A 125,642-nucleotide genomic window follows, 5' to 3' on the forward strand; every position below is an offset into this window, starting at 1 on the left:
TTTTGTTTCAAGCCTGCGAGGAGGAAACTGCAGCTGGCTGGGTCACAGAGGGGTCAAGGCACTGTGATTTCCAGTCAGGACATAAAATAAAGGGAGCTGGGGGACCCCACACAGAGTAGGGAGCCTCTTCCCGCCTCAGTCTGCCCATCTGTGAAGTGGAGGTAAAAGCAGTACCTAGTTGGGGGGCTGTTATGAGGAGTAAATGAGCGCTGTGCCTCGCAGCAGTAAGTGCTACCTACATGTTAATTAAATAAAATAAAAAGGTTGAGAGGCTCTAGAGTAGACCCCCAAATCCCATGCTGAGAACCAGCCAGAATCAGATGCTCTCAATTCTGGCTCCACCACCCTCTCGATGAGGGACATATATGCAGGTTGCTCAACCTCTCTGAGCCTTGGTTTCCTGGCCCAATGCGTAGTGATGGGACTAGTACCCATGGTATAATGATACACAGGTTAAATAGGACAGCTCCCATAAAGTGCTTGAAACATGACAGGTGCTCAGCAAACAACAGCTACTAAGAAGTGGCGGGGCCAGGACATGAACCCAGCTTGCGGAGCTCTAGAGCCTGGGCCCTGCACAACTGCCCACCCTACCTCCTGTGAGTTATGTCCCCCAAACAGAAAAGTGCTTCACCTGCCGAATTCTCTTCTATTCTGCAGTTTATTTTGCATCTTTCCACTCAGATGGCATTTTTCAATCCTTTAATATTTTGTGTTCCTCATCTATGGACTCCTGGAGTATTTTTTCCATATCTCTAAAAGCAGTGCCAAGAATGGTCACAGGAATGGCACTGAGGACCAGGGCAAAGGAATTCTTTTGCAAAGGCACCATGGTTACTGTGACCACTGTCTTTCTCAGTTTGAAGTAAATTCAACACATCCTTCCTCATTCATACTTTATTGGGAAGCCATATCAGAAAATTAATCAGTTATAAAACTTTAAATATTAAATGAATCATTCTTATCAAATGCATGATTCATGTAGGAATATCAAAATCTCTCGTGAAGACCAGAAGCCAAGTTAAATACGGCATTTCATTTTACAAATATTTTTATATTTAATAGTCATGGAAAAAAAAGAACTGTAATAAACAACTTTTGACTCTGTACAAACGTTAGCATCAAGGAACAGCCACAGATTAAATGTTAAGATCTGCAAGATAAGTGAAATAAGTCATCTTTTATTAAAATATATCTTTGTCTTTTTCCACCATATACATACATATATTTTTTCTCCTTAAATAAATATATATTATGCATTTTTAATGATGACTTACTTGACAACATTCATTTGGTGCTTTGGGGCCATGGAGTTTACCGCATAAGAAAAACAAATACCAAAAACATCAGGCATAATTGGATTCTCCTAAAACAGATGAATTTACTTGGGTTTGGAATGTCTCCTCTCAGCTCTCCTCACATCAGGATTTCTGAGTTTTCTGAGGAGTCATCAGCAAATAAAAGTTCATCTGGCGATGGGCCACCCAAGGGCAGTGTGCTAGAATGGCACCATGAGACCCCGTTCCTTACAAGTCTGTCCTCGGGTAAAACACCATCCTTCCCAGCAGTGACTGTGGCAGACAGGGTGGACGCCAGATTGTCCCATTCCTCACCGCCCCCATTCAGGATATACCTTTCTTCAAGAGGCTTGTTCTCGTGAACTTCTGCTGTGACCACACTGATGGCAGCATTGGGGGTGCATGAAGCAATTATAGAGTTGGGATCAATGTTCATGTCCAGCCGAGCAAGTGAAGGGCCCTCGGCCAGGTCCTCACAGCTCTCTAGCAACTGTGTGTTGATATAAATGACATCTGCTTTGTCCTGAACATCAGGCAAACTTTCCAAGAGCTTTTCTAGATGCAGCCTCAATGCTGAAAAGGTGGGTCGTTCCAAGGGATCAGCTCTCCAGCAAGAGAACATTATTTCATACCTACAAAAAAAGAAAAAAAAAATTGAATTATCTGCTGGTATGGCACCCAGATCCCTTAGTGCAATCTACCCGTTTTCATCTAATCTTTGATTTTATCACATTTTAATCAGTATTCATTCTACTTTTTATAGGAATTATTGAGACTTGAGTGTTTAAGTTCCTTTTCTTTATACAGGGGTTGGCAAACTATGGCCAGTGGGCCAAATCTGGCCCATCACCTGCTTTGTAAATAAAGTTTTATCAAAACACAGCTATGCCTATTTGTTTACATGTTGTCTATGACTGCCTTTGCCACAATGGCAGAGTTGAGCAGGTTCTACAAAGGGTCCACAAAGCCAAAAATATATACTATTTGCCACTTTACAGAAAAAGTTTGCTGACCTCTTTTATACCATCAGACCAGGCTGTTACCATGAAAGCTGTTAGATGGGACCCTGAGGCTAGGCTAAGAAGGCCAGGAGCTGCAATGGGGACTGGGTGATGAATGTACGGTGTGTCACTCCACCTAATCTTCTCATCAGCCCTATCATTGTCATTTTGTAATATAAATGAGAGTGGGCTCAGGGATGTTACAGAACGTGCCATGGCCATGTGGGTATTAGGGGGCAGCAAAGCAATCAGATTCAGACTGGACAATTCCTATGCTCAGGTGCTCCTCATAACCCTTTCTGCTGTGTTCTATAGGGGACCCTCTCTTCTGGTAGTTTCTTCATTCCCAGTGTCCAATGTAATTAAGAGTGACAATGGAGGGACATTTAAAGGAGCACAATAAAACAGATGACAATTAGAAGTCACTAGGCTGAGACAAAGGGTAAGTGTTACCATCATTTCATTTTGATCCTTTCCTGTTTTGAGAAATTGATATTCATGTTACTAGATAAGAAACTAACCTGAATTTAAATCATCTGACACATGCAGTAGATTGCTGGTATCTTATTACCTTTGGCTAATTCTACTAACATGTGGTACTTCACACACAACGTACAGATCTCATTCATGTAGCTGTATAGTATCTTTTCACTTGTCTGCCTTTTCAGCCTTTATCAGCCTTTGCACATGCTTCCAGAAGGTGGAGACTGGCAAAGTGCCATGGGAGGAAGAGGCTGACCGTGAGCACAGGACCCTGAGATAACAGCGCGGCACACTTCCCTGCCTCCCAATCCTGACTCTCGTCTCAGGCTCAGGAATTCTTTCTGCTCTCCCTGCATCACCTTCATTAGATCGTCACTTGGACTTGGTAAATAATTTTTGAGGTTTTCATGGTTTAAATCAATTTGCTTGACTCCCTGTTTTCCACAGAGCCTTGATTGTTTGCAGTCTGAGATGAGCTTTGAGAAATTCTGTCCTTAGGAACATAATCTCCTTTCATTACTTTACCAATGGGTTGTGCTATTTCATTTACTTTAATTTATTCCATTTCTTAGGAGAGGGTATTTAAATAATTCTTTTTCCATGTAGAATGATAGCAATATCACCTTTAAAACTTATTTTTCTTTTATGTTCAATACTTTATGAAATATATAAAATGACTTTTAAAGACATGATGAGCATGTATACCATCTAACTTACTCCCACAAGACGGAGATTTCATGTAGTGAACCAAGGGGATTAACAAGAAACCTTCTATACCTCGTAAGGAATAGGAGGGCTGTGATGTTTAGTGGTTTAAATTCTATGGCCGGAAAGAAAAAACTTTGATAATTGCCCTTGTAAATGGTTATTTTTGTTTTCCTTTTGAGATTTTATAAAAGATGCAATCACATAGGTTGCCAGGGGCCGGGGGAGGGGAGAACAGGGAGTTGTTTAATGGGTAGAGAGTTTCAGTTTTGTAAGATGAAAAGAGTTCTGGAGATGGACAGTGGTGGCGGTTGCACAATCATGGAATGTACTTAACACTACGGAACTGTACACAGTGGTTAAGATGGTGACGTGGACTGATTTGTGTCCCCCAAGTCCAAGTATTAGAAAGTTAAACCCCACTGTGACAGTGTTAAGAGGGTAGGAGACCCTGTGATGGTGATTGAAAGGTGGGGCGTTGGAGAAGTGATTGGATTGTGCAGACCACACTCCAGTGAGTGGATTAGTAAATTGATGGTTGAATGGTGGTCATGGGTGTGGCTCTGAGGACTTTAAAAGAAGCAGTGAGGAGTTAGCTCTCTCTGCTTCACCACTGTCGCCATGTGACACCCTGCATTGCTGTAGAGTCACCTCGCCAGATGTGTTCCCTGGACTGAGGACTTCCCAGCCTCCAAAACTGTAAGAAATAAATATTGTTTCTTTACAAATTACCCAGTTTCAGGTATTTATGTTACAAGCAACAGAAATGGACAAATACAGATGGTAAACGTTATGTTACGTATATTCTACCACAATTAAAAAATGCACTATGTAAATTTATAAAATTTACAGATTGATGAATTTCAATCTTTATTACCCATGTCTTTCAAGCACCTGGCTCTGAGGATGGCTGAGCTCGGTGCTGCAAGTGTGCTCAGAGAAATGCCAGCGCCTCGCGTTAGCCATGCATGTGTCTCTACCGTGCTAAGCCGGGGTCTGATCCTAGCTCCACCAGTCGGCCAGCTGTGACTCCCGTCTTTGGGCCTGGGCTGCCTCATGTGAAGTGGAGGGATGGATCATAAGTAGAGGAGGGTTTCTGAGAGGAGGAGAAGGGGTTTGACCTGGGGTCTTACGAGCAGACGAGCCTCAGGCATGAGTTGGGGCCAGCTCTGCGCCTGCCAATGTTCTGGCCCTGGGTGCAAGGAGGAACGAAAGCGCAAGGTCGGTGCTGGGGCTGTCAGGTGCGTGAGGATGAGGGCAGTGCTGTGGCGGGTGGCAGGTGGGCCCTGGAGAGGAGCCCCTGGATCTGAGTGGCTGTGGCCTCAAGGTGGCTGGCATAAACGCCGTCCCCCTCACAGACAGGGCTTAGAGAAGAGAGGGACTGGCTGAAGTCGCACCAGCAGTCAGTGGCAGCGCCCACTGCATCTGACATCAGTGCCCCTGCTCGTAGCCATGACCTCTACCTTCTTCACTAAAAATAGTCATGGCTGCCTTGCCTTCACGGTTACTATTTGAGCCATCCTGCAAAATACTTTTATAGACAATAGCTTGAATCAGCACAACCACCTCATCACACAGTAACTATTACTCCCTCTTCCAAATGAGGAACCTGAGAGGGTGAGGCTTTGCCCCAAGACGAGGGTGAAGCCACTGCCCAAATTAAGAGGTGTCTGGTGCCATGGCCCAGGTTCTTAACCACTGAGCAGCCTTGCCCGACATGGGTCAGATCCTGACAGATTTGGAATTTACCCTATGGGCAAGAGAAACCATAGAAATACTATATGCAAAAGCATTCCATGATCAGATTATAATTTTATAAAGATTGCTTTGGTTGCCACCCAAAGGACTTATTAGGAGTATGAGGGTGAAGAGAAGGAGCCAGGAGCCAGGAGGAAGAGTCGGAGGACCCACACTATTGGGCAGGAAATGATGCTGATTCTGACCTACTCATTCACTTAGGTACACTTTGATGTCACTGTGGTGAGGGTGTGAGAGTAGATGAGCCAGTCCCAGGCCAGCCCTGGCGCTTATGCTTTGACAAAATTAATGGTGGGAATGGAAGGGGAGGGGACTCTGAGGGACACTGGTTGGCTGATGGGACCCCCTGGAATACAAAGAGATCAAGGTAGCTCCCAAGTGTCATGCTGGAGGTTGAGGGGAATGAGTGTGGGGCCATGACCCGTGGTGGCCAGCTGGTGGAGAGTGTCCTGAGGGCTGCAGTGTGGCCATGATGGGCTCATCTGGGGAAATGCCCCATGGAGTTGACAGTGGTATCACAGAGAATGGCCCCTTGGGCAGTGGGAAGCAGGGCCTGCAGCCTGGTCCTTCCGAGATGGGGGTGATGTCACGAGGAGAGGTGGCAGGAAACATACATATGGCTGACTTTTAAAAAAACAAGGGGCAGCTAAACACAGGAGTGAGCCCATCTCAATCATGTTTAGGCAGCAAACCTAGATGAGAAGCTCAGCAATATTCATTTCATTTGTAGAAGAAAATGCCCCAGAACTGGAAACACAGAGACCTCTTTGGAGAATGCTGTTGCTTGCCAGCACCCAGAGGCCAGCAGCTGGGGAGGAAGGCCTGTTCACCAGCATGTTGGCCGCAGAGCCAGCAGCAGCACAGGGCCATAGACCTGCCTGCTTTCACCTGACCTCCCAGCCCCATGGCACGTGCTGACTCTGCTGCTCTGTCCCCTGAAATGTCTCAGAGAAAACCGACTCAGCATTGCCTCTGCAGGCACTAAAAACCACAGTGTGACACAGCTTAGAGCTTGCTAAGACCCAAGATAATCACTGCAAATATCAATTTCTGCTGGCACACAGGGAATGCTAAGAAACTGCAACAAAACTCTTTTCAGTCAACACCGTTGGACTGAAATGCTTCCTTATTTCCACAAGCAAACATTTTTTTAACATGGCCCTTTTAAAAATGACCATGAAACCCAAGAACTAATTTAATTAGGATTTCGTGACATTTTAAAAGGATTTACAGTGTTTGTTTCTGTTCTTAATATTGCACATCTACAACCACAACGACCACCACCACCACCAAGCAGGGCGAGACTCTGATCAAAATTGCTTCCTTCTGTTTGGCTTAGAACCTGGGAGGCCATTATGGAAATAGAACAAGGTTCTCTCTCCCATGTGAGGCATCAGGGTCTAAGAGAGAGAGTGTGTGTGTCTGTGTGTGTAGGGGGCCCTGCACATGCCACCTGCACCAATGCCTGGCATGGTGTCCCATGATAGAGCTACAGCAGGCTCATGGTTCTGAAATGTTCTTGCTAAATATGGTGAGAATGCCCCTCTCCAAGCCCATCACCCTGATTATACAGGGAGGAGACTCACTATTAGGAAGGTTCAAGTCACCAAGCTATAGCAGCACCAGAAAAAACTATTTGAAAAATGTCAGCAAGGTGCGTGGGTGAGATCTACTCATGATGAGGCTATTGATAACTGGCATCACCATGTGAGCATTTACTCTGTGTGCCTCCTAAGGCTGAGCATCCAGACACTTTCTTATTTAACACTCATGATATCACTCTGAAGGACAGATGACTATACTTTGTTGAGGCTGACAACATAAGGCACAGAAAGGCTGTTGGTTGCCATGGCCACATGTGTGGCTAGTTAGGAGGCAGAGCCTGGCCTGCCCGACTGCTTGAGGACAGAGGGCCTGTGGGGATGGGATGTGAACTGTGGTCCTGCATGTTTCGGAGCTGGGAGCCCTCAGGCCTGGCCCAGCCCACGGGTTCTCAGGGGGCATCTTAAAACACACATTCCTAGGCCCACTTTGTACCAAAAGCATCACAATCTCCAGGCACAGGGCTGAGGCATCACATTGTCAGAATAAAACCCCAAGCAATTCTGATGACCAGACTGATCTCAAACTCACAGGCTTAGATTTCTAAGTTTCCTGATGAAGGGTATTACTTATGGGTGTGTTTGAAATGCTATATAGAAAGAGAAGGATAACTGGACCAAAAGAGAGTAGGGAATCACTCAAGTAGCTCATACGTTACAAAGTGAACTTATTTATCTATAGAGTACATTTCCTAGAGGTGCTTAAGGAATTTTAGAACATGTGCCACTGTCTTGTCTTTACAGCACCCCTTGATCGAGGCTGAGGCCTTCTGGATGAGTGAGCCACGGCAGGCTCACTGAAGATGTGCATATGCCACCTCCCACACCAGGAATGGCTCCTGGCCTGGGGATGCCCACAGGGGCCACCCTCTGCACACGCTTGCCTGGCTAACAGCAGTCTCCCCTCCCCCAGTGGGTGCATTTCCCCAGGTCTTTGCAGAGCCACAGAGTACCCAGTGACGCAGAGATGCCCACTCACAGTTCATCCAGGCAGTCCTCGGGCTGCTTCAGCCTGTGGCCGTGAAGAAGGTAGTCATACATCTCATGGTTCTGCACTCCAGGATAGGGAGTCATTCCCCGCGTAGCTATTTCCCACATGGTCACGCCGAACGCCCACTGAGAACAAAGCAACAACAAGTTGGGACGCAAGTCTTTCCACAAAGGCTGAATGGACTTTTTCATTGGGAAAGGTCATTTCTTTAAAACCCTGACGATGGTGCACAAAGCTGTCAGTTCTGTGTGAGACATGCTGCTCTCCCCACATAGCCATATCATGGGGTCAGAGTGCCACGGTTCGCCATTTCTATGAAAGCTGTTCTGGGAAACATAGTAAAGGCAGAAACAGCCACATCATACACTGAAACTCTGATTAATGCTCAGCTCCAGTGGTGTTGTGGGGTGTTTTCTTTTCCCAGTGTTGGGTCACGGGTATAATTACACAGCACCTTTCACATAGTATTTTGGTTCCAAAGAGCCACCAGATGAACTCATTCAACTTAATGTGCATATGAAATATCTTAATTGCAGGCAATATGTCACCCATTTGTAGCAAAGAAAAATGGGAATAAATTAAGGGCCTATGCAAAGCACAGATCTTCTGAATGTCAGAACACTTCACTAGAATCTACTTTCCACCTGAATTAAAGTATCTAGGAAAAAATAAAAGAGATCTGAACATGCTCTCAATCCTCAGTTTATGAAAGAGTAAAATTTCTTGCAACACCCCTGTTGGAAAAATAGAATAGCTTGGTTAGGGCCCTTGCTTCAGTCCCGTTGGGTGTGGTTTAGCACATCCATTGTAAGCAAATTGTGTGTGTGTGTGTGTGTGTGTGTGTGTGGTTAGTGCACATGTGTGCCAATGTATCTTTTTAGTTTTGCTGCTATTCTTGTGTGTGGGGGAGAGAGAGAGAGGTAGAGAGAGGTAGAGAGAGAGAGAGAGGTAGAGAGAGGTAGAGAGAGAGAGAGAGAGAGAGTTTTAGTGAATCAGGTGGGCAGGCGTCTGCCTTGGGCTTCCGCCCGGCACAGTTATGCTTTCCAACCTATGGCTCCAAGGACCTTTTGGCCAGTTACCTAGCTCATAGACCTGCGTGTGAGGGGTCTGGTGACCAAGCCTGGCGTGTTTAGGGTTTGTGAATGGGCTTGAGGGGTCTGTGGGCTCCGGACCCAGCTTTAGCTCAACAATCGGCCCAGTTGGTGCAGGATTACCAGCAGGTAAAAGAGCCCAACAACTAGTGTGGTAGCTTAGTTTTACAATTGGTGTCAAAAACAGGATTAAGAGCACTACAATTGGCGACGTGGGCAGAATTCTGACATTAGCCAGAGCCCCACAACCCCCTTAAGTCATGTCTTTCAGTGTGCCCCTGTCTTTGCAATGTGGGCCCCATATCAAAGCTCTGTACGTACCACGTCACTTTTACTTGTGTAGACTCGGTCTGCAAGACTCTCAATGGCGATCCATTTCACAGGCATTTTAGCAATGCGGCCTTGGCGGTAGTAATCACCACTGTAAATCTTCTTAGACAGGCCAAAGTCCGCAACACAGACAGTCATGTCATCTCGCAACCTATAGAAAGTGAATTCATGTCCTCAGTAACCTCAGAGGAAGAGCTTGAAATCTGCATCAGATGCAGATGAAACTTTCATGATAAGTGACCAAAAGAAGATAGAGAGACCCTATAAGCCTGTGAGGGTCCTGCTTTGGGAAGAATGACAGAGCAAGTGGAGGAAGCCAGAAGAATGATAGTCCTGCATCACTCTGGGGCACCTGTGCACAGTGGATGGAGACCCTGGAAGGAACACCTGCATGGAGGAGTAGAAAGAGCAGCAGCTCAAAACCAGGGCCTTCTGGTAGACTGGTCTAGTGCTCTGGCAGCCTTCCTGCCTGCGGTCTGGAGGCAGCACTGGCTCTGGGGACCAAGTAATCCTCCTGAGAAGCTGGGGAGGTGGGGAAGTACATCCAGTAAAAGACAGATGCTGTGCTTGATGCTAAGATGGCTAAGTGGGTGCTTGAGGAATTAATTGGAAAATTAAAGGGATAATATTATGTTTATAGCCCAAGGTATTAAAACAGATCCTAGACAAGGAGGAAGAGGAGGAGATCTGGAGGTAGGTGACAAACTTGTTCCTGTTTGCCTGATGTTGACTTTTAAAACTGAAAGTCCCATGTCCTGGGAAATCCCTCAGTCCAGGGCAAACTGGACAGCTGGTCACCCTATCTGGTGGTAAAAACATGAAGGAAATATAAAGGAAAAAAAAGGTTTCCATGATTCTCCCTCCATGGTAGAAAAAAGTATTTAAATTCAAAAAAATAACAAAGCCAAAACTCTTTTGGGGTTTTCAAAATGAGGTGAAAGAGTTACAGGCCAAGGGGTGGGATCGGCTAGGAGGAGTGACGGAAAGGCCATGATGTCACATTTCTGACTATGAAAAACATATGACAGCAATACATTTAAGGACCACTTCTTCTTTTCACCATAGTAAACATAAAGTCCAGAAATAGTGAGAACTTAAATCCAAAGTTCTTGTATGATAAGCCCTCGTCTGCTGTGAAAGGAAAGCTTGCGTGCATTCAAAGCACACAACTTCACAAGGAAGCATCATGAAGACTGAGGAATGCAACCTTTATGATTTTCATTACTGTCTTCATGATGAGCTGACTTACTAATGACTTTGGACCCATAACTCTAGGTCCAGAGCTAGGTGACTGCAGTGGGGAAGGATCACAAAGATCGTGCCTGCTCTTCTAGCCGAGTACAAGCGTGACCATAAAGAAGTAATCACAGGAGAAAGCTGTGGATGCCACCTGACTCTTGGAGGCAGAGGCAGTGACTCCCAAGGAAGACTCCAGCCAGCAACGAAACCAGGGCAGACACCCGCCCCTGCCCCCCGATTCCCCCTGACTGTTCCCTTGAGCCCCATCAGAGTGGGCCTCAGCGAGGAGAAAGGGGAGATTGCAAAAAATCTGTTGAGCCGAAGTGGGATGGCTGAATTCCCAGGAAGAGCAATACGTTCAGAGAACAATAAAATAGGGGTAGAATTAAACTTTCACTTGCTGGTAGCTGTTAACTTCCCTCTCAGTATCCCTTGTTCCTCTAATATAATTGATGTCCGGTTTTCTGTCAAGCTAGAAGAGATGACCCCAAGATCCCCAGGGTAGTTTTTGAGGTTTTTCTTGCTGAAGAGAATGAAGGCTGTCAGAGAAATTGCGACCACTGGATGATCCAGCCCCAAGCTGCCGCTGGCGCCAAGGAGCTGAGTTACCTAAGATCTTATCTGGAGTCAGAGAAAACACACACTTTCCTCGAACCTCCCCAAGGCTCCCCTTCCCTCACCTCTTAGCCCTATAAACCCCTTGCCTTCTGTTTCTCTTGTAAGACGGATCAGAGAAACACGGGCTCGCCTGTCTTCTCTCTTTGGCCAATTCCAATAAACCTTTGTCAATCTCCAAGCCCCGTTGTTTCAGTGTTTGATTTAGATGAGCATTGGGTACCTGAACCTGGAACTTTGGGGTCCTGGTAACAGTAATAGGCCATTTCCCTTCCCAATCACCAAAGATCAAACATCAGAAAGCCCAACCCCTTCCAGGATGGCCTGGGACTCTTACATGCAGTTTCGAGCAGCTAAATCACGATGAAGAAAATTCTTGTGGCTCAGATACTCCATTCCCAGGGCAATATCCACCATGAACTTCAACAGTATCTGCAGAGGGATATGCTGGGAGGTAGAGGAAACAAGAGAAAGACTCTTTTGTAAAAGGAAAACTTAGCAAATTATTTCCAGTTGAGGGGGAAATGCTGTTTTTATTTGTTAAGGTGTGGTGGCGAAACAAGAAAACAAATCTTCCATTTCCATATCACTAATATCACAAATAAGGTTTTTAAAAAGTAATAAACAAAACAACCCTAAAACTTGTTGGCAATATCACATTCTCTTCTCCCCTTCTTTAAAAGCATTTACAGTGAATGACATTGTGTTTCTTTTCACAAGTTATGAGGTCACATGCGATCCTCTACATCTTTCTGGGTAGTAACGGAACAGGACACCAGGCCATCCAGGAGAGGGGATGGGACCAGTCTGGCTTCAGTGGGGATGGGGTGTGTGGGGGGCAACTAAAATTTTGGAGGCAAAAAGCCCACCTGGTAAGAGCTGTTTCCAAAGAGGCACCTGTTTCTGCTATCATTTTACTTTGAAATGTTTGGAAAGATACTTTCCTTTTTCTGGACAGAAATTAGGATAGTCTTCACCCCTTATCACAAGACCAAAGTACCATAAGTATGTATTTGGGAATTTTCATTTTGTTTCTCTAGGGCCCTCCAGTAAGTTTCAACAGTCTAGTGTTTTCTCTATGCTGTAAAAACCAAACTAGCCTACTGTATTAGAACACCTGTCACTGTTAGAATTGGTCATGAGGAAGACATCTAAGGAAGATGTCCACATAGTAACTCATTATTCTAGTGTAGTCATGACCCTAAAGAAAAGGGTTTACCACAAGTTCCTGGCAATGGGCCCATCCCTGATATACTCTCCCCAAGGCACTGGATTTTTCACGGCTTATTCTCCATGGAACATAAGTTTTCTAAAACAGTATGCATGAAGACACTCATTTTTAGTGATTTATGTTTCCCAACCAAGATACAGTCAATTACATACTACATATATAAACAAAATAATTATTCTTACCCTTAAGTAATGAAGTTACTAAAAAAAAAAAAAAAAAGGGTAAACAAATCAGGCATGAAAGTTTCATGCCTTTGTTCTGTATATTTGAAGCATTTGGTTTTCTGGATGCTAATTTTCAGGAAAGGATTCTGGTCCTAAGAAATATCAAATCCTGCTGTCATTCATGAAGGTACAATGAGTATTAGGAACTATTCACTTGCACTATTTTTTCCTTGAACAATTATGTTATTCTTGGAGACTGTGACCAAAAGTCATTTAAAAAAATAATTGTGTGGTACAATTAATAAGTGAGTTCAGCAAGGCTGCAGGATACAGGATGGATAAAAAAAATTAATCGTATTTTTATACACTAGCAACGAACAATCTGAAAATGAAATTAAGAAAACGGTTTCATTTACAATAGAACTGAAATAAAATACTTAGAAATAAATTTAACAAGGGAGTGTAAAACATATTCTAAAAACTACAAACACTGAAAGAAATTAAAGAAGATCTAAATACATGGAAAGATACTCTGTGTTCATGGATTGGAGGATTTAATGTTGTTATGATGGCAATATTCCCCAAACTGATCTAACATAAATCCCTATCCAAATACTAGCTGGCTTCTTTGTAGAAATTGACAAGCTCATCTTAAAATTCATATGGAAACTCAAGAAACCTAGAATAGTCAAAACAAGCTTGAATAAAAACAAAGTTGGAGAACTCACACTTACTGATTTCAAAACTTACTACGAAGTGACTATAATTAAGACAGTGTGGTATTGGGATAAGGATAGAAATATAAATCAATAGAATAAATTGACAGTCCAGAAATAGATCCACATACAATCAATTGACTTTCTATAAGCATGTCAAGACCATAGACAATAGAGAAAAAACAGTCTTTTCAACAAATAGTTCTGGGACAAGTGAATAACCACATGTAAAAGAATGAAATTTGACCTCTCTCTCAAACCAGTTACAAAAATTAACTCAAATGATCAAAAGATAGATGAAAGACCTAGACGTAAGAGCCCAAACTATAACATTCTTAGAAGAAAACATAATGGTAAATCTTTGTGACTTTGGATTTGTCAATGGTTTCTTAGATATGATACCAAAAGCACAAGCAACCAAAGGAAAAAAAGATAAGCTGGACTTCATCAAAATTAAAAGCATTTGTGCTCAAAGGACACCATCAAGAAAGTGAAAAGAGATAATATTTGCAAATCATGTATCAGATAAGGGACTTACATCCAGAATATATACAGAACTATTACAAATCAATAATAAAAAGACAAATAATCCCATTAAAAAATGGGCAAAGGATAGAATACACATTTCTCCAAAGAAGATATACAAATGGCCAATAAGTGCATGAAAAGATGTTCAACATTATTAGTTGTGTTGACATATGTCAACACAAAAATTTGTGCACAAATATTATGAGTATTATTCATAAAAGCCCCCAAATGAACAACCCAAATGTCCATCAACGGATGAATAGATAAACAAAATGTGGTATATCTGTACAACAGAATATTTGGCCATTAAAAGGAGTGAAGTGCTGATACACGCGACAACATGGATGAACATTATGCTAACATTATGCTAAGTGAAAGAAGCTAGTCACAAAAGACTACAGATTTATATGATTCCATTGATATGAAATGTCCAAAATAGGCAAATATAGGGAGATTAAAGTAGGTTAATGGTTGCTTAGGGCTGGGAACAAGGCAGGGTAAAAGAGAAGAACATTATACAAAACATTATGCTAAGTAAAAGAAGCTAGTCAAAAGACTACGGATTTATATGATTCCATTTATGTGAAATGTCCAAAATAGGCAAAGATAGAGAGATTTAAGTAGGTTAATGGTTGCTTAGGGCTGGGAGCAAGCGGGGATACAAGGGATTAAGATGTGACAGCTAAAGGACATGGGGTTTGTTTGTTTTAGGTGATGAAAATGTTCTAAAATTGATTGTAGTGATGGTTGCACAACTCTGTGAATATACTAAAAACCACTGAATTGAACACCTTAATGTGAGAATTGTACATATTTGAATTATATCTCAATAAAGCTGTTACCCCCCCCCCACAAAAAAGCACTATTCCTGGAAGAGAGAGAGAGAGAGAAGAGACAGACAGGCTTCTCTCTTTTGTCTGCAGGGGCTGGTGTGTAAGGACGTCATGTCTGGAGGAGCTGCCGCTGTGTGCTGACTGTGTGGAGTGCCGGCTGCAGATGAAAAGCAGAAAGATGGAACAATTCCAGACACTTGGTCATGTTGTTGAGGACAGAACTGGCCAACTCTGGAGCTATGCTACCTCTGGGCTTTAGTGTGTGAGATACTGTATCTCCTTTTTCCAGGTCATTCTGAGTTGGGTTTTGTTTGATTACATGCTGGTGAATCATCCTACCTTTTACAAACCCCAACTCATCTTTCCTGCTATCACCCCTCCTCCCATCCTTCCACTGCTTTGCTTTTGCCACATGAGACAACGTGCTTTTCCTAAAATACATCTGTCCTCTCAGATTGCTCATTCTGATTTTGGCCATGTGCTTCTCTTAATTTTCCATTTTATTCCTTCTGCTCCTTTGAGGACAACCACAATGGTGCTGTGGAATATTTTTTAAATGTTTCCAGTCAGAATTGATTTCTTCCCTGAAGCTCCAGAGCAGGTTGCATGCATCTCTTCTTGATGCATGTGTCATCACAGCCTCCATAAGAACTTATGTCCTGCCATCTGTCTATCTGCTCTGCACACTCCAGGGATGCTGCTCACACAGACAGAATGGTACCGTGGGCCCTGCTAGAGAAGCTTGTTTACATGTCCTGAGACCTAGTCTTGGGTCACTCTAGCAGGAACAAAAGGTATTTATTCTCAGGGAATTGACTAAACAGGCAGCAAAGAAAAGATCTGAATAAAAGCTTGATTTTCCAGTTTGTCTATGTACTTTGTGTCTTCCATCTTTATCTGAGGCTACTAAGTATCAAAATAGGAAAATACATCCCTTTTTATATTTTAATACTTGGGAGTTATTTTCCATCACTGAAGATATACTTGTATTTTTGCACATAGAAACTATTCATTAGTCAGTAAAATGCTGTATATTTGTTCCCCTCACTTGTTATTTTGTTCAAAAGAATATAAGATCACAGCAGAACTTTTGGCAGGCATAGACAAGCTGATTCTAAAATTACTAAGGAAGGGCAGTGAAACTAGAATAGCTAAAACAATTCTGAGCAAGTAGAATAAAGTAGGAAGAATCGTATGACACAATTTTAAGACTTACAATAAAGTTACAGTAATCAAGACAATGTGGTAAGGGCAAAGGATGAGCACGTAGCTTAGTGGAACAACACAGAGAATTCAGAAATGCCAGTTGCTTTTTGACAAAGGTGCAAAAGCAATTCAATGGATTAAGGACAGTCTTTTCACAAATGCTATTGGTCACCTGTACGTAAAAAAAAAGTGAACCTTGAACTAAATCATAAACAAAAAATAACTAAAAAATACAAAAAATAACTCAAAATCAGTCATGCACTTAAATGTAACATGTAAAACCAGAAAATTTAGAAGAAAACAAAGGAAAAAAAATCTTTTTTTTTTTTTTTTTTTTTTTTTACCAAGGGTTAGGCAAAGAGTTTTTAGACATAACAGCAAAAGCAAGATTCATAAAAGAAGAAAAAAACTGAACAATTGGACTTTATCAAAATTTAAAATTGTTTGTTCATGTTAAGAAAATGCAGACAAGCTACAAACTGGGAAAACAATCTTTGCAAATCACATATCCAACAAAGAAATTCTACCTAGAATATATAAAAAGCTCTCCAACCTCAATGATAACAAAATCAACAACTCGATTAAAAAATGAACAAGACTTAGACACTCACCAAAGAGGATTTAAGGATAGCAAATAAGCACATGACAAGATGCTCAACATCCTTAATCCTTAGGGAAATGCAAATAAAAACCATTTTGAGATAGTACTACACATCTATCAGAACAGCCGAAAATAAATTAAAAAAAAAAACTACTAACAATATCATGTGCTATAAGAATGAGGAACAACCGAATTCTCATACACTGCTAGTGCAGATATAAAATGGTACGGCCGAAATAGAGTAAGGCTTGGCCTGTGAAATAAACTGACTCCATTTTCCCTGCAGAGAACACTTTCGTTATTTTCCATTCCTCACTCATGAGACTCCCCCCCCACCCCACCCCCAGGGCAAATGGTTACCCCATGGGCTGCCCTGATAAAATAGACTAAGAGAGTAAACAGATATTCACTGAGTTGCAAAATCCCTCCCTGAGGCTTGTTTACTGTAATTGTAAAAATTAAGTTATAGGTTAACCTTAAGACTCCTTTAGGAATTCCTGCATGCAGCAGGCGCACAAAGCTTCAAGATGACTGCTACAATGACCCTCCTGGGGGTGACAATGATGAACACCACCACCATCTTGGATCTACTGAGCAGGCGCAAGGACCAAAGCCCTAGCTGAGCATGAGCCCATGATGCAATCAGGAAGAACAGAACGGACCACCTCCAGTGACGCTGGCTTGTACCCTTTAACCCTTTCCCTATAAAAGACACTGAACAGGTCCTCTTGGGGGGCTAGCTTTACTGTTGCTACTCCCCTTATGCATAAGTCTATCTCCTCTTTTAATAAAGCGTTGCTTGCTTTATTGCTGGGTACATTGTTCATTTCTATGACTTTGGAACCCAAGAGCCAAATTCAGTCAATGGGGAAAATTGGAAAGCTTTGGGCACCAGAGAAGACCCCGTTTGCAAAAGGCAAGTGGTCACTGGGACTATTTTGCTCCCATGTCTCTGCTGCCGGTAAGTCTCTCCTGGTGTTCCTGGCCTAAATTCTGACAGGGCAATACTTTTACTCTCTTTCACTCTCCTTTCCCTGCTTTTCTTCCTCTTTAAAGTGGCTGCCAGACAACTACAGCTTAAACTCCTCTCACCCTGTGAGAAGCTGCTCCTTCTGGCCGGCAGCAGCTTGCCCTGACAGGTGACTAGCAGAGTGCAGGCCAGTCCTGCGCTGTGAAGATCTTGCTTGAGCAGGTTCCCCCTGATGGGAGATTCATGAGAGTGTGGGATTCATTCCCACGCTGTGCAGTGACTGGAAGTCTGGAAGCTGCTAAATCCTCTCTACCTTTCTCTGATTTTCTGAGCCCTCTCCTGCTGTTTGGTTGGATTGTATCTGCTACTATGTAGGTGCACCCTGGAGGGCTCCCAGCTATGCTTTGTTTCTCTGATATAAATCTAGTTGGTACTTCTTTGTGCCAACAACCGTGGGGAGAACTTCTTTTATCAATTACTGTGTCAGCGGATTAGGTTGGCCCTGCCGATTGGGACTAGGATAAAGTAGACCCCACTGCTCCTCTTTTCTCTTTGTTTGCTTTGTTAGACATTTAGTTGAGTACTGGTAATCTGAATAAACCTTCCAATCCTTGCACCAACTTTTGGACTTTCAAGTCATTTGTTTAGTGTGAGAGGGCAATCCGAGCCTGGTCTGTCAGTAACAGCCATTCTGGAAAACAGTTCAGCAGTTTCTTATAAACATTCCCTTAATATATGACCTAGCATCCTATTCCTGGATATTTACCCTAGAGAAATGAAGACTTCACACAAAAATCTGTGCATGAATTTTTATAGCATTCATGATTGCCAAAATCTGGAAGTAACCATTACGTCCCTCAGCAAGTGAATAGATAAACAAACTGTGATATATCCTTGTAATGGAACACTACCCAGCAATAAAAAAGAAACAAAGTATTGATATACTCAATAATTTGGCTGAATCTTAAAGGAATAATGCTGAGTGAAGAAAGCCAGTCTCCAAAGGTTATAAACTGTATGATTCCATTTATATGACATTCTCAAAAAGACAAAAGTATAGTGATAGAGAGCAGATCAGTGGTCACCATGGGTTAGCCAGGGGATATAAGGTGTTACTACAAAGGGGTAGCAGGAGGGAGTCTTTGTCAGGTGATGGGACTCTTCTGTATCCTGATTGTGATTATGGGTACATTAACCTATACATGTGTTAAAATTCATAGAACTATGTACCAAAAAGGAAAAAAAGGTTAATTTTACCATTTGATTGTTTTAAGTTTTTTAAAGAATATAAATGGTCCCTCTATTTCTCTTCTACAAAGATTCAAGAAAGACATCCAATATGATGCTCACTATATTTGCATACAGGTCCAGAAAAGGGAGGAGAGTTAAGCTTCACAAGTAAAGACAGACAATGTTTGGCTGTCAAATAGCCCTGTGTATTTTATTTTTTTACTACAGAATGCTCTCTTGTACAACACGATATGCACATCCTTCCCCAAAATTATCAGGAAAATCGTACAACATACAGAAAATTAAACACGAGTAAAACCACCCATCAATGTGAAACAGAATCCATTGAAGAAGATGAGGTGCAACCACTCACAGCGAACTGTCAGGGGGCTGCCCTGTCAGGGAGGGGTGCACATGGGGGCGAGGGTAATCAAGGCAGAGCTGAAGGCACAGGGTCTGCAGCCTGGGGGCAAGTCCTGCTTCTACCACTGCCCCTTCTGTTCCTCAGTTTCCTCACCTGAGATTCTATTAGTAATTAATTCCTGGGGTTGTTGTGCCATTAATGCATTAATACATGCAAAATACAGGCTGGCCTATGCTAATTGTTTGAGAAACATCAGCCACTGTGTCCTATGGGCATTGTGCATGTAGCGATCACAAGCCTCTGAGACACGTGGGTGTGGAATAAATGATGAGAGGGGAATGTCTGAAGTTGCCAACAATTGTGCTAAAGTGTTGGGAACTGCAGGTTACTTTTTCCTTCTTTTCCAGGCTTCTTATAAAGCTATCGCCTTTCTTTTTGGAAGAAAAAGAGAAAGAAAAAACTCAGCCATATCCATAAAGGTTCCCTACTTTGAACTAGGCCCTTCACCTCTTTGGAGGAGCCTCGGAGATTTTCTAATAGTTTCGTGATACGGCTGCAATTTCCTATCACTATGGTTAGTGCTTGTGCTGGTAAAGACTTGAGAGAAGCCACGTGGAAGGGAACAGGAATAAGTCTGGGCACGGGGACATAAGAGGAACTAGAAAAAAGAAAGAGGCTCATTCTCCTGTTCAGGTCGTTAGACCTTCCCTGGGAAGAACAGGGAAAAAAGAAAAAAAGAAAAAAAGAAAAAAGCAAAGCAAAAATACCCTCCCATACAGGGGTCGGCAGGACACAGAAAAGGAGGCTCCAGGATATGTGTCCCTAAACTGGGTTTCACGTTTTTGCCTGTTTGTTTCAATTGCCTTCCACAATATTAAATAAAGTCTGTTTCTGCAGATTTACCTGTCTCTTGGGATGAGGACTGGTGTTTTTTAAGTTGCCTTCTCCCCACGAAGCCCCACCGTCATCGTTTTTGCTGCCGCAGTTCACCGTAACTCCACCAGTCACCTGGGACCGATGGTCCACAAGCCAGAGGTTGTGGCACTGCAGTCTGCGGTCCTGTTTCTGTCTGGTTTCTCTGTGCTGTGGGGATGCAGGGCGGGGGGGCTGACCCTCTTATGGGCACTGGTGAGGGCAAGCATACTGGCCCACCAATTCCCAACACACCCTCTCAGTCTGAGGAGTAAGTCCAACCCCAGTGTCCCTGAAAAACAACTCCATGTGGCCTCCGTCTGGGAGCTGAAATGGATCCTGCATCCAGGGATTTCATATTGAACAAGCCAAAAAGAGAGGACTCCAAAAGGAGGAGTCTACTCTGAAAGCACGCAGGGCCCACACACCTTTTGGATGGAATGAGCCCTGTCCTGCTCCAGCTTCAGCCCAAAGACACACGATGACCTGGCAGAGTTGGGGAATGCACGTTCCTCTCCAGCATGCTCCTGCAGGCTAGAGGCCTCCAGATCATCAGGGGAATTAACATTCCGATCAATAAGACTAATCTCAGACTTTACACTCTACTCTGCAACTGCCAACATCTCTCAGATGACTGAATTGGGGAATTACCAGCCGCTGCCACCATAGTCACCCTGAGATTCTCCAGCTGTGCGCACCAACACAAACACACTCAATCTAGTTACCCCGACCCACCCTGCCATTGCGCCTCCACTGGCCTGCTGGGCAACTGGGCCCCTCTGCTTCCTGTGCCCATAGCAACCCTACCTCTTCCCCTTTACTATGAGGAACGAGTTGTCTGTGTCCTGTTGACCCCTCACCTACTAGCAGTGTCAGTTCCATGGGGCAGCAACTGCGTCTATCATGTTTCCTCCAGTGTCCCCAGAGCTCAGTGCCCAGCTCAGAGATGGCACTTGATTGAATGAACTAATGAACTTAATCAACCTTCCCTGTTTGAGTTTAAGAATTTGTGGGTGAGCCCTATGGCATCTCTTCACTTTGGGGAAATGACCAGGCTGACCCCAGGCCACTGTCACCCCAGGTCCATGGGTACAGGGGAGTGTGCAGAACTCCACTGTGTTGGTCATGCATAGGGGCATTTCTCCTCTATGGCTTGTCTGCAGAGCCAGTTGGAGTGGGTTTTTAGGGTCCCCAAGAAATTTTCCTGCACTTTCATCCAGTAGGCTTATCAGACCATAAAGTGAAAGCAGCAGAATTCTTTTCAGGAGTTAGGATGGTAAGGAAACAGGTATTTCTAATTGCACTCATCAGAGAGTGCAATTAAGCTGTTAATGGCAGCTAGGGGACAAAGGAGGGTTGTGTCAGAGATTGTGGAGGTGTAGACAGAGTGGTGCAGTTCCTTCCAAGGACCTGTGCTTTTTACAGCAGTGACTTAGGCAGTGTTAGCCTGGAGTGACTTCTGTCCTAATATGGGACAACAGTTGACAGAGGCCAGCCCCTCCCTGTGCCTGCATGTGTGTCCAGACCAGAACCCTACAGGATCACTGCCTTCTCTAACTGACAGAGAAGGCAAGTGGAGGGCAGAATGCGTGGACAACTTAGCCTGGCATGCAGTCAGGACACAACTCACACCTCCTGTTCATAGTCCACCCGTCTGTCTGCAGGAAACATGACAGGAGAGGTGGTTTTCATTTCAAATAAGGAGGCCCAGGAAATGAAGAACACAATATCCCTAACGACTATGATTCTCAAACTCTACAACCTTTGAAGTCAGTACTGGAAATGGACCCTAAAGAGGGCAAGCCTCTAATTCCAAGGTCCTAAATTTCATAACTGCCTCTACAGCTACGTTCCAAATCACCAGGGCTGCACAGTCCTCACAGCTGGTAAGTCAACAGAGGGAGCAAAATATCACACATTTTAAAGAACATCGGTTGTGCAGTCCTCTTGGCTCACCATAATTGACTTTAACTCATCTGAATAGATTAAGACTATGATAAAAAGTATTTATTCAGAAAAAATGAGCACACTTCTTCAAAGTACGGAACCTAGAAGCAGCTCTGTAAAGTTCCTTTTAGGAGAGCTGACTTTAATGACCTTCCCATTGCCCGTGAACATCTCTCTGTGAGCTCTAGGGAGTATCTGGCCATGAAGGGTGTGAAATGCAGGACAGTGAATCTGGTCCAACCCACTCCAGAGTCAAAGCCATGAGACTGCGTACTCAGTCAGCTTCTTCCTGCCATAAAGCAGTAATAACGACCCCCACCAGCAGACCTGTTGTGAGAACGGATACTATATTTCAACCCTCAGGTGCACAGTGAATGCTGCACAAAGGTCAATATCCTCTCCTTCACTTTCAAGGTTAGATGCTGGCACTGTCTGGCTCTGTCACGTAAGCCCTGAGAACCGTTCAGAGGCAATGCAAGTAGATTGTTACCTTTGGTCCTGTCTCCAATCGAGAATAAAGTAAGTAGGTATGCAGATCCCCGTATTTCATGAAGGGTAAAATCACCATAGGCTTTGGGATGCCTTGAGAGCTCATTTCTATACATACACCTGAAATTAAAAACAGAACCAGTTACAAAGAGCCTTTGTTATGTGTGACTACAAGAGCACTGGAGGACTACAGGCCAAATTGAAACCACGTGCTTCCAAGTTAACAGTTTAATAACATGAAAGCTCCTAACTGACACACTGTGTTCTAGCCATCTAGAAACCTAGGAGTTTTTTGTTAGACTGAGTCTAAGAGGTAGTGACCTCATTAGAACTCAAGGGCAAACTAGTTTTATGTGATAAATACCTAAGTGTAGGAAGAAGTCCATTGCAACCAAATGCTTAGAACTATTAAAAGAATTTTGAGGTCCTATTGGTAAAAATTCACGTCCCTAAATTTTAACAGATATATAAAGAGAAGCTGCAATACCATTTATCATGGAATTCTAGAAGTAGAGATCATCGCCTGACTTGAAGCTTGCAAAGTGCTTGCACTTTGTAGTGTAATTACAAAGTATAACTGTCTTCCTAGTCTGCTAAACCAACAGCTGCACATGAATAACAGTAATTTCTTTGACATATATTAGAGCCAAACATTAGCTTTCACATCTCTCTGCAATGTCAATCACATAAAACTTTGAATGATCCCAAAAGAATTTATCACGTATCAAGTCCCAGGACAGCAGGAGAAAAAAAAAAAAAAAAGGTCAGCAGAAAATTCAATTATTTCCAGGTTTTCCAGATTGCTCTTCTGACTTGGAATAGTGTCACTTATACAGCACCTACTTGACAGCTGGGTTTTTTTTGTATTTTTTAGCTAATAGAGTTGCAAAGCCAAAGTACGTTAAATCATATTCCATGAAATATGATTTAATATAATCACGTTTCATGAAGTGTTAAATCATTCTGTAAAACTTTCAATGTATCACAATCATAATAAATAAGGATTTTCGAGTAGATTAATAAATTATTCCTTAGAAATGATCTATGGAATTTGTCTACTTTTATAGCTTTACCCCACTGGTATCTGATTCATGAAAAACCTTAAATCAATAAAAATTATAACATGAGCAGCTCCTGTGTCTTGTCTTTGAGTAACTGGGACTATTTTAATTGAAAGTCTCCTAGAACTCTGTGGACACATTAACCATTCCTAAGCCCATCAGTGCCCAGGAAATGCAACCCCATTTTCACTATCAGCCTCAGAAAAAGTAATCATAAGGAGAGGCTTCTGGATGAAAAACCCAGTCTTATAAATGACTTTTGGGTTTTACAAAGTGTAAACTTATCTGGACCAGAGATTTTTTTCCTTTGGCACAGAGTGTATGAAGCGAGCTCCCTCGGCCACCCAATCCTGCCTTTCTCTGAGGTACCTAGCAGTCGGATGACATTCGGGTGGCTGAAGTCTTTCATGCATGCTGCCTCACTGAGAAAGTCCTCGATCTCTCGCTGGGAAAAGTTGTCCACTAAAGGAAAAGATGAAGAATGTTAGGCATGAATAATTTATGCAGTTAAGGGGAGGGGAGGGGACGGGCAATAGCAATGCTGTCACCTAAAACTAAAGTAAGGAAAAGGCAAAACTATAGGCACTGTAAACAGATGAGTGGTTGTCAGGGTAGGTGAGGGCTGAAGGGAGAGAAGAGAGGGACTAATAGGCAAAGCACAGTGGATTTTTAGGGCCATGAAACTATTCCGTATGAAACTGTAATGGTGGATACATAACATTATACATGTGTCACAACCCAGACACTGTACAACACCAAGAAGGAAACCCTAATATAAACTAAGGACTTCAGCTAATAATAATGTGTCAGTACTGGTTCATCAACTGTAAAAAATGTACCACACAAATAAAAGATGTTTGTAAAAGGGGAAATTGTAAGGGGGAGGTAACTCTCTGCACTTTCTGCCCAATTTTTCTGTAAACCTAAAACTGCTCTAAAAATTAAAGTCAATTAGTGAAGAAAAAAACCCCACAAAAACTAAAATCAATTCCAACTGATCTGTGGCAATTATCTTTGCTTTAAAAAAAAAACCCAAAAAACCACACCTCTTCCATTCTCCCTGCAAGTCTGGGTGCTCAATCACACTTCGTGAGCTGGATGCCCTTGCATACCACCAAGTTTTTGAAATTAAACCAATTTAAGAAAGACATTTAAAATTCTATTTTATGCTAAGTGAAATAAGCCGGTCCTAAAGGATAAATACTGTATGGTTCCACTTATATGAGGTAGCTAGAGTAGTAAATATCAGAGACAGAAAGTAGAATGGTGGTTGCAGGGGCTGGGGGAGGGGGAAATAGGCAGTTACTGTTTAATGAGTACAGAGTTTCAATTCTGCAGGATGAAAAGTTCTGGAGTGGGTAGTGGAGATGGTTCCACAACAATGTGAATGTGCTCAATGCCATTAAACTGTACACTTAAAAATGGTTAAGATGGTCAATTTTAAGTTATGTGTATTTTGCCACAATTAAAAACAAACAAACAAACAAAACATAAAGCCAGGCTTGCCTTAGGGACTTCGGTTAAACGGGGTGTAACTGAAGATTGAAATCACATATGAGAGCAGTGAGCACGATGTCTGCACCGTCTCGTGGGCTTAAAATATGAGGGTACTTCAAAAAGTTCATAGAAAAATTAAACTAAAAGTACGACTCTTTCCATGAACCCCCCCCCTTTTTTTTTGGCCGCTGGTCACGTGGGTGGAAATGCCATCTTGTTCTGCCACTATCACCTGGTAATTTTATGCTAATGAAGAAGTCCAGCACAATCTTAGACAAGTCACCAAGACACTATAGATAGTTTTAGTATAGACATTCACAGATTCTAGAGTGTCCTAACTGGCATCTGCTACTATTTTTGTCAACACTGTAATTCGTTCTCTCCCACACTGCTGAGACAGAATAGTGATGGGACTCAGGGCCATCTCACCCCTGACTACAAAGGGCTGAGACAAATAGTTTCCCAACTACAGGAATCCAACTGCTGTGGATTCAGTTGTGTCCTCCAACGTTCATATATTAGAAGCTTAATTCTCACTTTACCTGCGGAGGGCGGGAAATCCTATTATGTAACTGAGAAGTGGGGTCCTGAAGTGGTGATTAAATTGTAGGACCATGCCAGTAGTGAATGGATTAATAATGGTGGTCAGGGGCATGGTTCTGAGGGCTTTAAAAGGAGGGCATGTGAGAGTCTCTCTCTGCTCTGCCATTCTCGCCATGTGACACCCTGCATTGCTGCAGAGTCACCTCACCAGATTGTGTCCCTGGACTTTGGACTTTGCAGCCTCTAGAACTGTAAGCAATAAATCTTGTTTTCTTATAAATTACCTCATTCCAGGTATTTTGTTACAAGCACAGAAATGGACTAATACACCAACCCATACTCAGATAAGGGGAAGGCCAACCATGTATCTCTTAAACAGTATCTTGCAGGAATGTGGGAGCAGGATGTTTATCCAAAGGAGAAGACCCAGCTGCAGGAACTGTACCCAACTGGCCTGTGCCAAGATGGACTCCAGTGCTGACATTTCACCGAATTTTTCCCTTATAATCACACCCAGGGGCGGAGACTTAACATGCTAATGAGACATGCGATGCATGAAGAAGCATGACCTCCAAGTGCACAGGCACCAAGAAACACCCCCTCTACATGCTTAAACATCACCCCTTTCCCACTTAAGCCCCTTTAAGATTCTCCCTGAACTTCCCCTTGTGGAGCCAGCTGAAGGACCCTCCCTTCCATGCTGTCTGCCTTGTGCCTGGGCACAAGATCAAATAAAGCCTTGCTTGAGCAGACTGATCGACCCTGTGTTAACTTCTATTACACCTGGAGTCAATGAACCCAGTTTGATAACCTGCCACACCAATGTGAACTTTCTAGAATGTAGCCTGCTCTGTTCCTCATTTGCTTAAGACTCTTAATAGTGCTGTACCCCTTATAGGATAAAAGCAGATTCTTTGCTACGACTTACAAGGCCCTTCCCTAGTTGCTGCAGGCTCTCTTTCCAGCTTGCCTGGAGTTTGTAGCTTCTGATAGCAGTTCCTCCTATGCCTTTGACCAAAGAATATTTCTCCTCTCTCTGGGAAACTTACTTTTCAGGCAGCCCACAGATTCCTGAGGGCCATGCAACCATCCTCAAATGAGAAAGTGGTCCACCAAGGTAGATCAGATGACCACCAAGCTAATCCCTGGGTTCAGACACTGCCACCACATCGGCCCTGCTTTAGAAATTACTTTGGAGTTCTTAGCTCTGCTAGATTATAGAGAAAGAGAGAGAGAGAGAGGAAGAGATAGTAAACGTAACAGGCATTATTGCCTTGAATGTAAAGAATATGTATGAAGAGCTCATTATGATAACTTCCATTTGGTGACCAGTATTCTTCACTACCTCTGACCCATCAGTGGCAGAGATCATGACTTATGAATGCCATCACTGGCCTCATGGAGCACCTGACAGTGAAGTAACTGCCCAGAAGAATGGCTTTAATCATCAGTAACTCACACTTCATGGTCTTCACTGCCACTTTCTGAGAGGTTCCATCTTGCTGCTTAAGATTTCCTTCCATTACAGACCCAAATTCTCCTGTAAAGTAAAACAACATCTATATGGACACTGTGCAAAATCACCCCTGACCACAGAAACGCTGTAGTGCAGGAGCTACCGCTTGCATGTGGTCCGAGGTGGAGCCTGCCCAGGCCGCCCTTGCTCCCAGGCTGGGGGCACGTGCCACGCACTAGTCTCCTGCTTGTCATGAGCTTGGTCAGCTGAGACTCAGCTCAGCGCCGTACTAAGCGTGATATCTGACCCAGGACACTTACAGGAGGACACGGAAGATGTGACCGAACTGCACAAGACTCTTAATACCATCCCCATTCGTCCTAGGAACAATTTAGCAAATTAAATACATATTTTCACCTTTGTTCCTACTTAACTTCGGAAGGTGCCAAGAACAATAAACTTGAGAACTAGAGGAATACATTTAAAATAAGTAGGAAACTTACCAACAAGTTGCATGTGTTTCAGCGAAGGAAAAGAACTAATATTTTTCACGGGTCTACTGTGTGTGCTACGCACTGTCAAGGCCCTTTTCATGGGCCAAAATCTGAGTTCCCAAAATCACTATTTACTTTAGCACTTATAAATTATAAAATAGAACCATGTGTACTGTAACTCAAAGTCATAAAAATGGTATTTTATTAAGTACACATTCAAAAAATTCCTCTAAACTGCTTACTTTCTTACCCCATATTTTAAAAGAATTTATTTATTCATTCATTCATTCATTCATTCATTCATTCATTTTTGTCAGCTGGCTGGTTTGGGGATCTGAACCCGTGACCTTGGGCTGTAAAAGAATTACTTTAAACTGCTTACCTTCGCCCAGAATTTTCCCAAGAATTAGAAGATTCCTGTCAATCACAACATCTTCTAGTTTATTCTGCAGTTCCTCGCTGACTCCCAAGCTATGTACTATAAAAGGAGTAATAGAGTATGTGTAAGCGTTGTCAGTGTGCTTTCTTTCATCTAAACATGATTGAAATTATATTATTTAAAGTCCTGTAACATAAACATTTTTTAAAAAGTTTGTACCCATAATTTCTCCTCCAGAAATGGCAGTAATAAAACATCACACACTTAATTCTATTATGATTAAAGTGAGTAAAATGAATCCTTTCAGGGCAGGACTAATACTGAAGAACTATAAAAACGAGATCCATATTCCTCTTCCCCGTGTGGCAGCAGCAAGAGATCAGATTCACAGAGGGGAGGTCTGCCTTCGACTTAGAGGAAGATAAGTCAATAGGCACTTTCTAGTGGATTATTTACTATTATATCCCTAAGGGCAGGGATACAAAAGAGCCAGCAGGACACCTCCCCTGCCCTCCCATTCCAGGCACGAAGTCTCATCAACTACAGGAAACACTTAGAGAACAAGTTGTTATTCTATACATGATATATGGAACCTTTTCATAACGACATAGAAAGTGCTATATTGAGTACTTTAGGGAACTGGAGTACCAGATATTCTACAATAAGGTATGTAATTTAATAAGGCATATAACAGATATGTGGCATTGACAATAAGTGTTGGCAACGAGAGAAATTAACCAGGAGAGGGAGACCAATTCAGTAACTATTTGTCAAATGATTCCATTTTAGCCATAGCTGAGGCATGAGCAAGCCTTTGTGGATAATTAGAAGGTCCTCCAATAAACGAAATAAATTTATCTAAAATAAAGAATTTTTTAAAAATGCAAGAACAGAGACATACAAATGAAAGTCAAAAAATGTATAGATTAGAAAAGTAAATAATATGGTGAATTTTTATTTATAGCAATCTGTATTCCATCATTCTCATGTCTTTTTTTGGGGGGGAGGGGGCAAACGTCCAGAAGCATGAATTTAGCCATATTTGCATACTTTCTACACTCCTTCTGAAATTATTCACAAACACTGCTACCTGTTTATTCCCGCTGACAAACTAGAAGACCCTATCTCTGATTCAATAAAGCTTTAACCATAATCGCTACAAAGCACGTTGGCAAATCGTCCCGAGTTGGTTGCCAGGAAAACAGGAAATGAGGCTTGAGTTTATGTCCATTGCTTTGCTGTTCCCTTTAAGTCCCTGACCTCTACCCATCTCCTACCACCTCACAAGGTTCCTGTTTCTCTGTGCTTTTCATGGCACTATGGGTCTGTAGCCCCAGTGACTCAACCCCAAGACCGCCTCCAGATTTCCAGTAGACCAGACTGCAAGGATGTGCAGGACAACGTCTGGTTATTTACTTGCTGATTCCTAAAGACATTTTGTACATTAAAAATATTCATTCTTTGACTCCTTTAGCTTTTACAGAAATGTCCATTCACCTGTTGTTCTTTCTTTGCTTTCAATTATTTTAACTTTTGCCAAAAAGGGAATCAAAAGTCGACTTACAGGTGAGTTCAATGGCTCGCCGGCAGAAGGACTTCTTTGCTATGTACTTAACGACTAATTCGGAATCCTCTTCTGTGAACGCATTCCTGCGTCAATGAGAACAAAGACAGCTCACTATAAAAACAGGGCTACAGAGGCAGGCACTGATCCCACAAGGCTGCTACGAAGCTGCCACCTTTTTTTTTTTTTTTTTTTTTTTTTTTTTTTTTTTCGTGACCGGCACTCAGCCAGTGAGTGCACCGGTCAGTCCTATATAGGATCCGAACCCGCGGCGGGAGCGTCGCCACGCTCCCAGCGCAGCACTCTACCAAGTGCGCCACGGGCTCGGCCCGAAGCTGCCACCTTTTAAAAGGGCTCTTCTACAACAAAAACGTTTCCCACTAGGAGAAACACTTGCATGTTTCTATCCTTAGATCTATTTTAGGTTTACCTGGCAACATCAAAACAATTCTGTCCAGGTACCAACAAGAGCAGAAAATACCTGATGAGCTCTCAATGGCCAAAGCTGTAACAATCTGAACAGTGAAATAAAGCAGTACTGGATTATAAGTATAAAATGAATATCTGTGAGCACATACTGATATAAATACGATTGAATAAATGAGGGAGAAGAAACAAGTCTCCTTTGCAGAAGAATTCCAAGTATTTTATGCAGATACTGCCTTCTTAAAGGCAGTATTAAAGTATCTCAACCCGGCAGATACTATCTTAGTCATATGATGAAGGTCGGCGTCAACAGTGGTAAGTCATGTTTATAGTCTGCACCCTTGACACGATGTGATACTCCAGCAGAGGGGATCCCACAGAACACCTGACCAGCACTCCTGAAAACTGTCCAGATCACCCCAGACAAGGAAACCGAGAAACGGTCACAGCCAAGAGGATCCTCAGGAGGTATGACGATCAAATGTAGTGTGCAATCCTGCCTGGGATCCCAGAATCAAAAGGGACATTAAGCAAAAATTAAGGAAATCCGAATGAAGTATGAACTTTAGTTAATGACAATGTATTCATATTGGTTCATTGATTTTAATAAATGTAACATGCTAATGTAGGCTATTAATAATAGGGGAAACTACGTGTGGGTATATGAGAAGTCTCTGTACTATCTGCTCAATTTTTCTGTAAATTTAAAACTGTTCTAAAAAATAGTCTATTTTAAAAATCCATTTAGTCCTAATTTTAGACTAATTGGTGAGAAAGTATTATGAGTTAGTGAGTTTAAATCATAAACTTAGTCTCGCTTTATCTTGAGTATTAGATTTTTTTAAAGAGATAACACAATGTTGAAAATAATGTATATGTATGTAAGGCAAAGCACTGAGAAGTGTGTATGCCGAAATAGTGACTAAGACCATGGATGAGCCCCAGGGTTGCAGGAGGGCTGTACCTTCTACCTTCAACTATTTTAAAAACTATAAGAATGTTACTTTCATAAGTACAAAATAAATGTATTTTCATTTGAAAATGAACAGAAAGGTGCTTCTACAAAATAAACCAATGAGTAGGTCTTGCAGTGAGTACTCATGGGAACTGACTTTAGTACAGACAAAAATAACCTGTTATTAGACTTCCACTTGTGTTAAGCTTCTGCTGAGCTGAATGGTTTCTGGATACAGTTTTATAGTTTATATTTGAAATTGTACTGTAATCCTGTTAATATATTTGCTGTATTCAGCAGCCCACTTTTTGGTAAATTCTGTTAACTTTCAACCCCAAACTTTCCCAGATTATTACAACCAGGGCTGTGTCAGGAAATATCAAAGATCCACTTTAGTGCTAAATTTATGAGTTATTGGAGGCCGAGCTGATAGTAATATTTCAAAAGGTACTGAATTTCTGGGGACTGGGAAGAATAGCGTTACTTGTGCTGTTCCTAAAACTCTTGGCATAAGTTTCAAAAGACAGTGGAGCATCCTTTTGCTACTGCACCCCACTCTTCCAGCATCATCTGAGCTGCACATGCTAGGAGCCCTTACCAGGCCCCCAGGGAGTTCAGGACCTCTGAAGAGCTTGGGCCATCATTTTTGTTGTTTTGTCTTTATTGAACCTACATTCTTGGAATACAACTATGAATCATTCTATAACAATTATTCTTTCAACAACGCTCACCATGAATTCCCACTTGGTAACACAAACTGCATTCTGCCACTAATTCTTGAAGACATCAGCATCTCAAAAGACTCAATATCTCTGAATGCTGAACTGAGTCTAAAAGTCTCAATTCAGAATCATAGCAATTAGAACTAGCAGTGACCTTGGAGTCCATTCAAAGACAGATAATACCAAGGAAGCCTGGAAGTTAAAAGGCTTGTCTAAGGGACAGAATTAATGCTAGAACCCAGGTGTCACAACTTCCAGTCAATGCTCTCCTCTCTGTATGTGCACCATAGGGCCTTTGCATGTGATGCTCTTTCTAGCCGGAATACTCTTCCTCTTTTTCCTCACCTAATGAATACTGCTCTTTCTTCAGATCTTAGCTCAGGTCATCTCTGCAGGGAGGCCTTCCCAGGCTTTCTTAATACGGTCAAATCCTCCTGTTACACATTCTTACCCCTTTATAATATAGAATCTACCACCGTTGCCATTTCATGTTTATTTGTGTGACTGCTTGACCACTGCCTGGCTCCCCATGAACTGTGAGCCCCATGAGGGCAGGATTTTGTTCATCATTATATCCAGGCTACCACAGTGCCCAATGCCTTTGATACATGTTAATGAGCTATGCTTGCAACTTCTGCAGAGGTTCTCTGTCCTTGTTTCATGATGAGCCCACATACCACACTGAGACCACCCTGGGATGTATTTTAGTCAACTATATGTTCAAGATATAGATCAGATTTTGTGCACTTCTTTAAAATAATCATTCTTAGAATTCACATACTAAGATACAATAATTACAAGGATAGAGTTCTAAAGACTGAAGGTAACTGATTGCTAAGACTAGGATGAACACCTTTATGGCCTGGGGTCAGGTGGCTTCCTCACTTAGACCAGTGCCTCCAAAGGTAGCCAGCAGCAAAAGCCAGACCTGAAAAGGGCTCCCCATATTTTTATCTGTAATAATTAGGGTCACTTTTAAGGTGTCCAATAAAAGTCCTCATTGAACAGCAACCCGGTTTGAGTAGTGAAGCCCTATTGATGCTCTTCTCTGTAAATGAGCCCCTTTGGGGGCTGGCTTTTGCTGCTGGCTGCCTTCGGAGGCACTGGCCTAAGTAAGGAAGCCACCTGACTCCAGGACATGCACTGGGTAGGACATGCACATTGGCTCCCACCCGGCTGCAATGTGAGGAGCAGGGCTGACAGGAAAGGCATCATCACTTGGCATAACAACCTCATCCAAACCACTGAGCAAAACATTTTTAACTGGGAAACTTACCCAAACTTTGTCTCCTGGATTCTTTTTCTGATGGACAGAGAGATATATGAAACCAACCCAATCAAAATGAATCCACAGAAGCAGCCAAGGATAATAAGCACAGGCTCCGTGTTGCCAGGTGCCGGAGTTGACGAGGGGGCATAATCTATCCCACCTGGAAAATACCAGTAGACCACACTCAAAACAGCTCTTTGGGATTCAAAATACGTAAGAAACATTGGCTTATAATAGGGAAGAACAAATAGTCAAAAGCTTTTAGAACTTAGTTAAATCTTTTCTCTTTCGTGATCTACAAATGCAGGCAGTCCTCATTTTTTGCAAGCTGAGATCATGTGGAGCGATCTTAACAATCAATGAGAAACGACCTTCATTTAATCATTCCACAATGAATGCACACAGAATATTGAAACATCATGTTGTACTCCATAAATATACAGTGGTTCGTCCATCAATTAAAAAAATAGGAATTTAAAAAATAGTCAATGGGCAAAATCTCTTTATGTTGGCATAACTGTACAAAATAAAGGAAAAAATAGTAAAACTAATATTCACTTGGTACAATGCAATTTAAAATATTAGAGACATTAAGAATTAAAGTGTTATTTCTTTTTAAAAAACCTATCCAGAGTAGTTTGAACAGTGTTTGCCTTCCAGTCATATAACTTATATAGAGAAAAGATATTTTCTGTTTTGGAGAAATACCACTCCTTTCAAAGTTTGGATTAACTCGCAACATTTTCTCTTTTGAGCTTTTGATGTTGTAAAATGTCTCTGAGAACTCCTTCAATCTGAAGCTTTTGCTGGTGTCACCTTCTCTGGGACATTTTCATCCTTTATATCACAACCACTTCATTTATGCCACTAAGTTCCTCAGGCTGCATATCTAGAGTCTATCCCATGGCACGACATCAATGTCCCATGGTCTGCATACAATCAGTTCAAATTCCACTTCCAACACCATTGCTTTTTGTTTCTTTGCTGCACTTTCTTCTTTGTTCACTAATTCCCTCTTTCAATTCTTCATTTTTGTAAAATGTCACGTGGGTTTGTCGCTGACGGACAGGGAGGCAACATAGTCACATGCCCCTGCTAGACGTGCATGAACTGAATGTGAACTAAATGAGGAATGTGCAGTGGCCAACCACCAAGAGACTCTGAGAAGTGGCGTCATCGGTTACCATCATAATGCGCATTTGTTATTTATGTGGTGATTCCTGGACTGAAGAGCTAGTGGAGAAGTTTATGGTTTATGCAATTACAGTTAATATATGATAGTAATTAAAATTTGAAATATATTGTTAGGAAACTGGTGTTATTTAAACTGTGGTGAATGAAATTTATACATACTGGGGCTGTGCAAAGCAAGGACTGCCTATATAGCAAAGCTTTTAAAAAGTTTAGAGAGTTTATTATACATGAGGATGAAAGCTCTGTAGTCTTAAACTCTGATTTTCTAAGCTGTGCCTTTAGAATTAGAACACTGTCTTTGAGTCTCTACCAGGCAGACACACCTTGTGTCCCCATCACGAGTTACTAATGTTCTCTGGGTACTGAGCCCACAGGCTGCAGGAATGTAATATTGCTCCACTTCAGCACTGAAAGGGAGAGCACGTTTAAGGGTCACTGGGAACAGACAGACAAGAACTCATCCATATACTCACAAGTCCTTTCTGCTATTGGGTACAAAGGCCATGTTTGGCAAGAACTTGTTAATGTACAAGTCACGCTGATATAGATGACTGTGCATGAATTTTACGACAGCAGTTTAACATCAAACAACCTAAGGCAGGTCAGAGTCAAACGAATGTGGCTCCACTGCTCTATGGAAGCGAGCACAGCATTTGGGCCACTTGTGGCACCTTGCCCGACATTCCAGCAACATGCAAAGCCAGCATGCATGGCTGGGCAATTAGCTCAATCAGCCCAGGGCAGTCTGAGGATGGTTTCCGTAGGAAACACCTCATGTTTGGTGCAGACCATATCAGCAAGCACATTACCCAAGGCTTGAACTGGTAAAAACATGGCAAGCAGCCCTGCTGAAAACATAGCAAAACAAACACTAGCAAATAAACAGACAGTGCCAATTATAGAGAACTAAGGATTAGCCATACTGCCTGTCCAAATACAGTCATGTATACATCATTTACACTAAATTCAGGGCTGGCCAGTGGTCCACTTGGGAGAGTGTGATGCTACCACCAAGGTCAAGGGTTCAAGATCCCCATACGAGTCAGCCACCAAAAAATAAAATAAAATGAAATAAATTCAGTAAGTAAAGTTTAATTTGGTACTCTGAAAGAACTAATCTTCCTAGTCAGTTATTACTATTAATAGTAATGATAGCAGGAGGACTCATGGGTATCGGTCGTTCTGTGAAGTGTGTTATTATATCGACTATCTTTATCACTGCAGGAATTCTTTCTGGTCCTTAATTTTCATTCATCAGCTGTCCACCCACAGGTTACGCTTTGGCAACCTGTGCACTGCCTGGACTGCCACATTCTATCAGCTGCCAAGGGCCCCAGATCTCACCGTGTGCAGGGATAAATATTTGCACTGGGTCACTGAAAGGCCCGACTCCCCCTTTCGTGATAGCTGCAATCCTCACTGTGCACGTGGCGTTGTGGACTTGAACAGAAATCTGAGCACGGCTGCCATTCTGGCCGACTTCTTCAGAGAGCTCTTTCTGGGGACAGAGAAAAAAAGGAAATGAAACACTGGGGCACCACGGACGTATTGCCTGCTTGCCCAGTTAGTTCCTTCTAAGGAAGCTGAACCACCCTGTCCCAGGGGCAGTGGCCCTGTTTCCACAGTGTGCCTTCCTCATTCAGGCCACAGCCAATGGGTTCAAAAGGCAGGCAGGGACACAGGATGGGCTGGCAGCAACCTCAGGCCTGGGGGCCTTGGCAAACTAGGATCCTGAGGTCATAGAACTTAGAGTGGTCAGTAAAGAAGTTTCTGGGAGACAGGAAGAATGTAGCAGATGCACCCAGATGGCAAGAGCAAGACTGACTCCTCGAGACCCTCATCCTCAGAGCCACCCACAGCACAATGCCCCAGGGTCACACTGTCCCTCGACACTGCCCACCTGCCAACTGCCCTTGAACCAGCCAGCACGAGTGGGCTCCTGTTCCTTGAAATTATAATAGTTTTGACTAATAGCTACATGCACTATTTTTTTTTTCTTTCAGAGTGACAAATGTACAACTTACTCAGCTTTCAAAATGCTGATTTTACTTTTACTTATGTTGTTTTGAAGCCACTGCCACGCAACAGTGAGCCATTAAAACACAGGAAAAATGACCAGAACTAAGTGTTTATACAACTCTTCCCCTTTGTTTCCAAACCTCGACTGGCACAACGGTTCTCTGGTGCAGGAAACTAATTTTTGTTTGGGGCTAGCTGGAAGCCATAGAGATTGTGAAGGCTGAAATGAAGCCCTAGGAACATTCAGTTTTATCACTGAATTTTGGAAATCTGATTTCACAAGGAGAAAGAGAAAAATCAGGTCATGCGGGGCACAGATATCACAGATCATAGATGAACAGCAAGGGCACGGTTTTGGTGATAACTTTGTCCCCGGTCACTCATTCTCATGTCGCTCACTTCTCCCAGAGACTGTGCAGGGTGGAAGCAGCTTAGCTCTCAAGGAGAGGGCTGTCCTGTCACTCACGACGAAGGGGGCACCTGGGCTGGCCATCCTGTGACTGTTTCTAATTCTAAATAGGTAGTGACCATCAGGACCCAGAAATGCCCCCAGACAAGAGATGAAAGGGGGAAATACAACCTTAAAATTTTTTGGTTTTTTTTTCTACTTCACTAAACCTTGAGGCTATAAGATTTGCCATAGGTTTTTGTTAAGTAAACATTAATAATCAACAACCTTTTGAGTATATTCTGGCAATACATTTTTTTAGAAATAGAGCATTTTATTTATGGCAAACCCAGTTTTGAATATGGGTTAGTTGGTCATTCTGTATTTATATTGTGGGGGTAGGTAGGTCAGAACGTCATCAAGTAGAGTAACTTATGGTCCAAACCCACAGTCACAGAGCCCTGTAGTGACCCAGGCCTATAGCTGAGAAATAAATAACACATCTACTCCACAGTTTAGTATCTAATAGGTCTTCAAAGTACAAGCCTTTGTGCCTGACAAGGAACAATGAGCCTGCTTCTGGCTGCATATTTTTTTCCTATAGAGACTCAAATACAATGCATCATTTATGAGTGAAATTATCTCAAAATTAGAGGAAATGCATGACTGGAAAAGAATTAAATGGCTAAAAGAACAGAAATCCTAACAAAAACAAAATTAGTTTTTTGGAAATAAACATAAAAGTGGTTTATAATATCTATTCACTTAGGGCCTATAACTCACTATGAAAACCCAGAGATGTTCCTTTTTTTTATTACCACCTCTTATTCCTTATGTGCATTGACAAATGTAAAGTGCTAACCTTGTGTAAAGTGCTTGGAACAGTGCTCGGCGCAGAGTAAATGCCACCCAAGTGTAGCAATGGCCACCATCACAGCTGTCATCATTCTGAATCTCGAAGCATGGCGGTGATGCTGGCCAATGCTTCCTGGTAACACATTTTGAAAATACGTCTAGAATTATCCCATTTTAGGAGTGAAATTATAATAAATGCTGACTCGTTATTAGAAAGATATATAATACATAGTTTAGTGGAACTTTAACAATTTTCTCTAAGAATATCCTTAAATGACAACCTTAAATATAGTTTTAAAGTGACTCATGTTTTTAAAAATGAATGTAATTTATTCATACTGTTTTAATGCCAAGTATGTTAAGAAATGTGTACCCATATCCATATCCCCAAATATTTATTTTAATTCTGATTTTGAAAGTTATTGAAGAAGTCCATTGAAAATCAGATGCACATAGGAGCTGCCCCATGTGCATTATCTCTGGTGCTGTCAGGGTGCAGACATAAGGTGGGGCCGTTTCTCCGCTGTGAGGTGGTCTGGTCATGAGGTAAATGCCACAGGCCACGTGCATATTTCTCATTTAGTGAGCTTTCAGTTTTCACCAACACAAGGTCCATATCCTCACCGACTTAAAAATCTAAGAGCATCTTTAGGTAATGTGATTTTTAGTGTGATTTATAATGTGGCAGTTGATTGCAACTTTACTTACATATGAAACAAGACACAATGGACCTTGATGATAGGGAAAGTAACAGCACATCTTTGGAAAGACCATTTCTTTTTTCTTGGGTGTGTGGCATTAGAGTTAGACAGGGCAAGTGCAATGGAATTTGTGTTTAGTGATCAAAAGACTTCAATATCCCCAACTACTCTATGGCCCATCTTATAGCCTCAAAGAGCAGTAACACTCAAAGAGCAGTAACACTCAGTGAGGAAGAAACTACCAGATAAAAGTTTCTGTTATGTGACCACAGAGGTGACTTTTCAAAAGGGCTTCAAATTCACAGGCACCAACGCAAAACTCTCTCATCTTAGTCCAAAACACATCCCGCTCTCACTTCTTTCTGCTGGGAGGCCACACTGTGGAATCTGAATGAGACACTGTATTATGAAGAAAGCCAAAGGTACCTGGGAAAGAGTAATGGGCCTCTGAAAAGCACTGGCTTTGGAGTCAACCAGCTCTGCCAATTCCAAGCTCTGTGACTCTGGGGTAGTAATTCAATGTCTCTGAGCTTCAGTTTCCTCAGCTGAAACCTGAAAATAATATCTTTCTCACACTGTTTTTGTAAGGGTTAAATGAGTTACTTTACGTAAAACACTTAGTTCATGGCTTGGCACACCGTAACTAATCAATGGTGGCTGCTACTACCCTTGTATTCAACGAGGTACTACACACTAGGGTCTTCATTCCGTATAAATATAAGGCCCTCTTACAGAATTGGCCTCGCAGTATCTTCCCAGTCTTGGTGCATTAGAGAAAATCATCAAGGTTGTCTAGTTCCCCAAACCAAGAAGTTTATTTGACCCATTCATGGAGTTCACCTCCTTTGCAGGTTTCTCCTCCAGGCAAAACGTACAATCAATCTTTGATTGATCCCTGGGTTTTAGAAGTGGTTCAGATTCCTGTCTTATGAGAACCTTGCCTGTTCTTCATACCTTAAAATAACACCAGCTCAAATGTTCTGCCTTCCACTGAGAGTGAGAGGGAGAAATGAAGAGCACAAGAGGCGGCAGGCCCATGCCAGCATCTATGCACACATCTCTGCCACCATGGCAGAAACTGGAAGGTTCATTAGGATGCAGAGGTCTAGGGTCAATCTTAAGTGCAGATTCCCTGGGTCTTTAAAGAAGTTAGTTCTACATATTATATTATCTGCTATGAGACTTCCTTCTAATATAAGACCTCTACCCTTTACAAACAGAGATTAAACCAGCACTGGAGCTATAATCCCAAAACAATAAGCTCCATAAAAACCACACATATAAAAATGAGTTTCTGTTTAATGTTTGGGCAATTTTGGGCCAGAGTTAAACAGGTTTATTTACTGTAGAACATCAAAGAGGCTTGAACTTGCCAGTGTACACCACGGGTCTTCAAGAAGGGAGGATAATATGCAATATTTTATAAACTCATTTGTTGACTGAACTCTTTTTTATGGAAGGTCTACTGACATTTTATGGGAATGGAGATGGGGTGGGAAACACTCATCCGCACTTATCAAGAGACTGTCACATTCAGAGAAAGAAATTCTCCACCTGGTATGAATGGTGAAGCTGGGTCCATGCATCCAGTTCATAGTGCTATAAATGCCTAAAAAGTAAGTACAAGACCCTTTGTTCAGACAGTACAAAGATGAGCAAGACACAGCTCCAGCTTCAAGGAGAACGGATTACTTGCTCCTTACCTTTGGATTTTGAGCTCTGATTTGGAAGGCAAGGGATATCATGAGGCATAGAACAAAAAAAGTAGACATTTTCATAGAGATATAACAAATGTCCATATAGTATAAATATCAGAAGTTTCTTAGTCTAAAAGTGATATAATATTTGATGGACAACAAAGGTACAAGCCTGTCTTCAGCTTAACTGCAATAACCCACCCAAAGATCAATTCCAAGAAAGTTCTGAAATTGCACACACACAAAAATCCACCATTACGAGTGAGAAATATCTTTCAAAAATACCCAATTCCCCTGCCTTGCGTAAAGAAGAAGTAGCTTCAGTAACAATTTTCTAAACATGGAAGTGAAAGGACAATTTTGAAAGATGAAGGGTGTCTAAGCCTTGTCCTTCAAGATGAAGGGAGTTCAGGAAATCGAGATGATGGATGCTGAGATTTTCTCAAACTTCACTTGGGGCATTGGTTTTGGGCTCCTCCCAGAGTTGGCCATTCTTCAGTGTTCTTATTTGCACCCAGTTGCAGATCATGAGCTCGAAGCTTAGCTGCACCAGAGAATGCTACCCAAAGTAAAGTCAGCCACTAAGTCTTTTGTGGTCACAAGACCATCACGATGCACAAAGTATAGCATGAGTACAATGCAAATGACTTCTTTCTTGGGATGATCTGGTGTCTCTGAGGAGGTAAGTGACTGGAAAGGTCACAGCTCTAACTGTAGTGATACTGTTCTCACTGCAGAGGGGACCGTTCTGAACAAAGGGCAGCAAGAATGCAAGGCGTAGCTGAGTTAATGGAATTTGGTGCACTAGGCTCCTCGGCCATGGTCATTCGTGGGGTTTTCATCACTACTGTCCTTCAGCAAGCCTCAGCTCAAGAGGTCCCCTCTACAAAGGCAGCTTTCACCCACCCTGGAAGGAGAAGGAGGAAAGATGATCGCCTGCAGCACCTCTTTTAACAAACTACTTTGTCTTTTGACTGCTCAAGTGTCTGCTGGTAATCACTATTTTCTTCCAACCAGAGAAAGATAAAATTCCTACTAAATTGAAACCAATGAATACCAAACCTTTATGTATGTCTCCTTAGCAATCAGCACTATAACAAAAAGCCTTTTTCCAAGAGAAGCATTTGATTCCCCCGACTCAGCCAATGGGGACATGCAGTTAATGCAGAGGCCACTTGCACAAACGCCTTGGGACAAAAGACCAGGAAAGGAGAGGCTGCTTTAAATGGGGTTTTTAATGCTACAAGAACACCGTTATCATTTACTGTGATGTAGAACACCATAGACTCTATACCCTCTGCTTTTTCCTCTACTTCCACCACCTACTGCTTCTAACAATCTGTTTCCTGATAGGTAAACTGAGGGAGGAAAAGAAAAAGTATAAATCCCGATTGTCCTTTGGGCAAACAGCAGCACTGATAAATGCAGGATGACATGAGGTTGAAAACTAATCGAAACAAAGCTTAGACATCATCAGAGGGTGTAGATATTTACCCCTTCACTCTGTCCCTCCCTCCTGCCAAGAAGCTGTACTGCTTTTATGTAATGTCTCATAGAAATGCCATAAAGATGCTGACACTTGGATCTATCACCAGGGTTAGATGGATCAGGAATATGACAACGCACAACAAGCATGCTTTCCATGAGCACAGTAAAAACAAAAGAGAGCCGTGATAATGAAGTCAGTGCACCTGACCTTCCATGGATGTTCTATGTCACAAAAGGAGTCAGGGTTTCCTCAACTCTCTTCCTTTCCTAGGTGGAAGGGGGCTTGTCTGGAAGCTGCTCACCCAGCCACACTCAGGAGTCATCACTTAGCTGTCTCTTTACCTCTGTCTTCAGTCCAGAGTTCCTAGCAGAGCAGCGATCTTTAGCCTTCACAGAAATCAAAATCACATGTCCCTCTGGGTTTGATTAGAGTCACACCTAACAAAGCCATTGGAAGAGCACTGCTTATACTTAGGGAGGCAGTCACTGCTTCACACACAGATCCCCTTTGCCTTTTGTTTGCTATTGTGAAATGAAACTAATTCTTACACTAGAGAATCCTTACTGAACAAAAGAGGATCGTGCCAGCCTTAGGTGATAAGGCAGGAGCTATTGGACATATCGATGCATTGCCATCCAGTTCCAAGCACATACACATGCTCAAAATAAACACTGTTGACATTATGATATACATTCTCAGTGGGCAAGAAAACCTCCCTAGAGAGTGGCAGGAGCCAGCTGCTGAGTTACCTGGACAGTCTTTGTAGACCAGAGTTGGTCAGCTCTGGTGGAAAGAAGGCAGATTTGAAGGTTACTCAGACCAATAAACTCAATTTTATTGTTCATCAAAGAAGAATAATATAAGCCATCTTCATAATATATGTCTCAAGTATATTCCTGGGCTCAAACTTTTCATTGGCTCCCTTGCTATGTACCCAATTCTGTCTGCCATGGCCTAACTTTTAGGGTCCTGCATACTGGTGTCAAGATTTCCCAATCCAGCTTCATCTCTCACAAAAGGATTCATGTTCCAGGCTTTCAAATGATCGGGATCCCCTTAAAATTGGCACATTATGACTTCGCTCATGGTATCTTTCCCACCGGAAACTCTTCCATCTTCATCTGTTCAAATGATTCCAAGCTCTGACGGTTAATTTCATGTGTCAACTTGACTAGGTCACAGAGGTGCCCCTAGACTTTATTTCTGAGTGTGTGTGTGAGGATGTTTCTGGATGAGATTAGCACTTGAATCAGTGGACTCACTAAAACAGATCGCCTTCCTCAGTGCGATGGGACTCATCTAATTCTGAATAGAACAAAAAGCAGAGAAAGAAGGAATTCTCCCATTTTCTCCTGCCTGACTGCTTGAGCTGAGACATTAGTCTTCTCCTACCCTTGGACTGAGATCTACACCACTGCTCCCCCAGTTCTCAGGCCTTCAGACTCAGACTGAATCACACCAGTGGATTTCCTGAGTCTCTAGCTTGTAGATGGCAAATTATGGAACTTAGCCTCCCTAACTGTGTGAGCCAATTCCTCATAATAAACCTTTTTAAAAATATATAAATATAATTAAAGACAGTTTATTATTAAACGAGATTATTGACAGATGAGAAGGGATCTACCAAATGAACAAAATTAAGAAGACACTCATGGCAAACAGAACATCAGCCACAAATATTTATGAGGCACCTACTAAATGCCAGGGTTTTCTAACGCCTATAATTTTTTTTTAATGTAAAATGTGAGGGTACTTCAAAGAGTCCACGGAAAAACAGAATTAAAAGACAATACAAATCTGTCCATGAACTCCTCGAAGTACCCTAGTACATAAAGCACACAAAGTCCACTAATCTTATGTGCCCAGCTCAAAGAACTTTTACACAGGTGTACACTGTGTAACCATCACGCAACATCTCAGAAGCTTTCTCACCCATAATAAATCTTTATGCATATGTGTTCTACTAGCTCTGTTTCTTTGGAGACCCTGACTAATACACAAGCCCAGATCAAGTACCACCTTTGCTGGGAGAGGCAGTCTGCTACGGCCCCAAGCATCTTTGCATATCTTTGCTACTTGCGCCAAAATACAAGACCTAACCATACCCTGACTCTGAGCCATTCTGGGACTGGTCACATAGGCAACGAAGTAGGTCAAGGTCATCACAGCATGAATATGATGCACCGGCACAGAAGCTGGGCTTGTCTGTTGCTCGTCATGCAAGGTGTCGAGCCCTTGGTCCTGGGGCCCTCAGCTGCACAACCCACCATCTGAGCCCCTCACATTGACCCATGGGACTTGAGAGCAAGGAACCTGTGCCACCAGGCTGAGGTTCTGCTCTGTGCTGAGCTGTTCTGAGTGACAAACTGCCTTGCTCTGGTCCACTGAGTCTTGTGTCTAATTTTGGCTCCTACAGAGCAGTGCCAGGGCAGCCAGCTTGCTTGCTCAGTCCTCTCCTTTGGAATCTGTTTATCTCTTACCATCCTCTATGAGATTGGCATTGTTCTTTGACAAACTTTTTCAGAAAACAGTTCCCTGAAATTTTTAAGAGGCTATGAATTGCTGGACTGCTAAGCTCTATAGCTCCCTAAGCTTGTGTTGTGATTATCTAGGTAGTCCACACTGTCTTCCTACTAGAGCCTAAATTTCCTACAGGTAAGAGTCAGGTGATGATCAATGATAAGTTCTATACCTATTTACTGAATAAAGGAATGAAATGAATGAATGAATGAGTGAATGAAGAAAGCCCCAAAAGACTCCTTAGAATTTTGTAACTACTCAGTCACCTCTAATTCTTACTACATTGTCTACATCCCACCAAAAGGTGCCTTATCTAACTCAGTGATACTAGGTCTTTTCACAATAAAATGAAAGCTTCTAAAACAGAATTAAGTGAGCAAGTCAAAAGCAGATGGTTAAACGCACTTTTAGGGTTCAGACTTACGGAAGTCCCTGTACTCTGCCACATGTGAGATATCCGGTAGCCCACCAGGTCCCCATCCTGCCGCTTAATTGGAGGCTTCATCCATCTGACGTCCACATTATCACCAGATTCATTCAAAAACACAGTGACATTTAATGGCGCTACTGATGGGGCTACAAAAGGAAAAGGAGAGAAGGATGAGGAACCACAAAGAAAAGCACACACAGATTCATTCTCTTCTTGGTTTCTGAGTGTTTGGTTTTCAAATGTTCTCTGTAAAGCATTCAAATGAAACTAATACTAATAGATTTTCACCCTCTTTGCAAGTAAGGACCATTGAGATGTCATGCGAATTTAACAAGTAAGCCCTTTCAGGCTACTGAAGCCTCAAGATTCATTTCTTTTGTTGAAATGTCACAAACTCCCAAAGTAAAATAACAAAGAAGAGAAAGGCAGGGAAGAAGGCAGTGGTGCTCATGGACTTGTGGGGAAAAAGAACAGACACAACTGGAAGAGTGTTCTCCAACAGAAATCTGTGGGGTGGAAAGTCAACAAGGCTCCTGGAGATCAGTTCTGTGCATCTGAGATGGGCAAGGCAGGAAATACTGCTGAGCTCAGAATGGAGCTGCCATTTTAAAGTCCAGGTGCAGGTTACTGATGGTCTAAATAGAACTAATCAGTCAATAGACTAAAAACTGTGTATATATCAGGGTACTTCAAAAAGTTGATGGAAAGATCCATATTATCTTTTAATTCTATTTTTCCATGAATTTTCTGAAGTACCCTTGTAAGTGTGTGAGTATGTATAAAATAATTTGGGAAACAAGTCAAGATCATTACTATAGCATTTTTCGGGAGAGAGAAACGACTAAACCTATTAAAAATTAAAAATAATATGTACTTTGACCAAGTATTTTATTTCCAGGAATTTAATCTATAGGTGGTATTATATTCACTGTAGCATTAATAGTGACAAAAAAGAATAAATGTAATGCTAAGTCAATAATTATAATATACATTTTGATATAATTTTCAGTGGAATACTCACAACCTGACCACTGAAAAGAATTAGGTATATCATGTGTATTGATATGAAAAATATCCAAGGAGGGGAAATCAAATTACGACAAGGCATATATTTATTCATTTTAGAAATTAAAAAATAAATGTTTATATATAGAAGGAATAAAAATGATGGGCATAATATACACGAAACAGTTGTCTGTAGTTGTCTACAGGGGAGACTAAATTATATATTTCTGATATGTCTAAAAGAAAAACAAAAGGGTACTATAATCCTCTTTGTCTCTGCTGTTTCCAGAAGCAGTAATCAGGAAGTTAGAACGAATTTCAGCTCGGGTCATACAGCTAAACTGTGCCTATGAAATCAGTCACACACTCTCAAATCTGTTGTAGAATTTACGGATAAACATGGCTGACTCAATATGTCTACATGTTTGCCTGAAATCCCTAAAACCTCTCTATGACAACAGTAAGGAATTTACAAGACAGAGTGGCAACTTGGCTCCTAGAACATCAGCAACCATGTTTATATTTCTGGGACAGGGAATAGTAAACTTATTTTCTAGATGAGGTGAGTGGCCACAGAGGAAAGAAAACCAATTTTGACACTTGGGGCTATCTGAACCCAAACGCTTAGATTGCACCCCAATCACCCAACAGTGATGCCTCCAAGCCCCGCCCATGCTCACAGAGGTCCAATCAAATTGCTGATTCTTTACTCTTCCGCAGGAGTAGAGAGCAGATCAGCAGAGGTCTGGGGAAGCATCTTTCATGAATGTTAGGGACCAAACAAACACACAGGACAGTAGGCTCAGGGGAGACAAATACAGAGTAGGGAACTAGAGGAAATGAAAAAACAAATAAACAAAACAATAATTAATACAGCCAAAGAAAAGAAAAGGTTCTCATGATTGAGAACCAGAAAAAAAAACTGTCAATTTTTTGACAGAAGAAGGAAACTTGAAATTAGCAATATAGTAAGTAAAAGAAAATACCTAATAAAAGAATTGGAAGATAAATCAAGTAAATTTCCATGAAAATAGAATAAGAAGGCAAAGAAAAGAGACCATTTTGAGAAAAGAAGATAAAGGCAGCAATGAATGAGGGCCAACAACTGTCTAATATAATTTCTGGGAAAAAACAGAGAGCAGAACATTTTCAAAGAAAAAAAATGTATAAGGCAAAGTCTCAAGACTAAAGTACCTGCATTTCCAGATGCAAAGGGCCATTGAACGCCCATGATGACAAGTGAAACAAATTCTACGTTATAGCTTACGACAGCAACAGTATTAAGGAGAAAAGATATTTTTAAAAACTGAAACTAAAAATTAGTTCACACAGAAAACTAGGGCATCAAAATTCTGCACAGCAACCCATGAAGCTAAAAAACAATGCAGAAATACCTTTAAAGTTTTGAGGGAAAATAATTTCCAACTTAACATTCTGTATTTGGAAAAATTACTAACTCAAGATGACATCAGGACACGTCAGTTCCCATAGTCTTTACTCTTTACACATACTTTCTTTGGAAACTGAGAATGTGCTCCATGAAATGAGGAAGTAAACCAAGAAAGACAAATATCCAGGAGAAGACAACAGAGTCCCCAGGATGTCTCTCAGGGAAGACATGGAGAAAAAAAAAAAAAAAGAAAGAATTAGAGGTAACAGTGCCCAGGCCTAACCGAGGGCCAGGAATAGGGCCTGTTCCCATCAACCAGACTGGGAAATAATAATTCAAGAAGCATTGGGAAAAACACACAGAATGGTCTTGTCTCAGCAGTAAAAAAAAAAAAAAAAAAATGACCCTAAACTGAGCACTGCTCTGATCCTGCGTAATAGATCTGAAAAGCAAGACCAAAACAATTAAACTGTTTCCCACTAGCTTAATTGTGTTGTGAAACAAAACTCACTATTTATGGGGAGGCAAGAATATCTAGCACCCAACCACGTAGAATTCTCAATATCTGTAATCCAATCAAAGATGACCAGGCAAGCAAAGAAATTAGAAACTACTATCTATAGTGGGAATATAAATGAATCAGTTGAAGCCATCCCAGAAATAACACAGATATGAGGAATAGCAAACAAAGAGATTAAAACAATCAAACAATTATAACTGTATTCTATATGGTCCAGAAGTTAAGAAGACACATGAACGATATAAAAAGGAGACAAAAATTACAATGTGAAAGATGAAATATGAACTGGATAGGAATAACTGAAGATTAGATAGTGCACAAGACAAGGTTAGTGAATGTGAATAGAATAGAATTTGAATAGCAATAGGAGCTATCCAAAATAAAATGTAGACAGAAAAGAAGGGGAAGAAATTAACAGAACACCACTGAGTTATGAGACAACCTTAAATAGTCTAATTTACATGTAACTGAAGTCCTTAAAAGAGAGAAGAGGTGGAAACAGAAAAAATATTTGAAGAAATAATGGCCAAAAATTTTCCAAATTTGATGCAAACTACCAATACAGAGACCCAAGAAGTTCAGTGAACTCCGAGCACAAGGAATATAAATAAATTTACACAAAAGCATATCATAATTAAATTGCTTAAAATCAGCGATAAGGGGAAAAACAGGGACAAAAGACCAATTACATACACATTAGGATGACTACGGATTTCATGTCAGAAAAAATGCAAATAAAAAGATAGCGGGGCAACATTTTAAACATGCTGAAAGGAAACCCCCCCCACCAAAATTGTGAACCTAGAATTCTATATCTAGTAAAAATGTCTTTCAAAAATAAAGGCAAAAAAAAAAAATTCACTTCAAAAGTAAAATAAGTATTTTTTCCCCCAGACACACAGACGCTGAATTTCTCACCAGCAGATCCACACTATAAGAAATGTCAAAGAGTCCTTCAAGAAGGAGGAAAATTATACCAGATGCAATAAGGGGTCTACACCTGTATACGAGTCTACACCCATAAAAATGAAGACCACCCAAAATGGTAAATTACATAGGTAAATATGTTTTTCCTTATTATATAAATCTCTCTGAAAGATTGACTGAACCAAAACAACAATGTAGCATGAATTTATAACATACATAAAAAATAAACCACATGACAACAGTAGCAAAAATATCAGAAGGAAAAAAATGGAAGCATACGATTGTAAGGTTCCCATAGTATATACAAAGTGATAGTGATAAGTTAAACACATATGCTATAAATCCTAAAGCAACTCCTAAAAAAAAATAGAAAAAAAAAGAATTGGCTAATAAGCCAACAAAGGAGGTAAAATAGAATCATAAAAATATTTAACTAACCCAAAAGAAGGAAGAAACAGAAGAAAAGGGGAAAAAATTACAGACAGAACAAACAGAAAATATGACGGACTTAAATCTACCCATTTGAACTATCATATTACATTGCAATGGACTAAATACCCCAATTTAAAGGCAGAAATTGTGAATGGATTAAAAATCAATGTGTATTCTGTATCTATATAAAACAAAGTATGTGCTGCTTAGATGGAATAACGCACAAATATAAACATATAATTAAAAGTAAGGAGGAAGAATAAAAATTGCTCCATGTAACCAAAAGAAAGCTAGCGTGGTTATATTAATATTAGATAAAGTAGATCTCAGAGAAAATAATATTACCCAGGATAAAGAAGGCAATTTCATAATGATCAAGTGGTCAATTTATGAGGAAGATGCTGGCCAGTTAGCTCACTTGTTTAGAGCATGGTTCTGATACCACCAAGGTCAAGGGTTTAGATTATCTTACTGGCCAGTGGCCAAAAAAAAAAAGAAAAAAAAGAAAAATTAGGAAGGCATGGTAATATTAATCATGTCTATACAAAATAATAGAGCTTCAAAACACTTGAAGCAAAACCTGCTAGAACTTCAAATAGATATAAATAAATCCACAATTATAACCACAGATTTCAATACCCCCTTTATATAATTGATAGAACAAGTACACAGAAAATGGATAAGAATATAGATTTGAAAAACGCTACCAGCCAACTTGGCCTCGCTGGCATTTATAGAACACTCCACCCAATAAGAGCAGGATAGTGCATACAGAATATTTACCCAGATGATCAAATTCTGGGCCATAAAACGTATCTTAATAAACTTAAAAGCACTCAAGTCATATAAAGTACGTTCTCTGGCTCCAATTGAATTAAATTAAAAATCAATACTACTAAGATCTCTGGAAAAAGCCCAAATATTTGGAAACTAAGTTACACACCTAAATGACTAATGAGTCAAAAAAGAAATTAAACATTTTCTAGAAAGTATTTTAAACTGAATAAACATGGAACTACAACCTACCCAAATTGTTTTCAAATGCTCTACTTTTTCATTTGAGAAAAGAAGATATTTTACAATTTTGGCACTAAGATTTGTGGAAGGATCAAGCCCTCAAAATTTCTGATCCAGACCTTTCCCACCATCTGTATTAAGACTGGGACACTGATTACATGAGGATGGCAGGGCCAGAAAGGGAGTCTGAAGAAGCTCGAGCTCTAAACTGGAGGAAAAACTGTGCAACCCAAAGTTAACAGAGCTGCATCGGTCATTCTAATAGTCACAGAAAAGGAAACATATCTCCAAAATCAAAAGCGACACACAAAAGCAACATGCTTTAAAGATGTGAGCAAAATCTGTTTTGAACAAAATAATATAGAGATAGTAGTACCTACTGCATAGGGTTGCTGTGAGGATGTAATAACACACGCAAAGCACCTAATATGGTCTCTGGCATGTAGCGGGTGCTTGGTGAATGTTAGCTATGCTCACAGCACACGTTTTCTTGAGTTTGATGCTACGAGTAATAACTTTTGTGTATTATTACATTTTAATTAAGAATGACATGTTTCAAAAAGTATGCTGTTATCTTCCTATGTAAAACAAAATGTTGCCCATACATAGTAAGTATAAGTTTTGTCACTAAACCCTTTTAAAGTATAGAAGGAAATATCTTCTTTCCCATTTTCACTGGCCACTTTAATAAAATTCTCCTCTAGACATCAAGTCCAAAGAAAGCAAAGTTCACACTCTAAATCAGGCCACTGGGAAGGGTTTGTTTAATCACATGCCATCCGGGGCAATATTCACTCTGAACCTCTGGAATTACCTCCTTCAGTTGTGCTGGCCAGAATCCAAGGGCTCACTGCAGACCAGCCTATTTCATTCATGCAGGAAACGCCAATGCTGTAATTAGCCAGGGCTTGCAGCTGCTCAATTTGGTACAGATGTGGTGAGGCAGAGGTGTTAAAAATCATGACTGAGCCATTACTCAGTGGATCAACATCCTTGACCTGAAGAAAGAGTAAAGATGTGGACCAGGCGTTAGTAAGGTGGTGGGAATGTTAGACATGGGCAACACACGTGCTCGGGGCATGTGGCCCTTCCTCTGAGCTGAGGGGAAGGACCTGCTTCCTTCCTGGACACACACGAATTTCCCCACCAGCATTAATGTGTGTGACTCATGCCTCTTGAGCCACAGCTGAGGACCTGAGGAACATGCCCACAATAAGGATTCTCACTGTGGCAGGTAACAGAGCAAATAATTGTCATTATAAAGTTATGATGATTATAATTCATATTATATTATAAAGTAAAATAAAGTAGCACCTTCTCTCTCAGAACTACCTCAATTCTTGGTTTATTTCCGCTGTTTTACAGAATATGCAACAGAGACAACAGACACTGCATGAATCTGGCACAGCCTCAAATATTTACTATCTGGCCCGTTAAAGAAAATACATTTCTTTAAATTTCCTCTGTATCCACGGGGAATTGGTTTCAGGACCTCCACGAACATTTTCTACCTGTGGTTGGTTGAATCCATGGATGGGGAACCCATGGATATGAAGGGCCAACTGTATTTCCCAAATACTGCTATAGAAGATGGACTTCTTGATTTTTTTATTTTTTTAATCTGCATTCTTTGCATTCTGTAACCTGAGGATCCCTGCTCTTGCCTTCAGGCTAACTTTAGCGTGTCTTTTATTCTTAACCCCCTTCACCCCAGAAATTCAACTCCAAAAGCATACACACATAGTAGATTTTATGGCATTTGGGGGGGGGTGGGAGATATAGGAAAGAGTGGTTTGCATCTCACCCAGCAAACTTTTCTCCCAATCTCCTTTAAATGTACCTCCTCACCTTTCCCTCCATAAGCTCCACCAGTCTCTCCACACCCTCTCCCAATCTCTGTATGCATAAGCAAGAGAGGGGGATTCCCAGCAAAAATCTAGTCCTAAACCAAACTTTTACCTTTTTCCTTAAGCATACCTCCTGTCTGGGAATGGGTCCAAGAGAGAGTGTAGGGTTTTTTTTCAAAATTTCTACAATATGTACTTCAAAAAAGTTCATGGAAAAATGGAATTAAAAAATAAAATGAATCTTTCCATGAACTTTTTGAAGACACTTCATACTTATAAAATCAGAAAAGACAAAATGGTATCAGGTAAAACAGAAGCAACCAGAAACAGTTTGGGAAAAAAAATTTTCACCCACAGAATGTATTCCTGTGAATAATGGGCTTGCAATTATTGGGTATGGATACACATTGCTGTCACTTTAGGATATGTGTGTTTGATACTGAGTCCAAGGGACCATAAACAAACATTTTGGCATTCCAAATCCCCTGGTGGATACCATGAGGGTGGTACAGAGGCTGAGTTTCACCTCTCTGATCCTGTGGGTGACAGGAAGGTACCAAATGGCCTGAGGAACCACCAGAGGAGAAATAAGAAGCTGTGTGCTTATCTTGGTGGTGACTGTTAGCAGAAATTACTTTTTGTTTTTTCACGTTAGACTATGCATCTACTTCCTGGTGACCAACCACTAAAAGTAAGGTGGAGGAAACCTTTGGCTGTCTGACCCCACCCTGTTTCCGGAGCCATGTGAGAAGCATTTCCAGGCACAGGGACATTCTTTGAGAGGACGTTCCCCAAAGATTACGGAATTCCTTATAACAGCCCTTCTCAGTGGGTCCTAGGGGAAAAGAGGGCATAAAATGGCAAAAAGTACGTGGGAGAGATAAAAATAGAAATGGAATATGTGGCCCAAAAATGGGTGAAGAAAGGAACTAACATCAGGAGCAAAGGAAGTGACAGGGTGTGCCCTGCTAGTGTGTGGATCTGAATCTCATCCAAAACATTCATTTGTTACCAAGTCAGAGTTTAAAATTGTAATGAATTATAAAACCATACTTGGTCCCTTCAGCAATGGGAATACATTGTTAATTACCAAAATATAAAAGTCGAACTTCAAGAGCCTGTGCTGACCAACCCTGCTAGGACTACCAGAGAAAAATAAAGGATACCCAGTTAAATCTGAATTTCAGATAAATAAGAAACAATGTTTTAGGTATGATTTTTGATAGGTATATCACAAGATTAACTCATGTAATTTAACTGGGTGTCCTGCATTCTTATTGCTACATCTGGCAACTCTGTCAGAGATGGAAAGGCGAATGGGTAAAGGGAGGTTGAGCCAGCGGGTGGGACAAGGACAGAATGACCATGTACAGTACCACCAAATCCAAGGTAGGCAAGAGGGGCCTGTCATTCGGCTGTCTCAGGATGATTTTCCATGTGTGCCACGGCCACCCAAATACACAGCAAAGAGAGAGCAGGTGAAGCTTGTGGGTGAGCATTTTCTACCTTTAGGGGTGCCCTTCCAACCATCCTACCCCACCTCATGTCTGCCCTAAGACCCACCCAAGGTGGGGGCAGCTCTCTTCCTTAGAGTCTTCCTGAAGTCAAGCATCCATTGTGGGAAGGTGCCTCATGTCCTCTTAGAGTCTTCAGACAGCTCAGCAACTTGGTAACAGTTTTAAAAAGGACTAGCCTGTGCTTCAGTTATGCCCATATATATTGATGTCTACTTCCAGGGAAATGGGTCTTGGTTGCTTCTAACAATGGAAACCCAAAATACATAAAGCAAAAATGGATAGAACTGAAGGGAAAAACAACCAATTAAAAAATAAGAGCCGATGCCTCAATTCTCCACGTCCAATGACAGAGCCACTAGGCAGAAGATTACCAAGGGAACAGAAGACTGAAACCAACTAGACCTATAAACCAACTAGACCCAACAGACATATGAAGGGTCTTCAAAAAGTTCATGGAAAATGTGTATTATAAAAAAATTATGCATGGATTTCAAAAATCTTTTGCACCAACATAAACTTGTACTAACTGGTTATAACATATCTGAACAGGATCTAGTTTGAGGCACAAAGAAGGATAAGACATCGGTTTGAAAAGAGGCCCTATCAGAACAACATGAATTCTGTTAAAATCGAAGCAAGAATAAACATCAAATTTAAGGTGAAGCTTGGGTGGAAGAATGGTGAACTCACTGATGCTTTACAAATAGTTTACGGGGACAATGTCCCAAAGAAATCAGCAATTTACAAATGGCTAACTCATTTTAAGAAGGGATGAGACAATGTTGAAGATAAAGCCCACAGTGGCAGACCATCCACATCCATCTGTAAGGAAAAAATCAATCTTGGTCATGCCCTAATTAAAGAGGACTGACGATTAACAGCAGAGGCAATAGCCATAGACATTTCCACTGGTTCAGCTTACACAATTCTGATTGAAAAATTACAGCTGAGTAAACTTTCTCAGTGGGTGCTAAAATCATTGTGCTCAGATCAGCTGCAGACAACAGCGGAGCTTTTAATGGAAATTTTCAACAAGTAGGATCAAGATCCTGAAGCATTTTTTCAAATAGTTTTAAGAAGAGATGAAACACGGCTTTACCTATACAATCCTGAAGACAAAGCACAATCAAAGCAATGGCTACCAAGAGGTGGAAGTGGTCCAGTCAAAGCAAAAGTGGACCAGTCAAGAGCAAAGGTCATGGCAACAGTTTTTAGGGATGCTCAAGGTATTTTGCTTGTTGGCTCTCTGGAGGGCCAAAGAAAGACAACATCTGCTTATAATGAGAGTGTTTCAAGAAAGTTAGCCAAAGCTCTAGCAGAAAAATGCCCAGAAAACCTTCACCAAAGAGTCCTTCTCTCCCATGACAATGCTCCTGTTCATTCCAATCATTAAGCAAGTGCAATGCTGTGAGAGTTTCAGTGGGAAATCATTAGGCATCCACCTTATAGTCCTTATTTGGCTCCTTCTGACTTCACTGCCTAATTTAAAAAAAATCTTTAAAGGGCACCCATGTTTCTTCAGTTAATAATGCAAAAACAACAGCACTGACATGGTTAAACTCCCAGGACCCTCAGTTCTTTAGGGATGAACTAAATGGGTGCTATCATCACCTACAAAACTGTCTTAAACTTGATGGAGCTCATGTTGAGCAATAAAGTTTATATTTTTAATTTTTATCTTTTAGTTTCATTTTTTCATGAACTTTTTGAAGTCCTCAAACACTTCACCTAACAACAGCTGAATATACATTTTTTCTCAAGTGCACATGAAACATTCTCCAGGACAGAATATATGCTAGGCCATAAAAGAAGCCTTATTAAATTTTAAAGGATTAAAATCATACTAAGCATATTCTCCAAACACAATGGAATCACATTAGAAATCAACAAAGGAAAAAAATTTGAGGAATTTACAACTATGTGGAAATTAAACAACACACTCCTAAATAACCAGGAGGACAAAGGAGAAATCACAAGGAAAGTGACAAAACATTTGAAATGAGCAAAAATAGAGCAAAACAAAACCTTATGAAATCCAGCTAAAGTGATGCTTAGAGGGAAATGTCTGTATTAAAAAAGAAGAAACCTCAAATCAATAACCTAAACCTCCCCCTTAGGAAACTAGAAAAAGAAGAGCAAACTAAGCCAAAGCAAACAGAAGAAAGGAAATAAAGACTAAAGCGGAAATGAATCAAATAGAAAAAATTCACATAACCAAAAGTTGGTTGTTTGAAAAGATCAATAAAACTGACAAGCCTTTGCTAGACTGACCAAGAAAAATAAGAGAGAAGACTCAAATCACTAAAGTCAGGAATGAAAGAGGAGACATTACTACTAACCTCAAAGAAATAACAAGGATTATGATGGAATACTATGAACAATTATATACCAACAAATTAGATAGCTTAGATGAAATGATCAATTTCCTAGAAACACACAAACTACCAAAACTGACTCAAGAAGAAATAGAAAATGTGAATAGACCTATACCAAGTGATGGCGTTTGGATGTGTTGTCCCCTCCAAAACTCATGTGGAAATTTGATCCCCAATGTGGCAGTGTTGGAAATTGATTGAGCCATGGGGGCAGATCCCTCATGAATGGATTAATGCTCTCCCTGGGAGGGGGGAGAGTAATGAGTGAGTTCTTGCTCTATTAGTTCCTGCGAGAGTTGGTTGTTTAATAGACCCTCACACCTCCTCTCTCTCTCTCTCTCTTGCTTCCTCTCACCATGTGATCTGCTTGTACCCGCCAGCTGCCTGCCACTTTCTGCCATGAGTAGAAGCAGCCTGAGGCCCATGCCAGATGCAGCTGTCCCAGAATCATAAGCCAAATAAACCTCTGTTCTTTATAAATTACCCAGTCTCAGGTATTTCTGTTATAGCAACACAAAACGGACTAATACACCAAGTAAAAGGATTGAGCTAACATTCTAAAAACTTCCCACAAAGAAAAGCCCAGGACCAGAGGGCCCTGGTGAATTCTACTACATATTTAAAGAACTAACATCAATCTTTCACAAACTCTTCCAAGAAACAGAAGAGGAAATATTTCCCAGCCTACTTTATAAAGCCAGTATTACACTTATATCAAAACCAGAAAAAGCAATCACAAGAAAACTACAGACAAATACCTCTTACAAATATAGACTAAATTAGATAGGGATGACGATTGCACAACTTAGTGACTATACTAAAAAACACTGAACTGTACACTTTAAATGAGTGAATATTATGGTAGGCAAACTATATCTCAAAAAAAGGTGTTAAAAATAGGATATTCCTGGCGAGGAATTGTAGACACAATAAGAATTCCTAACACTTACCAGTACCTGAGAGGTTTACAAATAAAGTTAGGCAAGAATTAAGCAAGGCTCGGGGTGGTGGGGTGAAGGTGGAGGCTATTTGGGGGATAACGCATGTTTTCACTCTTCAGAGAAGGAATGGCTGTTTCATAAGAGTGGGAGGCCTTAAGAACAGGGAAATTGATTTCATTTGGTATTACAAACATCTAGTTGTCAACAAAAAATTCTTTGGAAGTCACTTCTCTAAGCTGAGTTGGCATGACTGGCCTTTGTCAGGTTAGCATGGTTTTAACTAAGACGACAAGACGTTTAGGAAACTAGGAGCAACCCAACCCTACTGTACGACAAAGCACAAGGCAGAACGCATTCATATTTTCAGTGGATGATGCCTGTGGTACAATAACCTGCTCCCACGCTCAGCGTCTCTCCTCACACCCTACAGAGCAGAGAGTTCTGAGCTCTGCTTTTGGCAGCAAAACCTCCTGGGCTTGAATTCCAGTTCTACCACTCATGGGCTGTGTGAGCACTTGGAGCTTGCAGTGCTGGTGTGCTTGCAAAGTCCCTGGGCCACTGTGGGCCCTCAGTGAACAGTTGTGTTAGGGCTACCGTTTCCATTTTTATGGACAATAAGAGCAGATCTTATATCACGGCAAGGTACCGTTTTAGGACGGCCGACCTATATTTTTTACAGCATTGCTTCATACCAATTTTAGGTAGTGGTTAACAGTGGCTGAAGACTACAAGGTCTGTAATCCCTAGGTTTCCCCGGGAGACAATGGCTAAGGTGCTACATTCAATAGTGCAGATGACTTGTCTTGTGCTGGCCCATTTGTCCACGCTGGGGAGTGCCTGGCTTCCTGAATTCCTAGTCACAAGCCAGCCCTCATTTAGGGATGTGCTTTTGTAACTTAAAAATTAATTCTCCCTGGTCTCATGATGTTCTCCCTTGGAGACATGTTTCTCTTCTGGCTGGGCCCTGGACTATGCAGGGAAAGGAAGCTGCATCCCAGGACAGAGCACGTGAAATGCGCATGCACGGTGGACACTGAGCAGGGGGAAGCCAAGGGACTCTGAACAGAGGTGAAGAGATGCCCTCAGCGCCTGTCCTCAGTAGGAAGAAAAATCAGACCCACAAGCACCAGACAACTCCCTCCCTCTACATCCCGGAGGTTTACCTGAACACTGCAATTCCTGAAAGAGGAGTATCCATCAAAACCTGGCACCCAGGAGACCAGAATGCTGTGTGCAGTACTGCTGTGGACACTGACTTCAGTTGGCGGGGAGGGGATTGCTACATAAAAACAAAGACACACACACGAAAACACAATTATAAACCACAGGAGGCCACCGCGACCAAACATATAAATGCATTAATACCAAGACTGTTTTTTGTTTTTTGAGATTAGCAAAAGGAAACACGTTTTCAAGAGGAGGTACCATATGCTTGAGGGTAATCATGTTTAGCCTGCAGATAAGTCTTCCAGTGATAGGATGGTTCTGCCTGTGCCTAAGAAGTGGAACACAGACCCGCTTTCCTGCTCACTGATAAAATGAGGAGACTTTTTAAGCTGGAGAAGGATGTGGAGCCATACATGTCTTTCACTGAGCGTGTGTTCATGACCCTACTGTGTGTGGCCACTTGGTTGGGCAACTTGTGCACTAAATGGTGATGAAGAGCCATAGCCCTGGCCTCATGGAGTGCATGGCCCAGTGGAGAAGACCCACATTAACCAAGGATGAGAGTGCCCTGTGCCCAGAAGAGAGGGGTGCCACAGGAGTGGGAGTATGAGTGTGTGTAGGGGAAGAAGGTTTCAAGGCCAAACAAACAGGTGAGAGTCACTGCAAGCAAAAGCCAACTGCATCTGCTGGGGGAGGAGGGTATGGGCACAAAAATGAAGGTGCAGTGACCTTGGCCACATGTGGGGCAAGGATAGCTATGTCAATTAGAATCTATTTCAATTAGAATCTGAAGTTTAGGGAATCTTATTTCGTTGTGCTAAATTTAATTCTTAAAAATGATTACACTTATCATCCAGAAATGATGCCTAACATTTTTGGGTGCCCAACACTTTACGGACTTCATCATTACCCATATTAGAGAGGGAGTCTTGCAATCCCCATGTACAGATGAGAAAACTACGGATCAGAGAAGTTAAAAACCTGCCAAAGGACACAGAGAGGTTTTAAGCAGGAGAACAGAGACTTGAACTCAGATGCACGTGATTCCAGAGCTTGTGCCCCTCAGCAGAACACTGGAGGCCTATTGTGAAGAAGGGCGAGCAGGCTGGCATGAACACCGGCAGGAACCAGAGATCTGGTCTACCACTTAACCAGCTGAGTGGCCCTGGACACGGGACATGCCCTCTCTAAAAACAGTTCCCTCTGCTATAGATGGGGATGATTATGGCACTGCTCCATGGGGCTGTGGTGAGGAACACATGAAGTAACACACATGAGGCCGGGGGTACGTATGGTGGTGGTAAAGGTGGTGATAGGATGGCAGGAGATCCAGGGAAGGTGGGCTGGGACCACACTGAGCATGCACTGGGCACCATCTTCAGGAGTCTTGGTTTCACTGGTGGACCCAGAGCTCGGTGAGTGGGGAAGAATCAGCATATTGTTTGACTGATGTCCCTAAACAGATTATTTGTAGAACTGCCCTAAAGTATCTGCCTTTCCAGATAAAAAACTTGACCAAACAGAGCACAGTATTAATAGATTAGGAGTCTCGGTTGCTTTGACATAAAAGCCAAAACATAAGTTTTGGAAACGGGATTTATCAAAAAAAAAAAAAAAAAAAAAAAAAAAAATCTTAGCTGAGACTGTGTCTGCAGCATAAAATTAAAGAAGTCCTTCTCATTTTATACATTTTTTAATTTTAACAAGTTTAGATTTTATGAAAATGTCTTTACAAACTTACACCCACTCAGGAATTTCTGAAATTCCCAACATATCTTTTGAAAATTATAATAACGGGATTCATAATGAAGGAAGGAAGTTATATACTTCCTCCAGTAGTAACTTTTAGTTTCCCCATTCTCTTTTTTTAAAATTCCAATGAACTGTTAAAAAATGCCTTTTCATGATCTTCATCTGCTTGCTTTGCTGAAACTAAAATCAGCACATTTTTTCGAGTATAGCTTCTGTATTTCTGAATCCATTTCTGCATATACCCACCCTTTAACTCATTATTAAACATATTCTGCTTCTTCCTTGCATTTTTTCCCTAAGGATAAGATGAAAGAAACAGGAACAAACGCAATATTTACTTCTCAGTACTTAAATTATGATCAAATAGTAAAACACAAAATTTGCTTGAATTTCTATGAAAATAAAGATGATTTGAAAAAAAATTAAAAGGCAGTATTTACTTGCAGGTTTTCCTTTTCTTTCAAGTTTCAGGTTTAAATACCTTTGATCACACTGGAGGGAGAGAACAAGGTGATGAAGTAGATTGGAATGTCTCAAGACCCGCCTGGGGGACCTTCAAACTCTGTCATTAAACCTGTTATTATAATGAACTGTTATTATAACCCTGTTATTATAATTCACTGCCAATTCAGCCTTAGTGAAAGCCCAGCTCAGAGGAAGCAAGAAGAAGAGGGAGATTAGGAGAAAGAAGGAAGCAGCATTGGGCCCCTTCAGAGGAGTGACTCTGACCTGCTGTCCTATCCCCCAGTCCCGAGTCAGGAGCTGGCAGAGATTGTGCCCAGCTGCCCTGAGGAGGACAGAGTCCATTCCCTTGATCCATGCCCCAAGCTACCACCACCTGCAGGGCTCTTCAAGAGTTAATGAGGACTAGTTCGGGGTGGAAGAGGGAAAAGTGAAAATAGGAGTTAATACAATCAAGGATAAACATTTTAGCTTATTTTCTTTTTGGATTAAGCAGAACTACACTAGCTAATGTTTATCAAAGACTTAAGTGCCAGGGAGTGTTGTGAGTGCTTTTACTTGCATTAAATCATCAAGACTCAAGCCTCAATGATAGGTAGATTCTGTAATTACCCCCATTTTTCAGCGGAACACGGAAACCAAAGAGGTAAAGTGAAATGTCCAAGGTCACAGAGAAAGTCAGTGGGAAAGCCAGGACTCCTACCCAAGGAGCTGGCTGCAGAGCTCAAATGCTGAGTCCCCCACCAGCTCACAGACACTTGTGCATGGTACCTGGCCTTGCTGCTTACCTTTGATGTTGATTTGCACTCCCTTGGACACGGTCAGCCCCTTGTCATTGTGGGCCTCACAGCTGAAGACTGCCGTCTCAGCCAGACCTGGAGTGGAAGGACACCTGTAAGACCAGTGGCAGAGAAACGGACTGCTGTTCACCAGAGCCTATGCTGTCTTAGCATTCGTTCATTTTGGGGTTCATTGCATCTAGTCATAAATGCAAAATTAATTTCAGAAGTGTGCTAGCAATAGAAAAGCAAACCTGGGATTAAATCCTAGGTACCGAGAGCAAGGCCACCATGGGCACAAAAGGCAGCTGTTCTTATTCATTCAGACCTTGAATGGTGAGAGGTTGGTAATAAAGCTGTATTGTTTAGGCTTTTAAATTGCTGCAAGGAGATAGGAGAACCGCTGGACCCCAAATCAAGAAAAGTGGGTTCTGAGGCTCACCCAATCCCTTGTTGCTTACCCCCAGCACATACTGTGTCGCTATGCTATGGACATTTCAGAATACCAGAAATAACAGGATAAAAGCCACACTTTTTAAAATTTCAGGTAATCTGTTGTAATGAATCCTTTCTTAAATAGTAAAAACTGGTCAATTTACAAGGAATTATATAAAAGCAAGGCATTATAACTACTCAAAGAAAAGACACTAGTGCTAAATGAAAAATTCTATCATTTCAGAGGACTGAGGACATATTAGAAATTTTAAAAATAACTGATTCATTAATTTAATTAGTTTATTTTTTTTGGCGGCTGGCCAGTAAGTGGATCTGAACCCACGACCTCAGCATTTTAAGGCTGTGCTCTAGCCAAATGAGATAAACAGCCGGACTTGATTCATTAATTTTAAATAGAAAGGAAGAAAGGTTACCCAGAGCTTGATTTCTAATATCCTTCTCAAATAAAGGGAACCAGGGCTCATTGGAGAAATGGCTGATTCTTAGATTGGGGCAGGAAACATATAAGATGAGCCTGGGGTACACAAATACAACATGCAACACACACACACACACACACACACACACACATTGGGGCAGGAAACATATAAGATGAGCCTGGGGTACACAAATACAACATGCAACACACACACACACACACACACACACACACACACACAGGCAATGATATGTCAAAGAGACACAGTAGCCAATTGAAAGAGTTCCTAATGGCCAAAGCTGGAACAATTTGAGCAAAATAAGGTAGCATTAAATTGTAAACCAAAGTATAAAATAAATACGCATGAGTCTATACTGATATAAATAAATGATTAAAAAAATAGGGGAGAACAGATAAACCTCCCATGCAGAAGAATTCCAAATACTTTTTTGTGAATACTCCACCCTCACGGGGGTAAAACATAACTCTCCACTCCTATGGGCTGCACGTAGTGACTTCCTTCCAAAGAACACAGTACGGAAAGGAGGAAAAAATGTTAGAGTGGAGAAACTGACCAAAGCTGCCTCAGCCAGATGCCTGGGGTTCATGCCAACAGTGACAAGTCATGTTGATAGAATGTACCCTTGATGTGACGTGATGAAAATGGCACTTTCCCTCTGTGGCCTTCTCGCCCAAAACATAAAACCCCAGTCTAGTCATCAGAAAAATATCAGACAGGTCCACACTGTGGGATATTCTACCAAATCCCTCACTAGTGATCCTCAAAACTGTCCAGGTCATTAAAAACCAGGAAGGTGTGAGCAATTGTCATATCCAAGAGGAGCTTAAGGAGACACGGTGACTGAATGTCATGTGGTATCCTGAATGAAATCCTGGGACAGAAAAAGGATAGTAGGTGAAAATTCAGGAAATCTGAATAAAATGTAAACTTCAGTTAATAATACTGTACCAGTGTCAGTACATCAACTGGAATGAATGTACCACACTAAGGTAAGATATTAATACTAGGGGAAAGTGGAGGTGGGGTTTATCGGAATTCTCTGTACGATGTCCACATTTTTCTATAAATCTAAAAGTATTCTAAAATTAAAAAGTTATATTTTTAAAGTACAGCTCTATATACCATTTAGCTGAATCTGGAAACTTTTATATCTGTGGCACACAAAAACGTCATCTGGCACACAATAGCATCACCATTGACTAGAGAAGCACAGACATAATTCTTGAAAATACACCACCATTTGCTTCTTACCTGAAAAGCTTATTTTGTTTTCTTCTAACCATCTACTTGTGTAGGAAACTTTCCATCTGATATTTCTAAATTCAAATCAGTCGCTAATGAAGTAATTAAATATTTGGAAAATGGGAGGGGAAAAAATAGCCGAGGGAAGTTCAGGAGGTATCAGCCCGAAAAGGCTATTCCAGGTCAAATGCCCATGTGACCCAGGCCGCACCGGGGCTAGGGCCAAGTGGTCACTACATGGCAGAGAAATGCCTCTGGGAGAAATCGTAAGAAAAAATGCAATTCTGATCCCTTTTATATCAGCACTTCACAGTATTTTAATTTTCTAAAATGAGGAGTACTTCCCCCGGACTGGAAGATTGTTTAACTAAATTCTCTTGACAATTTGAAGTGCTAAGAAACTAAAATTTGGGGTAGGAGAGAATTTTATCCTAATGGCATATGTGTGTGTTTGAAAGTCTTTGATTAATCACCCTGTGATACTCTTGGCAACAAAGATACATGTACACACTGAAATTGGAAAAAAGTTTTCTTCTGGATTGATTATACTTATTATTAGGATAACTGATCAAAACAATATAAGTAATTCTTAACATAAGTACAATTTTATCAGAAGGGCAACACCTTTGCTGGAGAAAATTTGGAATTTTCTGTCTATGCAGTAATCTGGAAAATTCCTAACCCCAAGATTTGATTCTCAAAGTGCGGTCCAGAGACTACTGAGGATCCCCAAGACCCTTTTATGGGTTCTCAAAGTGAAAACTATTTTCACAATAATATTATGTTGTTTGCCCTTTTCATCCTCATTATCTCAGGAATGTATGATGGAATTTTCCAGAGGCTGTTTAACATGCGAAGATGTCATAGCTCTGTTAAGCAATGGAATACGTGCTTGTGTATTCTTGTGTTTTAAAAGTTTTCAGTTTTAATTTTTAATTCAGTAAATGTTGATAGATATAACTTGCATAAACAAAAATTCTATGGTTCTCAATAATTTTTAAGTCTGTTGAAGGAGCTTGGGACCAGAGCATTTGGGAGCTGATGCCCCATAGCAATTTCACATAGGTGACAGAGAAATCTTTTTTCTTTTGTAAAGCGAGGGAGAGGCGTGAGGGACACAGGAGGTGGAGAAGCAGCACTGGTGTGGCATCTAGACTTTGGGCACTTTGTCAGGCATTGGTTTTAGGAAAGAAGACACACACAGGGTGAGGGTCAAGACACTGATCCCTCTCAGCCACCACTTGGGGCCCGTGCTCTGCATCACTATTTCACAGTCATCCCTCTGACACTTTGATTTTCATGCTGAAGCACCACTTTTACCCTTCCAGGTCCTAAGCTTCCACATGAGATGCCCATTTCACCAGGCCCTTGAACTTGCAAAACTTGACTTATATTTAGAAAAACTGGCTTTTTTTTTTTTGGCTCAGTCAGAAGACACAGGGCGTTCCTTACTAACTTATATATTTTTATACACTGGAGGAGACATTTGCAGGTTAAAATCAGTCACTTGACCTCAACACTCTTATCAAATTCCTTAGGAAACACTTGAGTACAAACTACAAAATCACATTTCAAACTGGTCCAGACGGGATACCTGGTTCTGTGGTAGAGCAGGAAATTTATTCCATCGAGATCCATTACCCAGGTATAGATGCTAAAAAAGGACAATTCGGCCCCACTGTTCTTCAGTCCTGTAAGGCTTATCAAGGCTGAAAGTGAAACCAGTTATCGTGGGACCTGATTTTAGGTCAAGCAGGAAGTCATTTTTCCTCTCTGTGTTTCTTTTCAAACTGCATGCCAAGTCAGGAAAATGATCTATAGCGAACGTCCTAGCACAAAACACCCACCCCAATTCAGAACAGCCTGGCAGTAGTCAAATGACCTGTCTTCCATGTGGTCAGGTAGTTAATACCCACAGGCCAAATGGATGCCAGCAGAGAGAAGCAGAAACTGGTTCAGACCAAAGTGAACTTTTTCCCAAACTAGACAGGCACTTAAGGACAAATATAGTCTTATTTGCTTATTTTTTTCAGTTAAACTTTTTTGGTTTAATGGCACTAGCTTCCCAGTTAGAGACTCATTTATAAGCCTGGGCTGACTAGAGCAACAAATGTGCACTAGGAAAAGACTTGCCCTCTCACTTGCCCGTTCTCCCTCTGTGGATGAACAGTAACCACCAGACTGGAATAGACCTTGACATTTTATAGCCCAAACCCTTGTGGCTTTCCAGGGAGAAAATCATCCACCCCCCAAGTCTCCACCCTCCCACCCACTCTATCCTGAATGCCCCTGGGGACCAGAGCCAACACAGCCACCCTGAGCTGAGTTCTCTTCTAGTGGGTTGTCGCCCGTCCAACAAGTTTTCCTTTTCATCGAACTCTATTATGATGGTGCATGCCCCTCTTGCGTGGTCCTCTGCTGATGTGCAAAAAGAGCCTATGACACAGCCCTGAAAGACATGTTTAAGGAACATTCAGTAACAGGATGTTCCTTTGAGGGAAGGTCAATCAGAATTGCTGAAGAAGCAACTTCTGAGAGCATTTAGTCCAACGCTGAGTTCTGAGTTAAGCAACACTTCAAGTTAACTAGATAAACAACCCCCTCTCTCTCTCTTTTTTTCCAGTGTCCATCTTTCTACCAAAGGAGGTAACAAAGAGAACAACACTCTGCATAAACGAAGCAGCTTATTAACTTGGAACTCTCTATCTGCCCTGTATTCATTCATTCAACAAATACGGGGCACTTCAAAAGTTTGTGAAAAGATAGAACTAAAGGATAGTACAAATCTTCCCATAAACTTTTTGAAGTACTCTCATATTTACTAAGTACTTACTATGTGCCAGACACTTTTTCCAGGAACTTGGGATGTACCCATGAATAAAACAAACATCACTGCCCTTATTAGAGTTTACATTTTCACAGAGGGAAATGTGCAATAAATAATAACCTTGAGAAATAAGTAAGCTGCATGCTGTATCAGAAGGTGGTACGTACTATGGAAAATAGAAGAGGATCAGAGGGTGGGTGGGGAAGAAGACTGTAATTTTAAAGGGGGCTGGGGGTAAGGGCTCAGAGGTGGCTCCTTGAGAAATGGCCTCTGAGGAAAGACTTGGAGTGGGCCAAGTTGACACTAGGGGGCTTGGGGAGGGTCCCGGCAGAGTGAACAGGTGGCAGAGGCCTTTGCCTTTTCCTCTGAGTTGGGTAAGAAACCCAGAGCTTTCAGCAGAGGACTGACATGACCTGACTTGTGTTTTATCACTCTAGCTGCCTTGGAAAATAGACTTTAAGCTAGCAGGTCTCTTAATAGCTCCAAATTTCTTCCTGATGTGTAAAACGAGTATTAAAAATGCCTACCTTTATCACAGCTTGCTATGAGATTCGAAGTATATCTTTATAGAAAGAACTGTGAGAATTATGAACTGAATGGTATAAATTTTAGTTATTATCGTTGCTGTCATTACAAGAATATTAATAACTACGTCCAACGAACTAAAACAACAAGTAGCTCAGCTGTTTTCTAGATGTGGATTTAAATATAAAATGAGTATTTTTCAAAATAAAACTCAGAAAGGTCAGCACAAGTCCACCACTGTTAACAGAAAGGCAGCTGGAAATTGATGGTGAGTCAGTAACCAATGCATATAAAAATAACACAAAAAGTTTGCAACAAGTAGCATTTCAATCATACCCGTAGGCTGTCCCAGTACCAAGGGTTTCATTATTTCACTGAATCCTCATAAATATTTTATGAAGTAGACACTGTTGTTATCCCCATTTCATATAAAGTAGTTGAGTAACTTGCCCAGGGACACACAACCCTGAAATGGCAGCAGCCTACCTGCCAAAGCTAGAGATCTTAATCACTCACCTGTAACGCATTCCACCATTACACACCATGCCACAAAAGTGTTTTTTTTTTTTTTAAGGTTCTCCAAAATTTTCTTGTAACACAGGACAGTAACAAAATATAAGCATATACATCAATATTTGGATTATATTCAAAACATATTACAGCTTTAATTTGTGAACAGAAATGTCCTGTCTTTTCTTCTTTTTCCTTTCTGTTTTCTTTGCATCGTTGATTTGCATTTTTGCTTGATCTTGTAATTTAGAAAAGAATGCTTGAGATGACTTTAAGTCCTTGTCTTTACCTTCATCCCTCAGCAGGGACGCCCTGCCCGCCTTGGCAGCCGTGGTAACTTGGAAGCCGCTGCTGTACTGCGTCTCCCTGCCTGATCTGGATTGCTCTTTTCCAGGAGTTTTCTCCGCTTCTCCTTCTCTTTTATTTTCATACACTTTTGAAGTTCCTTTTGCGTCCTTTCTGGTTTCTTCTCTGTAGCTGTTTCCTCAGCAGCTGTCTCTACATCTCCAGCTTTACTTTCCTCCTTGAGCTCCTCCGGAGCCAGGAGCAATGCAGTGCTAACACTCATGGGGGCTACTTCCTGTGTGGTGATGGCCGGCACACTTGACAGAACTTCAATGTCTAGTGCAGGCTTGTTGAGTTTGATTTATTCCTAATCATAAATTTCTCTCTTTTTTTAAAATTGGTTTTGAATATTCATGAGATACAAAGCTGATTGTCACCCCTTGTACCCCAGATGTAAAGACCAGATTCATACTGGCAGTCCTGATCATAAATTTCAACAAGGCTCAATTTACTCTTCTCATGGTCTAAGGTTATATGCTTTTTATATTCATACACATCCTCTTTGGGTTTTTCTTTACGTACTACATCATCCCAAGCCTGATATCTTATCCTTGATTTAATGATAGTTGAAAGGTGAAGGGTGGTTTCCGCTCTGATCACAGGTGCCATCCTGACGGTATGCTCAAAGTTCAGGGTTTCCTCCAGAAGGCTGTTCTCTGGTTGCTTCTGTGCAGTCACTTGCCCTTGATGCTTCCAGGGCTTTTTGTCCAACAACTCTTTTTCTAAAGATGGAATTTTTTTCATTTATCTTTTCCTGACTTTTTTAAAAGAGGATTTCACTTCATCAGAATCTTTCTTTACATGTGAAACATGTGTATCTTCAGTTTCCTCATCATCTGCTAAAGAAAAGGTCACTCTTTTCAAGGTTTCCTTATGTTGTTTAATGTCTTCACTGTCTTCAAGGTCACTGTCTTCAACCCCAATGGGCTCCCGCCAACACCTGAAGCAGCTGCGGCAATGGTTCTCAGGCTGTAAATCCCAGGTTGCTCCTCCTGTCACCTCACTGAGGCACTGCAGGAGGCTGGAGGACAGTGGGACCCACTGTCGATGGAGAAACTTTTTTTTTTTTAAACAAATAACACAATTAAAAAATGGGCAAAGGCACTAAATAGACATTTTTCAAAGGAAAACATACAAGTGGCCAACAAGTACATGAAAAAATGCTCAACCTCATTACTCATCTGGGAAATGCAAATTAAAACAACACTGAGATACCTACCACCTCACCGTAGTTAGACTGGCTATAATCAAAAAGACGGTGAATAACAAATGCTGGCGAGGGTGTGGAGAGAAGAGAACACTCCTACACTGCTGGTGGGACTGTAAATTAGTACAAACACTACGGAAGGCAGTATGGAGTTTTCTCAAACAACTACAGATATATCTTCCATACGATCCAGCAATACCACTTGTGGATATATACCCAGAGGAATGGAAATCATCATGTCGAAGGGATACCTGCACTCCCATGTTCACTGAAGCTCTGTTTACAATAGCCAAGACATGGAACCAACCTAAATGTCCATCGATGGATGACTGGATAATGAAACTGTGGTATATATACACCATGCAATACTACTCTGCCATAAAAAAGAATGAAATTCTCCCATTTGCAACAACATGGATGAGCCTGGAGAAACTTAAACGTTGAGTGAAATAAGGAAAGCACAGAGGGGTAAATACTGCATGTACTCACTCATAAGTGGGAGCTAAGAGAGAAAGAAGGAAGGTAGGTAGGTAAGACCACAGTGGTGCATTGGACTTCCAGAGTAAGAGAATATTCCTTGGGCTACAAAATGGAGTGGGTGGGAAAGAGGGAGGGGCCGGGAGGTTGGGGATAATTGGGTGGAGGACACAGGGTACAAATGCAATTAGTGGTAATGAGCATGCTGCCAGTATGAATCTGGCCTTCACATCTTGGGCATGAGGGGTGACAATCAGCTTTATATCTCATGAATATTCATAACCAATAAAAAATTTTTAAAAATGAATTTCATAATATCAAAAAAGTAAAGCTCTTTCATTTTGAAATAATTTTAGATTCACAGGAAGTTGCAAAAATAGCACAGAGTTCCTATGCACCCTTCATCCAGCTTTCCCGAATGATGAGATCTCATATAATCACAGTACAATGATCAAAACCAGGAAAGTAACTTTGGTACAATATCATTAACTAAAATACAGAGTTTATTCATATTTCACCAGCTTCTGTTTTGTTTCATTTGGGGGAGGGGGCAGGAGTATATAGTTATATGAAATTTTATCACAGGTACAGATTTGTGGTTTCAGAACTATTCCGTCACCAAAAAGAAGCTCTCTCATGCTACCCCTCACAGGAACATTCTATACCCGAACCCAACCCCTGAGAAGAGGCAGTCTGTTCTCCACCTCTACAATTTTGTCCTTCTGAGAATGCTATCTCAATGCAGTCATAACATATATAACCTTTGAGATTGGCTTTGTTCATTTAGAATAATGTCCTTTTTGTTTGTTTGTTTGTTTTGTTTTTTGTTTTTTTTGACTGGTAAGGGGATCACAACCCTCGGCACGGTGTTGTCAGCACCACGCTCAGCCAGTGAGCGCACCGGCCATCCCTACATAGGATCCGAAATCGCAGGCTCAGCGCTACCAGCACCGCACTCTCCCAAGTGAGCCATGGGGCCGGCCCCAGAATAATGTCCTTTAGATAAAGCACTTCTTTGCTCATGTCTCTTAAAAACGGCTCTCACATCACAGAGGTGAAAAAACCAAAAACTAGTATCAAGAGGGAAAAAGCATATGACCTTCCTGTACATAAATATTCTTGCTCAAATCAGTCCAAACAATCAGGGCTATTTAAACCACTTCCCTACTTAGCATTTTCTCAGCAGAAGAGATCAGAAAAGTTTACTTTGGGTTGATTTCACCATTGGTTTCCTTTGCACAGGGGAATAAGAAGTCTTTCACGTTTTGCTTTGGTAAGTCCCTGTCATGTGAACGTTTTACATTGGATATGTATTGCATATTATTTGTGTAATAGTATGGCTGAAATTAATCTGCACATGTATTATTCTGATTGGAAGGAAATCACATATATATGAACACATATGTACTACAGAAAAGTTTGGAAGGAAATACATGGGTGTTTTCATTGTAATTATAAATGTGTAATAAGATGTGAAAATACTTTTCTACATCTTCCACATTTTTGACATAAGATCATCTAATAATCACGTAAAATAAAGTTTTCTTTAACTTTTTATTTTGAAATAATTATAGATTCACTGAAAGTTGCAAAGAAATGTATGTGGAGATTTCATGTATCCTTCATCCTAGGTCCCCCACTATTAACTTCTTACATAAGTATTGTATACTATCAAAACGAGGAAATTAACATTGGTACCATCACACAGATTATTTAGATTTTACCAGTTTTGCATGGATTCATTCATGTGTGTACATAGCTGTGTGCAAGTTTATCATGTGCAGCTTTGTGCAGCCACCATCACAATGTTATTTTTCAAAGCATACTATTAGGCTACAAGTGGCTCAATTCTATCTTCTCTATAAAGAAAGTAAAGTATAAATTATAAAGAACTTAATATCTAAACTAGGTGGAAGTCGTAAGGGTGCAACTGGCCATTTAAAAATAAACCAGATCTCTAAGCTAAGACAAATTATACCCTTTGGTTTTAAAGGAATTTGCAGATCTTATCACAAAAACACACTTTAATTTCTGAGAAAACATACAGTAAAGGAAAAGTTCTAGACAGAGATTTTGTCCCTATTTTTATAGAACATACAAAATCTATTTTCTATATTCTAATAGTAAACAACTGAAAAATGAAAGCAAATATGCTATTTATTGGCACAGAAGTACAAATTAGTGCACACTGATTGGCTGCACACTGTTGGTGGGAAAATAAATTGGTATAGTCATTATGGAAAACAGTATGGAGGTTTCTCAAAAATTAAAACTAGAACTATCATATGATCCAGCAATCCTTCTACTGGGTATATATCCAAAGGAAATGAAGTCAATATCTTGAAGAGATATTTGCACTCCCACATTCACTGTAGCATTATTCAAAATAGCAAAGACATGGAAATAACCTGTGTCTTTCAACAGATGAATAGGTTTAAAGGAAAAAAAAAAAACACAATGTTGTGAGAGAGAGAGAGAGAGAGAGAGATAAAATGGAATATTATTTAATCTTTAAAAAGAAGGAAATCCTGCCATTTGCAACAACATGGATGAACATAGAGGACATTCTGCTAAGTGAATAAGCTAGGCATAGAAAAAAATGATCTCATTTATATGTGGAATCTAAAAAAGTTGAACTCATGGAAGCAGAGAAGAGAATGGTGATTGAGGGTGAGGATTGGTGAGGTGCTGGTCAAAAGGTACAAAGTTTAGTGATGCAGCATGAATAAGCTCTAGAGCTAATGTACAACATGGGGAGTACGAGAACAATACTGTACTGTACACGTGAAATTTCCTAGGAGAGTAGATCTTCAGTGTTCTCCCCCCACCGCCACACAAATGGTAGCTATGAACAGATAAGCATATTAATTAGCTTGGCTTTAGTAATCAGCTCACTATGTACATGTATATCCTGTACACCTTAAATACATACAATCACAATTAAAAACTATAAACAAATGTACCAAATAACAAGACCTCTACCCCCAAAGCCATAAAAATTGCTGAGATAAACCAAAGAAGACCTAAATAAATGGAGAGAGATAATGTGTTCATAGATTGGAATTATCAATATTGTAAAGATGTCATTTTCCTCTAACTTGATCTATAAATCCAACACAACTGCAAACAAAATCACAGCAGACACTTTGTAAAAACTGTGAAGCTGATTCTAAGATTTGTATGGAAATGAGCAAAATACCTGAAATGACACTTCACCAAAAAGGATATGATTGGTTAATTAGCTCAAGAAAAGACACTAAAATCTTTTCTAAATTTAATCTAAAATTAGACAGAGAAATGAAATGCATATTAAAACAACAATCTACCATTTCACATCCACTAGAATGTCTGAAATTAAAGAGACTGACCATATCAAATGTTTGCGAGAGTGTGGAAGGAGCAACTGGAATGCTTATCCGCTGTCTCTGGGAATGTTAACATGATACAATCACTTTGGAAAACAGCTTGGTGGTTTCTTTAAAAGTTAAACGTACATCTGACAGATGACCCAGAAATTTTTCTCCTAGGTATTTACTGAAGGCAAAATAAAAACCTATTTCCCCCGAAGGACTTGCACATAAATATTCACAGCTGCTTTGATCATAACAGCTGACAGCCATAAACATCCCACATGTTCACCAGACAAGTGGATAAACAAAATCAGCACATTCATATGATAGAGCGCTATCAGCAATAAAAATAAGGCACTACTGACACACACAACATGGGTGAACCTCAAAAACATCATGTTGAGCGAAAGAAGCCTGACACAAAAAATTATACACCTATGATAGACATCAGAACACAGTTGTCCAGGAAGTGGTGTCTAGCTGGGAGAGACCATGAAGGGACTTTCTGAGGTGACAGCATCTTGATTCAGGTGGTAGTTACATGGGTGTCTACAGCTACGCTTACCAAAACTTGAAGTTTTATGCTTAAATTCTATGTATTTAATTGTCAATCTTTATGGGGTTGGCCCCGTGGCTCACTCGGGAGAGTGCGGCGCTGGTAGCGCTGAGGCTGTGGGTTCGGATCCTATATAGGGATGGCCAGTGCGCTCACTGGCTGAGCGTCGTGCAGACCAAACCGTGCCGAGGGCTACGACCCCCTTACCAGTCAGAAAAAAAAAAAAAAATCTTTATGGAACTTCAAAGAAAACATCCTAGAGCCGGTGGAGTGTGTTTTTTTAATTGATTTTGAACAAAGAAGTCACTTGATTAGCAATTCCTTGCATAAACTCAAAGAATTTACATGGAAGCAGAGAAGACTATAACATTTCTCCTGAAGTCAGGGATCAGAAAGTGATTCCAAGAGGACCCCTCAGGACTGGCATTTGTTAGCTGATCCGTCCTCTCCATAAATACTCACTGAGTGCTACTATGTGTCACGCATGCATTAGGCACTGGGAGTGCAGCGGTGGAAGGGAGGGACAAGGTCCTTGTCCTTACTGAGTCCTTCTCTAAGAAGATAGATAAGGAGACCAAACAAATAAACAGGATCATTAGAGACCGGAACAAATGCAGTGAAGGAAGTACACAAGAGTATGCGATTAGGAGTCACAGGGGTGGGGAGGACCTAGAAGCCTTAAGAGTGCTCAGGAAGGCCTCTCTGAAGAAGTGGTATTTGAGTTGTGTCACAGGACAAAGGGCAGACAGAAGATCACTGCAGGCCGACAGGAGAGAGACTGCAAATGTCCTCAGGCAGGAAGGAATGTGATGAGTCTGAAGACATGAAAAACCGTCAGTGTGGCTGGTGTTCAGAGAGCAGAGAGGTGAGAGTGGGATGGGTTGGGTTGGAGAGCTGGGCAGGGGCAGAGCATGCGGGGTCTGTGGGCAAGGGCAGGAAGGACTCTGGGTGATGGTCTAAGATGACCGGAAGCTACTGAAGGGTGTTTGGCAGGTGGTTGACGCGATCTGCTGCTGAGGAGGGTGGATGGAAGTGGGAACAAGGCTGGGAGCAAACAGACCAGTTAGGAAGCTACTGTAGTGGTGTTGGCAAGAGCTGGCGGTGACACAGGGTGCCAGCAGCAGAGATGGAGAAAAGACAGATTTCAGATATGTTGTAGAAGCAGAACTGGCAGAAAAAGGAAGATGGGAAAATGGTGATTCATTTACTAAGATGGGGAATTCTGGGGTGGAACAAGTCTAGGGGAGAAATCACGAGTTTCATTTTAAGATGTTTACATACCCAGCCAGTGGACATGTGAAGAAGGCAGCTGGATACATGAACCTGAAGCTCGTGAGAGAGGTCTGGGCTGGAGAGGTAAAGGCCGAGGTTACTGTCACACAGGTTGTAATGAAGCCACGGGCTAGAGGAACCCTCCCTCGCAGGAGTGTCTCAGAGTGAAAAGAAGGGAAATGACTGGGCCCCAGGGCACCCCAATATTCAGAACTTCTCTGAAGACAAAGGAGGGGAGGTGAAGTGGGAAGAAAGCCAGGACTGTGCTTCCAAAGTTCACCACTGTGTTCTCAGGGCCCCAGACAGCCTCAGGCATACGCAGTCCCTACTAAAGCACTTGCAGAACACATGGAGAGGAAGGAAGGAGGGAGCGTGGTAACCTTGCCCATGTGGTAACCTCGCCCATGTCGCTGAAAGATGCAATCAAAGGAGCTGCAGAGGAGCCACAGGCGAGCCCACCGGCATCAGCAGCAACAGCATTGACAACCAGCACTGGCATTCCTATCAGTGGCGTGAGGGACCAAAGCCAGGGCACTCTCATTTGGATGGAAATCCAGATAACCATGGAATGTCCGTTCAGCCACAATCCCACAAGGACTCACAAACCTCCTGCTCCCCGTGACCAATCCACTTTGTTGCTGTCAAACTCCACTGAGGTCTTTGTATCAGTGGTTCTGTAAGTGCGAGACCTGCCTGGCTGCCAAGTCCACAGCCACAATGGGAGACGTGAGAGCGGGGCTCCACTGTCTGGGCTCAGGGACTCTGGCCACTTGGTCAACATAACCACACACACACCCCTGCGGAGCCCTGACCCGCTTCCAAGCCCTGGCCTGTGGATTCTCACACTGGTGACTCCTACCTGCCCTCTCCCCTGCTGCCCTAGCCTCGGCGGCCACACCTGCATCTCCATCCTTGCCCACCGCCCACTGGTGGCGCACAGGGGTGCTACCAAGCTTTTGATCCTTTCCACTGTTAGAGAAAAAAATAAACAAACGAAGAAAGAAAGAAGCACACCACCTGGACTTACCAGGAACAGTGAGCACGGAGGGGGATTTTTCAGGCCGTTCGTGAACGCGGCTGCTGTTTTGAACCCAGAAAATGCTGACGGGCTCAGGAGGGCCCACGGCCTGACAGGTGAGGTTGAAGGCTGTGTTTCTAGTGACATTCATGCTCTCCGGCTGCTGAGTGAAGTGAGGAAGTCCTGCAGAGAAAGAGTGAAAGGAAAGCATGCTTCAGATCCTACCACAGAAACACGCAAGCTGGACCAGAACTTCGCAACAGATTTCTTCATATGCCACCTCAGGTCTCAAATGGCCAGTTCTCACCACCTTAAAGTTGGGTAACAAAGAGCCCAGAGGCTAATTCCTCCCAGTGTACCTTAAGCTGCTTTCTAGGACATTTTCCCAGAGGGGTTGTAAAGGGTGATTCAGAACTGGTTTTACCAGAAGGGAGGCCACAGACAGGTTTTAAATCAGGTGTTGTTCAAACTCCTGGGGCTGGTTGGCAGGTTTTCAGTATTTCTCACCAAAATAAACCCAGAGTGAAATCAAAGCTATAGAAAAGGTCTGCTTGTGTTTGAGGACAATCTATCTGTGTGTGCCTTTCAGATGGGTGATAATGAATTTTAAACTTCACCAGCTCGTATAGGGCTGAACACTGTTCAATGCACATTCTCATGAAAACAGGATAGACACAGTTACAAAGTTACAATCCTAAAATCTCCTACTGCAATCCCCAAATCAGGGCTTATGAGGAAGTTTAGGACTATCTCAGAGAAAACCAGTCAGCACTTACGTGAGGCATGTGCCAAATACTGAACAGGTCAAGCTAGGTGCTCTCAGGCATTTCAAGTGTGTTCTTTTGGGACTGGGAACTCACAGACCTGGTTCCAGCAGGAATGATATACGATTTATGTGACATAAGATTCTTTACTTCCTATTTCAAAGGCTTTTCAAAACTCCATTTGGACTTAACGTTCCTATTCTGGCATTTTTCTGGGATTCTGACAAGCAAAATGTCCTCTAAATATTTTTCCCAGATTAGCAGCAAATGTTGGAAACCCTCTCCTTGATGCTGACGTCACTCTGAGGATATAACAACCCTGTCCAGCCTGGGATGGCCTCAAGTGAGGGTCTGAAAGAGACTCCTCTGACTGACCCCCTCCCTGTCTCTTCCCCTCTGTCTCCCCCCCCCCCACTTTCCTTCTCCTTCCCTCCTCCCTTAGGCCTCCTGCCACATCAGTGAGGTTCAAGCAGTAAGCCGAAATAGCTCAGTTGGGAGAGCGTTAGACTGAAGTGGGGTTCAAGTAAAGGCTCACAAAAGAACGGGCAGTAGAGGAGTCTTTCCGTGATGCTAGATAAAAATGATCAGAGGCCACTGTTTTGGGCTAAGTTCCTATACTAGGCCCCAACAAACCAGACTAACCAACATGGAGTCACTCCTGCTAAGATCCAAGTCACTTAGATTGTGATTTGACCTTCCCAGAAGTCAGGAGAAAGAGATCACAGCCAATTTCCCAAACAGGCCAGTTTTAATCTTCAATAGGTATGATAATGAAGTTCCCTCTGCTGTGATTCTTACACAAAAGAGACAGCCAGAAGTAACATGATGTTATTTTTCTATGGTTCTGCCTTCCTATCCCCAGCTTACTAGGAAAGTAACAGTGAAATCACCAAATCCTCTTTCTGTTCTTTGTTTCTGCTTTCTTCAGCCTTTTTCTGTGTATAAAATCATCCTCTTCTGCTGGGCTCAGTGGAACACTTACTTTATTTCATGAAATAATGTGTTGCTCAATTCTAGAGTTGCAATAAAGCCAACTGAGATCTTTAACCAAATTTGTTGGAATTTTATTCTTTGACAGTGGCAGACACTTTGGGTTGAAAAGCTAATCACCTGCTCTAAAGTCTGTGATGAGGAGGGTCAGGAGACAGTAGAAAAGACAGGTGATCTGGTGGCTGCTGACAGGAGCCCCTCAGAGACCACTTGGGGATGATAATAAAGGCACTTCCTCCTTGCAACCTTTCTTGACAGGCCTGGTATGCAACCGCCCAGACCCAGGACCCGGCTAAGCTGTGCATCAGCTCACAGTCCCCACCAGAGTTCAACTCCTTGAGGGCACAGACTGCCTTTTCCTCACCTGCTGTTTCACTCCTCACTGCCACCGACCCCATGAGATGTTACGGAATTTCTCTGACCCATGTGCTGACAGATCCCAGGGCCCAAAGGAGTCCCAAGCTGAGCTGTTGACCAGCCCAGTAAACCACTCACCCTTCCATGTGTCACTGTCCCCACATGTGGGATAGGAAAAGATTCTGAATACTAAGCAATCAGGTGAGTGGTGCTGGTGCCAGCACTGAGAACTGGATAACTGAATGTATTTTCCTTCCTAAAAAGAAGTCTTCTGCTTTTTAAATTATAAATATGAGGTTACTTCAAAAAGTTCACACAAGGATTTGTATATTTTTTTAATTCCATTTTTCCACAAACTTTTTGAAGCACCCTCGTAAACTGTAGACAAGTCCATAATCTCTTTTTATTTCACTTCCAGTGCCTGGAATAGAGTTCACACTTTAAGAACTGAATTCACTTCATTATTACTTAACGTCTAAAAAGAGGATCACCTTATAAAATTTCAGTGCTGATGTATTTGCAAGGTTTGCATACAGAGTTATAAAGGGGCAGGCCAAACTCTAGAGTGTTATACACAAAACATTTAACACAGGCTCTAAAGCAAACAGTTCTCCAGCAACAAGACACTCTTACCTTGTACTTCGATGTAGATGGGATCAGACACGATTTCTTCATTGTTTATTTTCATCTTACAGATATATGACCCATTGTCTGAACGCTGCACACTGGTTATGCTTCAAAAAAACCAAAACACACACACATAAAGACATTGACAGTAACCACCCTTTGATTCCCTACTACAGACACAGAGAATTTCTTCATCTTCTTTGTCATGTGCTGTGTTGGTTAATCTTATGTGTCAACTTAGCTGGACTGTGTGGTACCCCGGTGTTTGGTCAAACACCAGTCTAGGTGTTGTTGTAACGGTATTTTTCAGGTGTCGCTGAGTAAAGCAGATTGCCCTTCACAATGTGGGCAGACCTCGTCCAGTTACTTGAAGGCCTTATAAAGACTGAGGTTCCCTGAGGAACACGGAATTCTGCTTCCAAACCACTTTAGAACTTGACACTGTGACATTAGCTCTTTTCTGGGTCTCCAGTGACATCCTGCTGATTTCCCAGTCCCCAAAAGCGTGTGAGCTAATTCCTAAAAATAAATTTCTGTCTACACACACACACACATACACACACAAGGGCCCTTCAAAAAGTGTGTGCAAAAATAGAACTGAAAGATGATATGAATCTTTTCATGAACTTTTTGAAGACCCCGAGTGTGTGTGAGCATCTCTTCTTGGTTCTGATTCTCTGAAGAACCATGACTAACACCTGTGCTGTCACCTGTCTGGATTTCTGCGGTAGACTCTACACTAGTGTATCTCTGTATTAGGGTACTGCCCGCTTAAGGCATTTTGGAAATTTGTGGAGTTGTTTTTGGCAGTCACAATGGGTCACAGGACACCATGGCTTTTAGGGGCCAGGAGCAACTGTCCCAGATCCCAAATAACCTTCTGAGACTAGAACCTAATTCCATTTTACATACAAAGTTTTTCGCATGGTTTTAATATCCACCTAGTTTTCCAGGACTGAAACTACCATGAAAATGGAGAGCTGGGATTTCTTTGTCTTGTTTGCAACTTTCTGGTGCCCCAGTCATCATTCTGGAAGGCCAATCACTGACAGCATCACTGTATTGGCAGCTGTCATGTGTCATATGTGTGGGGGAGCACCAGGGTGCAGGTCCCTGGGTACTTAATTGTCTCTCCTGGGGTGATCAAGCCCAGCATTTTCATGCTGAAATTCATATTATCTTATTATAAACCGCCTTTCTTTTGTTTTCCTTATATTACAGCTAGAACACTGTCTGTTAGAAAATATCTGATATAAAATGGTGGCCTTGGCTCTAACAGGTGGACAATCCTGTTTTCCACCTTTCTAACGTGTTTGCCAACAGCAAGTAACACAACACACATAAACCCTGCACTTAGCTGGGGGTGTGAAGGGCAGAGAGAATGAGGGACATTTTGAAATACTCTCAGATGCTCTCCAACAGAAGACCGTGTTATTGGCCCAGTGGCACTGCTCATTAGACACGGCAAAGAAGACCATGGCTAGGGGAAGGGAAAAAAAAAAAGAAAAACATGAAGGTCCCCCTTCCTTCCTAGTAGTTTGCTTCCCTAACACAACTTATGTGTCTTAAAGCAAAACAAAACCTATCCCTCAACCATGGAGGGCTGAGGCTTAAGGCTTAGATGAGATCAGGAAGCTGTCAAAAGGTGTGTGGGGGGGGCAACTGGCCCATGGACCACCCAGGCAATGGGTGGCAGATGCAGGGGTCAGCACAGCACAGTCCACACCTGCGGCAGACATGTGGCAGGGAGGGGGTCTCCAGGCCTCCTTGAGACTCAGCTCCCTTAGGCAAAGTAGTTTTTGGAACAAGCTTTGAAAAACATTTTATTTTTTTATTTTTTATTTTTTGGCAGCTTGCTGGGTGCAGGAATCTGAACCCATGGCCTTGGTGTTTGTTATAAGGCTGCATTCTGGCTTCCAGTCAAGATGGTGGAATAGATGGTCCCCAGTGTAACTCTCCCCACAAATCAACCAATTTACAACTATTAGAAAGCAATGACAGCCAAGCTGAGGGCTCTAGAGCTCAGGGGAAGAGGAAGAGAAACCTATAGAGTTCAAGAAGGCAGGAGAAGCAACGTTGAGAGAAAGAAAGTACAGTTTCCACTATTTTGAGCTCAGGCTGCTTCAAGGCTGGCGCTGCTGAGCTCATGGAGCAGGAGCTGGCAAAAGCTGCAGCTTGGCCCCTCGTATGAAGTCGCTTGGAGGTGGCAGGGAAAAAGAGGGCTTTGGTGGCCCTCAGGCCAGCAGGACCACTAACAGGGTTTCCATGGACCCACACAGGAGGAACCACAACAACTCAAAAAAGCAGCCACTGAGTCATCACAAGTGAACAGCACATGGCCTGCCCCGTGGGAAGTCTTTGGAGTGCAGGAGGTGGGGGAGATGGGCCACTGGGGGAACACTGGGGCACAGCATGGTCAGCTGATCTGTCCTCCAGTCTGCACAGGACCACTTAGTGAAGACTGGTCAGTACTACAGAACTGCATGGGCTGCAGTTTGCTGAAAAGTCTCAGGCCCAGACCAGAGTTTCCACAGAACCCATGTGTACGGGACCTCATGAGACCTGGAAGGGCTTATACGGTTAACCATTAAAATGAGAGCTGCACAAAAAAGCCTTCCTCAGGGATCAGCAGCAAAGCAGCAATTTAGCTCAACCACACAGCTCAAGCGCTGGACCCCACAGGAAGTTCCCCCATTTTAGAAGTCAGGAAAGGACAACAAATTAGTTCCAGTACAGAGTTTTAGTGGTGGGAACAGTGAACAATCCAACACAGAACTGAAAGAAAAAAACAAAATACCCACAGATCAAAGTCTGATATTAACTAGTAAAGGTCTCACATCACCAAAGAACACCTATAAAACCTAGGAGGACTAGAAGCCCCCCTGAGCTCCCAAGCCCGGGCAGTGGGGGATGGGCGGTGGGCCTCAGCCATGCCTCCCCGACGACCACACATGGCCCAGCCATGACCACCCAGCTGGTGCAGGAAGCGCTCCAGGCTCCCCTGCCTGAATGAAGGGGGCGCCACAGGCCTTGACCAAACCCCCCCCTTTCTACTTCCACCCTATTTCTTTCCCCCCTCCCCCTCTAACCCAACTGTTCTGCAACTTCTTAGAATGTAAAAAAATAATAATATTAATAAATTTTTTTTTTAAAAAGGCTGCATTCTAACCAACTGAACTAACTGGCCAGCCCCTGAAAAACATTTTAAATACAACTTCTCCCCAACAGTATCATTTTGCAGATCCTTATTAGCCTGTGATAAATAGAATAACTAATATACATGTCAAGAATGGCATGAGTCAGAACTGAGGGGATCAGAGCTGCTCAGGTAAACTTCGCCTCCTTATTGTTTCTGGGACCCAGTAACATCACAGTCCCCGGTCACCTGCATTTCCTGATATGTAAATCTGAGTCCCTTTGATTTGGAATACTCTTTTCCCCTTTCTTCTCATTCCTATGTAGGAGCAATATAATGCACCTGACGCATGAATGGTAGACAAAGGGGAAGACCCAGGGTCAAGCAAAGCCAGCTCCTTGCGTGCTTTAGGGCAGCAGCTGAATGTCACAGTGCTTAGAGGTCACCAGGAGACAGAAGGAAACCTCACACGACCTACGTCTCTAAAGAAGGAATTAGCTGACCTCCCCTGGTAACTCCCTGCATGTCATGGTGACAGGCAGGGGCAGAAGAAAGAGGGAGAGAGTCCTGTGTCAAGAATGGCGCTTGCTCATCATGGGTAATAAGTAGTGGTTGAATGGTGATCCTGGATTTCAGCAGTTCCTGAAGATTCTGCACAGCTGAGCAGTCTAGTCTTCTTTGCAGTTCCAAGGCAAACCAAGGCTACCGAAGAGGCAGTCCTTTCCGTGTATTTCACAAGTCCACTTTAGAAGAGGCATCATTTCCTTGAGGGAAGGCCCCGAGGCTTGACAGAGCAGAACATAAGATTGAAAAGGCTGGGGACACCTATGCCTTTGAAGTCCGGCTCTGGCTCAAGGTCCCAGAGTGGCTGCAGGCTCACAGCACGACTCAGGGAGACAGGGACCAGAAAGAAAGAAGGCCAGAGAGGGATGCAGGACACAGCCTCAATGACGCAAAGCAGACCTGTGCAGAGCCCAGAGAACCTGAGATAGCTGCAAGCACCAATGACAGTTCAGTGGCGCACAGGGGACTGTGGAAATCAGACCGCACAAATGTGCGGGAGGACCTTAAGCCCACCAGTGGGAAAATTCAGCCCAAGAATGGAAAAGGATGATGCAGAACCCAAAGGGAGCACGAGCAAAGCTCTTGTCACTCTTGTCCGGAAGAGTTTAGCAAACACTCAGTGAGAAGGAATCGGTGCCTGCATTAACTAGCAAGTCCAGACCTGTTTCACCTACAGTACAGTAAGGAGTTTCCATAACTAATCCTACTTGCTGCCTTCTAGACATCCAGGTAAAGGCTCCCATTGTGAAGGCAGGGTGTGGGTGGGGCTGGAGACAGGAGGAGTGGCTGCCTCCTGGTCTCCTCAATTTTTCCAGCAGAAGGAGGAGACTCAGTCTCTGGGGAGACTCGACTGGAAAGTCTTTGAGCTCAGAATAGCAATCTAGGCAGCCCAACAACTGAGTAAGAGGAGTTCCAGAAAGAATACAGAAAGGGGAGGGCAATAATTCAAGAAAATGTCTCAGAACTGAACATACAGGTGTTTCCTGACCAAGCTCCTGGGTGGGCGGCACAGTGGGAGAGAAAAGACCCTGCAAGGGCTCCATCAGGGAATGTTACAACTCCAGCAGAAACTGAAGATCCCAAAAGCATCCAGAGAGAAGAAAAGCAGGCCATTCACGGTGGCTCGGACAGCACCGTACTTCTCCAGAGCCACTCCGGGAACTCAAAGGAAATCTATCAATGCCTTCAAAATTTCAACAGGAAATTATTTTCCTTTTTGAATTTTGTATTCAGCTAAACTTTATCAAGGTGAGGGTGGAAAAAATGGCATTTTCAGACATGCCAGTCCCAGGAAGTTAGTGGAGGATGGGTTCCATGCCCAAGTGAGGGAGCAAAAGCCAAGAAAGAGGACCTGGGCCCCAGGAAACAGGAGCTGGGATGCAGGAGGAGGAGGGGTCCCCAGGCTGCAGGCAACCTGTCCAGACTGAGGCAGAAGGAGAGAAGAGCCAGGCCAGGCAGCTCCAAGAAAAACTCAGTCCTGATCATTTCATCATTGTGAAAAGAGATGCATATTTTCCTTTAGAGTTTAGGAAACAATGAGTGATTGATAATTAGAACACTAAGCAAACTAACAAGCAAGGAAAATCAAAAAAGCTTTTCAAGAAGAAAAATGTAATTATAGTCTATTACATGATTCAGCTGAAAATAGAATTTCCATAGCCACAAAAATTGTGAACTCTGGGTATTGATTTAACCACAGCTATGAGTAACACTGTTAGATTAACACACCATACTGGAGACTGACACTCACATACTGACACATATAGGAGTGCATATGGACTGAATATCTCTGGAAAGATGCCTAAGAGATGGGTAACCTCAGCTCCCCACAGGGTGAGTTGGGAAGAGAATTTTTGAACAATTGGAATGTTTTACCATGTGTATGTACTGCTTAAAAAAACGGTATAATAATCTCATCAGATTTTGGTCAAATACCAACATCTCAGCCAGGGAGGATGAAAGAAATGATACAGACTCAGCCTCAGTGTCTAGACAGGAACCACCTGGCCACAGCCACAGGGCCAGCAGCTGCAAAAGCCCCTCACACCAGGGCAGTACCAGCTGGGTTAGCCCGAGGACATCCTACAAGCACACAGTGCCTCTCAGTCCTCTCCATTTCCTCCGTTCCCCAGCCCTACCACAGCAAGGCTGGCCTGCTCGGAAATTTAAAAATTTTTTTTAAAGAAATACACAGATCCACTGATAAGCTTCCTTCTTTCACTTGCCACTATTATTTCACCTGATAGGATATAACAGAGAACCCAAGTCCAAGGAACTTTGAGCTGAAAGGAAGTCTTGTAAGTCTAAAGCAAGCCAGAGAGCGTCAGGCATCTGTGGTTCATAATAACTTTTCCAGCTGATGGTTTGGCTCAGAAATTATGTTATTTTCTGAGTGTTTGCTGACTGTTCACATATGATTCCACCTTTGTTGCCACCAAGAGCAGCAGGATAAAGAACTGACAAGGAGCATCAGTCAGAACCCAGGAGGCAGGGTGTGGGTGAGAAGCTCAGCTGGAGCCCACGCAGAGACAGGGCCTGGGGCAGGTGCCCTCAAAGCACACAGGACTCTAGGGGACCCAACCACCCATTTAACATCTTTATGAAGAAAATTTACTGAGAAATAAAATCCTTCCAGCTTTGGAACTGGAAACTGCCAGAATTTATTTATTTATTTTTATTATTATTTTTTTTTAAAGATGACCAGTAAGGGGATCTTAACCCTTGGCTTGGTGTTGTCAGCACCACGCTCAGCCAGTGAGCGAACCAGCCATCCCTATATAGGATCCAAACCTGTGGCCATCATGTTGTCAGCACCACATTCTCCCGAGTGAGCCACGGGCCAGCCCTGGAAACTGCCAGAATTTAAAGAGCATGGGGAATCCCTAGACTAAACAGAAAACAAACAACAAATATTTTCCCTTCACCCCAGACCTCCCAGTAATTCAATCTGCCAGCTTCAAGTTTTTGTTTCTGCTTAAGAGTTGGTCTCCCCAGTCTTCCAATCTGATGGCTCCCGCCTTTCTGGAATGCTTTACTTAACAAAGGAACATCTAAGCTAGAGGGTTTCTCACACGCTATGTACCAGACATTAGAGCTAATTCTGTCTCACAGACTACACTCTCACTGGGAACTCCCAGAAAAGATCTTGGCCAAGCAGTGTCCTGGCCCTGGATGAATGGATGTGCTGCAGTTACAAGCTGAGACGGGATGCAGAGGAGGTGAGATACTGGTTAGAGAACCAAGGGGGAGGCGCAGCCCAGTGACTCATGGCCTGCAAGGAGACCAGTGAGCACTATGGAGGGGAGGGGATGGGGAGGACTGTCCGTATTAATCACGGAGCCATCAATTACAATGCAATATCCCAACCTGCTAGCAGACACTGAGTGTTCTATATGCCTCTTAATGAAAGACGACTCTTGGCTCTACCAACAATAGCAGACAGCCAAGTGGACTAGGAAAAAAAAAAAATAAAGTGATGTATTAGCACAGAATAGACCTAAGTCAAGAGGGCCACTGGACTAAACTCACAGTCTCCAATTTTACATGTTATACTTCTGGCTACCTCGAATGCTAATTCTGTGTTCCTGAGGAGAAGCATTGGACTGGCTTATCTTGGGTCAGCTATTCGATCCTGATCCCATCAACTGTGTGTGTTGAGGAGGGGATGAAGTGGGGTAGGGTGGGAGTAGCTCTAGTGAAAACACAGCCAACAGTGTTTAAGACAGTGTGGTATTGAGATAAGAGCACTGCCTCTTATCAAAAAGTCAGAACCCTCACACTGCTGATGGGATGCAAAATGGGAGAGCTGATGTGGAAAACAGTCTGGCAGTTCCTCCAACAATGAACTAAGCATATGACCCAATTCTACACCTAGGTCCATACCCAAGAGAAATGAAAACATGTCCACACAAAAAGTTGTACACAAATGTTCACAGCAGCATTATTCATAATAACCCAAAAAAGGAAACAACCTCTATGTCTATCAGTTGATGAACAAAACTTGGTAGATCCATACAATGGAATAATATTCAGCCATAAAAAGAAATAAATTACTGCTACATGCTTCAACGTGTATGAACCTTGAAAACATGCTAAGTGAAACAAGTCAATCACAAAGGATAACATAATGTATGATTCCATGTATATGAAATATCCAGAATAGGTAAATCCATAGAGACAGAAGGCAGATTAGTGGTTTGCAAAGGCTGAGGGGTTGAGGGGAACACAGACTAACTGCTTAATGGGAATAGGGTTTCCTTTGGGGGTGATGAAAATGTTTTAGAAATAGATATAGGTGACAGCAGCATGAAATTGTGAAAGTGCTAAATGCCATTGAACTGTACACAGAAGAAAACACATATAGTATGATCCCATTTATATAAAATGTCCAGAATAGGCAAATCTAAAGAGACAGACAGTCAATTCGTAGATTCGTGGTTGCTTAGGGTATAATATCAATTATTTCTCCCCTTGTATATGCCCCCAACCTAGGCATTTTGAAAATAATTTTCAATGTTCTCCCTTTATAGTTTCATTTGCATCTTCTATATTTGCTTCTGTTTCATGGTAGCAGATTAAAGTGGTATATACCAGCCATTAAAGTATTTTGAAGACTTTTAATAAGGTAGAGAAATATTCATAAGATAATGTGAAATGAATGAAACCAGATACATAGTCTATGTGATAAAAGACTAATTCTATTTCAAGAATATTGAATTTATATATGCTTGGAAAAATTGTTTCAGAGTTGTGGGATTATGGACTATTGTTCCCTTCTTTGTACTCATCCAATATTTTCTAGGTTTTTAGCAAAGTACATATATCACTATTAAAATAATTTTAAAAACACACACACACATACAAGAGATATGACAAAGTAGTTTCAAAAGTCTTTCAGGGACAATCCCATGCATGATGCCAAATGTTTAATCTTCCAGAGTACATGAGATTCACACTTAAATGCCCCTGAGCTCCTATCTTTTCCATCTTTCCCCCCCAGTTTCAATTAACTGAGGTTTGACTATAAGATGTGGTCACTTCTGAGTGGCAGAAGTATAGTTCCCCTGGTCCTGATGCCGGGTCCTCCTCGCCTAAATCTACACTTCATGGTCAAGTCTAATAACTGAAGGTACCTTGCCATTTCTGCACTTGACGTTTGATTCTGCCCTTCCCTCCGTTCTGTCCACAACCACAAGCAGGAGGACAAACACCAGGTCTGCCCTCCATGTCTCAAAGTCCAGTTATTCGTTTAACTGTGCAGCCAACAAAAAACTGATTGCCAGCAGATGCCTTCACGAGCAGGCTGGCCGTCTTTATAACCGTGTGTAGTTGTCTACGTGTTGTGATTCGGAAAAAAAATCTCTCCTCTTTGGTGTCTAGAATGATGTCACTAGTGAATGTTAAAGCTTCCTTTAGTGTAAACTATTCGATCACATTGCTTTCTTCCTTTGGAGTAGAGGGAGCAATATGACAGCCAAAAAACCTGCTATGGTTTGAATGTTTGTCCCCTCCAAAGCTCATGCTGAAACTTAATCCCCAGTACAGTATTTATAAGGTGGGGACTTTTAGAGCTGATTGGATTGTGAGGGCTCTGCCCTCATGAATGGGTTAATAGTTTACTGGGGTCTAAGGGCATAGAAAGGGAGCTTTATGAGGAGAGGAAGAAAGTAAGTAGAAATGTGCTCTTGCCAGCCCTTGCCATGCATCACCACAGGACTCTATAGAGTTTCCACCAAGAGGAAGTTCCTCACCAGATGTGCCCACTTGACCTTGGGCTTCCCAGCCTCTAAAAGTATAAGAAATAATTTCTTTCTTTATAAATTACCCAGCTTCAAATATTCTGTTATAAACAACAGAAAACGGACTAATGCAGGCCACTGTGGGAAAGAGGGTGTCAGAGCAATGTAAGGAGAAACAGAACCCAAAGCTCTGGTGCATTAAATCTGCACACCTCCTAAAGTGCACCTTCAATTATCACAGGTGCTGCTTTAGGATCAAAGACCAGATGCTGGAGCAACCCTTGTTTTTAGAATGAGGAGTTTGGGAGTTGAAGTGTGGGGTAAGCATGAGGCAAGGTTTGCATGACATAGAAGAGAAAATGTGAAACCAACATGAGGCTGTGAAAGTTAAACACAGTATCCACAATACTGTCAATCTCTAGCAACTCACAACTGAATCCTGTTTAAAGAATGAGTGGAGGTATGAACTGTGGGGTCCTCAATCTGGAGACCTCATTGTTTTCAAAATTCATGTAAATTCTTTTTCTTTATGGAAATTTCTACATGGGATCCCAACACCTTGTGTAAAAATGGACCCATGACCTAACACAAAATACCATGTGTTTCTCCCTAGAGCTCCTCTGACCCATGCCAATATGGAGAAATCTATATTTTGTGTTCCTTTCCCCTCACATGACTTCATTAGCACATTCCTTTGAATAAACTATATTGTTAATGGCAACTCCAACAAAATTGCAGGCTAATGAGTTTCTAATAAAATTGCACATACTGAGAGCTTAGAACTATTCTTTAACTCTTCGCTGTTCCTGGGATGAAGGGTGGGTTTCCTTAGGGCCCATAAATGCAGGTTCCCTGCTTAAGAAAAACTAGCTCACTTAGTAAGGCTAGCTCACTGTCTGGTGACCCTGGGCAGGTCACCTACTCCTAAGGCCTTCATGTCCTCACTTAAAAGATAGCAAGTTTGCAGTCTCCAACATCCTTCTCCCTTGCCAAGAAGCTATTCAAGGATTTATAATCTTGATTAAGTCACCATAATTTACTTCACTGAGTCAATCAACAGCCACTATGCCATCTGAATGTTACCTTAATAAAATAAAAACTATTATAAAGGAGGATTTGGTATTGTCCTATATGCTACCCAACTCAGCTGAATGTCCACCATCTGCAAGAATTCTGATCACTAAATTTGCTTTAAAGCTTAACGTGGAGGTCAAATAAGATTTTTCTCCTTCAGAATGAGTTTATGAACAATAAGCTGAATATATGCAAAGAATAAATTCTACTCTAAAATTCTCAAAACGTTACCCAGGCTACCTTCTGAACTCTAAAGGCACAAGTCCAAAATAAGACCCTGATTACTCTAAGTTTCAAAACCCTCCAATTTAAGTTCTCTTTAACTGGCACCTTAGAGCAGACCTGGAGCTGGCAGTGACATGGTCCAAGCCCATCTCTGTCTTTGGAAAAAAGGCAGGAGCTCACCACAGTCACGGGGCTAGCTGAGCCCAGAGAGACAACAGGACTATGCGGAGTCCCTCCTAAGTGACACCAGATGAGACCAAAGAGCTAGCTTTCTGCTTCTTTAAGCCTTTAAACTACTCCTCTGTCACTCACTATTAAATGATTTTACTTCTCCAATCAGAAGCAATGTCTATACAACAGTAAAACATCTGCTTTTTGTAGCTGATGCAGAAAAAATATAGCCAAACCTCCTGAGCCCACGAGACCCAGCCAGAGTTTAAGTCAACCAAGGGAAAACATGGAAGTTGTTTTCTTTGCCTTGAGGCTAAGGGTTTATCCACTGACTAAGCCTACAACCTGGGGAAAAAAATGCAAAAAAGGCTTATCTTGTGGAAGTGTTGACACAGTGAACTCTAACCAGAGTCCTCGGGCCTGTGGTGGCTGCGAGGTGGTTTTCTACAAAGGAAACAAAATGATTCACCAAAAGACATGCCACAGTATGGGACCGTGCCAAGTAACAGGTCAGAGAAAGTGAAAACGTAACAGATCAAAGAGGACTCCGCTCCAGAGAGGAGGTGTCGCGTTGACTCTGCATGGCTCTGACCTCATTTTGAGCTTTTAACGACCACAGGCCAACCCAGATTTAAAACTGTACATGCAAAGAAGTCCTGGTGCAAATAAATAAAAAACCAAACCAAACTAAACAAAAACAAAACAAAACTTCTTGGAGAGAGTAGAACACAAAAGGGGTGGTGAGAAGAGAAGCAGCTGTCTCACGGGCACAGCATTCTGAACATGATGGCTCAGTCGCTGGGAGAATGGAGTCTTCCAGATACATGTCCTGGCTTGGATTACCCACCCCAACTTATTCGGCTTGCTCCTGCCAAACACAGAACACTGAAGCAGTGACCAAGCCTCACATCCCCAGACGTTAAGACTCTGCAACACTTCCCCACCCCAGTTTGCATGAGGGCTATATCAGGGCCATGATACCCATGATACGCAGAAGCAGGGGTGCTGGGGAGGGGCGGAGGTGGGCAAAGGGGCAAATGACAGGAACCATGGGGTTGCTTAAATAGAAGAAAAAAGGCTGTTTTTTTTAAACTACAAGGCTTTTGCCTTTGAGGCAGCATAAACATAACAACATTAAGAAAGAAAGAACACGTACCTGAAGGATGCGATGATTGCTGTGACTTCATCGTCTGGGTAAAACTGTGTAATTGTGTGATGAGCCCCAAGCAATTCCTTCCCATCTTTCCACCAAGAAATTGTAGTGTCCTGGTACACATTGGGTACCTTGATCGAGCAATTAAATTTGACATCTTTATGTTCAGAAAGTATGATGTGGCCAACCGTGTGATTAAATGCAAGAGGCAGCAGGCGCTTTGTCCTGGCAGAGGTCCCCTGGCGCAGGGCTGCGCTGCCCGTGTGTGGACTTCCAGGCTGGGTTGGTGAAAACACCAAGGCAGGCTGGTACCCGCTGGCATGAAGAAAGGAGAACGGTGTGCTGGCAACTGGCAGGCTCCCCGGGAAAGGTCCTGAGGATGGCAGGTGGGGCTGGGCTTCCTCCCTCTCCTCGGCAACAGCTATAAGACAAAACATCCCACTTTGAGCCTTATATATATTGGAAAAGAGTTTTCTAAGTCGGTCCCAACATCTTAGGCCACGATGAGAGAGGAGGGGCATCCTCAGTGCCCTCAGAAAAGATGAGCAGAATTTATTTATTACACACATTGACAGACATTCTCATCACGAGGTCGTTCATTCATTCGCTGGCCTCCTTTTAAAAGAGTGCTTAGGAGATCTAATTCCCCCCACTAAAAAATTTTGTAATGGTGACTCATTCCAAGTCCTCTATACCCAACTCAACAGCATAACTGGAAGGTGACAGCAGAGGAGGGTTCAAGATCACTTTCCCTCCTGTCTGCTCGGTCACAGACAATGCCGCAAATCTGGCCAATAGTCTTGAAAAGGCTGTGATTGGTCACACATTGCTTCAACATAAAAAAGTGTGTCTATGCTACCAGCTACAGAATGACTTGGAGCTCCCAGAAAAATGCCTGCCTGCTGGAAAGAGCCTAGAAATGTTTTTATTTCATCGGGTCCACAACTATTTCTAAAAATATAGGCTCACCATAGTTGTACTTTCAGCTTTTTTAAGGGCATTTTTGGAGCAATCAACCTTCTATGATGGTTGTTGTTTATTCAGATATGTTGCCCACAAGTGGGTGAGGCAGGCAGGTAAGAGAGACACAGGCCTGGAATTTTACACTGTGGGTTAGTGCCTGGGGTGCACAGAGGGGCCCCATCCCTGCTTAGGATGCCTCACCCTGCTGGGCTCCCAAGTGTGTGTGAGGGTTGGGGGGGAAGTCTCTGCTTAGGGCTCTGCTAGGTTTAGTGAATGAGGACACAGGACACCCGTTAAACTTGAATTTAAGATGAACAACAAATAACTTTTAGTAGAAGTATTCAGCTGAGTACTTAATTGGCTAATGGAGGGTACATGCAGGAGATCTGAGGGCAGAATGGGGGGTTGGGAGACTTTTTTCTACCCTCTCCCCTGCCAATTCCCCCTGGACCCCACATGTTCCTCAACTGAAGGCCACAGCTCCTGTCAGGAAGCCCTCTCCATACAGCTGTCTCTCCCATGTCAGAAACGGTGTGCTCCCAGGCCCCTTTCAGGGTTGGGGGGTTGGTTTTGGGGATCAACTGACTGTCCCTACTGCCTTTGGGAACTGCCTCCATAGGGAGTTAGGATGACTGCAGGTAGAGGACTAGAGATTTCACTGTAAGAATCCAGGAAGGGCTCACTGCTTCTTCCCCAGCTGAGATCTCAGTGGGTGTGGGAGTGGAGGGTTCTCTGTGTGTTTGGGGGGAGGGCCATGTGGGGCAGCCACGGGCTGGCCTTGAGCCCAGTCGTCCAGACAGATGAGTGTGCTGTGAAGGGAGCATTCATTTAGTCCAGGGAGTGGAGGTCAGAGTGACTACAGACAGGGGCCCTTGCCTCTCCTGTCGCCGCACGTCAGGCAAACCTTATTCACAAGTGTGGGCCTGTGCTCTCCATGGGGGGGCCTCAGTACCTGGGTCCCATCCAGCTCCCCCACATTCCTCTGATTTGGGGATGCTTTCATCCATAATGAATGCTCTGGCTGTCTATGTCATGCCTGTGCACTGCCTCCCACCAAGGGTGCTCTACGTATTCTCTATTTTTTACTGGCACAGGGATCGAGCCCCAGACCTTGGTATTATCAGCACCAGGCTCTAACTAATTGACCTAACGGGCCAACTGCACTCTGTTTATCTACATAGACTTTAAAGCCTTTACAATTCACTTTTACCTCTTGCGTGGGCAAACTCACCTATAGTTCTTCCTATTCACTGAGCTCCACAGGACTCGGGAGTCAGAGGTTTTGTCCAAATAATTTTTTTTCCCTTCAGAATATGTCCTTTTCTCAGAAGGCAAAATGTGGGAATGGAAGAAGCAAATATGTTCTTTGGTTTGTTTAATTTACTTGAAAACATTGAAAATTTCCCATTATAAAGGTAACACAGTGTGATAACACCAAGGACAAGGGCTGGGATCCCTACACCAGCCAGTCACCAGGAAAAAAAAAAAAAAAAAAAAAAAGGTAATACAAGTTTATATATTTATAGAAACATATAGAGTATAAAATGGAAAGACATTCTCTAATCCCAACCCTACAAGACAACCTCTGATTAAAACTTGGGGTATAACCTTCAGTTTTCCGAGCCAAGCTGCTGATTGAACAAATGGCAAGACTACCCCCTCAGGTGACATCGCCGAAGTCAGATGGACCCCAACCCCCCTTGTAATCACTCAACCCTTTGGACTGTGATTGACGTCCTGCGATTACTCATTCAGTTCTTTCTGCTCTCCTGGACTGAAAGCCCATGAGACCTACCACCCACACAACAGCCCGTCCACGGGAGATGCTCAGCACAGGTTTGCCGAATGAGTCTATGAAGGCACGGATCTGAGGAGGGATGAGGAGGGCGGACAAGGTTTCCAGGGCGAGGTGGTGGGAAAGTGGAGACAAAGGAAGTGGTCCTACTAGCTTGGGGACAGCAATTGAGCTTTGGAGTGGAGCTTCTCTGTTAGAACAAAAAAGGGAGATAAACTGGAATCAGGCTGGGTGTGGAGAGCCCTGAATCCCAGCTGAAGCAGGAGGAATTCCTGGAAGGTTTCTGAGCAGGGGAAGCAGACGATCAGAGCTGTGCTTGGCGAGGCACGGTCTGGCACCAACATCTGCCTGAGTGGAAAGACGACGAGGAGGAAGGGAGAGGCCAGGAAGTGACAATGCCACCAGGAAGACATTGAAGACCTAACTATAGGGGTGGCCAGAAAATGGGAAGGATGCAGGGGACAGAGAAGAAGGGACAGACAGCAACAGCATCCTCACCGCTGTCAACATCTCACAAAAGAAAGGTCATTTCGACACCAAACATTTAGGAAAGATGTAACTCGACAATAAGGAAAGTTTTCAGGAGTGGACAGTCGGAAACCTGAGGCTGCAACAGGGTCACTCTCCTCACAGGGAAAATGGGGACGGTGACGATGGCACCCACGGGGTTGCTGTTAGGAATAAGGAGTTATTACTATGTCTGACTCACAGGAAACACTCAATAAATATTAGCTGTTATCATTTCTATTATTTTCTCATTTTATTGTGAGCCAGTAAAAACCTTTGATGGCCCACCACTTGAGAACTGATGATTTACAGTGATTGGTAGCGGGGCCAGACCCCCCCACCCGCCGTGGTTGGTGAGGTTGGCGAGGTTCTCACTGTACAGCTCTGGGCGGGGGGGTACCTCCCATTGTCATCATTCCCATTGTCATCAGTGTAAACGGTTCTCTAGAGCTATGCAACACATCACCTGACCAGCCCCACGCTGGGGCACCGACTGACTATGGAAAACGTGAAAGAGGCAAAACGAAAACCATTCCAAGCTTTCAGACCTAAGAGGGAATGATGAATTAGAAATTACATCTTCGGCTGCTGATTGTTCATTGTTTCAAATACTTTGGTTGTGTAATGTACCCCACCCCTTCCGATTTTCCCCAGAAGTGAAATACTTTCAAAATTATTTTTGGGTAGTGATGGTGGAGGATGAGTTCAGATGCAAAGACTTACACATCAGAGACTTAGTGCACATTTGGTCCTTTCTACACAGGACACATGGAAAAGGGGGCTGCCTTTGGCTGTAATTTGGGTGGAATTCACCTTCCCCCTTCCACCTTCCTCTTGTGTGGACTGGATAAACAGCAAAAGGGGGAGACTTCCCTTCACACACTGAATGCTGCTGAGCAGTGCGGGATCAACGGCCTCCTGCTCAAGCCCAAAGGCAGTCATCCAGTGGCTCCAGTGGCTGCACTTGCCCACTCGGGGCCACGGCCGTCCAGTCCTGGAGTTGCATGCAGGCATGCTCCTGCCACAAGCCCATGTGTTTCCAGTCCCCACTCACATTGACCAGAGTCCACACATCAGCTTTTTAAAGACAGGGATCTTGTGTTTTTCATCTTCCCCAGTGCCCAGCCCAGGAGCTGGCCTGTTGGACATGATCAGCAGATGTTTATTCATCCAGTGCATAAACTGCTTAGGTATGCTGTCTATTGTTCCGTGTGTGGCTGCCTGTTGTTCTGAACAAATCTATCGCTTCCTTGAAGGCTGGAGGTGGCACCCTCTGAGTGATGTATGGTACGGAGCTGACATGCAGTGACCATGTACGGGACACATGGGTGTGAGGGTGAGCAGGGAAGAGAGGTGGCCCAGGGAAGGACACTGCTGTGGCTGAGAGGGAACTGCAATGGGACCGTTGGCACGCTTCTGAAGTGGCACCTTTTCCCCCACACACAAACTGCACTGGCTCACACATTTAGGGATTTCATGAATAGTCTCTTAGAATTGGTCGATTAGTGGATGCTAGTATAGAAGCTATTTTCTGTGATCAACTAGTGCTCCTACCCTTAAACCCATGAATATCTGGTGAGCATTGCATGTGTTAGCAGGTGGGCTGGTGGGCAGTGCTGCTCAGTGGTTAGCCAGCAGCATTGCAGTCAGAGCCAGGCCCGCCCAGGCCCTCACTGCATCATCGAGACATGGCCTCAGGAAAGCTCCTTCTCTCTGCACTCCTTGTGGATAAGAAGACCTTGGTGGCAGGAGGTGACGTGCATCGGGTCCACCAGCACATGCCACAGATGTTGGCTGATCTGGTAGCTACTGCCTTATGGCTGAACTCTGGCCTGGTGGTGGCTGAAGCAGGAATTTATTTCTCAGGCCAGATCTGGGCCTTGTGGACATCTCGAGCAACGCCTGGGGAATGGCAATACCGGGGCAGCATAACTGCCAGCCCTAGTGGGAGGCAAAAAAATATACTTCGGGCTGGTGATGCCAAAGAGCTCTTGGCTCTAGGGAACCTCTCAGTCTCTCTAGGGCTGGTCTGCACATGCCCTTCCTCACATGAGCTCCTGCTGATTTTCTTGAAGCCTTTGATCACAGCCCAAAGTAGACAAAGGAAGCAGCAGCAGCTGACATAGCAGGTCCCAGGGTAGTGGGCAGGGTGGCAGCAAGCAGCCTCCCTGTCCCTGGAGTCTCGCCAAGCTATGGAAAAAGGAATGGGCAGGGCAGTGGCCTCACAGTATGGAGAGGTCTGGGTGGCGAGCCCTGCTCAATTCAAGCCACCCCTGGAAGTCATGTCCATCAGCCTGATTTTTACAATCCCAGGTACCTGGGAGGGAAGGCGAAACCCCTGGGCCAGAGTGGTGGAGTATGGACGGGCCTGACGTGCCAGCCCAAGGGACCTACTGCTCCTGCTCAAACAATGAAATGGGCAGAGGTATCAGCCAAGCTCTCTGATACTCTGCCTCAAAACTGGAGGCCCAGAGGAGGCTGCAAGGGTGAGCACTTATCCTTGCTTCCCCCCCATGAGCATCTGTGGGATACATGTGGGCACGTGGAGCATAAGTGGGTGGCCGGGAGATGTGCCCTGACCCACCCAGCGCAGGCAGGAGGAAAAAGGACTCCTTCTGGAGTGGGTTTGGGGTTTCTAGAAAGGCTTCTGCATCTAGAATCCCACTGATGCCTGTGCCCCTGTCCCCACCCTCCCCAGGAGCAAGGACCAGATTCCAAACTGGCGCACCCCCTTTCTGGGTGCACCTGCCAGGCTGATATTTGAATCATGTCCCTGGGCTTCCCTGTCATTCAGGTTAAGGACTCCTCCTTCCCCCTCAGCCAACCCAGCTAGCTGAGGCCAAACCCAGAACAAACAGAAATTTTCTATTTAATATTTGCTTGACTTTATGCAAATGTAAAGGATTACTGATTGATTAATTTCAGGAAAAAAATAACCTTCAACCAGAAATCACTTGACCTGATTGATAGTTCCTAAATTGTAAATGGTAATCATTAACTTTACTGGAGTGAATGCCCTTGGACTACCTGGAGAAAGTTAAAGAAAAAAAGGACTTTCATGGGACAAAAGGGGTTCCTTGGAGCCATGCAAGCAGGAACCTGTGTGGCTGACCTTGGAAAGGAGTAAGTGGTAGGGGGCATCGTATGCCCTAAGAGGTCACAGCTGCAGAAGAAAAGCCCAGGTGCCAGCGAAAACCCAGAGAAGCCTGCACAGTGGGAAGGAAGTGAAGTCGTCTACAAAATGTGTTATTGGCAGGATTGGCCCACAGCCAGCACATGGATACTGGAAAAGAAAGAGGACACTCTTCACACTTAACTTTCAGATGAACAATGAATATGCGCATATGCAAGACAGACCCAGAATCATTTAGTCAGAACCAGCTGTAGCCAGAGCGCCAGCCAGTTCACTGCTTCCCTTCCCACAGGTCAGCGCTGGGTTGGGCTTACAGATGGTGAGGAGTGGATCTGGGGGAATAGCTGGGGACCCCAGCACACCATGCAAGCTCTCCAACTCTCTGAACCCTGGCTTGGAGGAGCATGAAGGGGCTTGAATCTCTGAGCAAAAACACAAGGGGCTTATCTGGGTGAACTCCCTACTGCCTCTGCCCCCTTACATTCCTTTCGGATTAAAAAAAAAAAAGAACTGACATGCCTCTTCCCTTGGCCTTGAGCACATACTTCAGCAGTGGAAGCTCCAAGGGCCCCCTAAAGCTTCCCCCTCATGATCCCCACTTTTTGACAAGGACATCTGACTTTTTCTTGGGAGAACTGCTTTGCAAAAAAAGCTTCCCAAGCACACTGCACACGGCCCCCATGTCCCTTCTGTAGGGGGGCACCAATGCAACCAGAAAAGAGCATTCCAGAATCCGACTGTGACTCTTCACCACCTTCTTCTAACTCTCCCACCATGCTGGTAAACACATCAAAACATCAGAATCGTCCATGCAAGGTTTTTCAGCTTTTGATGCTTAGGCCCCACCTGGATGACCTTGAAGTTACTGGCCTGGGGTGCAGCTTGGGCACTGGGATTTTTAAAAATCTCCTCTTGTGATTCTAATATGCAGCCAGGGACAGAATCCCTGCTCTAAGGAATGAATCCAGTGGCACAAATCACACTGAGGTGGGGGGAGGGGTATCCTGAGCATCCTGGCCTGAGCTCCAGAATCCCCACGCAGAAGGCCCAGGTTTGACTGCATGTGGCTTGGCAGATGGGGAGGACACAAAAGGGACATGGCAAGAACAAGAACTCTGGAGTCACAGGGGCAATGCTTAGCCCCAGTTCAGCCACTCAGAGGCCAGATCACCTTGTGTAAGTCACCTGTCCATCCAAGACTCAGCCTCCTCATCTGTAAAGCGAGACAGATAACAACACCTTCATCTCTGAGTTCAGAGCAGAATACTCCACGTAAAACGCCGCACACAGTGCCTGGCGTACAAGGACCTGCAATAAATGGCAGTTATTATTTTCATAACATGAAACATGTGATCTGTCCTTCTTCAAAGGTGCGACGAGTCAAGCCTGGACTGTCAATGCCAAACATATGGAAACGATCATGCTGACTCAGACCATTCAACCTCTTGCAGTGAAATATGAATATATAATGTTTACTTAACCAAGGGTTTTCCTTCTCTTTCCCCTTTGGCAGCGTGCCAGATATCACAAAAAATCTCTGAGGCAATGTTTTCTGGACAGGGTCAGGAAGCAGCTTTCCCCTCTGCGGGTGTGGGGTGCATTCTCCCCAGGGCCCAGATGTGGTTTTCACGAGACTCTCAGTCTCTCCTCCAGTTAACTCCTCTATCGTGCTGCCCCCAAAACATATCCTCCCACCCACTAATACTGGAGTTCCCATCCCTAAAAAGCCATTCTTTAAAGGAAAAAATTATTTTCTTCTAAAATGCGACTCTCTCTGAGACCACATCCCCTCAGCTAGAATAGTTTGGTAAAATCTTTCCTAAGAGGTGGAGAGCAGAGAAGTCCCTCCAAAAACAGAGGAGATGTACGTGCCCCTCTTCTTTCCACTAAAACACTGGACACTGTATATAAAACAAACACTTAAAAACCTCTGACTTTGAGTAGTCAAACTTGTAGAGACCAGAAAGTAGAATGGTGGCTGCCAGGACCTGGGGAGAGGGGACACGAGGAGTGACTGTTTAAACGGGTACAGAGTTTCCATTTTACAAGATTAAAAGAGCTCTAAAAATGGATGGTGCTGATGGTCTCACATTATAAACGTACTTAATACCACTTAACTGTACATTTAAAAATGGTTAAGATGGTAAATTTTATGGAATGTGCATTTTACAACAATTGAAGAAAAAAACAACTTTGAAAAGCAGAGAGGAGGCAGACAAACTAGAAACCTCAGGACCCAAGAACAACTGGGTTTTCTTCCTGCCCCAAATGTCTCAAACTTTTAGCTGAAAAAGCCAGCAACCTGGAAACAGGTAAAGACACCCCCCCCACCCTGGCCCCAAGAAGAAAGTTCCAATAGAAGCCTGCTGTCTCTAGTCAAAGGACCTGGAAAAGGCAGCCTAACCAGACAGAAAACCTTTAGGCAATAAACTGTTCTACCCAAGGCAAGCAACCCAGAAGGAATCATGGCCCCATCTGCACGCACACCAGCAAAGGTCAAGTGGAGAACCTAGACTTCCACCCTCACAGGCCAGCCACCAAAAAAAAAAAAAAAAAAAAATAGGGGCAGGCTGGTAGGCTAGTTAGCTCAGCTGGTTAGAGCGCAGCCTTGTAATACAACTGCACACGAGGGTGGTATCAGAGAGGGCCTACAGAAACAGAGCTGGGACTCTCACCTCCACTGACTGGTGTTAGTAAGGACCATGTGGGGAGCCTGGACTTCCATCCCTGCCTGCCATTAACAAAGCAATGAAGCATCCCTCCTCCCCACCACTGGGGCCTGTAGAGAGTCAGGGCTTTCACTGTGAACCAGCAAGGCCATCCCTCCACCTACCTAGTGTCAGTGGAGGCCAGATGGGAAAGAGTTGAAACAGTCATGAGGTACTGTTAACCCCTCACAGCCAGGGAGGTATCAGTGAAGGCCTGGCTGGGGGTTGGAATTCCCACACCACCTCTGGCCAGCATTAATGAGGAACCCCCACACTCAGATGCCAATGAAGGCTAAGTGAGGAACCTGGAATTCTACCCCCACCAGGCAGTAATGAGGCAGCATATTCTCTTCCCCAGCCAGAGCAGTTCAGAGGAAAACAGGTAAAACAGAAGATTTAAATAAGATCCCAAGTCTTGTAACATAATATACCAAGTGTCTAGGCTTCAATTTAAAAAATTCTGGTCTCAAATGGAATGAAATGCTAACATCAACGTGACAGAAAATTATCTGAAAGAGAAAAAAACTGAAAAAAGAGAAGCAATCATAAAAATACTTCAATGAGCAATTATGAACATGCTTAAAACACTTGAAAATAATAGCCTCAGAAAATAAACACGAAGTCTCAGTAAAAAAAAATAGAAGACGTAAAAAAGGAACCAAATTAAAATTTGAGAAATGAAAATTACAATAACCAAAATAAAAAATGGATGGGCTCAATAGCAGAACAGAGAGGGCAGAGGAAAGAATCAGTACAGTGGAAAACACAGCAATAGAAAATTATCCAATCTGAACAAAAAAGAGAAAAGAGACTGAAAAAAATAAAGAGTCTCTGGGACCCGTGGGAGTAGTACTAAAGACCTAAGTTCATATCACTGGAGTCCTGAAAGGAGAGGAGAAAGACTGCAAGGCTGAAAGAGTGCTTCAAGAAAGAATGGGTGAACACTTCCCAAATCTGGCAAAAGATATAAACCTACCGATTCAAGAGTCTGAGTAAACCCCAAATAGGATAAACCTCCAAGAAAACCCATAACAAGGTACATCATAGTCAAACTTCTGAAACTAAACAAAGAAAACACTTTGAAAGCACTTAGAGAGAAATGACACCTTACTTACAGAGAGCAACAACTGAATGACAGTGAATTTCTCATCAGAAACTATGCAGGACAGAAGAAAGTGGCACAATATTTCTCAAGTGCTGAAAGAAAAGAACTGTCAACTCAGAATCTTTCACAAATGATGGGGAAAGGAAAATAGTCTCAGGTGAAGGAAAACTAAAAGAATTTGTCATCAGTAGACCTAACATAAAAGAATAGCTTGAGGAAATCCTCTAAACAAAAAGAAAACAATAAAGGAAGCTTGAAATATCAGGAGGGAGGTAAAAACATGCAATGCTAAAATGTGAATAAATAGACTTTCCTCCTCCTCTAGACTTTTCTAAATTGTGTCTAATGGTTGAAGAAACATTGTAACACTGTCTGATGTGGTTCAGTACAAGAAGAGAAAATATTGAAGACGATTACATTATAATGGAGAAAGGTAAAGAGACCCTATAGAGGAACTCTATAATTCACCTGAGCTGGTAAAACATCAACACCTAACATATCAATAATTACATTAAGTATAAGTGATCGAAAAACATCTATTAAAAGATAGAGATTGGCAGAGTGGCTTAAAGAGCATGACCCAATTATCTACTTTTACAAGAAATTCATTCCAAATATAATGACATACTCCATTGAAAGCAAAACGATAGAAAAAGATATATCGTATAACCATTAATCAAGAGAACACAGAATAGCTACATTAATATCAAATAAAGTAGATTTAAAAGCAAAGAAAAATAATGATTACATAATGATAAAAGAGTCAATTTGCCAGGAAGTCATACAAATCCTCAATAAGTACACACTACAGCAAATAGCTGTAAAATATGTGAAGCAAAACATGATAGAACTGAAAGGAGAAGTAAACAAATCAACAACTGCAGGTGGCTACTTTAACATTTCTCTCTCTCAACAATATGGATACAACAACTAAACAGAAAATAATCAAGAACATAGAAGAACTCAACAGCACTGCTAATGAAAAGAATCTAATTGATATTTATAAACACTCCACCCAGCAACAAATAATATGCATTCTTTCCAAATGACCATGGGACATAAGCCAAGATAAACATCATCCTAGGCAATAACGCAAATTTCAACAAACTAAAAAGAACTGAAATCATATAGTTTGTGTTCTCTGACCACAATGGAAATAACCAGAAATTAATAACAGAAAGGTACCAAGAAATCCTCCCAATACTTGCAAGCTAAACTTCTACAAATAATCCATGGGTCAAAGAAGAAGTCTCAAGGAAAAATTTTAAAAATATATTAAACTAAGTGAAAATGATAATAGAACACATAAAAATTTGTGGTGCTAAGGGGAAAATTTATAGTACCAAATGAATACATTAGAAAAGAAATGTCTCAAATCAGTCATCTAAGCTCAGAACATAGACAAAGAGCAGAACAAACTCAAAACGAGCAGAAGGAAGAAAATAATAAATATAAGAAATGAAATTGAAAAAGAAAAGCAACAGACAATCAGTAAAACAAAGAGCTGGTTGTTTGAAAAGACCAATAAAATTGACAAATATCTAGCAAGACTGACAAAGAAAAAAAGAGAAGACACACATTACTAATATCAAGAACAAAACGGGGGTACTGCTACACTCTGAAGACATCAAAAGGATTATAAGTGAATACTGTAAATGACTCTATGCACAAATTTGATAACAAGAGGAAGTGGACTAAATCCCTGAAAAACACAAACTACTACAACTTAACCAATGTGAAACAGACAATTTGAACAGCCCTATAACTATTAAGGAAATTCAATTCATAATTTTTAAAACTCTCAAAAAACAAGTCTCCAGGCCCCGATGGTTTCACTGAAGAATTATACCAAATATTTAAAGAAGAATTAACACCAATTCCACATAATCTCTTCCACAAACTAGAAGAGGAGACAACACTTCTTAATATATGAGGGTACTTCAAAAAGTTCATGGAAAAATAGAATTAAAAGATAATATGAATCCTTCCATGAACTTTTTGAAGTAGCCTCATATTTTATGAAGCTAGTATTGCCCTGATAACAAAATCAAAGAACAGGATAGAAAAAGAGAACTATAGACCAATATTCTTTATGTACATAGATGTTAAAAATTCGTAAAATATCAGCAAAAGGAATTCTACAATATATAAAAAGGATTACATACCATGACCAAGCAGAATTCATTTCATGAATAGAAAGCTGGTTCAATATTTGAAAAAATCAAAGTTATTTACCATATTAAGAGGCTAAAGAAGAAAAATCACATGAGCCTATCAATCACTTAACAAAATTCCACATCCATTTATGATAAACCAAACCAAACCAAAAAAGTTTCTAAGAAAAATAGGATGAGAGGGGAACGTCTACAACTTGATAAAGAACATCTACAAAAAACACAACACCTGTCATTATACCTTTTAGTGAAAACCTGAATGTGTTTGCCTTAGACTGGGAACAAGACCAGGATATCTGCTTTTCCCATTCTTATTCAATATATTACTGAAAGTTCTAGCTAATGCAACAAAGCAAGAAAAAGAAATTTAAAAACATTAGAAAGGAACGATCAGGGCTGGTCAGTTAGCTCAGTTGATTAGAGCACAGTGTTATAACACCAGGGTCAAGGGTTCTGATTCCTGTACTGGCCAGCTGCATAAAAAGAAAAAAAAAAAAAAAAAAGAGAGGAAAATGGTCACTATTTGCACATATAATTATCTACATAGAAAATCCCAGGGAATCTACAAAAAAAACTCCTTAGAACTAATAAGTGATTTCATCAAGTTCTCATGATATAGATAAACATACAAATATTGTATTTCTATGCTAAGCAATAAATACATAGACACTGAAATTAAAAATACAATGCCATCTACAATCATCCAAAAATAAAGAAATAAGTTTGGCTGATTAGTTCAGTTGATTAGAGTATGGTAGTGATAACACCAAGGTCCAGGGTTCAGTCCCTGTACTGGTCAGCCAGCAAAAATAAAAATATAAAAATAAAAATAGTGAAACACTTATGTATATATTTAACAAAATACATATTGAACTTGTACGCTAAAAACTATAAAACACTGATAGAAGAAATGAAAGATCTAAATAAATGGAGAGACATACTATGCCCATAAATTGGAAATCTCAACTTAGTAAAGATATCAATTCTTCCTTAAATTGATATATAGATTGTGGTATAATAAAAAATATATTTTTGGTCTTTCTTCCCATTCCTGGCACAGAGCTCCCGCAATCCTCAGAAGTTCCTGAGTGATAGGACTGCAGTTTGTTATTCATACCCAGCTCTTTTGGAATGTATCTGAGTCCATGCTAATGACTCTATGTGGGGCCTATGGATAGCTTCAGGTTAGTGGCTAGTTGCTAAGAACTAACCATGGGATTAGAGGGTTAGAACTGTTTCTCCTCTAACCTCCACCCACCTCTGACCTCAGGAGAGGAGACAGCGGCTATAAATTGAATTTGATCACCAATAGCCAATGATCTAATCAATCACACCTGTGTAATAAAACCCCATAAAAAACCCAAAACAACATGGTCAGTATCTTGGTTTTAATATTGCATTACAGTTTTCTAAGATGCAGTGTAACTAATTGGGGAAAATTAGGTTAAGGTCACATGGAATCTCTCTGTATTATTTCTTATTAGAAATAGCATGCGACCTGTCAAACTAATTTTTGGCAAAGGAACCAAGAACATACATTGGGGAAAAAACAGTCTCTTCAATAAATGGTGCTGGGAAAAGTGGAGATCCATACGCAGAAGAATGAAACTAGACCCCTATCTCTCATCATATACCAAAATCAACTCAAAATGGATTAAATACTTAAATATAAGACTTGAAACTATAAAACTTCTAGAAGAAAACAGAGGAGAAATGCTCCAGGACATAGGACTGGTCAAGAATTTTAAGAGTAAGTCCTCAAAAGCATAGACAACAAAAGCGATAGTAAACAAATGGGTTATATCAAACTAAAAAGGTTCTACACAGCAGAGGAAACAACCAACAAGCAAAGAGACAACCTGCACAATGTGAGAAAATATCTGCAAACTATTTTTCTGACAAGGGATTAAGATCCAAAATATACAAGGAACTCAACTCAATAGCAAGAAAACAACACAATTAAAAAATGGGCAAAGGAGCTAAATTAGACATTTCTCAAAAGAAGACAAACAAATGGCCAACAGGTAGATGAAAAAATGTTCACCATCACTAATCATCAGAGAAATGTAACTCAAAACCACAGTGAAATATCATCTCACCCCAGCTTACAATGGCTATTATCCAAAAGACAGAAAATAACAAATGTTGTTATTTAAAAATGTGAGGATGTGGAAAAGGGGGAACTCTTATACATTGCTGGTGGGAATGTAAATTAGTGTAGCCATCATGGAAAACAGTATGGAGGTTTCTCAAAAAACTACAGATGGGACTATCATATGGTCAAGCAATCCCCCTACTCAATATATATCCAAAAGAAAGGAAATCAACATGTCGAAGGGATACCTGCACTCCCACATTTATTGCAGTTCTATTCACAATAGCCAAGATTTGGAACCAACCTAAATGTCTACCAACAGATGACTGGAAAAAGAAAATGTGGTATATATACACAGCAGAATACTACTCAGCCATAAAAAAGAATGAAATTCTGCCATTTGCAGTAACATAGATGAGCTCGGAGAAAATTATGTTGAGTGAAATAAGCTGGACACAGGAAGAGAAATGCTGCATGTCCTCATTCATATGAGGAAGCTAAAAAAGTTAATGTCATGGAAGTAGAGAGAATATAGCAGTGGTTACTAGAGACTGGTAAGAGGAGGGTGGAAGCTGTATAAGGAGAGGATGGTGAATGGATACAAAATTATAGTGAGATAGAAAGAAGGTCCAGCATTCTATAACACTGAAAGGAGACTACAGTCAGCAATGAATTACTGTATAACATCAAGTAGCTAGTACAAAGGATTTCGAATGTTCCCAACACAAAGACATGACACATGTTTGAGGTGATGGATATGCTAGTTACTCCAGTATGATCATTGCACACTGTATAAACGTACCCAAATACCACATTGTACTCCATAAATACATACAATTATCATGCATCAGTTATAAAAAAAACAAAAAGAAAAAAATTCAGAGACAGAAGTAGATGATTAGAGGTTACCAGAAACAGGGGGAAGAAATAATGGGAAGTTATTGCTTAATGGGTACAGAGTTTATACAGAGTTTATGTTTAGGATAATAAACAAAAATGCTTTGGAGATAGAGGTGATGGTCACACAGCACTGTGAATGTAATTAATTCCACAGAATTGTATGTTTAAAAATAGTTAAAATGGCAACCTTATGTTGTATATATTTTTTGCAAATATTAGAAAAAAAAAAAGAAACAGCATGTGAATCTAAAATTATCTCAAAACAAAAGGTTTCATTTTAAAAATTCAAGCATGTTGAATATCTTCTGTTGGGTAAGAGTCAAAGGACCTAGCACCTGTATCGCTCCCTCCTGCCCCACCGCCTCCAAGCTCACACACTCCAGCAGCCCTTTCACCTACATGGTCTTCTCTAATACTGTGAAGGGACTGTCATGGTCCCCCATTCGTGGGTAAGGACCCTGAGGCTCACAGGTGCTAAGCAACTTGTCTAGGTCTGTGAGGATAGGAAGGAGTGAAGGGGGCTTCTCACAGCCCACCCACTCTCATCCTGCCATCCACATACAGGCCCCAGATACTGAGCCCCTGGCTATGGTTAGTTCTGAGGGCTGAACAGAAGGAGGTGTCAGCGTGCGAGAGATGAGGGTGAGCATGGGTGCTGGTGATAAGCCTGGGAGGGTCAGTGAGTGACGCCAAGATGGCCTCAGTCTGCTTTACTGTGGGGTACTGAATAAGCAAGCTGACAAAGTCCTTGCTTTTCTGGGGAAGCCAGCAGGGCTGGCACCCCTTTTGCCTACTTCCCCCCACTTCCCTCCCTTTGAGGTCTGACCTTTGATTGAACCCAGGACCCTGGAAGCTTTGTAAATGAGAAATGTATGTTCTTATTTTGTTGATAAGTAGTTAGCACTGTGGCAGCTGAAAATGTTTTGTTCTATAAAGAGCTTGGTAGCAGATATAATTGATTTAATCAATATGATTTATTATTTTCACTGGCTAAAATAAACTGAGATGCCTTACAGGTCAGCAGCCTGCAAGGTCCTCCTGATCCCATAAAATAAATCGTGTCTTCCTTCATTTCCCACCATCTCCCCTCGGGGTACTGGTCGATAACACTTTACCACCCTGGACCTGTCTAGAGTATTCTGGGGAAGAAATATCTTAGCCCAGATCTTCCACGGCAGTAACCTGCCAATAAAATGTGCAGAACTGGCAATATCTAATGAGGCTGAAATCGTACGTAACCTACAACTCATCATTTCTACCCCTAAACACTAGCATATGTCCATAGGGACAAACGCAGAATTTTAGGGGCTATCTTGACTTGGGTAGTGGTTTTGCCGCATATATTTTTCAAACACTACACTTAAAATCTGTGCATTTTATAATAGCAAATGAAACCTCTATAAAGATTAAGAAGAATGTTCATGGCCACATTGCTCATAATAGAAAAATTCAGGAAAACCTACATGGCCATTAAGAAGAGACTGGATTAAAAAACTATGGTATAATCACATATCTGCCTACAAAGATAAATGAACGAGGGCTACATTTTCCAACCCAGATGAATCTAGCAATCCAACACAGAGTGAAAAAGCAAGCTGAGGAATATAGCACACTAATTGTATAAAATTTTATAATGTGCATGGCAACCTGCTGCTAGTATCCTGCTCAGTACCCATTCGCCCTTCTTACTACAAATGTGACCCAGTCTCATTCAGGGTGGCACCATGCCCAGCTAACGCACTTGATCTGCCAGTCTCCCTTGCAGCTTGGGGTAACCAAGGACATGAAAGCAGAAGTCCACAGCATGGAGCTTCACATAAAGTTATCACCTTCTTGATAAAAAGGACAGACTCAGGTGGCATGAGACCATTTGTCCTTTGTCTTTCTGGCTTCTTTCTGCCTGGAATGCAAATGGAAATGCTTGGAGGTGCAGCAGCCATGTTGAGATAATGAGCTTTAAAACCATACACTAAAGATGGCAGAGTAAAGAGCCAGGTCCCTGACTCCATCATGGAACCACTATGCCAGTCCCAGCCTGGTTGCCCTCAGACTGCTTGTTATATGGAAAAACACCCTCTTTTGATTGAGCCACTGAAGTGAGGTTGTCTGTTATACACAGCCAAATGCAAACTCTAACTGACACGGTGCAAAACAACCCTATGGAGTGTTATCAACACAATCATATGTGGTCAAAGGATAAAGAGATGTATGGGAATTAACACCCAGTGTGGGATAACGGTTTTCTCTTGGTAGGGGTGAGGAGATGAGACTGGAGAAGGGAACAACACGAGAGACTTCAACTCTATTGCTAATGTCTGACTTCTTATGCTGAGTGTTGAGTACATAGTTGAGTTTTATGAAGCTGTTATATTCTTTTGTGTACCCTAAATATTTTATAACAAGATTTGAGTATAAAGAATAAAGATTAGGTGAGAAAGAAAAAATATAATGGTAAAAAAGAGAAAATCAGGTCTACTTACTGGCTGGCTCCCCTGATCAGAATGATGATATCCCTACCTGAAGGGGCTCATAAAAAAGCTGCACCCTCCTTCCACCTGTGGGTCCTAAAATCGTTAGGGTACTTGACTTGAGGAATCACCCAGGCTGCGGTTCTCACCCTTGTCCCAGACTTGCCCCTTTCCTTGGATAAGCACCACCATCACCACCCCTGGCCAAGAATCAGACATCAGACACACTGGATCAGCGCAGTATGATGAGAGACGTGACCCAGAATGGCTCGGACACACACTGGGCAGGGCCGCATCCTCAAAGACTGAATCCACAGGTCCTGTGTGGGATCTAGCCTTCTGCATTTTGAAAAAGCTTCCTAGGTAGTTGTAAAGCACATCTCCTGTGGAGAACTCCTGCCATAAATATTTGACTTTCTCCGTATCCTCCTAGTCAAAATACTTAGGATCTTTACTTTCTACAATTCAAATAAAGTTTTTTTAAAATTTCCAAACATAAAATTATATCATAATATTGAGTGAATAGACTTTATAAAATGACAACATTCTCCCAGCATCCTGAAGATTCTGCTGTTCCCCCCGGGGGTACCAACCCCAGAAAACTTTAGTCCATCCCCCCTACCTTCTACACCCAAGAGTCCATGCTCACAGCAGATTTGACACGAAGAGGTCACAATTTGTTTGGAGAGGTGCAATATTCTTAGAAATACACCTCTATTTCCAGACTATTCTATTGGCCGAGATAGAGCTGGAAGGGGTGCTTCATGGGGTACAGACAGCCCAGGTGGCAGAGAATGGCAGCTGCCAACAGTAAAGAGCCCACTGGCAGGACTCTTTTTTTGAAATGTATTGATTATACAAATTTGTGGGGTACAAAGTTGTATTTCAATACATGCATACAATGTGTGATGATCATATCAGGGTAATTAGCATATTCATCATAACAAAAGTTAATCATTTCATTGTGATAAGGATGTTCTATCTCTTCTCTTCTAGCCATTTGATAACATGCAGCAAATTATTAATTATAGGTACCTAGCTCGACTGTACACCAATATAACTGATTTTTTCCTATTTAGCTGTTTTGTGTCTATTAACCAACCTCTCACTATTCCTCTTCCCCCTTGCCCATTTCCATTGCTAGTAACCACAGTTCTCCCCTCTCCTTCTGAATGTTCATTATTATTATTATTATTGTTTGTTCGTTTGTTTTTAGCTCCCACTTATGAGTAAGAACATGCAGTATTTTTCTTTCTGTGCCTGACTTATTTCACTTACCATAATTTTCTCCAAGCTCATCCACACTGCTGCCAATGGCAGAATTTCATTATTTTTCATGGCTGAGTAGTATTCCATTGTGTATACATACCTGCACTCCCATGTTTACCACGGTTCTATTCACAGTAGCCAAAATATGGAACCAAACTAAATGTCTATCAACGGACGATTGGATAAAGGACTCATTTTTGAAGAAACACTTTGCTCGGTCTCTGTCTCTGTTTCTAGGCTGATGCCTAAGGACATTCCCATCCAGAGTGAGGCACAGGGTTGGAGGTCAAACTCATGCTAAGCCACTGTGTCCTCAACCTCGGTGCGAAAAAGTGTCGCCCCACCTCCTTCCCCTTCAGAAGGAATATGTTTTCTGCTCAGAATGGGCCCCAGAATCATCCATCTACTTTCCCATTGGACAAGTGGGGATTTGAAGTTTCAGAAAGATGAGGAACCTGCAAGTGTCCCTGCAAGTGAATATCAAAACTGGGATGAGAACTTACATCTTTGGACTCGCAAGTGGTTACTTTTTTTTTTACCTAATGCTAAATCTAATGAGCTTCCTTTTTAAATTTTCTCCAAAACTTTCAAAGAACATTGTTTTCATCAACAAATCCTCAACTCATGTGCCAGAATTGTAAAAAAGGCTTAAAGGCTCGTCTCACTTCCTGTGTGGGGGCAGCCTGCCATTAACTGTCGCTAGTGGAAAACCAGCCTCCAGATACAGGCAGCGCTTCGGAGTCCATGAATATTTATCACCTCACTGGGAGTTCACTAAGTAGTGTAGTGACAAAACAACTTTCAGTGAGTTTGAGTCTGCGTTCTAATTTTCTTTACTAGGACAGTCTGTTCTTACTTGCAAACATGATTATTTTCAAACCCATAATGAAGCCAGTCTACTATTAGTAGCTTCAAGACCGTAAGGCTTAAAATAGCAAAACAATCCCTTCTCCAAAATAGACAAGGCTTTCCTTTGTGTATCTAATGAGAGGCAAGACCACAGCTAAAGCAAATTCTAAGATGTTTACGGTCCCTGAATGCTGAGGTAACTGGAGCCCCAAAGAAAAAGCAGATTACAGAAAAAAAGGATCTATCAGAAAGCATTTGTTTGATTAAGCACCAACCTGAGACCTAAGTCCTGAGGATGGGCCCCCTTCCCAGGTGAGCTGGGGCAGGACACTAACCCTCCGGCTCATCATCAGATCAGGTTTGGGTCATGGGGCTCCTGCTGCAGATGCTAGACTGAGAAATATCTAGAAGACGCTGGCTGAGTAAAAGGAGAAACACACAAGCATAAAATGTGCTGCCACAAAAATCAAGGCATCAAGCTTATGAAATGAAATAGGTTTTATCTAAGCATAAAATCTGTCAACTATTCTTAGATTTTGGTGTAAAATCCCTTATATAATCTCAGTCCAAACATAAAGCCAACATCTGTTCTCCCTCCTTTCTCTTTCTCCCTCTGCCCCTTCTCCCACCCCCAGGACTCATGGAAAATCCATTTACCATTGAGTGAAAGAGGCGCTAACAGGTGATGAAATAGGCAAGAAAGACGAAAAAAATGCTTTCGAACTGAGTGTGGGTTTCTCAACGAAGTGTTCAATACATAGTCGCCCTCTTGTCATCACTTTCAAACACCAGGATCTGAGAAGATGACATGGACATGGCAGTCCAGGGCTTCTCAAGGGGACCATGGCTATGGACCCTGCTGCCTGATAGAGGCCAGGGAAGACTGGGAATGATGCAGCTCCCAAGAAGGGAGCACTCACTGCCCAGCTGCAGATCTCACAAAACTGCGGAAGACCCGGGTTATCGGGGTCTTCTCTCACTGTATTAAGAATCTAGCACCCAGTCCTACAGCCATCGTTCAGACCAGGAAAACAGGCCAAGGAGGGAGAAAGTGCCGGGTTGGCTTGTTCTCCACAAGGAGCCTGCAGATCCTAATGGAATTCTCCAGCCCTGCTAGGCTGCATTTTCAGTAGGTTAGCTGGAGGGAGGAAGGCATGAAGGGAGGGTGTAGGGAAAATATAAGAAAATGGTCATGGGCCCCTCAGATGTTCAGAATCTTGCTGAGCATTTGCTGTAAATACCCACGTGCCCCCAGGTGTTCCTTGGTTACTATGTAACGTAATTGCATATGGGCACCCAGGTGTCCTCGGTTATGGATTTAAGTATAAAGGAGGAGTGGCTCTAACCCACAGGGGCCCACCTGTTGGCCACTACTGCTGCAGGAAGCTGTTGCTGCTAGGGCCTCTGGAACCCTCTGGGAGGCCGCCACCACCACCGCTGTTAGAGGCTACTGTGGCTACTGGAGCTGCTGCTGCTGACTGACCTTGTGTCATCTGCCTAATAGTTCCAGGGGCCTTTCCCAATTACCTAGTTTGTGGACCTGTGACCCAGTCTATACAATGGGCTTGAGGGATCTATGAGCCTTAACCCTGACAATACAAATGGAAACTTATTATAACTAAAATACTGCAATGTTTTGCCTTTAGTTATGAACTACCCCAAGCAGGCAATTGGCGTAGCTATTGCCTCAACACATCAACTGGCATAGTCGCGTAACAACGGCCCTAGCTGTAAAGGGAATAGGTTTAACTCTGGCCAGGCGTTGGCCAACACCTAGAGTGCAAGGGGGAGAGGAGCCAGGGCTTCCCCTGGGTACCTGAGGGCTAGCCCATGCACCACGCAGAAAGCATCGGGAGCCAGAAATGCACCCGAGCCCACCACCCTTTCCATTTCCTACAAGACAGACACACACACTTTGCTCTAAGATCCAAAGCCTCATTTTCTCTCTGCTACATCCAAAATACTTCATTTGGAAAACCTAGTTTGAGCTGGTAAAAGGAAAAGGAATTATCTGGATGTTTATACTCAATGCCGAAAACGAATGCAAAAATAAAAAACCCACACCCACTTTGGAGTAGGTTTACGTGGGAAAAGTTCAGTGGGAACTGGACTTCATTTTTATACCTTCCTGAGAGGCACATGACAGGAAGCTATTCCTGTACTACGTGAAGTTTGAACTCAACAAGTGAAGGGACGCAAGGGCAGGGTAGGAGGGGGTGGCAGTCTCATTCGAGGTCTGCTTGATCCTGGGTGGGTTTTGATAGAACTACTGGGAAGCAAAATTCTGAAGAGATGCAGCAAACGACTTCAGCACTCTGGAGCAGACACCATACGGCCCCTTCACCAGAGGACATGAACAATGAAGGGTGGGCCACAGTGCTGACCTCATATTTCAAGAAGCAATTTAGGATACATTTCAGTGGGGAAAGAACCCTCCCCTACACCTTTTGTCTAGTAAAAACAATTACCCCAAAGTTTTGAGTTCAGAAGAATGGAAGAGAACCACCGATTATACCAGCTAATATTTTTTGATCACTTACCATGAGCCATCAGCTCACTTCATCTCCCCAACTGTTCTATGACAGTCCTACTGTACTAAAAAGGAACCAGAGGTCATGAGAGGCCAGCTCCTGTTAACACTTTCATTCCAGTCCTAAAAAGCATACATAGCAACCCTCTTTTTTAGGGGTCTGGTTCTTCCATCCCATTCACAGATATTCACTGAGCTCCTGAATGGTCCACACACTGTGCTAGCAGTGAACCAGACAGCAGCCCTGCCTTTGGGAGCTCACCTCATAGTGGGGGATGGCAAATGGAAAAACAAGTAAAGAAAAAAGTAAACAGCAACTCATCAGGTAATGATGATCCTTATCAGGAAATTAAATATAATGGAGAATGGAGTGTAGGTGTGTGATGTGGTGGGGGAAGGGGGTGAGGGAAGGCCTCTTAAGGAGAATGTCTGAGCTGAAACCCAAACACTGAAAAGAAACTAGCTTGCTGAGATCTGGGGCGGGGGAAGATGCCAGACAGAGATAACAGCAACTGCAAAGGCTGTTCCAGTGCTAGAAAGAAGGTGCAGGTAGCTGGAGTATGGAGAACAAGAGGGAAGTGTTTGGAAATGAGTCAAAAGAGGAGGGGGAGGCTCTGGGGGTCTTTGTACACTCTGGAAACCACTGGAGGATTTTAAACAAGGGGAAAACACAATCGGATTCATTTCCAAAATCTCATTCTGCTATTACGTGGAAAGCAGCTGTTTGCCATGTGTGTTCAAGGTCCTGGCTCAGCTTTTCTACCTAGCAGCACATTCTTCATTCACAGGTCTTGAAAGATTCAGCCTCTCCTTACCAACACTGACTAGTCACTCACTGGCCCTTCTTCTAGGATTATCTGGAAATTATTTCAAAAATTAAGATTTCAATGCCTAATTATTGTTAATTTAAAAAATAATTGTGTTCCACTTGGCACTTTAAGAAAATGAGTCAGAATAACTTTTTAAAAACTTATTTGTTTTTTTCTTTTTAACAAAAATTACTTATTTTTAAAATATGTCCTGCTTACTTCCATAAAGCATTTGAGGTGATTGGAATAAGCCCATAAGCAACAGGACAACTTAAAGTTCTCCCCAGGAAAATCTTTACAATGTACTGGAATACATGTTACAGTATCAGTTTGAAACAGAAATATTAACATTAAAGAATTTTAAAAGCCAAGAGCCCTAAGAGTTGAGTTTAGCTGCACACACAGCCTCATCATAGGCTAAGTCCTCATAATGCCTTCACTTTTATCCACTTTTATATTTCTCTTCCTCCATCTTCTTCTTGGCTCTCCAGAGAGCCACCCTGGTTTCGCTGCTCACTGGCACCTCCATCAGAGACTGAGCAGAAAGGAAGGTTTGGTAAGTCTTAAACTGACCGCCGTCAGGCAGTTCCAGTTCTGTGTGTGCATGTCTTCATGAGATGGTGTCTGTGTGTGGGCACGGGGTGGAGGTGGGGATTCCTGAATTAAAGTGATGCTTAAATTTTAACTACTTATCCATTCCTTTGCATTAGAGTCTACACACACATTCACACCCTTTCTCTGTCTCTCTCCTGTCTAGTCAGCAAACCACACAGACCCACAAAATGCAATACGAAAATCTTAAATCTATATGAAGAGTCTAATTTCCCTTTTTAATCTCTTCCTACAACACCCTTTCTTCTGCTCTAACTCTGCCTGTGAGAATCCCATTCTTTAAGCTTTTCACAAGGTAAGATGTACCACTCTCACATCTCACAGGTAAAGTTCAAAACAAAAAGCAAAAGTTCAAAACAAAAAGCAAAAGGTAGAAGAAGGGAAACTGGAGAATCTTTTCATTCTTCCTCCTGGGTGAATTTTAAAAGGTGTTTTATGATCATCTCACTAAACCTGATTGTCAGCTACAAACATTTTACTACAGCTTTAAAAAATTTTGCAAGAGAAAACACTCCAATTTTTAAATATCTTACACAAAAACGATTCTTCCATTACTTTCCCCATAATTTTCACCACATTCACTGCCCTGACTATTTATGACCAGCCCTAACTAGTAGCAAAATATAACGGATTTGCAGCAGATTAATGAAAAATGGAATTGGCAGAAATGCTGAGGAATTTTTGAGGGTTTGGTGGGGGAAGGGGTGGAGAACAGAACTGCTTTAGTTTCTTGCTTGATTTTGGCTCTTGGTATTTGTTTCAAATGGCTCTGTTGCCCCAAATTATGAATTGCTTATATAATTCAATGTGCAAAAAGAGGGTACATTGATTGCTTAAGAAGTTTTCATTCGATTTACTGAGCTTTCAAAGGAAACTCTCAAAGGAAAAATTTTAAGTAAGTTGTTTGACTATAAACTCAACTTTCCAGGTATTCCTAAAAAACATTTTTCACTATAATAGGTGAAAGCTAGTCAACCATATTCACGGTTAAACTCCACACGCTAAATGAAAATAGAACCTTTTAGCTAAGGGGAAATACCTGTGATGAGTTTATTTAGCATTCTTTTTTTTTTCCTTCCAGTTTCTTTTGCTTTTGGGTAAGGCAGTAAATTTCTTGCAGCTTCCTCAAGAAGTGCATCGGAGATCAATGTTAATCCACTTACCCTCCAAAGGAGTTGTTGATGCGTCACAGAATCTACCTTAGTCGCCTCCACTTATCAATCTTATATTAAAACGACTGTAACAACACTTGGCTGAATCGAGATAAACCTAAACGCTGCCCAAGCACCTTAGGTTCTGTTTTGCCATAATAGGGGTGAAAAGAATGCACCCCTTTTTTCCAGGCTCCCACACTCACAGGATGTCCCTGAGAGGGATGCTAATTTGCCCATAAAGGCCCAGTGCGAGCGGCCGGAACGACCGTCCCTTCCAAGCCTGACGCCTGGCTGCACCCGAGCTGCGACTCCAACGCATCTATCTGCCCTGCGCCGGTCCCTCAGGAGAGGGGATCTGTGTCTACCAGAACTCCCGCCGGAGCGGGGCCCAACCACGCAACAGTCTCAAAAGGAAAGTGCTCGGCTCATTCCGGACCAGCCCTGCGACCTACGTTCCTCTCGGCAATAAAACTCTGGGATGTGCAGCGCGCTGGACGAGCCCGATTTGCTCCTCTGCGGTAAAGGGGAGCCCTGGGTGCCCACCTCCACCCAGCTCCACCGGGACGCGCATCCGCGACCCAGCCTGGGCGCCCTCGGGACACTGGGCTCGCTGGAGGCGCCCCTGGCGGGGGGAGGAGGTGTTTGCAAACTTGCCGCGCAGCCGACGCGCTCCCTCCCCGGAGCCCCAGCCCGAGCCCCCAGCTCCCCGCCCGGCCCCCGCACAGCGCACTCACCTCCACTCCAGAGCGCGGGGAGCAAGAGCCCCAGCAGCAGCCGCGGCGGGGCCAGCCCCATCCCGGGGCCGCGGATCTGGAAGTTCTCTCCGCACGGACGGACAGATGGACGTCCCGCACCTGCGAAGCGCCCCAGCCCCGGCAGCCCGGGCAGCCGGCGCCGGAGTGGCGGAGCCCAGCCGCAGGCGGGAGGCGCCGAGGGCTGGAAGGGGTGGGCCGGGGGCCGGGCCGAGGCCGGCCGGGGCTGGACAGGAGGGACGGGCCTGGGGCCGAGTCCCCGCGGACCCGAGCAAGTTGGGGTGGGAGGGGGCGGGAAGGGGGACGCGAGAGGAGGGGCGTGACGGGGCAGGAAAGGGAGGGGGCTGCAGCAGAGGGGCGGGGCGGGGGAGGGGCTGAGAGCGGGGGCGGGGGTCGGGGAGCAGTAGAGGGGAGGGGCGTGTGGGAGGTGGGCGGGACGGAGCGCGGTGATCGCGGGGCTGCCCTGGCGTCACACACGTGCGGCTGGGGGGCGACAGGGGAGCGGAAAGGCGGGACAGGAGTGGAGGGCTCCGGAGACGGCCTCAGACCCACGAGGAGGGTCCGGCGGCGCCCTCGCGATCCAGGCTTTGCGGACACGGAAACTCAGGCAGCAGCGCCCCCAGAGGCCACGGCCACCGTGGCAGCGCTCCCTGCTGAGCGCCGCATCCGTTCTGCTCCCGGTGAGCGCCTCCTGGGGACCCGGCCCGAGGTGCCGGACCCAGCCCTGGCGTCGAGGCGCTCGCCGCCTCCAGGGGAGGGGTTCCCGGGAAAGAAATCTTCGCCCTACTCCCGTGACGTGTCAGAGAGAGGCGACACTCACGGAGATGAACGTCAATGACAAAGTGCAGAGTTGGAATGGAAACGGGCAGCACCGCCGTGATAAAGTGTGGTGAGTTCCAGAGAGCAGTGACTCGTAACTCAAGTGTAACCCACCTTTACTAGTAATCGCAACAATACCTTACATTTGTGTACATACTTTCTTAAAGGAAACACTTTGAATGTATTTTAATGTAATCCTTTGACAATATGAGCCAGACCATGTCACTCTTCTGCTCAAAACTCCCCAAACTCTTCAGTGGCTCCCACTTTCTCTGTGTATGAGAGCCAAGTCCTGCAGTGGCCTACACGGTCCTACATGACCTGGTCCCCTTTCCTCTCTGGCCTCATCTCCTTACTCTGCTTCCATTTACACTGCTGTCTTGTCAAGCAGTCCCTGGACCACAAGGCTGGCTGGCCACTTCCTATGGATTTGGCTGTAAGGAGACAACCAGCCCAGATGGATTTAGACAGGTTATTGCTTATACTGACAACAAAAGCAAAATCAGCATGGTGTCAGCTCCATGTGTCCCTCGTCCCAAAGGATGACACCAAACCAGAGAGGCCAGATGAACAGACAACATGTGCAGTGGGTCACTGTGCTGCTGAGCAGCCAGATCTAAATTTCAGCTAAGCAGTTTTACAGACTTACTATCCTTGGGGGCCATGGCGCAGGAGATGGAAGGAAGTAGATTGAAAGTCCTACAGTCAACTGAACCTGTGGAGAAGAAAGAGGCACAGCCTTGCAGAAGTCTCCCACAAGGTAGGCATATGAAGCTGCCTCCCAGTGGCTCCTCACCAGGTTTACCTATCCGTGCTCCAGGAGGAATTACAGGGCAGTCCAACAAGACTTGGATAGGACCGTGGTCAAGCCTTGTCTACATTGCCTCTGTGGAGATGTGCAAGATTGCCAAGGCACCTCAGCAGAGCTGTTCTCCTACATTTCCTTGCTGTTGCTCCCATACACCAGGCACTCATCCACCTAAGTGTTTTGCACTGGCTGTTCCCTCTGCCTGGTATGCTGTTTCCCTAGACACATATGCTCCCTGTTAACTCTCCCCCTTCACGTCTTTGCTGAACTCTCCTAACGAGGCCTGCCTTGTACAATACTGTTTCGGTTATCTATTGCTGTGGGACATGTTACCCCAAATGTAGTGGGAGTAAAACATCATCCATTTCGTTACATTCATGGATTCTGTGCCTTAGAGATTTGGACAGAGCACTGGAGAGATACTTTGTCTTTACTCCTCTATCTCTGCCTAGGACTTTCTGCTCAAATGGCTGGGGATTAGAATCATCTAAAGCAGGGATCAGCAAACTACAGCCTGTGGGTCTATGGCCGGTTTTTGCAAATAAGTGTTATTGGAATACAGCCATTCATGTGCATATTATCTATGGCTGCTTTTGTGCTATAACAGCAGAACTGAGTTGTTGTGACAGAGATTGTGTGCCCACAAAGCCATATAATCTGGCCCTTTGCGAAAAAGTTGGCTAACTCCAACTTTGGAGAAAAGGTTTGCTCATTCACTCACATAGCTGATGCCTGCACTGGGATGACTTGGAGACTAGGGCTGCAGACTGGAGCACCTAAATGAAGCTTCTCCACGGTGGCCTTGGTGTGGTTGGACGTCTTGCATGGCCGTTCAGGGCTCCAAGAGCAAGCATTCCAATGAATAAGGTGGAAGCTGCATGGCCTTTTATTACCTTGCCTCAGAGGTCACATAGCTCCTCTTCACCATACTCTTGGTGGAAGCAATCACATGAGAAAGAGCCACAGACCCCAACCTCATGAGAAGGAGCCATATATGCTCAACCTCTTGATGATGGAAGTATCACAGAATTCATTGCTAGGTTTCAAAACCTCCACAGATACTAAAACTTAGCTAAAATGTGGGTATCAGCTCTAAGGTATTAATTTTGTACTTGCCATCCACCCAAATGACATTGCAATTCAATGTCCTAATTATTCAAGTGATCAAAATATGTAAAGGGAAATGTGAGCAAAAAATAAACAAATCAAAAAAAGGTCAGACCTTATATTACACAACTTATTTTCATACTTACAGGACCTCTGCCCAAAAGGTTACATTAGTGCAACTTCAACAAGGAAACACTCACCTGGAACCCAAACTCCAGTGCCCATTGTGTCTCCTGTATCAGCTAAGACTGTATGTTACAAGTAGGAGCCCCTAGCATTTATTACCTAATAAAAAGAGGGAATGTCAAGGGTCTGCAGCAGTGTTGATCCAGGGGCTGGGGAAGATTACCCCCATTGATACAAGTATAGAAGGACTGTAACCAAAATAAAGTGGCATTGTGGTCACAATCTATGCATTCAATATGCTCAACATATCAGTGACTTAAGTTGAAGTGACTTCCAGTTGCAGGCCCCATGGGAGCATGCCAGAGCACACATGAAATGTGTAAAGACTCAGTCCTCAATTTCCCCGTTCTAAACCACATCCTGCTCCTCTTTGTCCTCCTACTCCTATGTCCTACCCCCTTCAGCCTTCTTCCCAGCTATGGCCTGTAACTTACTTTCCTTCCTGCTTCTAGTCCACCACGTGGACACCCAATTCGCCTCCATCAGGGAGCCTCTATTCCATGGACCCTAGTGCCAGTCAAGGCCTAGACCACTCTGGCTCTCACCCACCCAGCTTCTATACTATGGTAGCAGCACCTCAGTTTTCCTTAGGTGAACCATGCCTTCCACACTCACATTACCTCCTGTCCCTGAGCCTGGAGAGGGCATTCTCCTTGCTGTCTTAAGACCATTCTCTCAAAAGTCTCTGGCCTTGAATCTTATGTCATCAGCCTATAGGCTGATATAAAATAATATACCAGCCCTGCTTGCTGCAGCCACCTGTGGACGCCTGGGTCTCTCTCTCACATTCGTTGAAGATTTCAGTACCTGCATCATGGTTACTCCCTTCACATTATCTCTGTCATAATTCTTGGTTTCAGTACCATATCAATAACCCTTCAACCCCACAGCTTCTAAACCCTTTGACCTCTTGTCCGCCATTCAGTGTGCTGAGCAATATGTTCTTGAAGTTTGCTGGGGAACTGGGATGGTGCAAATAAAAGAGTCAACTCAGCGTGCCAGAGATCTTAAGGGAAGTATGAGGGTATTTCAAAAAGTTCACAGAAAAATAGAGAGCTCATATGTATCTTTCCATGAACTTTTTAAAAATTTATTTCTTGAATTGAAACATAATTGATTATACATATGTATGGGGTACAGAGTTGACTGTCAGTATTTTTGTGCAGTACGTGATGATTAAATCAATATTATTACTGTTATTATTTTTTGTGGCTGGCAGTTTGGGAATCTGAACCTATGACCCTTGGTACTACAAGGCTGTGCTCTAACCAACTGAGCTAACTGGCCAGCCCTCAAATCAATTTTATTAGCATGTTCAACATTACAAATTGTAATTATTCTTGTGACCCTTAACCAATTACCCTCTGACCTGCCTCCTACTCCCCCTTTCCCACCTCTAGTAACTATAGATCTGTTCTCTCCTTCTGAAAGTTCAATCTTTTATTGTAGGATTTCTTTCTTTCTTTCTTTCTTTTTTTTTTTTTTTTTTTTTACCAGTGAGAGGATCGTAACCCTTGGCCTGGCGTTGTCTGCACCACGCTCAGCCAGTGAGCTCACCGGCCATCCCCATATAGGATCTGAACCCGTGGCCTAGGTGCTACTAGCGCCGCACTCTCCCGAGTGAGCCATGGGGCCAGCCCTCTTTCTTTCTTTCTTTCTTAGCTCTCACTTATGAGTGAAGACATGCAGTATTTCTCTTTCTGTCCTTGGTCTATTTCACTTGAAATAATTCTCTCCAAGCTCATCCATGTTGGTGTGAATGGCAGAATTTCATTCCTTTTTATGGCTGACTAGTATTCCATTGTGTATATATACCACATTTTCCTTATCCAGTTGTCCATCAATGGACATTTAGGTTGGTTCCATATCTTGGATATTATAAATAGCACTGTGATAAACATGGGAGTGCAGGTATCCCTTTGACATGATAATTTCCATTCCTTTGGAGATATAACCAGAAATGGGATTGCTGGATTGTATGGTAGATCTATCTGTGGTTGTTTGAGGAACCTCCATACTGTTTTCCATAATGGCTGTTCTAATATAAAGTCCCACCAACAGTGTAGAAGGGTCCCCTTTCTCTACATCCTTGTCAGCATTTGTTATTCTCAGTCTTTTTGGTAATCGCCATTCTAAGCGTGATGGGATGATAGCCCAAAGTGGTTTTGATTTGCATTTCTCTGATGATTAGTTACCTTGAGAATTTTTTCCTGTATGTGCTATTTGTGTGTCTTCCTTTGAAAAATGTCTATTCAGCTCCTTTGCCCATTTCTTAATTGGATTATTTAGTTTTTTACTGTGAAGTTGTCTGACTTCCTTGTATATTCCAAATGTTAATCCCTTGTTGGATGCATAGTTGGCAAATATTATCTCCCATTCCGTAGGCTCTCTTTTCACTCTGTTTATTGTTTCCTTTGTTGTGCAGGAGCTTTTTAGTTTGATATAATCCCACTTGTTTATTTTTTCTTTTGTTGCTTGTGCTTTTGAGGTCTTACTCACAAAGTCTTTGCCCAGTGGTACAACATGAAGTGTTTCCCCTATCTTTTCTTCTAGGAGTTTTATAGTTTCAGGTCTTATATTTAAGTCTTTAATGCATTTGGAGTTGATTTTGTTATAAGGCAATAGGTATGGGTCTAGTTTCATTCTTCTACATGTGGATATCTAGTTTTCTCAGCACCATTTACTGAAGAGGCTGTCCTTTCCTGAATGTATGTTCTTGGTGCCTTTGTTGAAGATCAGTGGCTAAGTACCTGGGTTGATTTCTGACTTCTCTATTCTGTTCTGTTGGTCCATGTGTCTATTTTTATGCCAGTACTATGCTGTTTTGTTTACTATAGCTTTGTAGTGTAGTTTGAAGCCAGGTAATTCAGTGCCTCCAGCTTATTTTTATTTATTTATTTATTTATTTCTGAGGATTGCTTCGGCTATTTGGGGTCTTTTCTTGTTCCACATGAATTAGGATTCTTTCTTCTACTTCTGTGAAGAATGTCAATTATATTTTGATGGAGATTACATTGAATCTGTACAATACTTTGGGTAGTATGGACATTTTTACGATGTTAATTCTTCCAATCCATGAACATGAAATGTCTTTCCATCTTCAGGCATCTTCTTTAATTTCTTTCACCAGTGTTTTGTAGTTCTTATTGTAGGGATCTTCCTCTTCTTTGGTTAAATTTATTTCTACGTATTTTATTTATGCACCAACAATAAACAAGTAGAAAAAGAAATTAAGAAAGTGAGTCCATTTACAATAACTACCAAAAAATAAAATACCTAGGAATAAATTTATCCATGAACTTTTTGAAGTACCCTCATACAAGCATCGTGTAGTTTCTTGGGTAACATAGATAGTGCATGGAAGAGACCCCATTCAATGTGCTCAACAACATATTGGGAGTACAGGTATATGGGGACTATGTTGTAGGTAATGTAATCCATTCAGAATATTGAATCAAACACAAGTGTACAACTGCATTGCTAAAATGACTAACCAGATCCAAAATCTATAGTTTATTACAGAAAGAGGATACAATACAGCAAACAGTAGTAAAGTAAAAATACACATCACAGTCAAAGTCAAAGGCTATTTATGATAAGGAGCCCAGAGAGCCACGTGTAGGATCCTTTGTCCTCTCTTCTGTAAGGAAAGTGGCTGGATGCACTTTCTTGGATCAGGAAGCACTGATGTGTGCATGGAACACCTCAGAACCAGGGAGCCTGAAATGGAGGCTCAGCTGGGGATTTTTATGTTTTGCTGGTCACATAGGCATATTCCTAAGGCATAACCAATCTCAACAGCAGAGCCCTGTGGGGGTCTCACTGAGACAAGGTACAAATGATCTATCTCACTCTTTTCAATAAACAATGCTGATGAGCTGGTATAAATCTCCCTGAACCTCCTCAGACTCATGATTAAAAAGCAACATTATTAATCAGTATGCCTCATATCCTTTCTTGGCCAAGGATGAGTGCCATGCAGAAACTTTAGCAAAATAGCTCAGCCTAATTCCAGGCCTCCTGGAATTAACCTTCACAGCACAATAGCTTTTACAGTTGTTGCAATGTAAAAGGTTACAAGTAAAAGACTCCATTCAGCACAGTGAACATGATAGTGGAATAAAGGTATTTCCTTTTGTAGTTTCTTGGACTCTCTTGCAAGATAATCCATCCAATAGGCCAAAAAAACTTACTGGAAGTTAAATTATCTTGCTCCTATCCCATTCAAAATGGGATGGTGCCATTTAAAGATGCCCCTTCGTATATCAAATGATGTATAGAAAGCCAATTGCTGAGCTTTTGTAGTTTGTTGGAGAACTAATACTGTGCATGTAAGAGAACCCATTTGGTGTCCTGGAAAACGTATTAGAAGTGCAAGTATCTAAGCATTACAGTTTGTTAGCAAAATGAGATGGTATGTGCTTTTATTGTGCTGAAAAACACAATGGAAGTTCCATTGTCTGGCACTTGTCATTTGATATGAAATTGAGGATTCTGGTATGATTCTTTATTCAACATGCTTTACCATATCCTAGAAGGCCAAGTGCCCCATTATTAAAAGATGAGGAAACAAAAGGAAGTCAGAAGGAGCCAAATCAGGACTGTAAGGTGGATGCTTATGATTTCCCACTGAAGCTCTTGCAACATTGCCCTTGTTTGAAGAGAGGACTGAGCAGAAGAATTATGGTGGAGAAAGATTCTCTGGTGAAGCCTTTTCTCCTAAAGCTTTGGCTAACTTTTTCAAAACACTTTCACAATAAGCAGATGTTATTGTTCTTTGACCCTCCAGAAAGCCAACAAACAAAATGCCTTGAGCATCCCCCTAAAATGTTGCTCTTTGCTCGTGATCAGTCTGCTTTGGCTTTGACTGGACCACGTGAACCTGCTGGTAGCCATGGCTTTGATTGTGCTTAGTCTTCACGGTTGTACTGATAAAGCCATATTTTTATCTCCTGTTATAATTCTTTGAAGAAATGCTTCAGGATCTTTATCTCAGTTGTTCAAAATTTCCATCAAAAGCTCTGCTCTTAGCTGATCTAGGTACAGCAGTTTTGGCACCCATTCAGCAGAAAGTTTGCTCAACTGGAATTTTTCAGTCAGAATTGTGTAAGCTGAACTAGTTGAGATGTCTATGGTGTTGACTATTGTTTCTGGCATTAATTGTTGGTTCTCTTCAATTAGGGCATAAACAGTATTAATTTTTTCCTTGCAAATTGATGTGAATGGTCTGCTGCTATGGGCTTTGTTTTCAACATTGACTCAACCCTTCTTAAAACTAATTATCTATTTGCACACTGCTGATTTCTTTGGGGCATTGTCCCCATAAATTTTTCATAATGCATCAATAATTTTACCACAAATTTAATGTGTGTTCTTCAATTTTAGCAGAATTCACATTGCTCAGATAGGGCTCTTTTCAAACTGATGTGTTATCCTTCTTAGTGCCTCAAACTAGATCCTCCTGTTCAGACATGTTATAACAAGTTAGTACAAGTTTATTTTGGTGCAAAAACATTTTGAAATCCATGCATAATTTTTTCACAGTACACATTTTTCATAATCTTTTTGAAGACCCTTTGTGTATTCTGGATAAAAGTCATTTCTCAGTTTTGTGATTTGCAAATATTTTTTCCCAGTTTGTGGTTTATCTTTTCTTCTTAATAGTGTTTTTAGAAGAGCAAAAAAAAAAAAAAAAGTTCATTTTGATGAAATCCAATTAGTTAATTTTTTTCTTTATGAATGTGTTTTTGATGTCTTACCTAAGAACTTAAAGAAAAGAGGTTTACTTAGATACAGTTCACATACAATAAAATTCTCCCTTTTAAAGTGTACAGTGAATCGTTTTTTAGTATATTCATATACTTGTGCAACCAACAGCACTGTCTAACTTTAGAACATTTTCATCATCCCCAAAAGAAATTCTGTACCTGTTAGCAATCACTCTCTATTCAACCTCCCTACCCTGTCCCTCAACTCCACGCAGTCACTAATCTAGTCCCTGTCTGTATGGATTTGCCTATTCTGGGCATTTTATAAAAATAGAATCATACAATATGCGGCCTTTTGTGATTGGCTTCTTTCATTTAGCATGTTTTCAAATTTCATCCACATTATGGCATATATCAGTACTCATTCCCTTTTACAGCTGAATAATATTCCATTATATGCATATAACACATTATTTTTATCCATTCATCAGTTGATGGGCACTGGGTTGTTTCCACTACCTGGCTATTATGAATAACGCTGCTACGAACATTCACGAAGAAGTTCTTGTGTGAATATATGTTTTTAATTCTCTTGGGTATATACATAGGAGTGGAATTGCTGGGTCATATGTATTTACCTTTTTGAGAATCTGTCAAATTTTTTTACCAAGTGGCTGCACCATTTTACGTTCCTGTAAATAATGTACAATGGTTCCGATAACTCCACGTGCTCATTAGCACTGATTATTGTCTGTCTTTTTGATTATAGCCATCCCAGTGGGTGTGAACTGGCATTTCATTGTAGTTTTGATTTGCATTTCTCTAATGACTAGTGAAGTTGATCATCTTTTCATGTGCTCTTGGGCCACTTGTATATCTTTGGAGAAACGTCTGTTCAAATCCTTTGCCCATTTTAAAATTGGGCTGTCTGTTTACATTGAGTTGTAGAAGTTTTTCATACTTTCTGGATAATAAGCTCTTGCCAGATATATGATTTGCAAATATTTCCTCTCATTCTGTGAGTTGTCTTTTCATGTTCTTTATAGTGTCCTTTGAAGTACAAAATTTAAAAAATTTTTATGAAGTCCAATTTATCAATTTTTTCCTTTGGTTCCTTGTGCTTTAGATGCCAATACCTAAGAAATCATTGCCTAATCCAAGGTTATGAAGATTTACGCCCATGTTTTCTTCTAAGTGTTTTATAGTTTTACTCTTACATTTAGGTGTTGGACCCATTTTTAGTTAATTTTGGTATATGGTGTGAAACATAGATCAACATTCATTTTTTTTTTCATATGGATATCCAATTCTTGCAGCACTAATTGTTGAAAAGACTTTCTTCTACTGAATTGCTTTTGCGAAGTTTGTAAAAAAAAATCAATTGGTCCAACTTCTTAAGTGAAGGCTGCATATATTGTCTTCCTTCCAAAAAGTACAGTATGGCAGTGGGGCGGAGTAACTATACAGTACAGAAACCTGACAATCACAGCCTCAGCCAAGTGATCAAGGCTAACGTCAATAGTGCTAAGTCATGGTATGTACCCTTTACATGATGTGATGAAAAGGGCACTTTATCTCTATGGTCTTCCTCTCCAAAATCCATAGTCCCAGTCCAATCATGAGAAAATCATCAGACAAATTCCAGTTAAGGAATATTCTACAAAATACCTAACCAGTATTCCTCAAAACTCCGAAGGTCATCAAAAACAAGAGGAGACTAAGGAGATAAGATGGCTTAATGTAATATTGTATCCTGAATGGAATCGTGGAACAGAAAAAGGATATTAGGTAAAAACTAATGAAATCTGAATAAAGTATGGATTTGAATTAATAATTGAAAGAAAGTAAGCTGAAACGCCAGGTACCAATCCAGCTTTATTAAAGGAAGAAAATCTGCAGGGCTGCGCTCAAAATGGCATGCAGCGGCAGCTTAAGGGAGTGAGAGAGCTTATATGGGTTGCTGGGCAGGCAGAGACGGGGAGGGGGTGCTGGTGTGGAGGATAAGGCTGACGTAACCAGGACGGGAGGTTACCTCTGTGCGGAAGTAGAAGAGTTTCTTTGTCTCAGGAACCA

The 125,642-nt window shown here is 42.3% G+C and overlaps 1 protein-coding gene and 1 pseudogene across 1 annotated transcript; both read right to left on the minus strand.

Annotated features, from left to right (window-relative positions):
* Positions 1–1,355: 1,355 nt before the first annotated feature.
* MERTK (MER proto-oncogene, tyrosine kinase) lies at positions 1,356–93,532 on the minus strand. The gene is made up of 21 exons (XM_063077814.1): positions 93,438–93,532; positions 92,478–92,547; positions 91,877–92,066; positions 89,122–89,539; positions 77,064–77,164; positions 74,329–74,502; positions 60,104–60,190; positions 57,098–57,213; positions 50,069–50,252; positions 43,958–44,109; positions 35,209–35,362; positions 32,677–32,830; positions 29,298–29,383; positions 27,737–27,832; positions 26,864–26,944; positions 23,734–23,826; positions 22,305–22,423; positions 11,450–11,559; positions 9,250–9,409; positions 7,826–7,962; positions 1,356–1,930 (listed from the first exon to the last, which is right to left on the minus strand). The coding sequence occupies exons 1-21, from the start codon at positions 93,530–93,532 to the stop codon at positions 1,417–1,419; spliced, it is 3,291 nt and encodes a 1,096-aa protein (XP_062933884.1). The 3' UTR covers positions 1,356–1,416.
* LOC134363216 (U3 small nucleolar ribonucleoprotein protein MPP10-like) lies at positions 66,241–73,707 on the minus strand (annotated as a pseudogene).
* Positions 93,533–125,642: the final 32,110 nt, after the last annotated feature.

The sequence above is a fragment of the Cynocephalus volans genome, chromosome 14, assembly GCF_027409185.1.
Source record: "Cynocephalus volans isolate mCynVol1 chromosome 14, mCynVol1.pri, whole genome shotgun sequence".
In the NCBI taxonomy this organism is placed as follows: Eukaryota; Metazoa; Chordata; class Mammalia; order Dermoptera; family Cynocephalidae; genus Cynocephalus; species Cynocephalus volans.

Bases quoted from the DNA above. Each gene is read 5' to 3' on its own strand.
- MERTK (XM_063077814.1), bottom strand. From the start codon at position 93,532: ATGTCCAACAGGCCAGCTCCTGGGCTGGGCACTGGGGAAGATGAAAAA. The intron at 57,214-60,103 runs GTAAGCAGCAAG...GTTTTTATGTAG, and splicing joins AGTGCAAATCAACATCAAAG to CAATCCCCTCCCCGCCAACT. The intron at 23,827-26,863 runs GTGAGTTACTGA...CTTTTCCTTTAG, and splicing joins GGCAGTGAAGACCATGAAGT to TGGACAACTTTTCCCAGCGA.